The 144,179-nt window shown below is 41.3% G+C and overlaps 2 protein-coding genes across 2 annotated transcripts in view; both read left to right on the forward strand.

The window, feature by feature from the left end:
* The first annotated feature begins 35,613 nt into the window (after positions 1 to 35,613).
* On the forward strand, positions 35,614 to 115,252 carry LOC132400087 (uncharacterized). Its single transcript, XM_059981165.1, has 9 exons — positions 35,614 to 35,656; positions 36,452 to 36,790; positions 36,880 to 37,182; positions 41,646 to 41,762; positions 41,874 to 41,932; positions 107,197 to 107,298; positions 112,241 to 112,382; positions 112,520 to 112,877; positions 114,925 to 115,252. Exons 1-9 carry the CDS (start codon positions 35,614 to 35,616, stop codon positions 115,250 to 115,252), a joined length of 1,791 nt encoding a protein of 596 aa, XP_059837148.1.
* Positions 115,253 to 143,010: 27,758 nt separating this feature from the next.
* Positions 143,011 to 144,179, forward strand: part of LOC132398874 (immunoglobulin lambda-1 light chain-like) — a 2,451-nt gene continuing 1,282 nt past the window's right edge. The window contains exons 1-2 of the mRNA XM_059978708.1: positions 143,011 to 143,147; positions 143,243 to 143,602. Coding sequence (XP_059834691.1) covers positions 143,099 to 143,147; positions 143,243 to 143,602 — 409 coding nt within the window. The 5' untranslated portion in view covers positions 143,011 to 143,098. The remainder of the gene's footprint in view (positions 143,148 to 143,242; positions 143,603 to 144,179) is intronic.

Below are 144,179 nucleotides of genomic sequence, written 5' to 3' on the forward strand. Positions count from 1 at the left end.
CCCTCTGTTTATTTGTCTGCATCTCGATTTATCTTTCTGCCTATCCATCTCTCTCTCTCTCTCTCTCTCTCTCTCTCTCTCTCTCTCTCTCTCTCTCTCTCTCTCTCTCTCTCTCTTTATCTATGTATCTCTCCTTCTCCATCGCTTTATCTCCCTCTCTATTCTCCATGCTCTAATGTAATTGTTAAGATGTAAGCACAACAGTCATACGGATTCCTAATATGTCAGTGATCGGACTCTGCATTTACACAGGACGTTTATACTCAAACGGCATTTACTCAGGACGTTTAGCCCTCAGGACGTTTATACTCAAACGCCGTCGTCTCAGCTTCTTTCCATTGGATGTACTTTTGAGCTGCATTGCCTGTTTACTAAGTGCGAAGGTTAAATGAGATAAACGGCACCAAGAACATTTACATTACGTTTACTCAGTGATGGAGTACACACCTCCCGCTAGAAGATTATCAAGACAAGTTAACGGTGAAAGGACTATTTACTTCGTGATTGTTAATGACATCCAGAGGAATGATTCACGGTGGTATTAATGGGCAGCCATGGCATTTATCAAAAAAAAGGTCGTCTCCAAGATGGTAATTACAGGATAGCAATAGGTCGATTGTAATTAGTTGCTCAACTTTAACCTTGTAACTGTAATTGCTTCGTCATTCCAATCCGCGTCAGGGTCTCCGCGCAATCTTCTCTTAACACCAACGCCGAGCAAAATTCATGAGGTGAAAATAGTCTAGCTGATCTGCTTAGAGAAGAAAGTGGCTGACGATCCCTAGCTAATACTCTGGGATGTTTCGGGACGTGTGTCGAGGGATGAGCAGATTGCGGAGCTATCTACCAGGAGGGGACGCAAAGTTTCAGGAGTCAGATCGAAGTCCAGGTGGAGATTTGCCTCGAATCAACGCGACTGGTAACTTCATCACTAACAGTGTCTTCGCTCGAAGAGGTAAGCCTGAGTGAGCGAGAATGGAGAACTTAACACAATTAACTTAACACAGTTAACTTAACACAAAATCATAAAACACTACAGCACAGAAACAAGTCTTTTGGCCTACTTGGTTCGTGCCGAACTGCTGATATGTCAAGTCTCATGGACCTGCACCCGGAGCATCGCCCTCCATACCCCTTCAATGCTTCCACATACTCAAATTTCTCTTAAATTTTAAAATGAAACAACGGTCCAGCAGTTCCGCTGGCAGCTCATTTCACACTCTCGCGACCGTCTCAGTGAAGATTTCACTCTTAAAAAAATAACCTTTCACCCTTAGCACATGGCCTCTTGTTCTAGTCTCATCCAGGTTCAGTGGAAAATGCTTTAAAGTCAATGTTTTGCTTAGAAATTGATCTTATTGGGGCCTGGTCTCGGGATTTGATTACCAAGTTGGGGGGCGCCAGTGAATCGGGGTAGAATTCCCTTACCTGATCTGGTTGCGTGGAAAACCGGAAAGGGAACCAGCAGAGACGGAGATCGAAAAATTTATAAAGGAACCAACTTCGGAGGCATCAGAGGATGCCAGAAAGTTGGAATTGTTGAGTTTAGCAAGACGGTTAAATCTCTCGGCGGTTCAACCGGCGATACGGACGTCAGCGATACAGAGAGCAATGGCCGCTTATTATGTATCCCAGAATGTGTTCCCGGTAGAGGTGTTGGAGCTGTTCCCTGAGAGTAAACCAGACGGGGGCGAGCTCCAGCTTCAGTTTGAAAAATTAAGGTTGGCTGAGGATGAAAGGAAAAGGGAGCATGTGTGCCGGATAAGGAAGCTGGAGGCAGTGTGGGAAAGGGAGGTGGCTGAAAGGCAGAGGGATGAAGCTGTAAGGCAGAGGGAAGAAGCAGAAAGGCAGAGGGAAGAAAGGGAGAGAGAGCGGCAGTTTGAGCTGGAAAAAGAAAGGTTAAAGGCATCGAGGGGAGAGGACCAGGCAGCAGACCCAAACGAGGGGTTCAAGATTGGTCAGTAGGTTAAGTTGGTACCCCCATTCGAGGAGATGGATGTCGATAGGTACTTCCTCCATTTTGAGAAAGTTGCTTTGAATCAGGACTGGCATAAGAGGAAATGAGCTGTTCTGTAACATAGTGTACGTAGGGGGAAGCATCAGCAAGCCTATTCCGCATTGTCTATGGAGGAGGCTAAAGATTATGATGAAGTAAAAAGGGCTATACTGAGGAGTTACGAGTTGGTTCCAGAGGCATTCCGGCAGAAGCTCCGGAATTTGAGAAAGCCGTAGGACCGCACGTATCCAGGGATTGCCTGTGAGATGCAAATGTATTGTGAGCGTTGGTGCACCTCGAAAGGGGTCACTGGAGATTATGACAAACTGCTACAGCTAATGTTGATTGAGTAGTTCAAGGGTTGTGTCCCTGAAGGTATGCGGGCCTATCTAGATGAGAAGGAGGCAGAGATTCAGTCTGCGACTGCCATGTTAGCAAACGAGTATGCCTTAATCCACAAGACAAAATTTCCCACAAATTAAAGCTACCAGAGTGGTAGGGACAGTAGAGAAAGCACACCGGCTAAGTCAGAGAATAAGCCGGAGCCTACCGGAAAAGGCAAGGAGGAGGAAAAGCAGGCTGGCAAAAAGCTACCCAGCTTTACTTGTTACAATTGTGGGAAAGCTGATCACATAGCACCTAAGTGCTCTGCTCCGAAGAATGAGTCAGGGAAAGGAAAGACGACAACAACGACTGGTTGCATTCAGCCGGTCAGCAGACCGATGAGGAGGGCAAGGTTAGATAGAGCCCAAGAGGGGCGCGAGAAGTTTATTTCGGAAGGGATGGTACCTGTGAAGGAAGAAGAAACCCCAGTTCCAGTACTGATCTGGAGAGATACTCGGGCTGGTCAGTCATTGATCCGAAGGAAGGTGTTAGAATTCGGTGCTGAGACCGAGACTGGGGAGGTAAATTTGATAAAAGGTATCGAAAAAGGGACTAAAGCTGTACCTTTGTACACGATATTTCTGAAATGTGATCTGCTATCTGGATCAGTCGTAATAGGTATGCGGTCTGAACTACCGATGGACGGTGTGGACGTCCTACTCGGTAATGATCTTGAAGGAGAGGATGTGTATTCAGCAGTGAAGCTGACGAGCAAAGCCTGTAAGTGCTGGGAACCCGCCCATAGATTCCAAGAATTATCCCGCCTGCGCAGTAACTCGCAGCATGTCCAGAAAGGCGGCTGAGACAGGAACCAGTTTAAATGAGCCCGGTGTTGATTTAGCTGAGACGTATTTACCAGCCTTGTTTCAGAAGGGGTTACCGGACGAACAGAAAAAGTATAGTGGGGTTAAGGAAAGTAAAGGAGAGGAGATGGATTTACCATTAGAGAGGAAAAGATTTATAAAAGAGCAGAGACGTGATGAAGAGCTTGTGGCCCTGAAAGAGACAGCTCTCTCTGAAGCAGAGATTAACAAGGAACCAATGAGCTACGACCTGAAGGAGAGAGTGTTAATGAGAAAGTGGAGGTCGACTACGGGGCCACTAGATGAGGACTGGACTCAAAGATCTTGAAGATAAAATTAATGACCTGCTTAAAATTAATGAGTGTTGTGGAAGTTCAGCAAATTGGCTTAGTTTGGAACACATTGGTGATACGCTAGCACATGTGAAGAGGGTCTGTGAAGGCCTAATCTGGACTAGTGAGCCAGCTAACCACGTGAGAGTTAAGTGGGAGTTGCCCAGAGAGTAACTGGGAGGATCAGGGGAACCTGGAATTTGAAAGGGGGACTGGTATTGAAAGCCTGGGAGAGGCAGATGTCCCGTTTGCCTTTGTTCAGGTTGTGAAAGTACCTGTGGAGGCACAGGGTGCTGAACCTTGAGTTGAGACTCAGGAAAGGTCTGAGGTGCCTGACTTGGTTAAAGAGAAATGCGATTCTTTTGGGTCAGATGGACTTGGTTCAGTGAGGAAAGGATTAACTCTGGCACCGGTAGAAAGTGAGGATTCTCAGTCACTTGTGTTAACAGTTAGTGATGAGATGAAAGCTGGTGAGATGGATATTATTGAAGATATTGAGGGGAAAAGTGTTACCGGACTTTTGAATAAAGAAAATTTAAAGTCTGTTTTAGTTCCAGGACTGTTGATCAAAGTGAAGGGACCGTTAACTAAACAATGGTTTGTTAACAAGGTGCCTGCTAGTCAATTATAGTTTGTTTTGAAATTTAGTGATAAACGACTTGGTGATATTGTTCAAGTATGTGATTTGGAGAGGCAAAATTTGAAGTGTTGTTTTGACCAAGAAGGATCATCTGCAGGTGTTAAACTGGAAAATAATGGACTCAAAGATCTTGAAGATAAAATTAATGACCTGCTTAAAATTAATGAGCGTTGTGGAAGTTCAGCAAATTGGCTTAGTTTGGAACACATTGGTGATACGCTAGCACATGTGAAGAGGGTCTGTGAAGGCCTAATCTGGACTAGTGAGCCAGCTAACCACGTGAGAGTTAAGTGGAAAAGAGGCAAGGGTTGACCAATTGCCACTTAGAATAACAGGATCTGGTTTTGCGGGAATTTGATTTTTTTTAGACGAAGCTTGTGAAAGATAAAGACACTATCATAGTAGATTGACTGAATGTTAAGTTTAAAAGTAAAATAGAGATTAGTATTTGCACAAACTTCCGTAATGTACTACATTATAATCACACATGTATTGCTTCACACTTTGTAATATACACCTAAGCTAAAAATTACTCCACAGTAGAAAATGAATTACCGGCACTTATCCAGGCGTTGCATCATTTTGTGGTCTACATTTGTTCGGCACAGGAACCATTGATAGATTATACTGATCACAACCCCTTGGTATTTTTGACTAACATGAAGAATAAAAATAGACGGTTATTAAGTTGGAGCCTGTTGTTATAAGAATTCGATATTAAAGTACAACATGTAAAGAGGACTGACAATGTAATTGCAGATTGTTTGACCAGGTGTTAAATTTGAAATCATATCTGTGTTATTCTGTTGATTAATGACCACTTCTGTATTATATTAGTAATGTGCCTTACTATTTAACTTTCACCCGGTTAAAATTCCTTGAAGGGTGGGAGGGTTATGGGTGCTGAACAAATCAGATGGAAATGGGGTCCAGAGCTACCCCCTACCCCACCCCCCCCCGGAACTATGCAACTATGCTGCTAATGAGAGAGAGAAAGATGAAGAACAGAGCTAGAGGCATCTGCCACAGATAAGAGAGAGAGAGAGAGAGAGAGAGAGAAAGAGAGAGAGAGCGAGAGAGAGAGAGAGAGAGAGAGAGAGAGAGAGAGAGAGAGAGAGAGAGAGAGAGAGAGAGAGAGAGAGAGAGAGGGGGAGAGAGAGGGAGAGGGCTGATTTAGTATTATGGCTTCTTCACTGATGGAAAAGGTAAACAATCTTTTGCTACAAGGACACTGCTCCTTAACATTCTTGCTGAGACAGCAGGGAGTGGACTAGTTTGATGGACATGGAGATATTGAGTTGATGGATGGCTGATACCCCGTCAGTGGGGATAAAAGACGGATCTGGGGAGACACCCTCAGACACACCAGTAGACACAGAAAGAGTGTTGTGCTCCCACAGGAAGGTATGGGGCTTAGAGGACCGAATCAGGAGATCGGTCAGAAAGCTCACAGTGTGACAGCAGGGCCGGTGGTGGCTTGTGTGTGTGTCCACTCATGCCAGAGTGACGGGCCCACCACGGAAGAACGGACTAGTCGAGAAAGGAGGGGTCATAACCGAATGACCACATCAGTACAACGGAACAAGAAGACAATGGAAGGTTTGCCTGCTGCAGCTTCTCACATCTCGCTCGTTCTCGCTCTCTCTCTCCAACCTTGCAACACAACGACAGCTACCTCAGCACGAAATGAACTGAGCTCTATATTCTCCTATGACAATTCATTTACCCCTAGACTTTGATTGAGCTTGTTTTTTTACTATTGATTATTATTCCTACATTTTTTTTATAATTGCTAACCTGTTATATATGTATATTTGCATTTTTGATACTGTATTGTCTAGTTTACTAATAAACACCTTTAGTTACAGTACCAACAAACTCCAACGTATCCTTCCATTTCTGCTGGTCTGTTAACCCAGTTACGGGGTACTTAACAGTAGATAATGGTCTGTTCTATTCTAGTCTTTCTTTCTATATTTCTATCGCACATCTCACAATACTTAAGCATCCCGTTTTCTGAGAAGCGTTTCAAAGTATAATTTAGTTACGATGTAAAACAACAGTATTTGCTTGAAATTGCATTCCAAATTTAATTTATCACTTTCAAACCTGACATTTATTCGGGGTGACAGGATTACATTGAGTATCAATATTCCTTCAGAGAGAGCAGTCAATTCAACCTTTTTGTTCACACCAGCGTGTAAGATCCAGCTGACCTTCTTTCTCCACTCTAACCTCAACTGATTTAGTCTCCCTTACGTTTTTACGTCCTCTGTGATCTAGCTTTCTCTTGGATTCACGGCATAGAAGAAGACCGCTTGTCTATCCCCGCCGCTTCTTTTCGTTATTATTCTTAATATTTCCCTGTGAGAGCGAATTCCTCATTCTAGTAGATCAAAAATAAGTAGTTCAATGTCCACTAGTGTACCTATCCCGTAAACTCGCGTTACCAGTCTAGAGTTTACACTGTTTTTCCAGAATGTATTCTTCTGGCGTAAAGTTCCCGTAATGACTATCTGGTCTGGCGTTTTGGTTTCACAGAAATTTTGTAAAGGATTGTGTAATGTCACGTAACTTCAGCACGGACACTAAAGTTGACAGGCCTTCTTTTTATTGCTACCATCGAGGAGGAGATTCAGCAGTCTGAATATCACACAACATTTCAGGAACAGATTGTTCCTTCTGTTTTCAGATTTCTGAATGAACAACAAATCCATCAAATACCTCAATATTTTTGCACGACTTATTTAATGTAATTCTTAGATCTACTTCTTATTGTAATATATAGTTTTTATTATATATATATTCCAATTTACATCTGCAGCAACTCAAAATATGGTAATGATATTAAACCTGCTTCTGATTCTGAGTTTAAAGACTCGGCCTATTCAGACTGTTAGCACGTTGCTTGAAATGACAAAGAAAACTCTAAGGTGCGGAGGTGGAGGGGAGCCCGCAACGAACAGCAGGGAAGGGAGAGAATGGGCGAAGGGACGGAAGATGTATGAAACTACCATTATTAATAGCTTCAAGGTATTGGTATTCAATAGAAATGCGTTGGTGGTCACTTCCTCTGCTTACGAAGGCACAGAGTCAAAAGATTACACATTGAAAGCATATTCAGCTAGAAAGACAAGAAACCCAGTTCGATTACAGTCAGTCGACACAGTGCTTTAGATATTTGCCAGAATTATGTTAAGTTTGGGATAATTTACTTCATGTTCAAGTTCACTTACTGTCATTCAACCTTACAGAAGTATGTAGCCAAAACTGAACTCCATCCTCCGGGTCAAAATGCGTCACGATGCAGTAAATACAACTCACACTATTCATAAATAATATTAACACAAATAAAATAACTTCGAGAAGATTGCTATTTTGTCAATCTACGCTTCATTATCAATTCCCAAAACGTTTCAGGAAGTTGCTCACTTCAGCTGAGGCTCGGTGTCGTGTTACTGATGGGTATCCGGTCTGAAACAGAAAATTGAGGTATCGGGGAAATCGTAGCAGCTGAGCAGGTTTCTCCCAGTAGAATTAAGTTACGTGATGGGCGTAGGGACACCGTTCGGACTGATCCGTTTGTCCCTTGATTCCCTTAATAGCCGCAGTTAATAAGAAAATCGTTCTGCATCAGATTTTAAAGAAACAATAATTAAAACATCCTTTGCTATTTGCTCCAGAGAAATGTACATTTCCTCTTGTTACTGACACAAATAATTCCATAACCTCCCTCTTGAAATCTGGCTCTGTCTCCTCCTGTTCGAGTTCCCCTAACTATAGGTATCAGGGACTTACTATTGCACCACTAATACCTTGTAAATTAATTAAATAATTCGTTACTCTTCGAACTGCTGCGCTATTTTTTAAATGTTCAAGGACACCGGAAGGTGGTACAGAAAGTTCAAATCCAGTTTAAATCCAGACTAAAGGCACATTCTCAGAATTAAGGGACGTCGACTTAGAATAGAGATAGAAGAAATGTCTTTATCCAGAGGTTAGTGAATCTGTGGAATTAATGGACCCGGAAGTCGTGGAGGCTACGTTTTGAGTATATTCAAAGTGGAGTTTGACAGACACCTGTTGGGAAGTAAGTCAAAGGTTATGGGAATGACAAAGGTTACAATGGCGTTGAGAGGGATAGTAAAGCGGCAACTAGTCGAATGGCTTAATCTGATCCACGTCATGTAGTCTATTGGTTTATACTACACAACGACACTGTATTCCATCTAACGCAAAGACGTCTCGGCCAATTGCGGGAGCAGAACTCCTCCAAATGCTCCGGGAGTTGCCTAAATAGTGATCTCTACAGCTTAAGATTCAAGAGTCAACACTGTTTATTGCGAATTTCTGGAACACTACTACTTAAATAGTATAAAATGTTTGTTACTCCGGATTCAACGCAGCATAAAAACACAATAGAGGATAAAGAAGAGAAAACAAGCAAAAAGAACAATAAACACAAAGTCAATCCTATCAACCACAATGTACAATAAATTATTCAGCTGCAGCCTAAATTGGAACCTCCAGGTGGAATCAACCTGAAACTGATCATTAACTAATGCAATACAGTTTTCTTTTAATCATATTGCAATATATTTAATGTTAACAAAGGGAAAAACCAAAATGGTAACAATGAGCAACACACACAAGAAGTACAGACGACGTCTCGGTCGAAACGTCGTCTGTACTTTTTTTTTCCATATGGATTATGCCTGGCCTATTGAGTTCCTCCAGGATTGCATGCATTTTGCTTGGATTTCCATCATCTGCAGATTCTCTTTTGTTTGTGATAACGCTGAGGGAGGCTTTGTGATGAGATTTACACAACCTATGCAAGCAGCCCATTTTCTTCACTTCAAGCTTAGAATATGCCATAATCGCGACATCAATGTTAGTCCAACAAATTATTCACATAATAAATGAGCCCGTGCAAATATTGTCAATCCGTAGCGTCAGGTCATGATTCTTTCAAAGGATTTTACTGTGTTCCAAGGTTCGGTCTGTTTCGATCCAACGAACTAGAAACCAGCCGAATTCTGATCTGCAGGCAGAGAAGGATACAACTGCCTCATGAGAGGCGTGAAGAATCAGCGCTTGGGGCGACAGTATACAGTATAACAAACACTGGCAATTAAAGCTATCACAACATGATCTGCAATTGTTCAACGGCATCTCGACTGCGCTGACCTTTCACTTCGAGACACCCGTTTCATAATTTCCTGTTGACTCCCTTCATACCAATTATACTTGGAACCAATATCAAGTTTGTGCATCTACAGCGTCCATACCTGAGCCGCACTGCCGTGTTCCTGACTCGTTGCCGATTCACGGCTGTATCCCTGTGTGTTGAAAGAACATGAAATGCAACAATTATCTGCGCAATTTATAATTGGCTACAGAAATCTCTTAGACGTCCCAAAATGACTATAATCTGCAGTATACCAGCAGTCGGTCTATGCTGATAGTTGCTAATTACTTCATATTCACCACTGCCCGTCACTGCGTCATGGCTTTCTATATAATTTCCCAATATGACAATACCCCCCAACATGAGAATAGTTCCCAAATTCACAAGCTACCTGATGCTGAAATCATATACACCAATTAAAGCAAAACAGGGTTAGATGGGGCATGAATTCTTCAATGCATCTACGAGGAGATATTGAAAGATTTTGTGGCGAGTCCAACTGGCCCTAGGTTTGGGAACGTAAAAAATGATTTTAAGATAGTCATGACTAAGGATAAAAGTGTTGAGTATAAGAGTATGGATATCATGCTCCATCGATATAAAAGTCTGGTCAGACCGCACGTGGAGTATTGAGTGCATTTTCCGTTGTCCCATTGTAGAAAACCTGTGGAGAGTGCGCAGAAGTGTTACACAAGGATGCTGGCATGGTCAGTGATATGAATTATAAGTAAACGTTAAACATACTTGACTTGTTGTTTAAGACAAATATTATGAAAAATGCATTACGAAAGACCAACAAATTCAAGATGATAAATGCAGAAAATGTCAATACAATCCAGAATAAATTCAACGCATCACAGGATCCTCCAGCAGTTAACTCATTCGGGTTTCTTACAATGAAATGGCAAACAGTATTCACCAAAAGCTTGCTCTAAAAGTACAAATCCATGAAAGATACTACAGTTTACAGGCCTTATCCAGTTTTAGAGCCAATGTCCTGCCCATTGTATTCTGACAGATGCTTTATTACTGATAGGACAATCCATAATACCTGCCTGGATAAAACATCAGGAAAAACAAGCAACAAAAACAACTTACTTAATACATACAATCTTTCGAACAACATAACGTACAAAATTCAGTAAGTGAGAAAAATATATGCTAAATATATGCTAAATTTAAAGAAGAAATTAAAAGTCTGAAAGTCTTGAAAAGCGAATACACTGCTTTGATAGTAATATCTACAACTAGTATTAATTCAACGTCACTACACAATGACATTAAAGATTAACAATAATTTTACGTAGGCTCTCTGAATGCCAAAATACTGAACACCACATTGAGAAATAGACGTGCTTGAACAGTGTACTCCACGCTAGCATATGCAATACTGATAAGTAATACAAACCAATGAAAGCAGAACCCAGAAAGATAAAGAAATTATCATCACAGAAGAAGAGGTTAATTCTTAAATACCGTTTGGGTCTAAATGGATCCTTTTGGAAATTTGACCGCAGAAAAGCACCCTAAATATCATTTTTTTTAGCCGAAATTTGATGACTCTTCCGAGATTGACCCAAAATCCGCCAAGATGAAAATATTTCAAAATGTTATACTTTTGTACAGGTGCTACAAATTTGTGTACATTGAGGCTGTTTCGGGTCAAATTTGACCAGTATCTATTGAAATGGATTTTAGATCTCTGAACGTTAATTAAGGTGTAATCACCCATTTATTAATGTCAGATGGGTTATTTATACATTCTAAATAGATCTGTGGTTCAAAATTTGATATATACACTTGTTATGCAGGGTTCTTGGGCGGGGTCAAAGTTGACCAAGACCATATTGTGAAAGTATAGAATATGAACAAGTTGCCTTGGGTTAACTAACTGAAGAGCAGGAACCTCAATGGAAGCCTTCTCACGAGCGGAGCAGACTAGACGTCGACAAAGAATCGTAGAATGCCCAGTTCGGAGTTGAAAATCGCTTCCCAGAAACAGAGTTCTTTGTGGCATAAATGCAGAATATGCCAAGAGAAACCAGGGACATTCCAACTCTTTCCATGTTTCTGCAGCAGCTTAACTCAGTTTTACTACCTAACCAGGCGCAATCAATTTGCAAACATTATTCACCAACATCCTGCTCTAGAAACAAAACTAATAAAAGAGACTATATCTTACTATAAATGCAAGCCTGATTCAGTTTTAGAGTCTATAATATGACCAAAAATTGAAAATCTGGAGATGCAGGAAATCTGAGTAATACACGCAAAATGCTGATGCAGCATCTCGACTGTTTATTCTTTTCCACAGATGGTCCTCGGCCTGTTAAGTTACTCCATCATTTTATGTGTATTACTGTATTATGTCTTATCCTTTATTACTGATAGGCCAACACATAATAACCGACTGGATGCAACATTACAGGGCAAATAAGCAAGAAAGACGCACTTAATAGATATAGCCATTCTATATGGGATGTATGCTGAAGTAAAGGATGAAAATGGAAGTCTATGGAACACAACATTGATAATTAGGCCTGCTTGACTATGCCTGTGCCTCTAACTTTACTAGTTTGAGCAGAAAAAAATTGGTGATAAGATCTCAATAGTGAAGACTTCCCAATAGTAACATTTAAAACTCATTAATCACACAGTCACTGCACAATAGAATTAAACAATTAAACCTACATATAAATAGTTATATAAATCCCCAGAAAGCGACTTTAGAATGGTAAGAAAGTTCCTAGCAATTGAGAAATGTGTGTGCCTAACGACGTCTGTATCTCAGGTTTTGCCCGTTTGAGCCAGGAAAAACAATAGAGCAACAATAATATTGTAAGCAATATACACAGAGACACCACTAATAGCAGGAAACACGTTTGCCAGGACTTCAGAACCCATCCCTCAGGTACTTCAGTTTAATTCGCCACACTCCCAGCCACAGCTAATTTCTGCGTCCTCTCTTCGAAACCCATTGCCTGCAATGAAGAAACGGAGTCTCGAAAAAGGGACGGCCGAAACTGTTAATTGTTATACGGATATGCCAGGGAAAAGCGAACCCTCACCTGATCTACACTCTTTAGGTTAGAGATCCAAGCAAAAATGAAGATAACCAGGAAGACAAGGAGCCCAAGCAGGATCGCTCTTGGAAGACACCAGCCTAGAGAAAGAGAATTGTTGCTTGGTGAAATCATAGCTTCCAAGAACATTCCATTCTGGCTCTCATTTGGTTTTAGTGTGAATGATTCGAAACACCAATTATAAATAGCAAGAGAGAAAGAAAGAAATAAACCGAAATCCTCAAAGGTGGTGCTGAATTCAAACTGTGCAGACAATTAATATACAGACCAGCGGTGTTATAACGGCTAAGAATACCATCAATAGACGTTGTTTTAATCACTTATATAGAATTGTTGAACGTTTTCATTTCTGTTGCATGGTAAGCCCTGACCAGCACACAATAGTAAATTAGTATTACATGTAAATGTATATGACGATTACATTTATCCCTTGATCCTTCTGCCATAATGGACGACTAGAGCCCCATAACAATGCCAAATAAAGACCAACTCTTCGAATGGAACAGCGCACAAAGCCGTACAGCCCTTCATGCCATTTTCCCGCTTTCCTCGCAATCATCCTTCCCCCTGCCAATGATTTCCTGTTTCACCATCACATCTTGGAAACAAAAAACCTTTCTCTCATCATTGCTTTGTCTATTTCCTGAAAGCCGCTCCAATCAGCACAGTGACAACATCACAGACTTCATAGAGTTAAGAAGGGGGTTCACTTCCAGTTGCTCAAAGGGCTATTAGGGTTTGGCAGGCAATGGCGGTTTTGCTGGAGATAAATCGATCCTTAGAAATGAATAAGCACAAATTAATACTTGTTGTGACGTTCGTGACTAGCCAGTTATTCCAACAGACATACCACCATAAATTATAGCAGCAGAAGCAGGCCATTCGGCCCATTAAGTCCCCTCAGCTAATCCACCACAGATGAGTACCATTGTTTTATGCGCAATACGTCGCCTCACCTTGATATGATTGTCTGATGGCGTGATGGGACACGCTTTTGGTCCTCGTCTTTCCCATGCCCCCGAGTTGTGCGATGCAGGTACAGACTCCTCCGCTCCTCCAGGTTTCCACTGGGACCAGCACCTGACTTCTAACACTGTAGCTCCGGTCAGAATCAAGCATACCGTTATCGCTCAATCCATCCATGATTTGTCCAGATATGTTCCAGTAAATGTTAATCTGAGTGGAAGAAAGGCCGCCGACCAGACACACCAGGGGAACCGACCCGTTCCTTTCAGACGGCGGGACAAATACCAACATGTTAGTCCGGTTGGTGGAGCTGTCTGGACAGAAGTGGGACATCGTTAACCGCAGCTTCACCAGGAATACGTAACTGAGTATAATACCATTGTCAAGTTCTCTTACCTCCAACTAGAAGTGTGGGTCCTTTCGCAAGCAGCGAATAGCTATCCCTTTCAGCACAGTAGTAGGTTACCCGAATCCTCCACACGGACCTCCCGGATTTCCAACACTGATGTGCGATCGCCGGAGCCTTTTTTGTAAGCCATCCTGCAACCGGTCTTTTGGCAGTCCGTGGCTTTGATCGCTACCGGGGGTTCGGCCGCATGCTGTTTGTACCAGAGGATACTGCTCACGACCTCCAATCGGTGCGTGTGTTCACAGGATAGTTCAACCTTCTGACCGACATGTGCAGACACTGCAGCCGGACTCGAAGAAAAAGGCTTGGATTCTGCAACTGGAATTACAATCAGTTAGTTAAAACTATCTGCTACGGAATAGAAGGAAGTACAAATTGAACACATTGCCTGCAGTTTAAACATACGCTGCCATTTTCGGTTGTATTTATTGGCTAAGATGTCTCAAGAACATTAAGGGAAGACCAGAAGGCAAATACACGTTGACCTGGCCAAATTCACAAAACTTACACTTTATTCATTGACAGGGTAGGTAGAAGGCAAAATTAGTCTGTCTCTCTATCCACAGTTGACTTTAATTGAGCGGTTTGATTAACATTTCAGACAAGGCTCACCAAGCTTTCTACTCTGGATCGAGTGTTACGTACTCATAGAGAAGATCAGTGCCCCAGATATCTTTCACCAAAAGAAGATGAACAAGGAGTAACGAGAAAATTATTTAGAATTAAATCAGCATTAATGAAGTTCTAGCTTTATCATCGAGATTTATTTGATTCGCTGAATTTTACTTCCCCACTTGCAAGAGTCTTGTGGGTAACTGCCCGAGGATTGCCTTGTTTTTTCTAACAGAATAATGTTCCCACTGGGATGCAAAGCTTTCTAGGACGCATTTCTCACAAAATGTCGGGCCGATCGTGTCTGGAAATTTCCAACGTTCACTCACTCACCACAAACACGAAATATCTGAACAGTAACGAATAAAGCTTCTATCAACATCTTGACTCGGACGGCCTGCACTGCGCTCAACTCCCAGGGGTTGGTGATCAGCTGCTGTTCCGTGCAAATTCTCAGCTGCCGTGGATTCTGCTCGGTGCCGAGATTCCGGGGCGTGGCCGCTGCCTTAATCTCGCGCCTCGTCCGGGTTACACCTAGTTGCGGAGTCTGTGCGTCACATGGTCAAATAGCTCTGGAACATTGTTCAGAAAGACTTCCAAGCAGAGTATGGAAGCAGCATGGTTTCCAGGACACAAAGAGGTATATCGCTAGCAAAACTTGCTTTAACGTCCTATTGCTTAAATCCAGCAGAAGTTGGCGGTAAGCACAGCGTCTGTTTTCCACAGACTCTCTTGTAAATTTATTCCGTGCTCTACGGAAAGAAAGGATTTAGAACAACAGTCATTGAATAAAGATAGATATACTGCCAGGGTAATTCACGACTTGAGAAGGAGCCTGTAGCAATGTATTTACATCCCTGCGCACTTGAAGTACTTCAATCATTAATACCGAGTTCGCTTTGTCGGTACTGCTCCTATAGTGGCCAGCGAAGTGCATTCCATCGAAATCATGACCTGCACTAAGGTAAAATTAGATGTGCTGTAAACAATGTGTTACCCGCTCCTGGCTTTCCAGCATCTGATCTGCTCTTGCAGTCACTGTATTTATAAAACAAATGACGTTTATAATAAATAGTGATTTCCATAGTGTTGCTCCAATGCTGAATCTTTATAAGACATCGGTCAGACACAACTTGACCTATTGTGCGCAGCTTTGGGCCCCATAACTAAGAAATAATGCGCTGTCATTGGAGATGGTCCAGGGAAGATTCACCAGAACGATCTTGAGAATGAAGGGGTTAATGTACGACGGGGATTTGATCGCTCTGGACGTGCACTCGAAGAAATATCGAAGAATAATGTGTGCGTGCGAGGAGGGGGGTGTAGTCGGTTATATGATTGAAATATATTAAATATTGAAAGGCCGAAATAGAACGGAGGTGGAGATTCTGTTTTCGGTTTTGGGAGGGTATAAGTCCAGAGGGCATAGCCTCAGAACAGAGGGAGTCCCCTTTAGAATATTGACAAAGAGGAATTTATTTAGTCAGTAGGATGGTGAATCAGTACGATTCATTGCCACAGACGGCTGTGGAGCTCAAGGCATTGGGTATACATAAAGTGAACGTCGATAGATTCTTGATTAGTATGAGCTTCAAAGGTTTTGTTGAAAAGGCAGGAAAATAGGATTGAGAAGGAAATAAATCCGACATGATGGATCGGTAGAGCAAACTTAATGAGCTGTGTAGCCTAATTGTGCTACTGTGCCTTGTGGTTTATCGACTATACGGCATTCGTTAGAGTGACTTGAAATTATCAACGCTGGTTCTATTGGAGACAGTCAGAAATACGAGATTATATTCTTCCGGTTCTCATTATCTATCTATCTATCTATCTATCTATCTATCTATCTATCTATCTATCTATCTATCTATCTATCTATCTATCTATCTAGGTTAGAGTGTTGCTTACATTAGGATGCCTGAGTAAATAGGACGCAAAAGAGGGCAATGCCTTTGAGGTTTATTTCCACAGCATGTTCGTTGTGGGTTGCAATGGTCTACCATTCAACATAAAGTCTAAAGAGCTGACCTTTCAGCCACAGCGTCCAAACTATGAAAACAGGAAATCCCCACAGAGCCTTTATTTTGGTCATGTTTTGCATCGCAGGCATTAACTGTTGCAACATTTTCCCCCAGTATTTGAAGCGTAGAAAGTGAAGTAGATGTTTGGGTCAGTCGGTCAGTCGGTCTCCGAGTATCATGGTTGCAGTTTAATGGCAATCTCTGATCACAACAAACCTTGCTCTCTTTGTATTAGGGGCAGATTCGTTTCCTTGTTACTGAACATAAAATCTCTTTCCAGAATCGAATTGGCTTTGGCACCACATGGCCCTTTCGCGCCATTACCAGCAGTTGTACTATGAACTGAAAATTAAATATTTTTCATTCTTCGTCCCATATCTTAAAGCCCTTAGCCCTGATGAAGGGCCTGGGCCCGAAGTGTTCAATATTCATTCCACTCCAAAGAATCTTCCGAGGAATTTTCCCTTAAGTTCCGAGCTCTTTCGGTATTTTCCGCGGTACGCAAGATGTCTCTGATAAGGGCTTCTGTGAAACTTCTACAGTGCGGAAGATTAATTCGGCCCCCTTTCTCCCCCTTACGATTGTTATTGATTTTTCTAAACCCACTAACCCTCCTGCGTCATAGGTCGCTGATAGCTGACTGGCCCTGGCCCAATCTTTCAAATTGTTCAAAGATCTTCGAAGATCTTTGCTCTCCCAGGAATGTGGTCTTCGGAACTTGTGCTGTCATTTCTGTAGCGATGGGGTTTTACAGGATAGGGTTGCTAGCCCCATACCCAAGCCTCCTCCGTTGCAACCGGGCGTGGCACCGTCCATGTAAAATTTCTTCTGGAGCTTCAGCTCTGCAGTAACTCGCTTTCATCTCTCTCCCTCTCACCTGACGTCATCTATTTCTGTTTCTTTCCCACTCGTATGACCACCTATTTTAGTATTAAATCCGCTCCTACTGTATACTATCTGGAAGGAATCCCGCATTCTTCCCAGTGTCAGAGTCTTAATTTATTCGCCGCTTCCGCGTCTGATTTATTGGGGTTTAGCCTAATGAAATATACCACTATTCCAGATTGTTTTTAGTCAGGCAACAGTATTATCCCTATCAAAAATACATGAGATTCAGTAAATGTTGGAAATCCGGAGCAACATACACGATGTTGGAGGAAATCGTCAAGTCAGGCAGCGTCTACGGAGACATCCTGATGCATTGACTGTTCATTCTACTTCCAGCAGTATGTTTGTGTTGCTCACGGGTTCCTCTTTGGCGTTTATTTTATTGTTATTCTGTGTACTCTCTGAGTTCTTGAACGGCCCGAGTAAAACTGTTATTGTCGTACCTTTTCGCAAGTTTGTAATGTTGTGCATATCCGAACAAGAGGGCTTCCTACAAATGCATATAACTCTCCTGATCTTTAGCGAAACGTTTTCTTTTTGTGAATACTTGGAGGACTGGTGTAAGTCAGCTTAATGGGGAAAGCATTCAGATGGAAACATTGTCAGCAGTTCGTTCTTTTGCTCCATAGAATTTGATAATTACATCGCGGACTAACTCTCTCCGACTGCAACTCACCACGTCTACAATTCATTTGACGTTACTCTTGGCACGCTGTCTTTCATACAAGCAGCTGGCACTTTAATATATGTACCTATTAAAGTGGTCATGAATTGTATGTTCGTTGTCTTCGATTGTTGTAGCCCATCCACTTCAACGTTTGACTTCTTGTGCGTTAGAAGTCGCTCCAATGCACGTCCTAGTTGTAACGCATATGTATTGGAGTTATTGTCATCTTCCTGTCAGCTTGAACCATTCTGGCCATTCACCTCCGATTTATTCTGTTAACGAGGCGTTTGTGCCAGGGAATTTCTGCTCACTCGATGATTTTATTCATTTTTCTTCCCTTTCTCTGTAAACTTTAGAGACTGTTGTGCATAAAAATCCCAAATGAACATTAGTATCTGAGATATTCAAAATGCCTATTTCACTAAGGTCACATTTCTTCCCTATTGTGACAGTGGTCTGAACAGCACTGAATCTGTTCTACCTACTTTTTTGCATTGAGTTGCTAGCGCACGAATGACCGATTAGATGTTTGCACCAACGAGAATGTGTACATAAATACCTAATAGAGAGACAATTGAGTGTAAACCATGGTATTGATTCAAAAGTTTGGGAGGCAATTTTACGGTTGAATACAAGGCCAGCAAAATAACATCTGCAGTATTGTGTTCAGTTTTAGCTGCCTTCCTGTATGAAATATACTATTGAACTCAGAAGAGTGCAGAAGAGATTTACAAGGATGCTGCTGGGACACGTAGGAATGAGATACAATGGGCAGGCCATACCATAATGCGTGGGAGACTGAGAAGTGATCTTGCAAGATGATAAGGTATAGGAGCATATATAGGCCATGTGGTCCATCGACTCTACAGTGCCCTTTCATAATCGCTGATCTATTTTCTCTCTCAGCACAAATCTCCTGCTGTCTCGTATCCCTCCATGCCCTGACCTATCAAAAATGTACAAACTGCTTTAAATATATGTAAAGACTTGGCCTCTCCACTCTATGGCTGACGAAATTTCTTTATTTCTCTATTCTACATTGACGCTGCTCTATTCTGAAGTTGTGTCTTCTGTTCCTGGACATTCCCACCATCGGTAACATCCTCTCCACATGCACTCTCTGGGGGCCTTTCAACATTAGGTAGGTTTCAGTCTTCTCAATACCAGTGAATATAGGATTTTGCATGCTATACATGCTTTACATGCTCTTCATATGAGAAGCTGTTTAATCCTGGACTAATTTTTGTGAGCTTCTTTTAAACCCACTCTAGTAACAGCACATGCTTTCTAAGAAAAGGGACCCAAAACTACTCAAAAGACCATGACTGAAGCCTCACCGGTGCATTGTTAAGGCTGAACCTTACATCCTTACTTTCATGTTCTGGTCTTCTTGAAATGAATTCTAACATCGCGTTTTTCTTCTTCACCACCATCTCCATCTGAATGTTAACCTTTAGGGAATCCCACACAAGGGCTCGATGTCCATTTGCTCTTCAGTATTTTTTTCAGTTTTATCTCCATTGAGGAAATCGCCTGCACTTATATTAGTTTTAGACCAAACTGAATAACCATATACTTTCCGACACTGTATTCCATCTGCAACCTCTTTGTCCATCGATTAATCTGTCTAAGTCCTTCTGTAGCCTCTCTATTTTCTCAAAGATACAAATCTCTACATTAACTTTCGTAACTTCCATAAACAATTCAAAAATTCATCAATTCCGTCATCTAAATCATTGCTATGTAACATAATGTGTGGGAAGTGTTCAAAATAAGGAATATTTGGAAAAAAAGAAACGTGTTTTGGAGTCTTTGTACTTAATTTTTTGAAATGTTTTTGAACGCCTTGTAATGCCTCAAATTTGAAAGACAGAACAATTAACTTTTTATGCTAATAGTTATAATTGATCAGTTGAGGGCGTGTTGTGCCCGACTCTACTTTGAGATGATGGATGGGGCACACGGTGCGTCGTGGTTAGCAAGACATTTCTACTGTTTAGGGACGTCATTTGTAAGAAATATGCACGGGCTCCACGTGGAGTGCGTGTGTTTCTTCTTACAGTTCAAAGATGTGACGTTTATTTAGTTAAGTGGTTACTGTAAAATATCCGATGAATAGGTTAGAGTTAAGTTGTTTTCCTTACTTCAGAAGAATCTGGCACATCCATTTGAACTTCTGATCATGGGTCAACCATCCCATGCAGTTTGCATGGAGGGAAACATTTCATATTAACATCAGACTTGATATCAGTGCACAAACTTAGTATCACCAAGGACCAGTGGAGATGTAGCAAGCACGCCACATTTTTCGAATTGAAGGTCCCTGAAAAGGCCAGATTGTCTCCACCCTACTGAACTCACCTAATGAACTAAATAACTCTACAGCACGAAAAAAAAGCCTTTGGGGATACACTTTATTCATTCTTCTTTACACAGGCATTGCAGTCAACTAACGAACACAGTTTCATTTATCATGAACACTTATGCTATTTACCATAGCAGCATAAGCCAAACGCTTCTGTGCAGATCATCGAACATAGCATATAGAACAGAATTATCTCATTTGGCTCTTCTCATCTGCTCCGTGGGACTCGGGGGAATGGAAAACGGAGAACATGCATTTCAGGGGAGCTGCAGTCGAGGATATAAAATGTGCAGTCGGTGTTGAGGAGAACACTTACGACAAATTTCCTGCTCTTCTTTTGCGGCAGCACCTTTGTGTGATCTGTTTGCTCATCGATTCTGTAGTCTGTGTCCTCACTTCCGCAGTGCAAAAATAGGAAATAAAAAACGTAGTGAGGTAGTGTTCATGTGTTCAATGTCCATTCCAAAATCGGATGGCAGAGGGAAAGCAACTATTCCTGAACCATTGAGTGCGTGCTTTAAGGCTTCTGTACCTCCTTCATGATGGTAGTAATGAGAAGAGTCATGTCCTGGGTGGTGGGAGAACTTAATGATAGACGGCACTTTTCTGAGATATTGCTCCTGGAAGATGTTCTGGATGCTACAGACTCAAGTGCCTATTATGGAGCTGGCTAATCTTACAACTCCCTGCAGCTTGCTTTGATCCCGTGCAGTAGCGCCACCTCCACCACTCCTACCGCCACTCCCCCCACCCATCCGATGCCAGGCCAAATAGAAGCTTCTGTTGGTTATGAAGGCCTTCAGCTAGAAGTGTGTGCAGGCGGCGGCACAGATATGGAAAAGATGGTAACTGTCCTGCAGAGGAGGGTGGATGGAGGGAGCGACTAAGACAAAGTCAGATGTATGTGAATAGGATCCTCTTGTGCACACCATGCTTGTCCACGTGGTCATTCGGCCCCCTCCCACGGAACAATTAGACCCTAATCCCCAGGTTACTGGCATGCGTCTCATGGCTTCTAGTGTTGAGAGGACTTGGTGCATTGTCACAGTCGTCCACATACATATGTTCACAACTGTGTCAACAAAGCAACCCACATCAGCTAGCTCACCAAACACCTCAGAAGTCTACATCCCTCCACGTTTCTCTGAATCCTTCCTGCGTCTACTGCCCTCTGCACCCTCTACGAACACGACACCTTCCCTGATTGCCATATCGCTGACCTCTACTGCCATCCCTGTCTCTATAACACTTTCGGCGCTTACTTCAATCTTGCCACTCTGTGAGCTCGTGTAAACGGTTCCGCAAGGCTATCATAGCATGGATCTGGAATGAGCTCCTATTAATTATTAAATGCTCCCAGCAGCATGCGTCTTAACCAGCTTCCAGCAAGCAAGTCTAGCTCAGGGCCCGTTAGGCCTAGCTAGAAAGCCTGGTGAAACAATTTCTGCTGACAGGAGAAGGGGCAATAACAAAGCGGGTTGCTGGCACCTTAAGCCAGTCACTTCGCTCAGATGGTGTTCGTCAACTGTAGTTGGCAGCTTACCGTAGAGAAGGAAATCTCGGATTTCAAATCCACGCTGCCTTGCAGGTATATCCACACTTAGGGAAGGCTTTCGTAGTAAACTCCGTCAAACCTACTGAAGCTGGAGACCTTAAGGGAGTCTTACGTTGATTTCAACTCTGACTGACAACTCTTGCGATACCGCTAGTGTAATACAGTTTTGGTTTCTGTCATTCCTGTGGATTCTTCATTTGCGAGGATTGGGAGATTCTGCTACATTGGCAATGCTTGCACTCCACACCGGAATGCTCCTGCTTGTGCATTGGTTTCCGTGTTGACTTAACAGCTAAGACGCAACATTTATGGTTGACCTCGACGAACGGAGTACCATATGTGTAAGCGGAAGGCACGGGGTAGGTGAGGATGTCTGGAGGTAATGAGGCTTGCTCTATTAAACGCTCACTGAGATCATAGCCTCCTCAGCCTAAACTCCACAAATCACTATAGAGCATGTTGTGACTATTGGTAATCTTCCAGAGATCAGGGAGGCTGGAGACCTCAACAACAGGGCACCACCTAGAAAAAGCTGTATACGATTCGTACTATAACCATAATAGAAAGTAGACAGCCCTTGGGGTAGGTAAAAGGCGAACAGTTGTATTCATCCTGGTATGGCAGCCGTGGCTTACCGTAGATCAGAATAAATCTGTCGCATTCCAAACGCCGAGGGTGATTTCCGAGGCGGCTCTGGGGCTCGAAGCACGATGTTAGGCCATGCGAATCAGCTAATAGGGGTTGTTGGTCGCCAAGAAAATTTGTTACTGAGAAGTTTTCTCTCCAGAGACCGAATTCCGTCTGTATTTCTCTCTCTTTCCCTCTCTCTCTCTTGCTCTTTGCACTTGTTCACGCGCGTGCGTGTGTGTGTGTGTGTGTGTGTGTGTGTGTGCATTTCGTATGTTCTCCCTGTGACCCCGAGATTTTCCTCCCGGTGTTTTGGTACCTCCTACATCGCAGAGACATGCTGAGGTCAGGAGGGGTTAATTGGCATAAGTTGCTGCCGCAAAGTGAATAAAGGATTAGAAACGGTGGGGGAAGGGGGTGGGACGACGAAAATATGGAAGAGAGTGATAAAAGATCGCGTGGACTGCCCGTGCTGAGCTCTTCGAGGCTGTCCGCGCACAATTAAGGCGTGAACTTTGCGAGGGAGTTTAGAGCTAAGGGAAAGGCTTCAATCTGAGGCTAACTCCTCCACCAATTTCTCCCCACACAACCCCTCAATCCCCGTTCTACTTCTCAGCCTTCAGTTGTGTGGTGATCACCGATGCAATCAAAGAAGCCGGGAGCCAGGCTTTCGTGCATTAGGGAGGCATGGAAGGAACAAATGAGGAAAGCGAACAGCATGAGGCAGTAGCGGATGGTTACCGAGGTTTGTTGGCTGCACACCTCAGAGGAAGAGATATAGGAGGGAAGGAGATAGAAGAAAAAGGAGGACAGCGCTTCACTCCAAGACTCTCAGTTCAGCCAACCCAGCAAGATGAAATACATCCGGCGATACTGAACAGGAAACTGTAGCAACATCAACAGTTTCCATAAAAAAAAAGGAGCAATGGGAATTGCGCATGCGTGAAGGAAGGGGCATGCGCAAACACTAGCATCTAAACTATAATTCCCAGCTGTGATCGAAGCTGAAATTGAAAGTGAATATGAGGTGGAATCAGATTATTTGGATAAATCAGACGAAGATGAAGAGACAAACAAAGAAGAGCAACAGGAAGAAGTTGGAGGTGATATTAGAGACATAAAAAACCTTTGGTGCAAATAATGCGTGATTTAAAAGTATTAAAAGTAATAAATATATATATTAAAATATGAAGATTATGAAGATTAATATGATGAAAAGACAGGACAAAATGGTCAAGAAAATTAAACACTTGGAAGAAACAACTGGAGACACCATTGATAGAGTGAATAAAATGGAAGATAATAATTCTGCCTAGACATCAGAAAGAAAACGCTTGTTGGAAAAAGTGGATGTACTTGAAAATTTTAGCAGACGAAATAATATTAAGATTTTTGGACTTAAAGAAGGTACAGAGGGAGAGGATCCAAAATTTTTTTTTCAAAAATGGATTCCGTAAATGTTGGAAATGGAGGAAGGAACACAATTAATTGAAATTGAAAGGGCTCACGGAGCCTTAAGATCAAGACCTCAAGTTGATCAAAACCCACGATCAATCTTGATAAAATGCTCAAGATATCAAGATAAAGAAAAGATCCTGAAGGCGACCGCCCAGCGTGCCAGAAAGAGAAACGGGCCATTTGATGATAGAAGGGAAAATAGTTATTTTCTGTCCTGATATAAGTTATGACCTTTTGAAGAGATAGAAGGAATTTAACGCAGCGAAAAAAGTTTTATGGGAAAAGGGTTATAAATTTATATTGCGCCACCCGGCACCGCTGATAATTTTTTTTGGATGACGGAAAAGGAACATTTTTTACTGATTATCGGGATGCGGAAGAATTTGCATAAGAACTCCCAAATATTCACTAACCTCAGCAAAAGATATAAAAGTGAAACGCATTAAAGATGATGATAGGGACAGTGAATGGAGTTGATGGATGCTTAAGAACAGAAGAATATTTAATATATTCTTAATTATGTGAGACAGGGGAAGAAAGGTAAAAATTTGAGAAATATTAATCGAGTGTAGTAATATTATTTTTCTTCTCTTATATATACGTTTTTATGTTACGTGGGAGCTGGGGGAACTTCGGATAGATTGCAATGGGATTCACGAGTGTAATCATGGCGATTGCCATGACCCGTACAATGGAGGGGGGTAATGTTCTGCTTTTTTTTATTCACAACATTAGTAGGAACGTATTTTGTTATTTTTTTTATTTATAATCTATTTTTCTTTAATCTTTCTTTCTTTGCCTGGACAATCGGGAGGGGGGGGCGCGGTGGGGGAGGCACATTGCAACACGGAGAATTTTAAAAAGATTCCCCAAGGTACTACGAAAGTTGAAAAGTTAGGTATTACTATAGACTGGAGTAAACCTGTTTAAAATAATGACTAATTTACTGAATTTTTAAAGTTTTAATGTTAATGGGCTTAATGGACCGGTGAAAAGAAAAATAATTTTAACATACGTTGAGAAAATGAAAATACATATAGCTTTTAGCTGCATTCCATTTGAAAAAAAACTTATAATTTAAGAAATAAATATGAAATATTTCTGAAAATTTGGCGCCCTTATGTACAAAAGATAGGATTAAATATATAGGTGCTCCGAAGATAAAATCATTGGTAATTTGGGGAAAGAAATAAATATATATACTAAAGCTATTATGAAATCCATGGAGCATGTGGGGATCTTCCGATATCCAGGCATTCTTTTTTTCTTTCTTTCTTTTGTTTTCTCTTTTTTTTTCTCTTTCTACAGGGATATGTTAGGGGGAGGGGTTAAGGGGAGGGGGGAAGGGTTGATAATTTTTTTCTTTCTGTAGCTATTTGAAAATTCAATAAAAAAATTAGATTAAAATAAGATCAAATACCTGTGTGGGGTGGGGTGAGGAGTGGGTCCAGGTAGAATCCTTCGGCCCATCGACTCTCGGCTGACCGTCAACTACTCATTCATACGTTTCAGACTAAGGCGACTCCAGGTGATGGAGCCCAAGTTCTCGGATGCCCACTGCAGGGGTTTCACCCATGTGTTTCCGAATGGGCACAGAGACATCACACTCGAATACTCACTGGACATCACTCACTATGAGAACATCAACGATACATCAGCCCTCTGAAGTTCACCCACCCACCCAAAAACTCATCACTCCCATCGCCCCACTCAAACTTGTCCCTTCCCCATGCCCAGGATATCGTCACTATCCCTCACCCCTCCAAATCAGTCCACATCCCATCTCCTCTCAAGCCTCAACACACCCCAATCCCCAAACCTATCATCTACCAACTTATACCACTCCCCTTGTCCTACCTCCTTATTTTATCAGGATGATCCTTCTTTCCCAGTCCTGGTGAAGAGTTTCCGCCCGAGAGGTCGACTGTTTATTCCACTCCATAGATGTTGTCTGACTTGATGTGTTCCTCCACTATTTTGTGTGTTAAGTTGGTGTGCCTGTGTTCATTTTCCTACCGCCCAACCTGAGACACAATTCACACAAACACACACTGAGAGAACATAGAGCATTAGATACTACAGGAAGTGCCTCGGCAGTCCGTAATGTTGTGCCGAACGAACTAACTTAGTAAACAGATGGTCAATAGCCTCCTCCTTTCTGGCAACAAAATGATATTTTACCCGAAACTCCCGCACATACGCATACTTTTGCAAACGTCTCATTAGTCCTGAATAAATATGACTCGACTAGCACCCCAGGCAGTGCACTCCAGGCACGACCACTCTCTGTGTGAAAAATAAAGTTACTGCCTACGCTATCCATGCCACTCGTAATCTTACACATAACTATCCAATCTCCCCTTAGCGTCCACTGCTCCACAATAAACAACCAAAGTTTATATGGCTGTCGTAATTAGCATGCCTTCTAATTCAGGCAACGTTCTGGTAAACCTCTTCTAACCCCTCACCAACGTTTCCCCAGGCTTCCTATAATGGTGCAACTAGAAGTGTATGCAATATTACAGAAGCAGCCTAACTAGAATTTAAAAAGCTGCAACATAACCTCTTGAATTTTGAACAGTGCCTTGATTAATAAAGGCGAAAATGCCATATGCCCTCTTAATTACCTTATTACTCGGTATCACCACTTTTAGGGAGCTCAGGCCTGCCACGTTTTAAATAAGGGAATGAGGGAAATCAGTGCAGTGTTGATGTAGGATTGTTCCGATTACCATAATGGGAACTAAATGGATGGCATGCAAAACATAATAAAATGCTCGGTATGTGGCAATAATAAACTAATTTTCCAATTCAGCAGCATAGCCACGCTTACTAGGCCTACCTGGCGAAGTGAAGAGTGTTGTGCAAACCGGGGAATTGAAAACAGCGACAGGCAGGAAGAAGGAGTGGAGAGCATTGTGAACCTATTGGTCTGCCATTAGGGAGATACGGTAGGTCTTAGCACAGCCAATGAAACAGAAGGACGAAATTGGGTTTGGCAGCGAGCAGGAACAATTATGGTTATACAGTAGCTGAAGAGCAGTAAAAACCAAACACAAGAGAGCTAGAGAAACAGACAGAGATAGAGAGTGACAGACAGAGTCAGAGGGAGCGAGAACAGTGAGAGACACGCAAAGCGACAGAAAGGGAAAGATAGAGACAGAGAGAGTGAGAAAGGGACAGTGAGAGTTATGAAGGGAAACGGAGAGTGAGAACAGAAAGTGGAGGGAGAGAGATAAGCAACGACAGATTTGAGGGTGTGGGGAAGGAGGGGTTCAGCGAAAGAGGAACAGAGACGTGGGGCTGGGGAAATAGACCATTAGACCACAACACGTAACATCAGAACTAGGCCATCCGGCACATCGAGTCAGAGATGGCACCTGCGTATAACGCTCCCTCGGTTGTCATCATTCAGATTGTCCAGGAAACTGCTTATTTTATTTGCTGTACGTCTGGATTTCAACTGGAATTTGTTTTTGGAACTATTAGAAGCTGCGACTTACAGTTTCGAAATCGACTGAATGATTCACCGCTTTGCTGTCCCTGAGAAGTTTCCGAGAAGCAAATTCGAACGCCGAAAAGAAATTTCGACGCTTGCAGCAGGATGATGTTATACTACATTTCGCTGTTTAAAGCCTTCAGGACAGCCAATCAAAAAGCTAAGGAAGATTGAAACATCGGAACGAATGCGGAAGACTAGCGAGTCTTCAGCGCCGACTGTCTCCCTTTGGATCACTGATGGAATCCTTCTGCTGCATCAGAAGGAGACTGAGTGGTCTACCGTTGTGTGGCGGCTCATTTTACCCAGAGTGATGGCTCTCTCTTTCCATGATGTCTGATTAACAAATCCGTGGTATTCTGGTTCTAAATCTGGATTAAGTTTGTATTTGTAGTAAGTTATGATTTCTTTTATGTTTGTATTTCAAAGGAAGATTTTAATAAATGATATATATGCCACGATTGTGGCTGTGTAGGTAATCAGATTGAATTAAGACGACAACACCATAAGACCATCAGACACATGCGGAAACATTATGCCATTTGGCCCAACGAGACCTCTTGGCCTAGGCCTCCCCCCACCCCCCATCATGGAAACATCCTTTCCACGTTTACACCGTATAGGCTATTGAACATCATAAAGGTTTCAATTAGATCCTCCTTCATCCTTCTAAATGCCATCGAGCACAGGCCCAAAGTTACCAAACGTTTGTCGTATCAAACCCTTACGTTCCTCTAATCATCCCTGTGAACTGCCTCTGGACCCTCTCCAATGCCAGCATATCTTTTCTTAGATCATGAGCCCAAAACTGTTTGCAATACAAGGTGAGGCCTCACCAATGCATTATAAAGCCTCAACATCACATCACTGCTCATATATTTATGTCCTCATTAAATGAATGTTAACATTGCCTTTGCCTTCCTTACTGCAGACTCAATCTGCATGTTAACTCTTAAGGTGTTCTGCTCAGTAACTCGCAAGTCCTTTTTCATCTCAGAATTTCGGATTTTATCCCCTTTCGAAAATAGCCTGCAAACTTATCTCCACAGCTAAAGTGTACGACCATACATTTTCCATTCGCCATTCTCTTGTTCATTCTTTTAATCTGTCCAAGCCCTTCAGTTGCCTATGTGTTTTCACAATACTACCTGCCCCTCCAACAATCTTCCAATTTTCTGCAAACTCGGCAAAAAAGCGATCTTTTCCATCAGCTAAATATACAGAATGAAAAGGAGTGGTCCCAACAGTAAACTCTGTGGAACACCACTAGTCATTTGCAGCCATCTAGACCAGGTTCCCTTTATTCCCACTCGCTTGCTCTTACCAATCAGCCAATGTTCTAAGCATGTTAGTAATTTTCCTGTAATACCATGGGTTCTGAACTTGATAATCAGCCTCATATGTGGCATCTTATCAAAGGACTTTTGAAAGCTCAAATATACAAACATCCACTTCATCCCCTTTAGCTATCCCACTTGTAATCTCCTCAAATAATTCAAATAGATTCGCCAGGTAAGATTTTCTCGGAATGAAACCTTGCTGACTTTGTCTTATCTTGTCCCGTGTCACCATCTACTCCTTAACCTCTTCCTTACCAATTAACTCCAACATTTTTCCAATAACTGAGGCAAACTGGTCTATAATTGCCATTGTAATGCCTTTCTCCTTTCTTAGGGTGGGGTGACATTTGCAATTTTCCAGTCCTCTGGCACCATGCCAAAGACCAATGATTTTTTTTCAAAGATTATTGCTAAAGCTACCTTTTCAAAATGCTAGATTGCAGTTCATCTGGTCTGGATCACCTACGCACCCTTAGGTCTTTCAGTTTTATGAACACTTTCTCCCTTGTAATTGTAACTGTACTCACTTCGTTTATTTCACAAATTACAACAACTGGCACACTGCTGGGGACTTCCACAATGAAGACTGACGTAAACAGCTTATGTAGTTTATTTACCATCTTCTTGTCCCCGTTATTATTTCTCCGGCCTTACTTTCTAGCGCTCCTCTATCCATTGACATCACTCTTTTTTAGATTTTACAGACTTGAAAAAAGTTTTACTATCCACTGGTATTGTTTGCTAGTTTGATTCCATAGTTCCCCTTCCTCTTCTATTGGTTCTTTTAGGGACTCGCAAGAAAATATCCCTGAGTGGGAAATGGTGAAACATAGGTACATTGACAATAAGATTACTTTGAACTTTGAATCCGCCGGTTAATATGAAAGGATGGACTTCCCATGTACCTAGGGCTTGAAATCCAGCATTGTGGGGGGTGTCGTGCCCAGCGATGCAGGAAAGGAAAACTTTAACGCTGTTAGTAATACGGTCTCATTTAACAACAGCAGCTCAACGCAAGGACAATTCCATGAAAGTATATGTGTAATTCAGTCCACAACAAATTGTTGTAGCGAACAGTGTTGTCAGTATTGGTTATCACTGTCCGAAATTCTATAGATTGTCGGATAGGTTCTGAAATATAGAGTTTAGCAGATCTGGTAAGCTAATTAAAATAGCCTTAATGGAGAATGAGAGAGAAAGATAAAGAGAAAAGCGAGAGAGTCCATAAATTATCCATACTATCCTTTATGCTTAGCAATCAGGTACTTACAGATACTGATAGAAAGTAGAGAAAACCGTCGATGCACGATGGAGGTGTGTAACGTAACAACAGTTTTCAATAGGTATATATAATATCAGAGAAATATATGCAATATACATGCTGGAATTCTTTTTCGCAAACATCTTAGAAAAGAGAGGAGTTCCCCAAACAATGAATGGCAGTTAAGTGTCAGAATCCCAAAGTCCTCCCCCACTCCAGCACCACCCAGCCACACATAAACATCAGCAAATCAATGACTCCCCCCTCACACCAGCTTAAAAGCATCGGCAACCCCACCAAGTACGCAAGCGTGCAGCAAAGCATCCATGTGAAAGACTATTCGTTCACCGGGTAATTTGACATACCGTAGGATCTCTCCCTCACTAATGAGGGAAATAGAGCTATCCCCATTTCACAGCGAGAGGGGATGCATAACAAAATAATTCGCTGATTTATGATGTTAAACGTCCTTTGCATCGCTTTTACCGAGCTCTGTGCCCAAACATCTCTGGCCTCTGGGCACACAGCCTGAGATGTTCCGACTCCAACGACACACCGATCTCCTGCACGGGCACCGACCTCCGATTGTCCCATCTCTGGAGCCAGGAAATATCAGAGCTCCAAAGGCGAGAGAGGCTCCTATGCCGCGCCCTTGGCGTGCCGAAGAACGGCCAGTCGTGAAACTGCGAGAGTGAGTGCCATTCCCGCAAAGAACCGTAGTTAGCTCATTACCCCAGCTCAGGGTCCTCAAAAGAGTCCTGAAATGGAAAAATAGAGAGTCTAATGATAGAACAGAGCTGTTTCCGAAGATGCAAGCAATGAAGTCGCCGTCAGGCACCGTCGTCCTCCTAAGTTACGCCTAGAGAAGTGAAAGTATTGGATATCTTTCTTGTTATCACAAGACCAGAAGGGCGTTAGTGGTATGCTAATAAGACAATAAGCTAGAAGAGGAGAGTAGGTCCATTTAGTCTATCGATTCTGCTCCGCCATTCCAACATAGCTTTCTTCTTAATGCGCCCTTAACGATGAATTACATAGATTCTCAAACGTCTGGATAAAGATATTGCTCCTTAACTTTGTTGTCAATGGACCCTTTATTCAGTGATCGTGGCCTCTGGTCCAGACTGAGTAACGGAAGGAGGTATCCACTCCGTACGCACTCTATCTAGGTCTTTCAATATTCGATAGGTTTCATTGAGATATCCCCTCTGCATTCTTCTAAACTGCAGCGACAACGGCTCAAGAATCATCAAAGGCTCCTTATACCTTTTATTCCCAGGATTATGTTCGTGAAACTTCTCTGAACCATCTTCACTGCTTAGGTCTGGGACCCAAAACTGCTCACAATGCTCTAAGTGCGGCATTACCAGTACTTTATAAAGCCTCAGCATTACAGCCTTGCTTCTATATTTTAGTCTCAAAATGCTTGACAACAAAGCATTTACCGTCCTTACCACCGACGCAACGTGCAAATAACATTTAGGGATTCCTACTAACGACTCCCAATTTTCATTGCAACTTAGATTGTTGAATATTCTTCACATTCAGAAAATATTCTATGCCTTTGTTCTTTCTACCAAAGTATGTGCTCATATACTGCCCACGCTATATTCCAGCTGCAACTTATTTGTCCATTCTCCAATTCTGTCTAAGTCTTTCTACAGACTCTGTGTTTCCTGCACTACCTTACATGCTCATCCACTTGTCTTCATATCGCCACAAAGCCATCAATCCGTCTACAAAATCGTTGACGTCAAGTTTCAAAAGAAACAATACCAACACCGACAGTGCGAAACATTACTTGTCTGTGGTAACTATTCTTCAATCCATGCTAGTATCTTTCCAGGGATACCATTGGCTCTTTTGTAAATCAGCTTCATGTGTGGCACCTTGTCAAAACTTTCTAAAATGCAAGAACACAGCATCCACAAACTCTCCGTTGTCTATATTTCACGCAGTTATTTTCTCAGTAAAATCCAACAGGTTTGTCAGCAAAGATCTGCCCTTCAGGAGACCTTGCCCTGATGTTGGCCTACTGTATCATGTGGCTCCATGTACACCGAAGCTTCATCCTTAATCATGGACTCCAGCAACATCCCAACTACTATCGTCCAGCTAAGTGGCCTATAAATTCCTTCACCCTCCCTTTCTTTAAAAAGCTCCGGAGACATTTACAGTGTTGCCGTCCTCCTGATTCATGAAAGAACATTACTAACGTTTCATAGAATTTCCTGCCTCTGTTAGAACCCAGGAGTGCACTTACAGAACTTTCAGTTTCCCAAGAACCTTCTGCTTAGTATTATCAATACACTCCCTTCTGATACTCTCGAGTTTCTGGCATATTGTAGATATCTTCCACAGTGAAGGCAGGTGTAAAATACATTAATTTCGATTGACATTTCTTTATTCCCCCATTACTGCCTGCCTACCATTATTTCCCAGAGTTCTAATGTCCGCACTTACCTTCGATGTACTCTTTTATGTCATCGGCTAGCCTACTTTCATATTTGCTATCTTACCTTCAAATATTTAATATTCCATATGTAGGAATAAGGAGCCAGATTTAATAAGCATTTGGGGCCTACAAGAGCGTATCTGCCGAAGTGAGTGAGTTGCCATTTATTTTGTCTGAACTGTTTTTCTTTTCCTGGGCGTTGAGTGAAGAGGCTTCAAGTTGGCTGGACAAGTGCTCTGCAATTGTAACGTTCCATGCGTGTCGCAAGAGGACGGTGCGCAGCAAGTTTGAGATTTCCGGTTGCAGCTTTCGGAACGAGCAGTAGCGGATACTAACGGTAAACAAAGAACTTTATAAATTTAAATCTGAAGAAGCTGTTAAACATTAACGGAAACATCAAAAATGTTTGCAAAACCAACACCTAGCTTCACATGTTTTCCCTGCAGGACATTTGGACCACAAATTTTCACGTTGTCTGGCAACTTGGAACAGAGCGAGAACTTTGCTCCTGAGACTCCTGCAACAATCATTTAGATCATGGCTGACTTTGGGGACGGAAATAATATGAAAAATAGTGTAGGGCAGAAAGAACTTACAGATCCAGGTAGAGCCGAGCCGGAGCCGATTTACGTGAAAGGAAATTCGTTGCAGACTTTAGTACCAAGGTCTGGAACGCGGCTTGTGAGATTTACACTGGGTGAGTTTAGGAACTAGCCGAAACAATGAGCAGCTCAAAGGGAAGTTTCAGAACAATGATGAAATCTGACAATGGAGAGAATCTATTGTCATCCAAGAAGGACAGAACTAGAGAGAGGCAAACGACGTGTAATTTAGAGCGCTCGCTTCAGAGTTTACACCACTTCTTCTTCTTCTTCGCGAATGGTATTAAAATAAAGCATGCGTGGAATGAGCCGGCACTAGTACGGCGGAGAAGGCAAGTGGAAGGCCTGATCAGTGATCTTCGTTTATATGATATTATTATCTGACGTAAACTCCTTCACCTAAAACAATACCATTTTATTTCAAAAAAATACATTTAAAAATTCATCATGGGATTGTGAGGAGTCATTAGTGAAAAGGTATCGTTCAATGCACGGCTCCAATTTGTTAGTTTCAAATTTTAGAGTAAGAATATTTACTTTGAATGCAGTTGAAATCTAAAACGGCTAAGAGCCGATAAGGACCCATCTCAAATATTGTGTAATATGGAGTTATATAAAACATACATGGAGACAAACGTCAGCATTACGTTTCACCAAATTATGGGACTTGATTTTCTAAAATCCCTTTGATTTTATAATGTGTCACGGCATAATATAACAAAATTGGATTGTCGTTGGAATAGTTGACTGCTTGGTTGAGAAAATGAGGATTATAGTAAAACGTCCATTTTAAATCTCGCCTCTATAGACGGTAAGTCTGTCGGCATTATTTCAGGTTGAAGAAAGGAAGCAGGACAATTTATATTGATTTTTAAATTGATAATTTCTATGAAAATATATTTTTTTTTCATCTTTGTCTTTAGAGCATGGGAAACTAAAATGATTTTGAAATCGACAAAGAGTTATCAATCCATGTAGGAGAAATTCTGGGAGAGTAAGATTAATACAAATAAATACTGTTGGTGAAATTGACAATAAATTTAAAAGAAGTGTAAAGTTCTTGAGGGGAAAAAATCCAGGGTAATTATGGATGATGTAGATCTACTCGTCGTCATCTTGGAAAATGCGATAGGTATTCCCACAGACGAAAATACGATAAATGTAAGGAAACAAAAGAAAAGCAATATACTAGTAGTGGTCGACCCGACATTTATGTCAAGTAAACTGCTAAAATGTGCTCATAAGTACGTGGCAATTGGGAAAATAGAATGACTGGATTTGATGGAGTTATTCTTGATTCATCAGTGTGAAACATGATTGACAACACTACATTTAGAGGTTTTAAGTCACTGAAGAGTTAAAAGCGAAGTATTGAACGTGTTTACTTTATGAAAACAGATGATATGGCGTCACAGGAAATTATTAAACATGATATGATATATGATCATGGATTGATGTTTTGTTAACGGAAATATAACATTTTAACAAAAGGTGAAACGTGTATGAGCGAAGGCTCAAGGTACAAAGAAACTGAAATGCGATGTGGAGAAATGTAAATTCAAGTGCACCGGTCAACAATTAGTGAAGAAGTTATTTCTGATCAACGTCTGAAAGATGTTGATTTCAAATGGTACTCGTCGGTAGTTTTAAACAAAACATTAAGAATTACTGTAGAAGAACAAGAGGCAAATGGGAAAGAAATAACCCGCTGCTTTTGTTGCAAGGAAATGATCACAGAGTTGAAGATAGGACTAAGGCAATGTCGGTGGTCTTTAGGATAATTGGATGTTAACTCGCAAGAACACCAAAATGTATTCTGGCTCTCACTGAGTTGATGTTGAGTTAATGATTCGATTGGATTTAGGTAACGAGATTCACCGCCATGCTTTAAAATTAGGGTCGACCATTCAGAACTAAGTTGAGAAGAAAATTCTTCATCCAAATCGTAATAAATCTCCAGATCTCTCTGCGCGTGTGGCACTGTAGCTTCAGTATTTGATCATATTTACGACCGAGCTGGGACTTTTTAGATTATAAATTAAGATTCCGGTCTGAATTTCGTATGGGAGCATAGAACTGAATTGCCAAATTGTAGTTACTGAAGAAGTGCTCTGCAGCGTGACAAATAAAGTGCAAGGGCCACACGGCTGAGAGAAATAAAACAAGGTGACTTGACAACGCCTGTTTCTTGCCTACGGTGTAAGCAGCTTGAGGCACACAACGCTTTCCACACGTGTTCGTTATGTATCACATAATGCCCTTTGAAGAAAGATGCACTTACGAACTTTTAACGTGTAAACAGGAAACCTGTAGCACGAATTAGTACAGTGCGGGACTTTCCACAGACGCATTTTTAAACGCAAGACCTAATTTCGGCACCTGACAAGTATTTCGCTTTCTTTCCGAGTCCACCAATATCTGTGAAATCTCATGGTGTACAATTGGCAGGGAACGGGAAAATGGACTCCTTATGGGTCTACGTCCTGATCCATCTCCTTCCAGGTTAGTCATCATCTTTTCGAATTTGCGGCGCAATTCCGCCCTCAGATTATTGAAGTGATCCCTTTAGGATAGGTTTATCCAAGCCATGGCACTCTACCATTGACCGATGAATCAATGGACCCCAGTGGGAAGCCCCTGTCGTTGGGGGAAATCGTTCATCTGAATTTTTTCTCAGCTATGCAAAGTTCACCTTGTTCCAGCATTACCAGAGCTTCCCGACAGACCTTAAAATGATTCGGTTGATGTTGATGAAACATCCCACGTTGCCTTATGGAGCAAGAATAGAGAAATCCCTCGGCCTCTTTGTTCAAGAGTTAGGCAACAATGAAGATCACTGAAATATTTCTGGATTACTATTAGGTTCCCGTAACACCAAATCCCTCTCCAGTCCCGCCTCTCCAGGACTTTACTATGATGCGGGATCCCACGTTTTCTACCACAGTGACTTTGAAATATCCTCTGGCAGTTACAAATGTCCCCCCTATTATTTGTCAGTCTCTGTGTCTCGCTCTATTTGTCTATCTGTCTGCCACTCTGTTTATCTCTATCACTCCCTCTGCCTGTCTATCTATGTACCCCTATCTCTATCTCTATTTCTTCATCGCTTTATCATTTTCCCCATTCTGTTTGCTCCGCTTCAATCATTACGATGTAAGTCTCAATTGACATTATGCATCCTAAGAAAAAATAAAGATCGCACTGGGCATTTTACGCAGAGTCTGGTATTTTGTTTTTACAATAGATTTGATGGATTTGTACCCTGATAACACTCTGGTGAATTTCTTTCTTTCGCAGTTGTTAGCCCTCTGGACGTTTACCACCAGACGCCGTCATCTCAGGTTCTTTCAGTTGGAAGTACCTTTAAGGTGGATTGCCACACGGGCTGGTTACCAGGTGGGAAAGTTAATTGGTACAAACGGCAGCACCAAGAACATTTACAGTACGTTTACTCTGTGATGGAGTACACACCCCCCGCTGGAAGGTTATCGGGACAAGTCAACGCTGAAAGTACTATTTACTCCCTGATTGTTAATGATGTGCAGAGAAGTGATTCGGGGTGGTATTACTGTTCAGCCAAATCATATACCGAAGAGCCGTTCGTGTTCGGTAACGGTACCAAACTAGTGATTACAGGTTAGCAAAAGGTTATTTGTAAATCATTTGGTCGGAAGTTCCTGGTGTTACGCCTAAGTAATTGCACCCTTATTCCGATATCCCATTAGGGTCTCCGCGCATTGTTCTCTTAACACCGCCGATGACTGAAATTCGTGGAGTGAAAACGGTCCAGTTGATGTGCTTGGCGCAAAACGTGGACGTCGATGCCCATATCATACTCTGGAGTGTTTCGGGGCGTAATATCGAGGGACGAGTGGATTCCGGAACAATAGACCGCGACGGGACACAAAGTTTCAGGAGTCAGATCGGAATCCCGGTGGAGACATGGCGCAGCGGCGCCGTGTGCACTTGCGCCCTTCGAGTCAACGCGACCGAAAACTTCATTGCTGACAGTGTTTTCCCTCGAAAAGGTAATTATCGTGAAGAAGTGGCAATTCGAAACATTGGTACTTTAAAGGTACAGTGCAGAAACCGGCGCTTTGGCTCACTTTGACCGCGTTGAACTTTTCATCTGCCAATTCCCATGCACCCGCACCCGGAGGTTAGCCCTCTATACTTCAATCCATATAGCTGTCCAAATTTCTCTTGAGTATTTATATCGAACCTGCATCCACCATTTTCGCTGGAGCTTATTCCATACTCTCTTCACCATTTCAGTGAAAAAGTTCCTTCTGAAACATTTAAACTTTTACACTTATCCCATTACCTCTCGTTCAATTCTCACCCAGCCTCAGCGGAAAACGCTTATGATTAATGATTTACTTCACAAAGGAACTAAGTATATGACGATATGATCTGTTCTAGTATTATTATATTTCTGCCGTATGTCTCACAATACTTCAATATCCCGGTTTTCAGAGTTGTAGCTCAATGTATAGGTCAGTCATAATGACAAATATTAGAATTTTCTTGACATTCTATTCTAATTTCAATTTATCACTTTCCGCCCTAACATTTATCCGGGGTAACAAGTTTACATGCTCTCTCAATATTCCTGCAGACGGGCAGTCCATTTAAACTTACTGCTCATACAATCTTTTATAATTCAGCTGACCCTCTTTCTCCAACCCTACTTCAACAACCCTATTTTTCCTGTTTTTTTTTAACTTCTCTGTGATCCAACTTTCCTTTGGGTTCACCGAGTAGAAAAAGGCCGTTCTGTCCATCTCTGCCAAATCTTTTAGTTATAATAATATTTCCCTTTCAGGCCCAATTCTACGTTCTTGTAGCTCAAAATAATATATTGTTTTTATTTTCTGATATCAAATATTTTCTCAACTGTTTTATGTTTTCTGCACACACGTGTCTAGCAAAGAAAACACATTTCATAACCTGAAGAACATAACCCGGTTTCATGCTTTAAGGTGACATGGAACTTTCTTCGCTCATTCTTCATGTTCCACTGGCCATAAACTCTTACTTATCGACCCCTTTGTGGTGGCTTGTTCACCACCTTATTCCAAACCGTTGGACTCATTTTCTACTAGGTTAAGATTGTCAAACATTCCATACCTACTGATATCAACAGGCTCTGGATTTGAGCTCCAGAATGAAACTTTTTCTTCTGTTTCCTGGATGCTTCCCTTCGACACAGGCAATCCCTACACTTGGCTTTGTTGTCACCATACTTCTTCAGGACACTTACTTCGCAAAGCGTACGAGGCTTCCTTATCCTCCGCATCAAAACACAATGCTTTTTAATTTTCCGCCAGAAAAAGGAGGAGAAAAAAAAACGATATTCCAATGGTCTGAAGGGCGCTGACAAGATGGACAGAACGTTGAATAGTAGTCAAGGGAAATGAACCATAAACACTGTTCGGTATAGAACGCAGGATACTGCACAGTGGAGGCCTTTTTTACACACGAAATTGACTATTTAACCGATTCTAACCCTTCTATCTTATACAGCAATTTTTTCATCATCTATGTGCCCATCTAACAGTGTTTTAACTGAGCTTGATTTTTCTGCCTCTGACCGCGTTCCATGCACAGCTCACTCTATGTGAAAAAGGTTACCTCTGACCTTTCCCAAATAATCTTAAGATTATACCACCTCGATAGGTTGCAACTGCTTCGCTCCTGCGTAAGCCGGAGTTTTTGCGATTAATATGTGATTGGTATCTGACTGTGGACATATCGGTGGGCGATGATGACTTGTGTAATCATTGCATACACCACAACTTCCATCGTACCTTACACTGGGGTGATTTTATTCCGAAGGAATGTATCTTGCAGAGCGAAGTAGTCTCTAGCACTTCATAGCATCTTTCTGCCTATGTATAGTATCCACTTGGTTATCACTGCCTCACGATCTTGCTCTCTTTTTGCGTCATAATTTAAGTTAATGTATCTTTACATCTCTTTTTATCGTAAGGGCATGGGAACTGGTATGGCAGAGATGAAGATGATCCTGCAGGTTTACATAGATGATAGATGTAACATGAGTGTAAGGTAGGACAAGTCAATGATTGGGTGCACATGCAGACAGAGCAAATAGTTAAATTGTATCACAGATGCATAATTCAAAAAAACGAAGAATACACGGCTGAAGGTGCTGTATTAGAATACGCGTCGCATTCAAGATTATGTGGACGAAGTCATGGCGCAATTTTGGATTCGTCTTAATGGTTTTGTGGGCATCACGGAGCGATGGCTGAAAGAAGGCCATAGTTAAGAACTTAACATCAAAGAATATACTCTGCATCAGGCAGGAAAGTAAAGGCGGTGGTATGGCTCTCATGGGAAGAGATGGAATTTCATCTTTAGAAAGAGGTGACATAGGGTTGGAGAATGTTGACGCTTTGTGGGTGGAGTTCAGAAACTGCATGCGTGGAAAAAAATGATATTATGGGAATCATATATTGGTCTCGAAATTGAGCTCAGGATGGGCGTTGAGATTTTCAACGGATCTGCAAAAGACATGCAATAATATATAATGTCACAATCGTGATGAAGGTCTAAAATATGCAGAGGGATCGGGAAAATCAGTCGATGCCGGACCGCAAGAGAGAGAATTTATTCAATGCCTGCGAGAGAGCTTTTTAGAACAGCTTGTGCTTTGAACCTACGCGGGGAAAGACTACTTTCGATTCGATGTTGTGTAATGACTCAGATGTTATTATGGAGCTTAAGGTAAAGGAAACCTTTGGAGGCAATGACCATAATATTATTGAAATCTTACTGCAATCTGAGACGGAGAAGTATAAGCATGTCATATTTATCACCATTGTAATGGAATACAGGGGATTAAAGAGCAAAAAGAACAGAAATTATAGGCCATTTAGCCTCATCCCATTTGTTGGGCAAGCATTGGAGTCTATTACTAAGGAAGACTTGTCGGGATGCTGAAAGACTAATGGGAAAATAAGTGAATGTCACCATGGCGCCTGTCAAGGGAAATCTTTCGTCACAAATCTGTTAGAGTTCTGCGAGGAATTAATAAGCTGGGCAGACAAAGGAGAGGGAACAAGATGGAATCTTATGGCTATACAGGAAAGATGCGGCATGGATAGAGGATTGGCTGACAGGCAGGAGACAGCGAGTGGGAATAAAGGAGGTATTTTTGGTTGGCTGCCTATGAATATTGTTGTTCCTGGGGGAACAGTATTGGGACCGCTTCCTTTCTTTTTGTTTGACAATAATTTGGATAATACGATTTATGGCTTTGTGGCAAAGTTTCGGATGATACGAAGCTAGGTGGAGGGTAGATAGTGCTGAGGAGGAAATGCCAAAACAACAGAACTTAGACAAAATGGGAAAGCAGGCAAAAAAGTGGCAGATGGAATACAGTTTTGGGAAATATATGATAATGCACTTTGGTAAATTGAATGATACGGTGGACTTATCTAAATGGGGAGATATTTCAAATATCACAGGTGCAGAGGGGCCAAGACTCCTAGAAGGTTGATTTACAGATTTACATGGTAAAGGTCTAAGGTAAAGAAGGCAAACACAATGTTGCACATGTTTCAAGGAAAATAGAATATAAAAGCAAACAGATAATGTTCAGGCTCTATGAGAGACTATTCAGGCCTCACTTAAAGTATAGTTCACAGTTTAAGGCCGCATCTCCCAGAAATGATAGGTTGTCTTTGGAGAGATTCCACAGAAGGTTCATGATGATGAATCCAGGAAAGAAGCGGTTAAGTTATGAGGAGGGTTTGGTAATGTTTGACCTGTACTTACTGGAAATTAGAAGAATGCGGCGGGATCTAATTAAAACCTACCGTATGTTGAAAGGGCTCAATAGGGTCGATGTGGAGAGGATATATCCTATGGTGGGACTATCCAGAACTAAGGGACACAGCCTCAAAATTCAGAGCAGATCTTTTAGAACAGAGGGAAAAAGGTTTAATTTTATCCAGAGAGTAGTGATTCGGTAGAATGGCTCTGCCACATTCTGCATTGGAGGCTGAGTCTATAGATATACTTCGTGCGCAAATTGATAGTTTCCTGATCGGTCAGGTCATCAAAGGTTATAGCGAGGAGACAGGTGTATTGAGTTAAGTGAGATCCGGGATCAGCCATAATGGAATGGCCGAGCAGACTCGATGGGCTGAAAGACCTAATTCTGCTCCTACGTCTTATGGTCTTACAGTACTTTATAGGTTTTAGTGTTGCACGACCAGTTAGTGATTTTGAAGCTGATTCTGATTCTAATTATCCACCCGACTTTTTCTCCTTCGCCTTCCCTCTTTTGATTCGTAGACGGATATCCAGAACTTTCAGAAATATATATAAATCATATGTATAGTATTTATAATTCATATGATACCTCCTACCGTGCGTACTATCATTATGAATATATCATTAAAATCGGAAATTATGGTATAGATATGTTAGAACAAAAATGAACGTTTCCTTTCTCTTACAGATCCCCCTTCCCTCAATGTTTGCCTTTTGCTGAATTCTGTCGGCTTCCCTGTGGCGTTTATAGTTCTGTTCGCGGTTATATTCGCCGTGGGACGCAGCTGCAGGATCCGACAGTCAGGTACCTAATTCGTTCTAACTCCCCACAACATTTTTGTTCTTGTTTTCTATTTCTGCGTTCGTTCAGTGCCATATTTTAAGACAACGTTTATCTTAAATCTTTGTATTTCAGGCAAGAAGAGCGGTCAGATGAACTTCGCAGAAGTGAGAACTCGGGCGGCAGGAAATGATGTACGAATCCTTTATCTTTGCTTTGGTTTACTTCGAAAATTAAATAGTATAGTGCAGCACAACAGCTGGCACTTATTCGCATAACGTTTCTCCGAGGTAATGGAGATGATGTTTATATACCTATTAAACCAATTGGTTCCCCGTACATTCCACCATTCTCTGAACGTCCGCGTACCTGTCTAAGCTTATTTCAAGGGGCTTCAAAAGGTTACAAATGGAACATTGCAAAACTTTTCTTAGCACATCGACATGCTGGGATAACAATTACAAGGACTGTGTAGCATGAAACATGTTTTTCAGCGCAGCTCGTTAACTCTGGCTATGATGCATCATTAGAATAATCCCCGTTGCCTGCATTTGGTCAATGACATTCTAAGCTCTTTCTATCCATGTACCTGTCCAAATGACTTCTGAATGTTGTAATTGTGCTTGTCCCCATAATGTCATCTGGCAATTCATGCTATGCAGGGTACCTCTCAGCTTCCACCGGTTCAGGGAAAGCATTATTCAGTCAATCAGTGTTAACATAAGCCCTTCAGTCACTGTTACATTCCTATGAATTTATTACGCACTCTTACTACTGAATCAAATAATTCCTATGGTGCGGCAGCCAAAAATGCAATAATATTGTCATTGTATGATCACCGTCTTGTATTCAACTCTTTCCACCATATTTCTCTCTAATTCGGCATGTCATCCAAGAATTTGACAAACCTTTATAGATGCCAACGGGAGAATATTCTCACAGGTTGCTTCAGGAGTCGTCTGGAAACATCAATTCCCTTCAACAGAGAAGTCGAGAGAAAAACTGTATCCATTACAGTCAGGGCCCTCGCCACCATTAAACATATCACATGGAGCGCTTTCGCAGGAAAGCAGCATCCATTATTAAGGACCTCGATCAATCAGGCCGTACATTCTTCTTGCTGCTGTCATTAGAAGGAGGCACAGGAGTTTCAGGTCCCACACCCCAAGGTTCTTTAACAGTTATTACGCTTCAACATTAGGCTCCTGAATCACAACACTGAACAGATCCAGAACTTATGGACTTACTTTCCAGATCACGACAAGTCAATATATCAACAACATTTATTTATCTATCTATCTATCTATCTATCTATCTATCTATCTATCTATCTATCTATCTGTTTATTTATTTATTTTTCTTTAGTTATGGTAGAATTTGTTATATTTCGTTCATTTTGTGTGCCGTTTTAGATTGATTCCATCATACTTCTTATATTTACTGTGAACTCCTGGATGAAAATGAATCTCAGGGTCGTGTAATTAGACATACTAAATAACTTTACCGTGAAAATTTTATTTGGAACACTCTTGACAACATTGATACTTTGATAATTTTGGTTTGTGATCCCATGTCTCTTTATTTTGCAACATATTCCGGGCCGTGTCATTTATTCTGTAAATCCTGCCGTGCTTTAATTTTTCCAGAAATGGAAATGGAAGCGTTCAAGGTACAATCATTGCGGACACTACCCAGCGAGAAAGCCTCCTTTATATTAAAAAATACTCCCTTCTTGAAAGTGGTATGTGGCTGCTGAAACAAAAACATCACACTATTATAAATGCTCGCTCCCAGGTATTTGATCCAGTCAGACATTCTAATTTGACCCCGCCTCCTGTGTTTATTTCCCACAACACTGCAGTACTTCAGCCAACTTTTAATAAAGCTCTTACATTGTAAATTCATGCTGGTATGAATATATTTTGCACCTTTTATTCAATATCTGCATAATCGTTGGATGTTGTCAGCTTTCGTTGCTGTCGCACAACGTATTATAGCAAATTCCTAATGTATATAATTGTAGATGGCGAATGGAATTGAGCCTTGATCATTTCAAAATGCATCACTTCACATTTTTTATTTAAATTTCAACTGCTATTTCTCTGCCCACTTTCCCATTTGTTATCGATCTTATCGCAGCCCTAGGTAAACTTTTTCAGTCGCTGCGACAGTACCAATTTTAACGTCATTCGTATATTTACTATATTTTTCGGATTTTTGTGCCGCCTACGTTCTCATTAAAATCACTTATACGAGAAACAGAAATAGATCCAGCACTGCACCCCGCTGCACACCACTGGTCACAGTCTCCGACGTAACTAACAATCCTTCCTAAATCCTTCCATGCAAGCGTATTTCCTAATCAGTCTCCAGTGTAATTAACAGTCCTTCCTAAATCCTTCCACCAAGCGTATTTCCTACACCTTTGTATTCTGGACTCTTTATGATTTCACCTTCCAAAATGGTATGAATGTATTTTGCACCTGTTATTCAATGTCTGCATAATCATTGAATGTTGTCAGCATTCGTTGCTGTCGCACAACACAATACAGCAAATTCCTAATGCATATAATTGTAGGTGGCGAAGGGAATTGAGCCTTGATCATTTCAAAATGCATCACTTCACACTTTTCTTATTTAAATTTCACCTGCCATTCCTCTGCCCACTTTTCCAGTTGTTCCTGATCTTATCGCAGCCCTAGGTAAACTTTTTCACCAGCTGCAACACTACCAATTTTAACGTCATTCATCTATTTACTATATTTTTCGGATTTTTGTGCCGCCTACGTTCTCATACAAATCACATATGAGAAACAGAAATAGATGCAGCACTGAACCCCACTGCACACCACTTGTCACAGTCTCCAGTGTTACTAACAGTCCTTCCTAAATCCTTCTACCAAGCGTATTTCCTAATCAGTTGGACTTTGCATTTTGGACTCTTTATGATTCGGCCCACCTTGCAATAATTACAGAACATTTTTTCACGAATCGAATGCCGAAGGTAGTTGCCGAAATCATTTGTCGAGTATTTAAGGATCAATTGTGCTGCCATTTGCTCCGATATACAATTATTGCAACTGCTGCGTTTTCTGCACGACCTAGATTGCAATTCTAGCTAATAAGAATCACAAGCAGGTTTAATACTACAGCAGGCATATGTCTTGAAACTAGTTGTTTTGCGTCAGCAGTAAAATTCAATGCTTTAAAAAAGTATATTACAATAATGATACATTTGGGAGTTGTTCAAAAAAGAACGCAGAAATGATGAAGTAGCTATGATTGTCTATTCAGAATTGTGATCCCAGTGCAGATTAACCTGGTCCTAAAAGATTGAGTGTGTGCCATTGGGCTGCTGCACCTCCTTCTTGATTACTCCAGGTCATGTTCCAGGTGATGGGGTCATTAATGGTGATAACTTGAAGGCATCCCTTTAATGTTCTGGCCTCATATTTCCAGTTATTTCTGTATTTAATATGACTGTGTCTACTCTTTGCCCCGTTACCCTCATGCGACCGACAAAATCCATTCTACAATCCATTCATCAGTTATTTGCTTACTTACATTTTACACTGATTCACAGGGAGATGCAAATCGTTGTGTTCCTCGCAGATCCCCAGTATCTGATCCTCTTCCCCAGTTAGTTCGTTTTTATATTCTTTACCAGAATGGCCAATATTGTACTTACGCGCACCACAATGCATTTGTCAGTTATTTATCCACTTTCTTGAACTACCTTTAAAAGCATTGACCTCGTTATGGTCCCCACAGAGCATATTTTTTGTAGCGGTCACCGTGTCCTGAGGAAGTTATGTAGTTGTATCCAGGTCATTTATATTAACTGAAACAAGTTGAAGTTTCAACACCAGTCCCCGGGGCACTATGTCTGTGTTCTCTTTTTTAACAACATCCAGAGTGTGTCTACTTCCTAGTGTCCATAACTTAATTCACTCTTATCTAAAACACCATGACCATCATCCCCTATGAATACCAGTTGTTCCCTTTAGATCACATAAGGAAATGAATTTCTTTAGTCAGATAGTGGAGGTTATTGATTAGTAAGGGTGAAACGTAAAGGGGAGAAGGCAGAACAGTATGGTATGTCGGACAACAAATTAGCCAATATGGACTGGCGTAGAATACTTAAACGGGCAGAATGGCTTAATTCGGCTCCTATGTTCTCAGTCGATTCTGGGAATTCCTTGAGAAATCGTTTCATCACTTAAGTGAATCAGAATTTAGTAGGATCGTAGAAAAAAATTTGATGGTACGCACAGTCTCTTTCTGACCCTTGTCGTTCTAATGCCCTCCGTTTTCCTCGCAGACTACCTACGCTATTGTGGCTTTTAATGATGACACGAGAGCGAGGGGGCAAAGGGAAGAGAGGATATCGCTACACCGATATTCTGTGCAGTAGAAGGTCTGCATTCGAGAATGGTTGTCAGTGACAGTTCCAAACAAGTGATGCTAATTTCCTGCGGTCTTGCGGGAGCCATGCCCAAGTAGCTGGCCATTCTCTACAGATGAAATGTATTTTTTCCCGTTATCTGCGTAATTAAGTTAGTTAAACAATGGTAAGCGATTTCTAAAGTGCCAAATTGAGAAACTATCAGCCCTTCTGAATATGCCAGCAACCTAGAGCATCAACTTGTGACACCTTTGAAACAATTTCTCCAACAGTTTTGCAAACCACGTTCCAAGAGGAATATTCAATCCCCTTTTGCAGACATGTGTTGTTATGGCTTGATGTTTTATATCCTCATTTTTACACTTTGGTTTACGGAATTTTGGTTTTCTTAAAAGTATACATTCAATTTCACTTTGTATCTATGTATGGAAATTCTGCTTTATCAAATTAAAGATTGTTAAGACTACACCAGTTACAAAGTAAGTTAAATCAGATTGGGCAACTGGAGCGTTGTATATTTTCAATTAGTGGCAGGAAATGAAACTGATGCCTTACCCACAAGCACATGCACAGCAACGGTGACGATTCAACGGTGAGTGATGACCCTGGCAAGAGACCACAAAATAATAAGCCAAAGGGGGACTAAAAAACAGATAAATTAGAAACAAAGCACAGCAGGCAACAAAGTATACTTTAACCAGGCAGAGTAAAAACTAGGAGCTAGTTTGATGAGTGAACAAGGGCATTGAATAGGAACTAGGGTTAAATAGGCAGTGGATGAGGAGTCTGGAAAGACCTGCAGGTGAATGCAATTAGCTGGATGGCGATTGGAAGGTGCCTGAATGTTCAGACTGAAAGGCGATTTGCTAATTGCATGCTATATCCAGCTGCAAGCCTCTCAGGTCAAAGATGTCCGGGTAAGAATCTAACAAATGATTCAAGTGTCAGGTCTGAACCTGATTTTGTCCAACATTCACCGGTACTTAGTGTCCTGTAAACGTGCTTTCCCAGTCCTAAGTTTGCACTGTTTATCGAATATGCATTCTTTTAGCGTAAAGTTCCCGTAATGAAGATATGGACAGACGAGTGTTTTCAGTGAAATTTTGTAAATGATTGTATAAAGCCGCATAACTTTAATCAACAAGTACAATTAAAGCTGACATGCTGCCATCAAGAGTTGCACAAGAGCCTGAGGACACACACAATTCTCAATTGAAAGCTTCTTCTCCTCTGCCATTTGATTCCTATATGGACAAGAATCCCATAACACGACCTCAATATTTTCCTTCTGTTTGCACTGCCGACTTAATTCAATTTTACATACTGTACGATTTTATTGTAATTTATAGATTTCATTATTATGCATTCAAATTTAATGCAACAAGTTACAAGACGTATGTCAGTTATATTATGAGTTTAAGTCAAGACCACCTCAAATCCTCCCACATTGCTTGAATTAACGAAGAGAACTCTGAGGTGGGGTTTGGTGGGGAGCCCAAAACGGAGAACAGGGAAGAGGTGCGTGAGTGGTAAGGCGGAGAATGGTCGAAGGGTCAGAGAGTGTTTGAAACGTTCACAATTAATGGATTGACGGCATTGGTCTTCAAATAACAGATTTTGGTGGCGACTTACTTTGCTTAAGAAAGCACAACATACCTCTTACCCAATGAAAACACATAAGGCAAGAAGCAGAAGAAATACAGTTTGATTGTCGTCAGTAGGCACTGTTACAGATCTAAAAATAGCTTCCAGACTTATGGTAAGTGTGGAATGATTTAGCTCAAGCTCAAATTGAATTTAATCATATTGTAAACTGTACGCATGTATACAGTCAAACGAATAGGCGTTCGTCTCCAGTCAAGGAGCAAGACACAGTACATAAAATTCATAAAAACGGTTGGGCAAAGTCAGTGGGCCAAGTAAGATTTTGTCTGTATTGCAATAATTTCCAACTTCTACAGATCTTCTCCCGTCTGTGACAATACGTATAACTTACACAAAACATAAAATTATATCATTACAAATATAATACCTAAAAGTAAAATAAATTCCATTAGATCAACAGTTAATGAATCTTCACTTCATCAACGATTCCCAAAATAACTGTGCGATATTATTTCCCTTTAGCAAAAGCTCGTTGTGGTGCTGCTGGGACGTGGGTATCGTTCATGCACCAGAAGATGGAGGTATGGGAATATCCATAGGGGTTGAGCAATTCCCTCCAGGCAGAAGGAAGTTACATAATGGGCATGAGAAGGGCATGCGGATCTATTCTGTCCCCTGCATCCCTCAATATCCACGCTGTATTCCCTCAAAGGCCAAAAATATCCTGGTCAGATGCGGCGGCAGCAATTCTCTAACTGCTTCAGGTCTTATCCAGTTGCTTCGGCTCTCCAGATTCAAGATTCAAGACTGCTTATTGTCATTCTTCCATATAAGAATATAGGAATGGGAAAAATATATATTTACTTGGGGTCTGACACAGCATGAGCAACAGAATGAGAACATAATGAAAAAACAAACAAAACGAAATGCTATAAAGTTAAATGCAATCCTATAAAACACAATATAAAGCAAATCGTTGTGCGGCACACTAAGTTCTAATCCTTCGTGGAATGACATCGAAATTGAACATTGATTAAAGCAACACCCGTTTATTATCATATTGCAATATATTTAATTTGGACGAAAAAAAATAACACTGAGGGAATCTTTAAGGTGAAGATTTACGCAAACTATGCAAGAAGCCTCTGGTCTTCACTAAAATATTTCAATCGCAGCATAAATATTAATCCAACGTTTTAATCACAGAATAAATGAGCCCGTAGAAATCTCGTCAATTGTAGATTGTTATAAAATGATTTGCTCAGAAGGTTTTAGTGTGAGTACGGGTTCGGTCCAAATCTTTGGAATCCACCAAGATAGAAGCCAACCAGATTCTCATCTGTAGGCAGCAGAGAATGCAGTGAACTTGAGTGAGGCGTAAACGATCGGCACTCGGAACTGGAATGTAGACTAAACGCTGGTAAATTAAGATATCACACATATACTACCATTCTGCCGTTGTCATGATCTATCATTGTTTAAAAGGCTCACGACTGTGCCGACGTTCCTCTGCGAGTCACTACTTAAATATCTTCAGAGCAAATTAGTAAAATATGACTACCGTTTCATAAGTACATGCTGATTCTGTTCCTACCCATCATTCTTTTGTACCCAATCCTAAACATTAAGTTTATGAAACTTTTATTAGGGTTCAATCAGCGGGTGCTAAGCCCCACTGCCGTGTCCTTGACGATGGGTCCCTTTGTTGTGAAACAGCATGCATTCGAAGCATTATTTGATCTGGCCAATTTATAATTAGCTTCAGAAATATCGTAACTGTTAGCAATCCCAGATATGACAGTAGTTCCCAACATACCAGCAGTCTCTATACGCTAATAGTTTCTCATTATTTCACGTTCACCAAAGGCTATCAGAAGAGTCGTGACTTTCCAATACTGAAAGCCACAATATAAAACACAATCAGAACAGTCCGAAAGTTCCTAGAATTTTAGAAATTACTACACTCCACCAGGCCAAATACCTCAGATGTTACCAGTCTGAGCTGCGAAAAAGTAAATGCCATAGTAATGCAGGCTCAATAGTCAAAATATTATTATAATTATCAGTATGATAATTATCAGTATGTGTCGTATGATGTGTGCGATCATGATGCGTGACCATGATAGTTTTTGACAAATTCTACAAAATTGGATTGTTATTAACTTCCCCTGGGCAATGTCTTTAGAAGATAGTTAACAGTGCTCATAAGATTTCCTACTTGGCGCTGGCGGTCGCATAGCCAGGGTTTCTACTATGCACCAACGGCTCCTATGTCCATCCAATAACTCCTTTCATGACTGCACGGAGAGATAAGGAGTTGCCACACCTAGCCCAAAGGTGAATCGCTGCCTAGTGACTCTTTGGCAGACGGGCATCTCCACCCCTCCATCCAAAGTAAAAATATAGCACTGTCAACAGGCACTTTTTGTATACCCATATGAAAGTATTTATTACGCGTAATACCTAGGCCTCAAACTGATCTGAAAAATATAAACTGAAATGCCATATTTTGTAAATATCCATATTTTATAAAACACCGTGTACACTTGAGCAACACATACATAATGCTGGTGGTGCGACTGTGCTTCTTCCTATAGATGCTACCTGGCCTGCTGCGTTCCACCAGCATTTTATGTGTGTTGCTTGCATTTCCAGCATCTGCAGATTTCCTTGTGTGCACTTGAACGTACTTAGATGAACACTACTTAGGACAGAAAGATAAAGACGAATTACAGACATTTAAAAAATACCCAGCAGTCTGATAAAACGTTTAAGGATATATTTTCATCAAACCGGATTTAGCACTGGATTCCAGCAAATGCAATTGCTATAAGAAAACTTCGCTTAGAGCTGAAGACTTCTTCAGGGAGGGATTCCTTGTGGCAATTCAAACCTGCTGGGTAACAGTAAAATACTAAAAAAATACAAAATAAAAGGCTAACAAATTCTGCCGATCAATGCCGAAAATGCCAGGAGAAAATAGAAAAATTCGGAGACAACATAGAATCCTGCAGCAATTAATCTCAATCTGCTTACTTACAGAGGCATAATCAAATGGGGGGAAAAAACATTACTCAGCATCATGTCAAGTTTTAGCAGCTTGAAAAAAATATTACAAGAACAATATTATTAGGAAAATGCACAGAGACACCTCTGAAGGAAACACGTTTTCTGGGACTTGATATATCTCTTCCCTCAGATCCCCATTATCGAGAATTTCAGCCCAATTCGTCCACTCCCCGCCAGTACGCTTACCTGGGACCTCCATTCAAAACTCATTAGCTGCAATGATCGAACAGAGTCTCCATGTAGGGACTGCCGCAACCGTTAATAGTTATTGTTTGTGAATATGTTTGGGATAGGTGTAGCCTCAGCTTATCTACGTTCTTTAGAGATTCAAATAAAAATGGAGGATAACCAGAAAGACAAAGATTCTAAAGAAGATCGTTGTGGGAAGACTCCAGCCTAGAAAAAGAGAATTCTTGTTTGGTGAAATCATTGCTTCTAAAAATATTTTGCTCTGCCTTTGATTTGGTTGTAACTTAATGATCTAATAAGATCAACTTTAAATCTAAACAGAAAGTAAAATAACATTAAACTGAACTCATCAAGCGTTATGATAGATTCGTACAGCATAGGGTGCTACCATGCACACCTGCGATATTTTAACATCAAAGGATACCATCAGTGGATGTTAATTTTAATCATTTGTAGATAATTCTTTATCTGTATAATTGTTAATTATTCTTGACCTCTGTTGTACGCCATGCCCTGACCAGCACACCACAGAAAATTACTTCTACATGTATATGTATATGTCGAATAAATTTGACCGTTCATCCTTAAGCCACATTGTATGATTAGAAACCCCTGGAAAAGTCAAGTGAAGATTGATTCAAAGAATGAAATAGCACGAGGCCATAAGCATGAGGCCGTTTCTCCGCTCTACGTCGCAGTCCACTTGTCCTTTCCTATCATTTCCCTGGTTCACCTTCCCAACTTGGAAGCCCAACTCCTTTTTTTCCCTTGCGGTTGTGCCAACTTCTTGGAAGCCTCTCCCAACAGCACTGTGAGAACATCACGGACACTAGAGAGTTGTGAAGGAGGACGAACCTCAGCTCCTCAAAGGGCTATTAGTGTTGGGAAGTCAGTGACGATCTTGCTGGAGATAAGCAGACCCTTAAAAATGAATAAATACAAGTTGATCAACAACACACACACAAAATGCTTATGGAACACAGCAGGCCAGACAGCATCTATAGTGAGAAGCGGGCCGAGACCCTTCGTCAGGACTAACCGAATGGAAAGATAGCAAGAGATTTGAAAGTAATGGGGGGAGGAGGAAATGCAAAATGATAAAATGATAGGAGAAGACCAGAGGGGGTGGGATGAAACTAAGAGCTGGAAAGCTGATTGGCGAAAGTGATACAGATCTGGAGAAGGGAAAGGATCATGGGACGGGAGGCCTTAGGAGAAAGAAAGGTGGGGGGGGGGGAGCACCAGAGGAAGGTGGAGAACTGGCAAACAAATAAATATGTCAGAGATGGGGAAAGAAGGGGAGGAGGGGCTTTAACGGAAGTTAGAGAAGTCAATGTTCATGCCATCAGGTTGGAGGCTACACAGCTGGTATATAAGGTGTTGTTCCTCCAACCTGAGTTTGGATTCATTTTGACAATAGAGGAGGCCTTGGATAGATATATCAGAATAGGAATGGGACGTGGAATTAAAATATGTGGCCACTTGGAGATCCTGCTTTTCTGCAGAACCGAGCGTAGGTGTTCAGAGAAAAGGGCTTGCAGCCTGCGTCGTGTCTCACCAATATATAAAAGGCCACACCGGTAGCACAGGACGCAGCATACCACACAAGTCAACTCACAGATGAAGTGTCGCCTCACCAGTAAGGGCTGTCTGGGGCCCTGAATGGTGGTGAAGGAGGAAGTGTAAGGACAGGTGTAGCCCTTGTTCCGTTTACAAAGATAAGTGCCAGGAGGGGGATCGGTGGGAAGGGATGGGGGGAAGAGTGTACAAGGGAGTCGCGTAGGGAGCGATCCCTGCGAAAAGCAGAAAGGGGGGAGGGAAACATGTAGTGGGATCCCGTTGGAGGTGGCGGAAGTTACGGAGAATTTTATATTGGACCTGGGGGCTCGTGGGGTGGTAGGTAAGGACAAGGAGAACCCTATCCCGAGTGGGGTTGGTGGTGGATTGGGTGAGGACAGATGTGCGGGAAATGGGAGAGATGCCTTTGAGAGCAGAGTTGATGGTGGACGAAGTAAAGCTACTTGGTTTGAAAAAGGAAGATATCTCCTTTGTCCTGGAATGAAAAGCCTCATCCTGAGAGCAGATGCGGCGGAGACGGAGGAATTGTGAGAAGTGGATAGCATTTTTGCAAGAGAGAGGGTAGGAATAGGAATAGTCGAGGTCGCTGTGAGAGTCTGCAGGTTTATAGCAGATATCAGTAGATAGGACGTCTCCAGAGATGGAGATATCTGCCCTCACCCCATCCACCCGCCACCCCACTCGGGATAGGGTTCCCCTGGTCCTTAACTACCACCCCACCAGCCTCCAGGTTCAAAGTATAATTCTCCCTAACTTGCGCCACCTTCAAAGGGATCCCACTACCAAACACATTTTTCCCTACCCACCCTTTCTGCTTTTCGCAGGAATCGCTCGCTACGCGACTCCCTTGTTCACTCATCACCCCCATCCCTTCCTACCGATCTCCCTCCTGGCACGTATACTTGTAAACACCTGCCTTTACACTTCCTCCCTCATCACCATTCAGGGCCCCAGACAGTCCTTCCAGGTGAGGCGACATTTCACCTGTGAGTTGGCTGGTGTGGTAAACTGTGTCCGGTGCACCCAGTGTGGCCTTTTTTTATATTGCTGAGACCCGACGCAGACTGCGAGACTGTTTCGCTGAACACCTACGCTCGGTCCGCCAGAAAAAGCAGGATCTCCCAGTGGCCACACATTTTAATTCCACTTCCCATTCCCATTCTGATATGTCTATCCATGGCCTCCTCTATTGTCAAAATGAATTCAAACTCAGGTTGGAGGAACAACACCTTAGATACCGGCTGGGGAGCCTCCAACCTGATGACATAAACATTGATTTCTCTAACTTCCGTTATTGCCCCTCCTCCCCTTCTTACCCCATCCCTGACATATTTAGTTGTTTGCCTGTTCTCCATCTCCCTCTGGTGCTTCCCCCCCCCCCACCAACTTTCTTTCTCCTGAGTCCTCCCGTCCCATGATCCTTTCCCTTCTCCAGCTCTGTATCACTTTCGACAATCACATTTCCAGCTCTTAGTTTCATCCCACCCCCTCTGGTATTCTCCTATCATTTTGCAATTCCCCCTCCCCCCATTACTTCAAATCTCTTACTATCTTTGCTTTCGATTAGTCCTGACGAAAGGTCTCGGCCCGAAACGTCGACAGCGTTTCTCCCTATAGATGCTGCCTGGCCTGCTGTGTTCCACCAGCATTTTCGTGTGTGTTGTTGTTTGAATTCCCAGCATCTGCAGATTTCCTCGTGTTTGCTCTTTAAATACAAGTTGATAGTGACTGAGACATTAGTGAACCAATTAATATTCTAGCAAACCCAAAACGATAAGGTACAGGAGGAGAAATAGGTCTTACGGACTTCGCGTCTGCTCCACCTTCCACCACAGATGAGTATAAATTTTCTTAGTGTAAAACGTTGCGTCACGCTGATCTGGTTCAATGGTGTGATGAATCCTCGTCTTTTCCGCACCCCTTAGTTTTGCGATGCACTACAAGCTCTACTGGTTCCTTTGAATTCGTGTTGGACCAGCACTTTTTCAGATTATAGCACTGTTGCTCTAGTCTGGGCCAAACGTCTCTGGATAGCTCTGTCCTTCAGTGATCTGTAGATGACAATCTAGTTGAAGGTACAGCCGCGGACCAGACACAAACTGACCCTTTCTTCTCAGACGGCAGGACAAATATCAAGATGTAGGACACGTTGGTGTAGCTATCTGGGTAGAGATTGGGATACGGTTAATCCCATCTTCACCTGAAGTACGTGCTTGAGTATAATCCAACTGTCAAGTTCACTTACCTCCAACAAGGAGTGTGGGTCCTTTCACAAACGTGGAACAGCAATCGGTTCCAATACAGTGGTCGGGACCCGAATTCTCCACCGTGACCTTCCGTCTCTCTGGAGTTATTCTTTAAATAGTCCTACAGCCGGTCTTTTGGTAGTTCGAAGATTGGATAGCTACCAGGAGCTAGTCACACACGTTTTGCACCACAGAAATTGGCTCACGACTTCCAATTTCTGCGTGAGTTTACAGTTCAGTTCTGACCGACATCTGCAGTTAATGCATCCGGACTCGCAGGAATAAAAGGCTCGTGTTCAGCAACTGGTAACAGTTCATGAAAGTTATTTACTGCGGTTCGAACTAGCTAGAAATTAATCACATTGCTTGCAAATTAAAATGCGCTGACATTTTCTGCTTTATGTATTGGCTAATGGAGGTCTACAACATCTAATGCTGGGGCAGCAGGCTGAGGGTAGCAGAAACCAACAGAATCAACAAACTCATTCGTAAGGCCAGTGATGTTGTGGGGGTGGAAGTGGACTCTCTGACGGTGGTGTCTGAAAAGAGGATGCTGTCCAAGTTGGACAATGTTGGACAATGTCTCCCATCCACTCCATAATGTACTGGTTAGGCACAGGAGTACATTCAGCCAGAGACTCATCTCACCGAGATGCAACACTGAGCGTCATGGGAAGTCATTCCTGCCTCTGGCCATCAAACGTTACAACTCCTCCCTTGGACTGCAGACAACCTGAGCCAATAGGCTGGTCCTGGACATTTCCACTTGGCATGATTAACTTAATATTATTTAATTATTTATGGTTTTATATTGCTATATTTCTACACTATTCTTGGTTGGTGCGACTGTAACGAAACCAAATTTCCCTCGGGATCAATAAAGTATGTCTCTCTGTCCGTCTGTATTACGGTGCCTTTTCCGAAGTCTATAACATTTTGCAGATCAGAACAAGAGAGCTTCATAAAATACATATAACTTGCCCAATCTTTAGTAATCGGTATTTTTATGCTATTTCAGAGGGTGATGTGGGTCGGCTAAGTGGGAGAGGTCGTGGGGTGGGAACATTATTATCAATTTATTATTTTGCTCCGTACAAACTGAAAACCTGTACACATATGTACAAATGACGCCTATGTCAGGATGCTGTTCATCGTTAATAGCTCAGTATTTATCACAATTCAGATTGATAAGTTACAGAACTTGGGCCTCTATACCTCCCTCTGAATTTGGATCCTCGACTTCCTAACCAGAAGATTATAATCTGTGTGGATTAGTGATAATATCTCCTCTACTCTGACGATTAACACCGGTGCACGTTAGGGGTGTGTTCTCATCTCACTGCACTATTCTCTCCATACCCATGACAGTCTGTCTACGCATAGCTCAAATACCATCCATAAATTCGCTGCTGATGCAGCCATTGTTGGTAGAATGTCATATGGAAACGAGAGGCGTACAGGAGTGAGATATACCAGCTAGTGGAGTGATGAAGTAACAACCTTGCACTCGACGTCAGTAAGACTAAAGGGCTGATTGTGGGTTTCAGAAAGGGTAAACAAAGGAACCCATTCCAAACCTCATAAAGGGATCAAAAGTGAAATATTAAGCAGTTTTAAGTCCTGGGTGTCAAGATCTCTGAGGAACTAATCTGGTCCCAAAATATCGATGCAGTTATAAAGAAGGGGACTGTACTTCATTCGAAATTCAAAGAGAGTTGGTATGTCAACAAAAACACTCAAACACTTCTATGGATATACTGTAGAGAACATTCTAATAGGCTGCATTGATGTCTGGGGTGCGTGGGGGTGGGGGGGTGGGAGGAGATGCTACTGCACAGGCCCGAAAGAAGCTGCAGAGGGTTGTAAGCTTAGTTGACTCCATCTTGAGCACGTCCTACAAACTACGACGGACATAATCAAGGAGCGGTGTCTCAGAAAGGCAGCGTCCATTATTAAGGACCCTCAGCACACAAGCCATACCAATAGGTAAGAAATACAGAAGCCTGAAGACACACACTCAGTGATTCACGAACACCGTCTTCCCCTCCGCCATCGATTCCGAAATGGACATTAAACCCATGAACACTACCTATGTTAAATAAATATTATTATAGTGTGGATCAGTACTTAAAGCTATGATGCTGTGGCCATTACAGAGTCTTGGATGGCTCGGGGGCAGGACTGCTGGGTTTCAGATGTTTCAGAAAGGAGAGGAAGGGAGGCAAAAGAGGTGGGGGCGTGACACAGTTGACCAGAGATAGCGTCACGACTACGGAAAAGGAGAAAGTCATGGAGGGATTGTCTACGTAGTGTCTGTGGGTGGAAGATAGGAACAGAATGGCCTCAACCCTACTGGGTATTTTTCCATAGGCCACTCAATAGTAACAGGGGCATTGAGGAGCAGATAGGCAGACAGATTCTTGAAATGTTTGGTAATAACCGGGTTGTTGTGGTGGGAGACTTTAATTTCCCAAATGTCGATTGGCATCTCCCAAGAGCGAGGGGTTTAGAAGGGGTGGAGCTTGTTAGGAGTGTTCAGGAAGGATTTTTGTTTTGAGACAGTATATAGATAAGCCTGTATTTCATCTGGTATTGGGAAATGAACCAAGTCAAGCGGTAGATCTGTCACTGGGAGGCAGTTTTGGAGATAGTGATCACAATTCTATCTCCTTTACCATAGCATTGGAGAGGGACATGAACAGACAAGTTTGGAGAGCTTTTAATTGAAGTAAGGGAAAATATGAAGCTATCAGGTAGGAACTTGGAAGCATAAACTGGAAACAGATGTTCTCAGAGAAATGTGGGAAATGTTCAGGGGATATTGGCGTGGTGTTCTGCATAGGTACGTTCCAGAATAACAGGAAGAATGGTAAGGTACAGGAAACGTGGTGCACGAAGACAGTTTTAAACCTAGTCAAGAAATTACCAAAGATTCAAAAAACCAGGTAATGCTATAGATCTAGAAGTTTATAAAGCTATCAGGACGGGCTTGAGTATAAAATTAGGACAGAAAAAAGGGGTCATGAGAAGGCCTAGGTGGGCAGAATTAAGGAAAACTACAAGGCATTCTACAAGTATGCAAAGAGCACGAGGGTAAGACTTGAGAGAATAGGACCAATCAGGTGTGACATTAGAAAAGTATGTATGGAACCGGCGGAGACAGTAGAGGTACTTAATGTATACTTTGCTTCAGTTTTCACTACGGAAAAGGATCTTGGCAATTATAGGGATGACTCACAGCGGACTGAAAAGCTTGAGCATATCAATATTAAAGAAGATATTGTGCTGGAGCTCTTTGAAAGCATCAAGTTGGATAAGTCACCGGGAGGGGACGAGATGTACCCTAGTCTACTATCGGAGGCAAAGGAGGAGACTGCTAATTCTCTGGCAATGATCTTTGCATCATCAATGGGGACGAAAGACGCTCCAGAGGATTGGACAATGGTGGATGTTGTTCCCTTATTCAAGAAGGGGAGTAGAGATAGCCCAGAAAATTATAGGTCAGTGAGTCCTAAATTATTGGTTGGTAAATTGATGGAGAAGAAACTGAGAGGCAGGATTTATAAACATTTGGGGAGGCATGACATGATTAGAAATAGTCAGCATAGATTTGTCAAAGACAGAACGTGCGATAGGAGCCTGATTGGTTTTTTTTTTTAAATGTGACTAAACACATTGATGAAGGGAGAGCAAAAGATGCGGTGTTTATGGATTTCAGCGAGGCATTTGATTGTTTCAATGAGCGACTGAAGCGAACCCAAGTGCAGGACACAAGCATGGAGATTAATTTAGGATTCTTACGCGGACTCGAACGTTGAACAGGAAACAGGAGGGATCTTGACACGGAGCCTTGAGATGCCACTTCTTAGCTGAACCTAGAAAATGCAGAAAAACTTAGAACAAATGGTTCGAAACGGCCGGGAATCGTAGTTATCATACAGGAAAGGAACAACTATGGTTGTGACGCAGTGTTCTTATACTGAGTCTTTGATGGAAAGGCCTGACAGATACTGGCTTCAATTGGGAAACTTGGAATGTAGGATAGATGTGCATAGATTTGGGTAGTTTGAGTCGGACCGCCGAGGGGCTGATAATACTCTACAATCTCGAATGGTCGCAGGAAAAGGGGGCGAGTTTCTTGGACTCTGTATTGAGGGGGATGTATTTAAAAGAGAGCCAAACCTTCTGCCCAGGCCGATAATCAGGTGCAGGAATCGGATGGCGATCGGCAGTCCTCCGGTTGCAGTCGGCTGAACGGAGCAGGGCTGCGAGTGTGTCTTTGCAGATCTTGTGGCAGCAGCGGAGATGGTCCTGGACAGAAGGCAAAACAATATCATTTTCAATAGTGGAACAGAGGGGGTTGGTAGCGAGGAAGCATTCAAAGGGAGACTTTCCAGTGGCGGTACTGACCAATGGGGTTGTGGGCGTACTCTACCCCAACGAGATGGGTGCTCTAGGCAGAGGGGTTATTGGCGATTGCGCAGCGCAGAGCTGCTTCCAGATCCTGTTTAGCTCGCTCTGTTTGCCCGTTGGTCTGCGCATAAAAGCCAGACGCAATATTTCCTGAGGCTCCAAGGCCCAAACTTGAGAGAGGAATTGGGGGCACCGGTCAGAAATAATGTTCGACGGAATCCCTTGAAGACGGAAGACGTGATGGACGAGAAGATCGGCCGTTTCACTAGCTGTAGGGAGTTTGGGAAGGGCTACGAAATGCACAGCTTTGGAGAAACGGCCCACCACGGTGAGTATGATAGTGGTCCCATGTGAAGGGGGTAGTCCCGTAGCGAAGTCCAGCGCAATGTGAGAAGAAGGGCGACTAGGAATAGGTAGGGTCCGAAGCAAACCAGCAGTTGGTCGGTGTGAAGCTGTTCCACGGGCACAAACAGAACAGGCAGAGACAAAGGAATAGGTGTCAGCGTCCATGGAGGGCCACCAGAAATGTTTCTTGAGGAAGGACACTGTCCGAACGATCCCAGGAGACGTGTGCCCCCACTGGAGAAGCAGAGATCGAGCGGAGTCGGGCACAAAGAAGCGATTGGTGGGCCCGTTACATGGGTGAGTCCGTTGAGCCTCTTTGACTATGTCCTCGATCTCCCAGCTGATGGTAGCCACTATATACTGAATATGATGCCAGAAGAATGGTCTCAGGATTGGGAAGGCTCTCCTCGGAAATGTATTGACAGGAGAGGGCATCGGGCTTCCCGTTCCTGGACCCCGGACGATAGCAGAGTGTAAATATGGACCGACCGAATAATAATGCCGAACGTACCTGAAGGGAATTCAGGCGTTTGGCGGTTTGGATATATGCAAGGTTCTTGTGATCGGTACAGACGACAAACAGACGTTTCGTTCCCTCCAGCCAGTGCTTCCACTCCTTCAAAGCAATTCTGACCGCCAGTAACACCTGGTTCCCTACGTCGTAATACCGTTCGGAGAGAAAAGAAGGCACTGGAATTGAGTTTCTGGTCAGGACTTGAACATTGGGAGAGGACCGCTCCACCCCAGAGTCGAGCGTCGACCTCCACAATGAATTGACAAGAGGGGTCTGGTTGGATCAGGGTGGGAGCGGATTTGAAACGCCTCTTCAGCTCCGAGAAGGCAGCGTCCGCTTCGGGTTCCCAGTGAAAAGGGGTCTTGGGAGTCGTGTCGAGTAAGGGGCGCTCCCACCCGATTGTAATCTCTGATGAAACTACGATTAAAGTTTACGAACCGCAGAAATCGCTTGAGTTCCTTAAGTGTCGTGAGTGTTGGCCACTCCGCTACTGCCCGGATCTTTTAGGGATCTGCTCTCACTTGCCCGCTCTCGATTATCTATCCTAAGAAACTGAAGTAACGTGAAATTCGCACTTCTCGGCTTTAACGAATGGTTTGTTCTTCCAGAGCCTCTGCTGAACATTACGAACATGGTGAAAGTGTTCTTGAAGACTGTTGAGAAGATTAAAATGTCATCCAAATAAACAAACAGGAAGCGATTAATAGAATCTCTAAGGACATCGTTTATCATGGCTTGGAAAACGCCCGGGGCATTGGTGAGGCCGAATGACATGACCAGGTACTGGAACTGACCAAGAGGGTTTTTTTTTTTTGCCTGGCTCACCAGGATCCCCCTTTCTGCTGGTGTGCATTCCTTCTTTGGCCGAAGGGGACAGGTAGCTCGGAAGTGGCCGGACTAGTTGCAATATAGACACTAACCCGCTCACTATCTCCGGAGTCAACAACAGGAGAGAGGCGGCTCGGTCCCACCTCCATGAGTTCCTGTCCTGGAGTAGGAGGAGGACAGGGACTTGTTCATGCGGGAGGTGGAAACGAGTGTGGAGTTACACATGAATGTAGAAGTAAAATGTGGAATTTCTTAAAGTGGTTACATTCATGGACACGTTAATAGTCAACAAATCAGCAATGGGCTGAGACTCGTTACAACACCTTCAGGAGGTGTTGGCCATGAAATTTCCAATGTTGAAACACCCGTCGATCCCGGTCTACAATTTGATTAGTGAATAAACATCAGCAGACGTCTGGGAGAGAATCTTTGAGACAGAGTTCTCTGTTCACACCGCGTCTTCTCTGTTCCTTCATCCAGTATCGGGACTTTCAAGGTATTTGTCTCTGGTTTTCCTTAACTGCAAAGAGTTTGGCGCAACTCTTCAACTTCTGATCAGGGCCAACCATTTGTTTTATGGAATATAGACTCTACGGCGAGTGTGAAATTTCATGTATAGATCAGACCTGCGAACAGTACACAGACTTGGTCTCACCAACGGCCAGTATAGATGCAGCAAACGATTAACACTTTTCAAATCGCACGTCACAAAAAAAGCCCAATTTTTCCACCTCAGCGTTGGCTTCACTTTTCTATGTCTGATGAACCATGCTCCAAACAACAGCTAGCAGTTCACTATGAAACTTTGAGGCTCAGGTAACAAATTGCAATATAGTAGGCCGTCTTCTGAGACAGTCGTGCTTTTCAAAAATATTAATGACCGAGAAGGTAATCCGAGTGTATATTTTATGCAGTTATTAATTAACAAGTCCACCGCGTTGGTAACTGTTGAGGAGACGACCTACCGGGGCTGGCACAGCGACCGAGTCTCTGACACTGATTCTGCGGCTGTGGCTCAGAAAGGAAAGGACAGAGGAGGAATGTAAAGGTGATACGGTATCCCATAGTTGTGTGTATAAGAGAGTCTGTGGATGCGATAGAGAGACACTGATGGTATGTTGTCTCCAAGGTCGCAGGGTCAGGGATATCTCGCATCGTGCCCACGACATCCTAAATTTGAAAGATGAGTAGCCATGCATCTTGGTACATATTGATAACCCTGATACAGGCAGGAAAAAAAGAGGAGCTCCAAAAGAAACAACTTGGAGAGGACCTCCGGTCTAACATTCTCTGGATTCTGACAGTACCAGGCGCAGGTGAGTACAAGAATAGGGCGATTTGAGAGATGTACATGTGTCTGCGGAACAGGTGTAAAAGAACGGATTTCAGATTTCTACATCTTTGGGAACTTCTAGGGGGAAAGAATGACCTGCGATAGTAAAGGATACACTTGACGAGAGTGGTGAGGCAATATCCTTGCGGCAGGTTTTCTCAACTTGTTTGGAACGTCTTGAAATAATTTTGGCGGGGGATGAAAAGGGTGGTGATAGGGCTAGGGATGTTGGTTTACAAGCATAGGCAGTGTATAGTGAGAGTGCCAAGGAGGAGCAGATGATGGGGCAAAACTGCAGTAAGTGGCATGTTGCAGTGTAAAAGGGGCCAAATTTGTAAAAGGTGAAAAAAAATCATGTAGATGATCTTGTAGCACCGTTAGAGATTGGTAGGTATGAGTTTGTACGTATGATGGAGGCATGGCTGAAAGAGGATTGTAATTAGAAGCTGAATATCCAAGAACACACAGTCTATCAAAAGGTCAGGCATGAAGGCAGAGGAGGAGAGGAGGCTCTAAAAATGAAATCAAGTGTTATCAAGAGGTGACTGAGAATCGGAAGGTATAGAATCCTTGTGGGTAGAGTTCCATGACTGCAAGGATATAAAGACTCTGTTGGGAGTTATTTACAAGCCTCGGAACAGTAGACAGCATGTGGTTACAAATTACAGCGGGGTATCCGAAAAGCATGTCAATAGTGAAATGATACATTAGTCATGGGAGATTTCGATATGCAGATAGATTGAGAAAATTATGTTGATGCTGAATCCGATAATAGACAAGTTGTGGAATGCCCGTGAAATATCCTTTTAGAGCAGCTAGTGGTTGAGCTCCGCAGGGATCTGCAATTCCAGACTCGGTGTTATGTAATGGAACTTATATGATATTGGAATTTAAGGAAAAACGCAGTGATTATAATATGATAGAATTAGCATTGAATTTGATAGAAAGAGAAGGTAAAGTCAGAGGTATCGGCACTACAGTGGAGTAAAATAAATTACAGAGTCATGATAGAAAAGCTGGCCGATGTTGACTGGAGGGGGGCACTAGCAAGGATGACGGTAGGGCAGTTTTCACTGGATTTTCTGCGACAAAATCGGAATGCACAGGAACGATACTTCTTTAAGAAGAAGTATTCAAAAGACAGATTGATGCAACCTTAGTTGAAAAGAGACGTCAAAACCAACTAAAAAGCCAAACAGAAGACATATCATAGAGCATAAAATAATAGGAAGTTAGATGATTGGGAATTTTTATAAACCAACAGAAGGCAATTGAAGAAAAAACACGAGGGAAAATGTGAAATATGAAGGTTAGCTAGCTGATAATAATAATTGCATACTCCCTCCAATTCAGGTTAACTTATGGAACTGAACGCAGATCTCCCTACCCCTGCTGACCGCATAGTCTGTACTGGTCACGTGATTTAACTTTAAATAAATCGTTGGACTATTTATTTTATTTGTTTTGCGATGGAGAGAAGAGTAGGCCTTTCTGGCCCCTCCAACTGAGCCGCCCTACTATCCTCCAATTTAATCCTAGCCTAATCGGGAGACGATTTGCAAATAACCAATTAACTCACCAATCTTCTCTTCTTTCCCCTCATTTTGAAACTCCTTCCCTAGTCTTTACATGCAAGTATCTTACTTAAGCCTCACGAGCACGACCAGACCTATCCGCAGGGCTAATGAAGCACCTCTGTCCGAAATATATTCTTCTCCAAAAATGCTGTCTGGTCTGCTGAGTTACTCCGACATTTTGTGTGCCCCCATGGACATCGAGCATCCGAAGAATCTATTGTGCTTAGGTATTTCAAAATTCGATAGGTTTCAATGAGATTCTTCTTCATTCTTCCGACCTCTAGCAATTGCAGACCCAGAGCCATCAAACCGTCCTCATACGTTTACCCTTAAACTCATGGAATTATTCTCGTGGATCTCCAATTGACAGTCTCCAACGCCAGCTCATCATTTCGAAGAAAAAGGTTCAGCCTCAGATATGTCACATTATATTCTAATCTACTCGAAATGCATATTCACACTGCATTTACTTTTCTTACCAGCTTTTCAATCTGCACGTTAATATTTAGCGAATCGTAGACGAGGATTCCCAAGGCCCTTTGCACCATTGATTTCTGAATTTGCTCCCCTTTTAAAAATAGTCTATTCCTTTATTCTTTCTACAAATGTTCATGAACATGCACTTACCGACACTATATTCCACCTTCCACTTTGCTGCCAATTCGCTGCAGACTCCCTTTTTCATCGACATTACCTGCTCTTCAACCTATATCTCTACCGTTCGCACACTGTCACAAAGTTTTCTATCCCGTCATCGAAAATCATGGACCTAATCAGTATAACCTTGAAAATAAACGGTCCCAATATTGCTCATGTGGAAAAGCATTCGTCATCGGCAGCTAATTACAAAAGGGCCATTTATTCCGACTTTTTGCCCCTGTCAGTCAGCCAATCTTCTATCATTGGCTACTGCCTTCTGGAAATCCGAATAAACAGTATTTCTAACAATTGAATCCCCTATCGCTGCTGCATTCCTGTTTTACTTCTTCCCTTCCGAGGAACAGAGACACTGTACTACAAAGCTCGTCGCTGCGAATTTCGTCCGGCAGGACGTTCCTAACAGTATCCAAAACAGTATAGTCGTTAACAAGGAAAACTTCCACAGGGCTGTTCTGTACTGCCTGCTTATTCCTGTACCCTCTCCTGACAGTCACCCAACTACTTACGTTCCTGTAGCTGCTGCTTATCACCTCTTTATTTTCCTGTATGATGGTCATCCAGCTGCACCTCCATATCCCTGAGTTCCCTAAGAAGGAACTACTGACCCGGGACACATTCTCATTGCACTATGAACTAATGGACAAAGAGAAGTAGGGAGAGAGTGAGAGAGAGAGAGAGAGAGAGAGAGAGAGAGAGAGAAGGAGAGAGAGAGGAGGGAAGAGAGAGGGAGAAGGGAGGTTGGAAGTAACATGAAAATAATGACAAATAGGGAGCAAGAAGGAAGTGAAGACAGAAACTTGATTTTGCCTTCGCCTCTTCTCGCACAAACCTCCCAAGTCTAATTTGAAACTAACCACTTACATACTCCAGCAAACCGATAGATCATGATATCTGAAGCCCCGCCGAAAAGTGGTCTCAACATTCTGCGGTCGCTGATCTCATTTAACCAATTTTACGAGCTTTCCCCTCATGAACAAGGACGAGGCCTACTTCTAACGTAACGCCACCATCGAAATGCTGGACTGAATGTTCATTAACTGTTTTCTGGTCAGTAAAGTCAATCAGCTAAAAAGAAAGCCCTGTAAAACATGGAAGGAACGGTGGGTAAATACATGACTGTGAAAAGATAGATAGCGGCTGCACGAGCCTTTGCTGTGTTGGTCGTAACTATAAATCAGAATACACATCCTGCCCACATTATTCGTTTCCTATGCCCGTAACATATTATAGACGATACATTAAAGACATGCCACTGAAGACGTGCCACTCCTTTTTTCATTTTTATTCAGACCTGTGACACATAAGATGCAATCAAAGCACACTGAGTATCTGCATAGTCATTCCATATTCAATATGCGGTAGCACTTATGCACAGGACTACTCGGACAATTCTAAAGCGAATTACGCATGAAAACGGCAGACGATCATCGCAAAGTGTTGTTACATTTTTATACTTTTCGTTCATTCTAATATATGACAATCTCACACAATTACATAGCACAAAACGGTTGTATTGCCCGGTGCAAGTTTCACTACATTAGACAGGAGCAAATAATTCGCGCGAGCTGCCAACCAGGGAGACGGACAGACGCACAGACGGCGCACAGACGGACGACGAGATGGTGTTGAGCAGAGGCGAGCTCAGCGAGCTGTATCTCACGCTGCACGAATATTTGGAACCCTTGCTCCAGGCAGCGGTCGGTATCCGGAGGTAGGACTGGTCCCTCTTTGGAGACACTGCGCCTGACATCCGTCTCGACTCCTGCCTCAGTCCAGCGAAGCACTATCAAACCCGGCTTAAAGCTACTCACCAAGCCAGACAGAGTGGCCGTACCCGAGCCGGTTTCCTCCTGCGAGGGAGGAAGCAGGAGAATCGAGGGGTCCCGAGGCTCGCTACCTGCATGTGAGAGAAGAAAATGATCGTTTGCTTGTGGAATCTGTCAACAGCGACACTGCCCCGAACTCCTGAAAAAAGATAGCCCGCCACAGACATTACCATGAACCACCAATGTTACAGACATCAGCGAACCGTGGGTCACAGAATGTCGCTGACCAATTAAGAGTTTCTTAGATTAATCCTACCTCCCGTATCTCTGTCGATAGCCTCTTCAGGTTACACGACAAATTATTTTTTACAGGTTTTCTTTTTATTTTACACATGTTCTTTCAGACACGTAATTCCACACCTCAGCCGAGTTTTGAATTCTAACTGCTAAAACTCTGTCTACGTATACCTCTTCTTGGAGCCATTGTGCTATTTTCTCTTCACTGAGGGAAGGCCTTTGTGGGGACACCAATATATCCCCAGATGTAAAATGCCATCACTGCGTTCGTGTTGCAGTTAGTATGTCGCTATTATAGCTCGGGGCGTCAGAGTTGGGAGTTCAATTCTGGCATTCTCTGGAAGCATGACTGCATATTTCTTCTCCTGTGCTGGTGTATTTCCTCCGTTTTCATCCCACAGTCCAACAACTTATCGTTTAGTAGATCAATAAAAGTATACATAACTGTTCCGTGATTAGTCTCGGGTCAAATCGGTGGGTTGTTAAGTGACATGGCTCGAAAGGCTGGAAGGGTCCGTTTCGTGTTGAATCTCAAAATAAATGGATATAGATACATAAATAAAATAAATATAGTAATGAAGTCTGTAATATTGCATATTACGGCTGTGATGGACGGTGTAGCGCTTTGCGACGCTCTGTGATAGGAAAGACTACGCAGATTTGCAAATCTCCCGAAACAACAACTTAACACAGAATGTTGGAGAATGAATTAGAGTGGCCTGACAGGCTTAGTGAGATTTTCACTGAATGTCACTGTCAACGTCTACTCATATTTTTACTAGTATATGGCACCAATGTTGCATTTCTTTGTGTCAAACTGTACCTGTGTTAAATTATCCTCTAGAGCTGTAGATAGCGCTTACAGGAGGGGGCGGGTGGGTAAAAATCTGTTTTTTTATCACAGTTGGGATTCAATGTGGGAGATGAGGGAGTGGATATGTGGGAAATAAGACGTTTATCTCTTGTTAAATGTTGAGAACTGTCGGCTTGCCAGCACCGGAGTTGCCTCAAGAGTTGAACATCAAAGACTGATCTAAAGTATGTTGAAGTAGTTCATAGAATCGAATGACAGTGTATCAAAGAGACAAATGGCCTCCTCTGTGCCGAACTGAGCGCGAAGATTAGAACGAAGGAGCGGGCCATACTCCAGATAGTGCTGACCCACCCAACCGCACATTTCGTCTGGAGATTTCTCCAACAGCGGAGATTGTTAGTGGAGTAAGACGAAATTGAACAAAGCAGTACGTACTCCAAAGTATATAGGATCGTCCCCTTGCCGAAAATGTATCCACTATCTCAGACCCCACAGTCATACACGGCGGAGTTCCGGGGCTTTCACAATTGACGGATGCGATGGAGTACTGTGTCGCTCCTGAATAAATGCTTCGGTATTTAGGATAGACGTTATTCATTTTTATTTGGGATTCCAAACGGCTCTGGCGCATTTTTGGACAACAGAAGGATTCTAGAGAGTTGTGAATGCGTACAATGGGAGTTGTAGTCGCGGCTCTGACATGTCCTGATTTGTGGGTTATGCGGTTGCCAGGGCCGAATGACGTCTTCCTGTCCTCCCTTATCTTCCTCAGATCGAAGCAAGGTCGAGGACGGCCGTTGCTGTTGGTTTGAAGGAGACGGAGTTTGGGATCATTGAGACAACTAGTTGATGAATTGGAGCATTTTCCTCTTGTCTCAAACCCACTCCGACCATCACACTCTGCTCAGCCCAATAAGGCCCACACTGTCCATGGCTCACAGTGTCAAGCATCCAGGTGCTAGCTTTTGTCTGTGAGCGGGACTGATGCAGCTGCAAACCCTGTCATCTGCCCGTGCAGCTGGAGTTGTCGCTAATTCCTGAGAGGGGGTTGGGAGAGTCGGACGAAACTTTTAAAACTAGTGAAGTTTTTTCCGTGAAGACAATTTCCGTGATGTCTTATTAAATATTTTTCAGGAGTGTGTGTGTGTGTGTGACAGAGAGAGAGAGAGAGAGAGAGAGAGAGAGAGAGAGAGAGAAAGCAGAATGCATCAGCCCTTGACTATCCATCGGAGAGATGAACAGAGAATTCCTGAGACGGACAGTCCTGTGGGGTGAGGTGTAATTTCACATCGCATTTCCTTCCACGTAGAATCAGAGGGTCATAGAACACTACAGAACAGAAACGGGCCATTTGGCCCATCGTCTACACCGAACCATTACTCTGCCTCGTCCTTTTGACCTGTAGCCACACAAGAGAGTTCAATACCACACCCATCGAAACTGCTCTTAATGTTGAAATCGACCCCACATCCACCACTTTTCTGTATCTCCGGCAATTAAGGATGCAACAAACCTACTCAAGGACCATCAAGTTTCTTTTGGTTCCACGCGTAGATTACCACTCTAAACTTCTACATGAATACTTGTTTTCGCCTGCTCTGCTTTTCCTCCTAATGCACAGTATCTATACAAACCCTGAGAATTTTGCTGGAGACACATTATGTCTTTTTTTTAGTCCTGCTGATTTCCTTAAGTGTTCTCTTGCAGTTCTTATACTTGTCGATCTCTTTTGTGCATGGCTGCTTATAGCTGCTATACATCTTCTTTTCCATAATCAGAGCCTGAAAAGCTTTCGAAAACCCATGTTTCCCAAACCTCTTATCATTGTATTTATTTCTGTCAGGACTTTAAACACTCTGTACTTTCGAAAATTCTGTTTTAAAGAACTCCCACATACAAACACCACCTCGAGAGAAAACAACATTTCCCAATTCATTCTTCCCAAATCTATTCTGCTGCCATCCAACTTGGCATTTCTCCAATTTAGAATCTCAACCCAAGCACCACAGCTGTATGTTTCCGCAACTACGTTGAAACTAATGGCACTGTGATCACCAATTACAAAGTGATCCCAACATAATTTATTTCACCTGCTCCGTCTCCTTCTCTAATAGGAGATCTGGTATCACACGCTCTCTAATTGACGCATATATATACAGAAGAGTACTTTCCAGATAACAATTGGCAAACTCATTCCCTTCCAGGCCTTTTACAGTATGGAAGTCCCAGTTAATTTTGGGGAAAGTTAAAATCAACTGCTATCAAATCTTTTGTTTTATGCAACAGTTTGCGGACCTTCTGCAAGTTTGCTCCTCGAAATACCGCCAATTGTTGGGCGATCTATAATATAATCCCAGTTAAGTAGTCATACATTTCTCATTCGTCAGTCGAACAAGAAAGCCTCTCTACACGAGGTCCCCCGCCTGTCCTGACTGAGCATTGCCATGTCATTTTCCCTGGCTAGTAATGTAATCTCTCCCCTCGTTGCCAAAAGTCAATATCTGTCCTTCTACTTATTTGCTATACCTGATGTTAAATATCTGGCCCCCATAACCAGCATTAAACTGCTCTGTGTACGCGTCAATGAAATAGTGCTCAATTTTTTATAAAGTATTAAGTCCTTTCACCAGAGTTATTGAACAAGTTTGTGAATATTCCAGAGATACTAGCAACCACATATCTCACAGGCTATGCTCTCTGCTTTCTTCTTTAAGCCCGGATGCTGAAAATGAACCACACCACCCAGTATTACAAAATCTAGAAAATTCTGTACTGGTATCGTGAGCATGTTTTCTTTGTTCCTTGTTCTACTGTGATTGGCTACAAGAGAATTAACCTCTGTATAGTATATGTTGACATATACACACTCCGTTATATATTGCTTTGAGCTTTGAATTTATCATTGTATTGCTACCCTGATCCTTCGGCAAGTATTGTTTTGAAAGAGCTTCGCGGTTACACATGGGCCTCGCACCCGTAAAGCTTAGAATCAGATTCAGAATCAGCATCAACATCACTGGCATAGGTCGTGATATTTGTTTTTTTTTGTAATTTATCTGTTTATTGAAGTTCATCATCAAACAAACATTTCCATAAGATGTGTTTCAGACATTGTACATATATATCATATAATCACATATATCACAAATCTCCACGAAGTATTAATCTGAGGTATACATTGATAGAAAAGAGTAGAAAGAAAAAAAAGAAAAAGGAAAGAACTAGATACAAGTAGGGAGTGATCTTTATTTTTTACAACAGATTCATTGACTTGTGAGAATAAAATCAGGCCTATGAAGCATTATGCAGTTAAACCATTTTTCCCAGTATGAATCAAATTGTTCCAGTTTACGATTAACGGATGCTGTTATCTTGTCCATTTTGAAAATGACAATTGTAATTTCCAATCATGCTTTTAAAGTTGGGCTATCCTGTGATAACCATTTCCTAATAAGAGTCTTTTTACCAGCCACCAACAGTATATTCATTATTACGTACCCGTGACACGTGACGGTGGTGTACTTGTCACATGACAGGTGTTGAAGCTCTACTGGACTTGAGATAATGGTCTTGTGATGGTGCAGTAACGTCATTTTCCCGCCAGTAGAGGTCATGTGACAGGTTTTATTTACAAGGTATAAAAGGAAGACCCCTCCCTGTGAGGAGGGGCAGTTCGTGGCTGGATTTTCCATGTTGACTTCATGCCACTGCGTGATTTAATGTTATGACACAGTTTATTTGAAAGGTGAAGTTTTATTTAATGCCTAAAGTTTAAAAGGTCATTGCCAGCCGTTTCTTTATAGTACTGCTAGTTGAGAATCAGTAGAGAGTGAAGATTGGAGTTCGGGAGTTAAAAGATCGAGGAGAATCGATTTCGACGGTGAAACAGGTTTGACCTTGTTTGATCCTCATTCGGAAGGATTTCGTTGACTGTGCCCATGTTAATCCCTGTGAATAGCAGAGAAAGGATTGGGAACAGTTTTGTAAAGGAAAGGTGTGCCTTTAAGCCGTTTCATTCTTCCTAAATTTTTCGTGGAAAAAGTTCGATTTGGAACTGAAGCAAGACGACGTGAAAGAGAATTTAAATCGTTTAAAAAGTCTCTCCCCTAAATGGACTGTAAGCATTTTGAACTTTTGCAATACTACTTTGAAGAACTGTTTTTGCAACATTGCTTTAGGAACTGTTTAAGCTACCGCACAGCAGCTGATTTCCGGTTACGTGAGTGGTTTGTTTACTTTTGGGGGTTTGTTTTTCAGTGTTTAGTAAACGTGTTATTTGTTATAAAAACCCCTACCTCTCTCATATATTTATTGTTGCTTGAATCCGTAACATCATTAAATATTTATCTCTTTGCAAGCATTCTTGAGGTATATATCCAAAATATTTTGTCTTACTCTCTAAGGGTATTTCACATTTAAAGATGTCTTGTAGGGCATTGTGTATCCGCCTCCAATAGTTTTTGATAACAGGGCAGTCCCAAAAAATATGATAATGATTTGCATTTTGATTTCCACAATTTCTCCAGCAAACAGGGAGGTTACTATCATAATGGGATTTCTGAGAGGGTATAATAAAATATCTTATCAAGGTTTTCAATTCAAACTCCCTCCATGTCTGTGAACTGGTTTACTTCCATTGGTACCTCCATATTGTTGTCCATTCTTCCTCAGATATAATTATCCTTCCTTCCTTCTCCCATTTTGTTTTAATGTGTGAAGTCGAAAGTGTTTAAAGATTTGACAACCCCTTATACATGCTTGAAGTGATCCTACTATCATTACCTGAATTATATGCTTTTCTAAAGAGCTCTATCAAGCATGTATTTGCCTTGGTTACATTTTTAAACATATTGTCGCATCTGTAAATACCGATAAAAATCTTGTTTTCCTAATAAGTGTTTCTCTTTAAGCATTTCAAAACTGAACAGTGTTCCTTCTTTCATTATGTTGCAAAGAACTGTTATTCCTTTAGCTGTCCAGTCCTTAAATCTAGCATCCAATTTATTTGGTGTAAAATCCGAGTCATATGCACACCTTTTAAGAATTGCAATATCTCCCTCTAGATTATATTCTTTTATAGTCGTTTTCCATATTTTAAGAGTCAATTTCACCCATGGGTTATGAATAGTATTTTTGTACCTTTGCAGGTTGTTATCAGCCAAAATTGCTGAAGGGAATGGGAAGAACCCGCTCCTCAATGTTTATCCATTAAGTGTCATATGATGTGTTGAACCAACATATCATAGCTCTCAACTGTGCTGCAAAATAATAATCTCTAAGAGAAGGTAGACCCCATCCCCCCTTTTCCTTTACTAATTGCTAAGTTTTGAGACGAACTCTCGGCCTTTTACCCTGCCAGATATACCTTGATAGCATCTTGTTCCATTCATTGAATTGATTTTGATTAATCTCTATTGGTAGGGTCTGAAAGTGTTATAATTGTCCGGGCAGTCCATTAATTTTAATAGACTCAATCCTTGAAATGAGACTGAGAAAAGGAATCAGGTTCCATCTTGCCACATCTTCCTTATTTTTATATAAAGGCTGATAATTACATTCTGATAATTTTGCTAAATCTTTTGGTGTAATGATGCCCAAATATTTTTTTATATTTTTTATTGAGTTTTCAACTGATTACAGAAGGAAAGAAAAAAAAGTTATCAACCCTTCCACCTCCCCTTAACCCCTTCCCCCTAACATATCCCTATAGACAGAAAGAAAGAAAAAGAGAAGAAAAAAAGAAAGAAAGAAAGAAAGAAAGAAAGAAAGAAAGAAAGAAAGAAAGAAAGAAAGAAAGAAAGAAAGAAAGAAAGAAAGAAAGAAAGAAAGAAAGAAAGAAAGAAAGAAAGAAAGAAAGAAAGAAAGAAAGAAAGAAAGAAAGAAAGAAAGAAAGAAAGAAAGAAAGAAAGAAAGAAAGAAAGAAAGAAAGAAAGAAAGAAAGAATGCCTCGATATCGGAAGATTCCCCACATGCTCCGTGGAGTTCATAATAGCTTTCGTAAATATATTTATTTCTTTCAACAAATAACCAGTAATTTTATCTTCGGAGCACCTAGGTATTTAGTTTTATCTTTTGTAAATAAAGGCTCCAAATTTTCAGAAATGTTTCATATTTATCTCTTAAATTATAAGTAATTTTTCAAGTAGAATACAACTAAAGATTTCGTTCTTCCAGCGATCTATACTTAAGTATGAATCCGTTTCCAAGTAACTGCAATTGCCTTTTTGCCTACTGCCAATGCAATTTTTATGAATTCTTTCTGATGTTTATTCAATTTGGGTTTCGGTTTTGTCCTTTCAATATCGCCGAGTAAAAATAATATTGGGTTATGTGAAAGTTGTTTTCCAATAATTTGTTCCAGTAAAACTCTTAAATTTGTCCAAAAAGGTTGAATTTTAAAACAAGACCAAGTAGAATGTAAAAAAGTACCAATTTCTTGATTACATCGGAAGCATTGATCAGATAAATTTGGGTTTCATTTATTTATTTTTTGTGGTGTAACATATAATTGATGTAAAAAGTCATATTGCACTAATCTTAACCGGACATTTGTTGCATTCGTCATACTGTCAAGACATAGTCTTGACCAACTTGTTTCTTCAATTTTAATATTCAAGTCAGTTTCCCATGTTTGTCTTGACTTATGAATTCCTTGTTTAATTGCCTGTTTTTGAATCAAACTATACATACATGAAATATATATATTTTTTTCCTTTTTGAATTAAAGTTTCTATTACATTAGGTTTCGGCAATAACATTGTTTGATCCAGCTTATCTCTTAAATACTCCCTTAATTGGTAATTGGAAATAACAGTAAATAGTGTTATTTGATATTTTGAATTTATTCTTTAATTGAACAAATGACATTAATATACCTCGTTCAAAACAATCTCCTACATATCTAACCCCTTTTTGAAACCAGTCGTATAAATGTTGATTATCCATTGTAAAAGGAATAAGGTTATTTTGATTTAAAGCTCTCTGTGCTAATAAAGATTTCCTTATCTCATCGTCAACATTTATCTTATTCCATAAATCAATCAAATGTTTTAATATAGGAGATTCTTTCTTTTCCCGTATCGGTTTAGATACCCACTTATATATATATAATATATTCTGATATATTTTCTCCTATTTTATCTAGTTCTATTCTAATCCATGCAGGCTTATCTTCATCAAAAAAAGATGCAATAAATCTAAGTTGATTTGCTTTATCATAATTCATAAAGTTTGGAGGTTGTAACCCTCCTAGATCAAATTTACATGTCAATTTTTCCAACGATATTCTTGACATCTCACCTTTCGAAATGAACTTCCTCACACACTTATTCAACTCTTGAAAAAACTTCTGGGGTACTTATATTTTTAGTATTTGGAATAAGTATTGTAATCTAGGGAATATATTCATTTTTACAGCATTTACTCTGCCTACTGATGTTATTGGTAACATCATCCATTTATCAAGATCTTCTTGATTTTTTTTTCAATAATGGTAAATAATTTAATTTATATCTTTATATCATTACCAACTCTTATACCTAAATATTTTGTACCATTTATCGGCCATCTAAATTGAGTTATTAATCGACATTGACTATAATCTCCTTCAGTAAGAGGTAGAATTTCACTTCTATCCCAATTTATTTTGTCGCCTGATATTTTCCAATATTCTTCCAATCTGGAAAATAATTTACGTAGCGAATACAATGCGTTTGTTAAATAAAGCAGAACATTGTCAGCAAATGTTAATCTTGTATTCCTCCTGGTTAACACTGAAACTCTTAATATCTGGGTCCGTTCTAATTAATTCAGCTAATGGTTCTATTGCCAACACAAATAAAGCAGGTGATAATGGACAACCTTGTCTGGTTGACCTTGTTAACTGAAATGATGTTGAAATTTGGCCATTTGTCACCACCTTAGCTTTGAGGTTAGTATTTAAGGTTTTAATTCATTTTATAAAGAATACTCCTAATCGATATTTTTCCAATCTCTTAAATAAAAAATCCCATTCCAATCTATCAAATGCTTTTTCTGCATTTAAAGCAACTGCCACACTCATTTCCTCCCTCTTTTGTGCCAAATGAATTATGCTAAGTAATCGGGTTACATTATCTGCCGATTGTCTATTTTTGATAAATCCTGTTTGATCCATATGTATTAATTATGGTAAGTATTTAGATAATCTACGAGATAAAATTTTGCTATTATTTTATAATCGGTGTTTAACAAAGAAATAGGTCTATATAATGTTGGCGATGCCCAAATATTTGAAAGACTCTGTGTGCCATGCCCAGGGAATTCGACTTTCAATTTCTCTTTGTGGGCTATAGTAATATGAAAGTAATTGGGTTTTATTTATGTTGATCTAGTATCCTGATAATCGACCGTATTGTTCAAAGGATTACATCAATTTAGGCAAAGAGTACTTTGGTTGCTCTGGATAGATCAAGATGTCATCCGCATAACAAGCCAATTTATGCTCTGTCCCTTTAATAGTAATTCCCCTGATATCTTCATTTTGTCTGATGTATTCAGCTAATGGTTCCAGATATAACGCGAAGAATAGTGGTAACTTTTTTTTTCCTTTTTTTTCCTCCAGTAATGCATTTTATGTGTGTCGCTGAGTTAGTTTTCATGGGTTCAATGTGCATTTAGAAATCGGGTGGCAAAGTGGAATAATGTGCCCTGAATCGCTGAATGTGTGCTATCTACCTCCTCCCTAATTGTAACAATAACAAATGGGTTTCCTTTTTGAGACACCGCTGCTTGAAAATGTTTTGGATTCTACGGACAGTCGTACCCATGATGGTGCAGATTGATTTTACGAAACTCTGAAGCTTACTTCGGTTGTGTGCAGTAGGAGCTGCCGTCCACCCATACCAGACGGTGATGCAGCTGGTCAGAATTCTTTCCATGGTAGTCTGCAGATATTTTACGAGTGTAACATACCAAATAAACTCCAATTCCGAATGAAATAGAGCTGCTGTCTTACATTCTTTATAGTTGCATCAATATGCTGGAACCATGTTAGAAATACACTTCAGCACTTGAAATTGCCCAAATTGTCCACGCCTGATTTTTCTATGAGGATTGATTTGTGCTCCCTCATGTTACCCTTTCTGATGTCTGCAAATGTATAGTTGGCTTGGAGAGAACAATGATTACTGGGCAGCTGATGACAGCATGCTCCACCATTTTTGTGTCGAGTGCTACTTATTTTCCCAATTACTGAAGGTCTCATCTCTCTCCAAAGCACATTCGGCAATGGAACAACTTGTCTATTTTGGTCCAAAACCAGAAGATATACAGTGAATTCAAAATTAAATCTATGTTATTCTTCGCCCCCTATTCTGAAAGACAACAGATCCTGATGAATGTTCTCAGCCAGAAACGGGAACTCGCCATTCGTTTCCAAAGATGCTACCTGACCTTCCGAGATTCTTCAGAATTTTATACGTGTCCATTCAACTAAACTTCGCTACCAAGGGCTCCTGCAAAACATATATGGCAAGGAAGACATTCACCAACCCCCCCCCCCCCCCACCTTTCTATCTGCGAGTACTTCCTCTTCTTGTTCTTCTTAATCCTATCATACATTATTGGGCATTGTTCACCAATAGGAGCATGAGGGAGTCCTCTTTTCAGGGCCAATAGAAGGTGGTACAGCCCAGGGGCTTCTGCTCTGACCATTTGGTGTCATAGGCCTTCCTGGCGAAGAACCCTAGGGATAGGGGGTTTGGAGCCTCTGATGACGTTTCTTTAGCTCTGGGGATTTGCGGGATGAATTTGCGAGCCGCACATCCAACCCACCTGTTTTCGCAGCCAGGTTGGCGACCGTCCATGACAGAGCTGACAATTATATAATTGGATAATGTTACGTACCCGTGACACGTGACAGTGGTAACCTTGTCACGTGACTGGGGTTGAAGCTATACTGGACTTGAGGTAATGGTCTTGTGATGGTGGGGTGACGTCATTTTCCCGCCAGTAGAGGTCATGTGACAGGTTTTTTTTACAGGGTATAAAAAGTGGACCATTCCCTGTGAGGAGGGGCAGTTCGTGGCTGGATTTGCCATGTTGGTTTCATGCCACTGCGTGATTTAATATTATGACGCAGTTTTGTTGAAAGATGAAGTTTTATCTAATGCTTAAAGTTTAAAAGGTCATTGCCAGCAGTTTCTTTACAATACAGCTAGTTAAGAATAAGTGGAGAGTGAAGATCGGAGTTCGGGAGATAGAAGATCGAGGAGAAACGATTTCGACGGTGAAACGGGTTCGGCCTTGTTTGATCCTTATTCGGAAGGAATTCGTTGATTGTTCTCGTGTTAATCTCCGCGAAATAGCAGAAAAGATCGAGGACAGTGTTTTAAAGGAGAGGTCAGTGCTTTTAAACCGTTTCGTTTCGTAAATTCTTCGTGGGAGAAGTTCGATTTGGGAACCGAAACAACACGACGTGAAAGAGAATTTAAATCGTCTTAAAAAGCCTCTCCCTTAAATGGACTGTGAGCATTTTGAACTTTTGGCAATACTACTTTAAAGAACTGTTCATGCAGCATCGCTTTAAGAACTGTTTTAGCTTCATTGCTTTAAGAACTGTGTAAGCTGCCGCACAGCAGCTGATTTCCGGTTACGTTAGTGATTTGTTTACTTTTGGTGGGTTTGTTTTCAGTGTTTAATAAACATGTTATTTATTATAAAAACCCTTGCTTAACTCATATATTTATTGTTGCCTGAATCCGTGACATAAATATGGGGGGCTGCGTCCGGATTGGATCGTTTGAGTTTAAATGCTTGCTAACTTTTGAATCGGTGTCTTGGAAAAGGGGAATACTCGATTCGTTTGTTTGATTGGCTTGTGAGTGGTATTCGGCAACAATGAATATTGATGAGTTTCTGGTTTCGACAGGCGCGGAGTTGTTAGCGAAGGTGAAAAAAACTGAGGTGTCTGAGATAGCTGGTAAATTGCAACTTAAAGGTATTTTGCAGACTACATCAAAGGCTGTAATACTGAGAAAAATTGCGTCACACTATGTGGATTCGGGTGTTTTTGATGAATCGGTTTTAGAGTCGTTTCCAATAAGTAATCTGGAGATGGAGTTGCAAATCGAACAAATTAATTTGGAGCGTTGTAAGTTAGAAGCTGAAAGTAAACAGTGGGAATTTGAATATGCGATGGCGGAATAAAGATCTGGGAATCAGTCTTCTGGTTCTAAAAAACCGTTTGTTGCTTGTCAAGAAATTAAATTGGTCCCACCATTTAGTGAAACAGAAGTAGAAAGATATTTCCAACATTTTGAAACTATTGCTCGGATGTCAGAGTGGCCGAAAGATAAATGGTCAGTGTTGTTACAGAGTGTAATTAAAGTCAAAGCACAACAAGTTTACACAGCTTTAACTGCTGCCCAAGCATTAGATTATGAATATTGTAAAAATACATATTTTAAAGTCATACGAGTTAGTCCCAGAAGCGTATAGAGAAAGATTCAGAAGTTTGAAGAAGTCTGTGGAAAAATCTTATGTGGAATTTGCCTAAGATAAAGCTATGTGTTTTGAGAGATGGGTTTCTTCTGAAAATGTAAATGAGGACTATGATACATTGAAAGAGCTGATTTTAATGGAGGAATTTAAAAGAAGCATTCCTGTTGAAGTAAGGACCCACTTAAATGAGAGGGATACTGATAATTTGCAGGACTGTGCTAGATTAGCTGATGAGTATGTTTTAATCCGTACGAATAAATTTCCTCACGGCAGAATTTTTAATAGGAAAAATAACATGGAGACTCAAGGTAAATCAGAAATTAAATCAGAAGTTAATGAGAAAGGTAAGGAGGAAGGAAAACTTGTGATGGAAAGACAGTTTAGTCTTATTTGTAACTATTGTAGGAAGCCTGGCCATGTAATAGCTAACTGTTTCAGATTGAAAAAGAAAGAGAAGGAAGCAGTTCCAGATGCTTGTGTGCAACATACTTAAGCACCTATAAAATTACCTGGTTCGATAAACACAAATGAGGTTTTGTTAGAGTCGGACCAAGTTAGAAAGGGATATGATCATTTTATAACTGAAGGGTTTCTATCCTTGAAAGAAGGATCTACTTTGGTGCCAATAAAAATCCTTAGGGATACTGGAGCTTCTCAATCACTGTTGTTAGACAGTGTGTTGAAGTTTAATGAAGAGTCTGATACTGGTGAGGAAAATTATATAAGAGGTGTTGGGAGTGATTTTATGCCTGTACATTTACATAAAGTAAATTTAAAGTCAGGGTTAGTTACAGGATTGTTAAAGTAGGACTACAGCACAGCTTACCTGTGAAGGGTATTTCTTTATTGTTAGGTAATGATTTGGCAGGTGGACAAGTTTTTCCTGAAGTGCATTTGACAATTGAGTCAGAGGAACCAGAGATGAATTCTAACACAGATTCTTCCTGTGTTGTGACTAGAGCTATGGCTAAAAAGATTGATGTGCAGAATGAGTTTGTTACTCATGACTGTTAACTCAGGATTCGAGTTTTGAGGATGTGTCAGAGACTTTCTCACCTTCATTGTTTGAACAAGATTCTTGGAGTAAGTCTGACTATGAAGATTTTTCTCTGTCTCGGAAGGAGATGATAGCAGAGCAGAATAAAGACCCTGAGATTATAAAATTAAGAGCACAAGCTTTACTAGATACTGAAATTGAGAAGGTGCCAGTAGGATATTACTTGGAAAAAGCAGTGTTGATGAGGAAGTGGAGATCGCCTACAATTCCTGCAAGTGAGGAATGGAATGTTGTTTACCAGGTAGTTGTCCCTAAAGTTTATCGAAATGAGATTTTGACTTTAGCTCATAGTATGCACTTAGGTAGACATCAAGGGTTAAGGAAAACTGTGGACAAGATTTTAAAACATTTTTACTGGCCTGGTCTAAGAAAGGATGTGGCGATGTTTTGTAAAATGTGCCATACTTGTCAACTTGTGGGTAAACCGAATCAAGTTACACCAGTAGCTCCATTACAACCTATTCCAGCATTTGGTGAACCGTTTTCTAAAGTTATTGTAGATTCTGTTGGTCCATTACCAAAGACAAAAACTGGTTATCAGTACTTGTTGACTGTCATGTGTACTTCGTCTGGGTCTCCAGAGGCAGTACCACTTAGGAATATAAAAGCTAAAACTGTGACGAAGGCCCTTATAAAATTCTTTACTTATTTTGGATTACCTAAGGAGATACAAACTGATCAAGGCAGTAATTTTATGTCTGGATTGTTTCAACAGATAGTTTATAAATTGGGAGCTAAGCAAATCACATCGTCTACATACCATCCAGAGTCGCAAGGTGCCTTGGAGAGGTTTCATTCTACCCTCACGAATATGATTAGGACATATTGTGTGGAAAATGAAAGTGATTGGGATGAGCGTATAAACTTACTTTTATTTGCTGTAAGGGAATCGGTCCAGGAATCTTTAGGTTTCAGTCCATTTGAACGTGTTTGGGCATAGAGTTAGAGGACCTTTAGCTTTATTAAAAGAACAGTGGACTAGTGAGGAAATACACACTAATTTGTTGGACTATGTTTTGAAATTTAAGGACAGGCTACATAAAGCTTGTAGCTTAGCCAAGGACAATTTAAAATTGGCTCAGGAGAAAATGAAAACTTGGTATGATAAAGAAGCTAGGATGAGGATGTTTAAGCCTGGAGATAAGGTGTTGGTTCTTTTTCCAGTGCAAACGAATCCTTTACAAGCTAGATTTCATGGTCCTTATGAAATTGTGTCTAAAATCAATGATGTGGATTACGTGATAAAAACTCCAGATCGTAGAAGGTCAACACAACTTTGCCATATAAATATGGTAAAACCATATTATGAAAAACAAACTGATACTGTGACTGTTGTGGTTAGTGAGAATGGGTTAGATTTAACTAGGAACATGATAGATGATTCATCTGAATTTCATTCTAAATCCAACATTGTTTCTGTTAGGTTAACAAATTCAACCATTCTGGAAAATATTGATGAGAAATTAACACATTTACAGTTAGAGCAGAGACAACATATGAAGGAGTTGATTTTTAAATATAGGGAGTTGTTTCCAGATGTTCCGAGAAGGACTACTATAGCTTCACATGATATAGATGTTGGAGATGCCAAACCTATTAAACAACACCCATATAGGATGAACATAGAAAAATGTGAACTTGCTGAGAAAGAAATTGAATATATGTTAGAGAATAATATTATTAGACATTCTAACTCGAATTGGAGTTCACCATGTGATATGGTGCCAAAACCAGATGGTAGTATTAGGTTTTGTATGGACTATAGGAAGATGAATGTTGTAACGAAAACAGATGCGTATCCAATTCCTAGAATAAATGATTGTGCAGATCAAGTTGGAAAGGCAAAGTTCCTTACAAAGATTGATTTATTGAAAGGGTATTGATGTGTTCCATTAATGGACAGAGGTAGAGAGATTTCTGCATTTGTAACTCCATCTGGGTTATATGAATATAATGTTCTTCCATTTGGGATGACGAATGCCCCGGGTACTTTCCAGAGGATGATTAACTCTGTGATTCAGGGATTGAAAGATGCTGATGCTTATATTGATGATTTAGTGACAGGAAATGATACTTGGGAAGCACACATTATTGCGGTGGAGAAATTGTTTGAAAGGCTTTCAAAATCTAACTTAACTATTAATTTAGCTAAGAGTGAATTTGGACACGCCACTGGGACTTACCTTGGTTATGTTGTGGGTCATGGTAAGGTAGCTCCTGTTCAGGCAAAAGTTCAGGCAATTTTAGAGATTCCCACTCCAACGGGGAAAAAAACTCTCAGAAGATTTTTGGCAATGGTAGGATATTATCGAAAATTTTGTAAGAATTTTGCTAATTTTGCCCTTCCAGTAACTAACCTTTTGCAGAAGAATGTGAAGTTTATGTGGACAGTGCCTTGTCAAGAAGCATTTGAAAAACTGAAAAAAATAATATGTCAACAACCTGTGCTTAAGGCATCTGACTTTGAAAAACCTTTTTCATTAGCTGTAGATGCTAGTGATGAGGCTGCAGGAGCAGTATTGATGGAAAAGGAATGAGGGTGATGAGGTTGATCATCCAGTAGCTTACTTTTCTAAGAAATTTAATAATCATCAAAGAAACTATTCGACAATAGAGAAGGAATTGTTATCTCTTGTTTTAGCTTTGGAATATTTTGAGGTATATGTTGGTACTACTCAAAAAACAGTTATTGTTTACACTGATCATAATCCGTTAGTTTTTCTGAGTAAGATGAAAAACAAAAATAGATTATTAAATTGGAGTTTGATGTTACAAGAGTACAATATTGTGATAACTCATATTAAAGGTAAAGATAATGTGGTTGCTGACTGTCTATCTCGATGTTGAATGTACAATGTAATTTTTTTATGGAGTGTTTTTTTTCAATTGTAACACTCCTACTGTACTGTGAGTTGTAAAATGTTATATGATGGTATTGTATATTGTATACGTTATAAAATTTATATATTTGTTTTTCTTGTAAATAATTTTTGAAATTTTTGGTCTTGTCAGACCAAAAATGTTTTTTTGGAGGGAGGTGTTACGTACCCGTGACACGTGACAGTGGCACCCTTGTCACGTGACTGAGGTTGAAGCTGTACTGGACTTGAGGTAATGGTCTTGTGATGATGGAGTGACATCATTTTCCCGCCAGTAGAGGTCATGTGACAGGTTTTTTTTTACAGGGTATAAAAGGAGAACCCCTCCCTGTGAGGAGGGGCAGTTCGTGGCTGGATTTGCCATGGTGACTTCATGCCACTGCGTGATTTAATGTTTTGACGCAGTTTAGTTGAAAGATGAAATTTTATCTAATGCCTAAAGTTTAAAAGGTCATTGCCAGCAGTTTCTTTACAATACTGCTAGTTAAGAATAAGTGGAGAGTGAAGTTCGGAGTTCGGGAGATAGAAGATCGAGGAGAAACGATTTCGACGGTGAAACGGGTTCGGCCTTGTTTGATCCTTATTCGGAAGGAATTCGTTGACTGTTCTCGTGTTAATCTCTGCGAAATAGCAGAAAAGATCGAGGACAGTGTTTTAAAGGAAAGGTCAGTGCCTTTAAACCGTTTCGTTTCATAAATTCTTCGTGGGAAAAGTTCGATTTGGGAACCGAAACAACACGACGTGAAAGAGAATTTAAATCGTCTTATAAAGCCTCTCCCTTAAATGGACTGTGAGCATTTTGAACTTTTGGCAATACTACTTTAAAGAACTGTTCTTGCAACATCGCTTTAAGAACTGTTTTAGCTTCATTGCTTTAAGAACTGTTTAAGCTGCCGCACAGCAGCTGATTTCCGGTTACGTTAGTGATTTGTTTACTTTTGGGGGGTTTGTTTTCAGTGTTTAATAAACATGTTATTTATTATAAAAACCCTTGCCTAATTCATATATTTATTGTTGCCTGAATCCGTAACAATAATAAATTTTATTTGAACTTTGATCTATGGACTGCATTCCTCCCCCTACGCTTTAATGAATGTTCATATTTTGCCTGGTAGTTTCCAAATTTTCAAATGAATTGAATGATCCACTCACGTTTAAGAGGCATTTAGCTCTTTGGCTATGTTCCCTCTCCTGCCACCGGGTAGGATGCTCCTAGGGACAAGCGATGAAAGTTTCTCTCTCCTTTCTTCTTCAAATATCTTGTGAGATGAAGTTACACACCGACCGTGGCTGCACACTACTGCCAGCTAATTTTCACGTAGAATTTTGAGCTGCTCTTCACTCCAGCTCTCTACGCCTACAGATTACATTGGCTGTACAGATCACCTGACCGAACATTTAAAAAAGATCACTCTATTCAACTTCAATCATTCCAATCAGTCCATTTTAATCAGCATGCAGGGCCTGTTTCTGGAGTGTAGTGCTCAATGGCTACTATTGTATGGTCTGTTCCGGTTTATGGTCTATGGATGTAAATGCTGCTTTGGCTCACAGCAAAAAGCGCTATGAAACACTGTGCTACTATCAAATACACGGTCAGCAGTCTGAGCACAATTGTTTTCTGGAGCGATTCCCTGCACGATATTCTATACTGCACCACAACCGGAAGTTCTTTGGATAGTTCAGATTATCAATACAGAATAAAGGCACATTAAAAGAACCGGCGCTCATTTCGTGGCCTTATTCTTCGAAAGTTAAAGTCACAGGCTCCGACAAACAGCAAATGTGTACTACTGCACTTACATCCACTTGGAAAAACGAATTAGCCAATGTAGGCATCACACGTTCTTTATCAGAATCAAAATCAGCGTCAGCTTTAATGTCAATGGCATACGCTGTGAAATTTGTTGTTTTGCAGCAGCTATACATTGAGGTATATAAGGAAACGAAAATCTTTAAATTATCATACCATATATATAAGTTGTTCAGACAGAGGGGAACCTCGTGGAGTTATCGTATAGCCTTTGCGATGCAGTGAGTTATGAGGATTTACGGGAGACAAGCATCTTTCCGGACGCAGGGATAAAAAGACGAATTTTGATAGAAGAGTATGAAATAAATGCATATTTCCATATGTATGTAAAACATCCACTTCATATTCAGAAACCAGGAGAAAGAGATTGAATGCGCTGGGAGAAAGTGAACAGGCAGGATAAGAGGAAAGAGTGTTTACATTCATCAGGGAGCGTGGTGATTCCATTGCACCGACTGCTTCAGGGTAATGTGGATCCAGGCTTAACTGCTTTTTTTAAGAGTAAGTTAAATAGATCCGTTGAGCTCGCATTATGTTACGGGTATACGGGAAGTATTTCATACATTAAACCTACACCTCTTCAGTTTCGGGGATTACTTTTCTTAATTAAACACGAAATGATGTGGCGGAAAAACGGAAAAGGCTCAGCTTGCGTTTTTTCGGGGACAATTTGTAACATTTTGTAAAGTTAAATAGCAGTTGTTTTCACGGAGGGAAGTGTGTGTGTGTGTGTGTGTGTGTGTGTGTGTGTGTGTGTGTGTGTGTGTGTGTGTGTGTGTGTGTGTGTGTGTGTGTGTGTCTGTCTGTGTGTGTGTGTGTGGTGTGGTGGGGAGGTGATTGTCTTCTGGCGGTGGACGTGAGATTATCGGGTAATCTGGTGATTGCAACTGTCTATCTTGTTCCACAACTGTCTGGCACAGATTCAGTGTATTACTTGTCCCCCTCTTTTCTTGATTTGGTATATCCATTCTATTTTCATGACGCATAAGTCCATTATCTTTTAAATCCTAATCGTAATTAGGCAAACGGTAAAATGCAGATGAATTAATGTGCTTTCTGTGAGGGCTGTGGATTGGTAGACCATACATTGAACCAAGATCATGTGGTCAAAAGAATCGGTGCGCATTGAGTCGACTGCATTGGGGTAAATGTTGTTATGTTTCTCGCGAGCTAAGCTGATAATGTCTTCTCAGCCAATTTCACTAAAATACCAGTGCAGTATACTTGTTATGTAAAGATATAATTTCAGCTGTATCTCATCATGTCGTTCATTAGTACAAAGCTCCATCGCAGCAAAGAATGTAGGTCTTCTCTCTTCAGCGCTGCTGAATCTGTACTGGCTTGCAAGGACTTTCTCAGGCGCTGGAGCCTGACGATCAATACTGGTATATCATAGACTGACAGAACTTAAAGAACTCACAATGCTTCACAAAGCCTCCAGAAAATGGTCGACACAACCCAGTGCATCACTGGCAAAATCATCCCCACCAATGGAGCTCTGCGACAAGGAAGCAACATCAATCATTAAAGTCCCCCAACCATCCAGTTCATGCTCCCTTCTCGCTACAACCATCAGACAGGAGGCACAGACGTGTTAAATCTATTTTCACCCAGTTGAGAAACAGTTATTACTATTCAACCATCGGACAACTGAAGCAGCGTGGATAACTTTAATTGCCCCGATTCTGACTTGATTCTACAACCAAAAGAATCATTTTTAGAGTCTTTACAACTCCTGGCTTCAGTGTAGATTTCATAAATCGATTGGACTTCCATATTTTCTTGTAAATTCTTGTAAGAAAATGAATCCCAATGTAATTGATGATAACAAATGCACTTTGACCTTGACTAATGCAGATCTCCCACAAGACTAACTGGTTCCCGTCACGTGACCAGATTCTGGTCAACTATAATTGGTAAATAATGTCACTATTATTTCAGTTATGACCAAAACAAACCAAAAATCATTTGAAAATTAAAGTGAATCTCAGCAACCTGACCAGCAGGAAATTAACATGGAATTATAGCGAAACTGTAACGGGGATTCACTGCATGTAGCTTCACTGATACATCTCGTGTTTAACGAAAATGATTTAAAACTCGTCTCTTGCTCTTTTCTGATTCAGCAGCAGGAGCTACCCACAAGCAAATAATGCACTATGCACGTGTTTAAAGTTGCAAGAATTTACTTTACTGGTCTTAGAAGAATAAAATACAGACCGTAACTAATTAATAAAGTCGTTGAAGAGACAAAATATTATTCATTAAAGAATCACTAAGCCGCTCACAAAATATACTGCCGAATGAACTGCAAGTGCCCGACAGCTTCTTTTTCTCTCTTTCCCTCTCTCAGGCATATGATTCTATCTCCAACTCTTAGCACTCGTCGTGAGTGAGCCGAACAGAAGTTTACCACTTGCACAAAGAAATTGCCAATTACACCCTTATAGATTCCATCAAAGATCTATCATAACATTTATCCCAGTACTTTTCCAGACAAGTTGAGTTCTCACAATAATCTACTCTCAGGGGCACAAACTGGTACTCACAGTAACTTCTAAGAATTTCAAGTCCAAGTTTAAATGTCATCTGGGTATAGACGAGTCCAGCCAAATGAAACTGTTTACATCTGGAGCAAGGTGCAAAACACGGTACCAACAGTCACACACAGCACACAGCACACCGGGCACATTCAATTTTGATTCTATCAAAGGTATAACGGTTCAAAAATAATTTAAAATCTAATATAGCCCTGGTTCTTTTTCAGAGAATTAATTACGACAGCCTACGCAAAACTTTCTCCATTACCGTTAAGATCCTCCTTACTCGGAAACTTTAGACCAATGCAGTATTTTTTTCTCATGTACGCACTCACCAGGGCCCTGTATTATAGCTCTTTGCTCGAATACTCAACTAACATAGTGTTCTGCAACCTTCTGCTTTACTACTTGTATTACATCTGATTAACGTTCAGAGATCTGTATACAAGCGCACAAAGGTCGTTTCGAATCCACTTGTGTCACTACACAAAAACACTGAAGTTGTGTTCTCTCTCTGAAAAGGTAAACGTCCTCTCGTTTTCGTGAATTTAATCTCACGAAATTTATATATCCCTTCAATATATCCCTACCGAACTTCAGCCTTCTCTGAACCGACCCAGAATGCGGATTGATTTTGTCCCTATAAACAGTTCTGGACTCATTGCACTTCACTCGATCACCCTAATATTTGAAATAGATTGTGCACAACTGAGAGCTATTTCTGTGGCATTCTCTTCAGTACGATTGAAAATGGATGACAGAAAGTTGCCATGCACTGTATCATTTACTCTTCATATTTTTTATACTCTTACAGATTTATAGAAAATGTTTTATTTATATAAATCGCGAACATGAGCTCTTTGATTGCTGTTCTCCTTACGTCCTATTATTGCACCCTTAAGATATTCCAACATTCCGCATAAAATTTCTGTCAAAATAAATATACTCCTTTCAACCTGACGCTCTCTGGATCTGTCTCTTTCCGTGTCTCTGTCTCTCTATGTCTGTCTATCCCTCACTCTCTCTCTCTCTCTCCATTGTTCTGTTTCTCCCTTTTCCAATTTATTGATTCCACTTTTGAGAATTATGTTCATAATTTATTTGGCCGACACTATCACCATTTCCCCACATCTGTGACCATTTAAAATGGTCTATTTACGTTGATCAATGGCTTTGCACATATTTTTTTCTTACCATTTTACTTTTGAAAGCCTAGATTCTTACTGAACATTGTGACCTTTATAACTTCGGTTGTGAAGGTAGTGAAATCTGTGTAAATTAGGGTTGATTAACTCAAATGTCTCTCTCCTAAACCTGGAGATTATGGATGCAATCATTTCAATGTATCCTTATGTGGGGAACACTGCGACGGAAATCAATCATGTTTACGTTTCTTTCACTCGTTCCAACATATGCGTGCCTTTCAGGAAGTGGAGAATTCAATTTACGATCATTCATAACTGTGTTCTGTCCAGGACTCGAAATGGACAGGTATATATGGAAGTGGTCATTTGGTGAAATTCGTTCCCACAGATAGACCAAGTCATTTGGTGCATTATGAAAGACATTGGAAACTGGCTTAAGAAGAAGGCAGGATATTGGGTTTTAAAAATACTATCAAATATAACAGAATGCCGAAGCAGACTCAATGAGTCGAATTTCCTAGTTATGCCTCTATATCCGATTTTCTGCTACAGTTGTCGGTAGACGTCAATGATTTTTTTCAGAAAACAGTATTCTCGATCAAATGGCCTCAGCTCACTCCTGCATCTTGTGACCTGATATAATTCCAGGAAGGCAGTATTCTTTGTTCAAATACCCTTGCACTAACTGTTGAGCAAAACCTGCTGCTTCTATATCACATACTCTGGTTCCATTATCCTTAGTGTATGTGGTGTGTGCTATCAACTCATGACAATTCATGAGACTTTATTTTATTTTCACGAATCTATATTGGCTCCGGCCCATTTCTACTGCTGTTTCCGTAGTCTCTCTCTCTCACTCTTTCTCTCTCCCCCCCCCCATCTCTCTTCACACCTGTCACTGCCTCTCACTGTTCCTCTTTCTCACTCTCTGCATCTCTCTCGATCTATCTTTCTCTATCTCTTTCACGCCTTCTCTTATCTCTCTCCTCTCTCCCACTCTCACATTCTGTTATCTCGCTTTCTCTCTCCCTCTCTTTGTACCCACATGAGCGCACATATGTGATTGTGTTCCTATCTTTATTTATTAAAGATACACAAAGAGAATAATCTGTGAAAATTGGCGTAACACATGGATGGACATTGTATAACCAACTCTCAGAGAACATTCTATCGCAAGTCTTCTGTACACAGCAATACCATTTGATATTGGAGCAGAATTAGGCCATTTGGCCCATCGATTCGGTTGTGCCATTCAATCACGGCTCATCCCTTTATCGCCTCCACAGTCCCACTCCCCGGCGTCCCTCCCATAATTCAGTGCCGTGTCCAATCAAGAACCTATCAATCTCTGCCTTAAATATACCCAACGACCTGGCCTACATAGTTGCTTCTGATAGCAAATTTAATAAATTCACCACCCTCTGGTTAAATAAATTTCTCCTCATGACTGTTTTATATGGACGACGCTCTATCATGAAGCTCTGCCCTCTGGTCTCCCTCACCATGGGAAACATCCTTTCCACAGCTGTTCGGTCCAGACCTTTCCACATTCGAAAGGTTTCAATGAGATCCTTCATTATCCTTCTAAATGTCAACGTTTAGACACAGATCCATCAATGTCCTTGGTTCAATTCATTCACGGAATCATCTTTCTGAACCCTCTCCAATGCTAGTACATCGATTCAGAGATGGGAGCCCAAAACTGTTCACAGTACTCAATGTCAGACCTCATCAGTGTCTTTTAAAGCCTCAGCATTACATCCCAGGTCTTGTATTCTAGACCTCTTGAAATGATTGGGAACATTGCATTTGCCTTTCACTCGACTGGCTCAAGCTGCATAACCGTTAGGGTGTTTTGCACAAGGACTCTCAAGTCATTTTGCATCTCAGAGATTTAGAGTTTCTTCCCTTATAGATAATATTTATTTTTACTACCAAAGTGCATGACCACGTATTTTACAACATTGGATTTCATTTCACAATTTCATTCCCATTTGCACAATATGTCTAAGTTTTTCTGCAGCCTGTTTGTTTCCTCAACAGTATCTGCCACTTCACCAGTCTCCGTATCATCTGCAAACTTGGCAACCAAAGTAATTTATTCTATCATCTAATCTATTGATATACAGCAGAGCAATAAGCAGTACCAACACCGACCCCCGCGGATCATCACTAGTCACAGGCAGCCAAGCAGAAAAGGATAATTTTATTCCCACCGGCTGCCTCCTACCGGAATCAGAATCAGGTTTATTATCATCGGCGTCTGACGTGCATTTTGATATCGTAGCAGAAGCAGTTCAATGCAATACATATTCCAGCAGAGAAATAATAATAAAATAAAAATATAATAAATAAACAAGTAAATCAATTACGTATATTGAATAGATTAAAAATCGTGCAAAGAACAGAAATAATGTATTTTGAAAAATGTCAGGTAGTGTCTAAAGCTTTAATGTCCCTTTAGGAATCTGATGATAGAGGGGAGGAAACTGTTCCTGAATCGCTCAGTGTGTGCTTTTAGGCTTCTCTATCTCCTCTCTGATGGTAACAGTGAGCAAAAAGCATTCCCTGTGTGCTGGAGGTCCTTGATAATGGACGCCGCCTTTCTAAGACATCGCTCCCGGTAGATGTCCTGGGAACGTTGTAAGCTTGTATCCAAGATGGAGCTGACTAGATTTACAACATTATGCACCTTCTATGCTCCTGTGCTGTTGCCACTCCATAACAGACAGCGTTGCAGCCTTTCGGAAAGCCCTCCACGGTACAACTAGAGAATTATTTGATTGCTGTTATTGACATCCCACACTCTCTTCAAACTCCGAATAAAGTATAGCGGCTGTATTGCCTTCTTTATAAATACATCGATATGTTGGGAGCAGGTAAGATCTTCAGAGTTCTTGACACCCAGGAACATGAAGCTGTTCACTCTCTCTACTTCTGATCCCTCAATGAAGATTAGTATGTGTTCCTTCGTCCTACCCTTCCTGAAGTCCAACTCTTTTGGCTTACTGCAGTTGAGGTCAGGTTGTTGCTGAGGCACCACTCCACTAGTTGCCATATCTCACTCCTGTACGACCCCTCGTCACCACCTGGGATACTACTAAAAATGGTGGTATCGTCAGTAAAGTTATTGATGGTATTGCAACTATAACTAGCCACACAGTCATGTGCATATAGAGATTAGAGTAGTGGGCTAAGCACAAACCCCTGAGGTGCGCCAGTATTGATCGTCAAAGAGGAGGATATGTTGCCGCAGAGATTAGGAAGTCGAGTATCCAATTGCAGAGGTACAGAGGCCCAGGTTCTGCAACCTCTCAAACAGGATTGTGGGAATGATGGTATTAAATGCTGAGCTATAGTCAATGAACAGCATCCTGACGTAGGAGTTTGTGTTGGTCAGGTATTCTCAAGCCATGAGGAAAGCCATTGAGATTGCGTCTGCTGTTGACCGATTGTGGTGATAGGCAAATTTCAAAAGGTTCAGGGCCTTACTGAGGCATGAGTTCAGTCTAGTCATGATCAACCTCACAAAGTTATTGATCACTTTACCGGCCGATAGTCATTAATGAAGTTCACGTTATTATTCTTAGGCACTGGTATCATTGTTCCCTTTTTGAAGCGTGGGAACTACCGCCCATGGCAGTCAGAGGCTGAGATTGTCCTTGAATACTCCCGGTAGTTGGTTGGCACAGGTTTTCAGAGCCTTACCAGTGCTCCATCGGGACCTTCCGCCTTGCAAGGATTCACTCTCTTTAAAGACAGCCTAAAGTCGGCCTCTGAGACGGAGGTCATAGGGTCATCAGATGCAGCAGGGATCTTTACCTTTGAAGCGTGCATGGAAGGCGTTGAGTTTATCTGGTCGTCAAGCCATTCATGACGTTGTGTTTCGCTTCAATTAGCCAATACTCCCACTATGCCAATAACTTTCCTCTAACACTGTGGCTCTTGACTTGATAGGTAGTTTAATGCGTGGAACTTTGTCAAAGGCCTTCTGAAAAACCAAATATGAAGATCCACTGCGTCCCTTTTATCTATCATACTTGTAATCACTTCAATGAATTCCAACAGGTTCGACAGTCAAGACTTTCCCTGAAGGAGGCCACATCTTCTCAACCACTGACGTCAGGCGAACTGAATCTAAAATTTCTTTTCTGCTGTCTTCCACCTTCTGTAAAGAGTGGAATGACATTTGCAATGTTCCAGTCCCCTGGCACCATCACCGAGACCAATGATTTCTCGAAGATCATTATTAATGGCGCCGAACAATCTTCCACTACCTCTTTCAGATTCCTAGACTGCAGTTCATCTGCACCTGGAGACATGTACCTTGAGATCTTTAGATTTCTGAACACCTTCCCACTTGTAATGTGCACTTGTCACTTCTTTTGCCTCACACCATTTAAGATGTGACACAAAGCTAGTATCAGACACAGCGAACACATGTGCAAAATCGTTATTTAGCTAATCTGCCATCTCTTTCTTCTCGATGATTCATTCTCCCGCCTTGTTTTCTAGCGGTCCGATATCCACTCTTATCTTTTTTGTTTAAATATTTGAAAAAAAACTTTTACTATCCTCCTCGATATTGTTTTCTAGCTTGCTTTTATTTTTAGTCTTCTCCCTCCTATCGATTTGGCTGCTCTATTTATACTTTAGTAGCTTCCCATCCTCTACCATCCCGGAACTACTCGCTTTGTTTTATGCCCTCTCTTTTGCTTTTACATTAGTTTTGACCTCCCTTGACAGGCACGGTTGTACCATTGTGCCATTTGAATACTTTCTTGTCTTTGGAAGGCATCTATCCTGTACCGTTCTCACTTATCCAGTAAGTCACTCCATTGCTGCTCTGCTGTCATCCCTGTCAGCATCTCCTTCTAACTTACTCTGGCCAACTCTCAGACTACTGTAATTTAATTTACTCCACCGAAATAGAGTTGCATAGGGTTTAGTTCCTCCCAGTCAAATTTGAAGCTGAACTCAGCCATGTTTTGATCACTGTCTTCTAACGGTTCTTTTAGCTTGAGCTCCGTAGTCGCCTGCGCTCTATTACATAACACCCAATCCAGTGTAGCAGTTCAACGACAAACTGCTCTAAAGAGCCATCTAGTAGGCATTGAACAAACCTATTCCCTTTAGATCCATTACCAACCTGATTTTCCCAGTCGATCTGCATGTTGAAAACCCCATGGCTATCATAACATTGCCCATTTGACGTGCCTTTCTTCCTTCCAGTTGTAATCCGTGCTCCACATCCCAGTTACTGTTGGGAGGCCAATGCAGCTGCCATCAGGGTCAATTCACCCTCACCCAATTTCTCAATTCAATCTGCAAGGGCTCAAGAACTCCCGATCCTATGTGTCATTGTCCTACTGATTTGAATGTATTATTTATTAGCAGAGCCACGCCACTCCCTTTGCCTATCTCTGTATCAACGTGTAACCTTGGATATTCAGATCCTAACTACAACTATTCTTCACCCATGTTTCAGTGATGATCACGACCTTTTCTGACAATTTGTAATAGTGTCACAAGATCATAAATTCAAATTCTTATCCTTCGTGCATTGATATATAACAGTTTGACTACTGCATTTGCTACCCTTTTTGATTCTGCATTCCTAATGCAATGATACTTAGCCAGTTGGCCACTATTTTTTCTATCTGCTGTCTGCCCTTCGTGATAGTCAGACTGCACGCTATCGTTGCATTTTGACTCTCCATGTTATGCCCCTTCCATTTACAGCAGTTCACACCTGTTGTCGAATTAATTTAATCCTTACTAAACAGCACTACCAAACCTGCCTGCAAGAATATTGGTCCCCTTCGGGGTACCCCAAATAAAAAAAATACATTACATTTCACCCGCTATATATTGTCCTTCAAACAAAGTTTATACTAAAGCCAATTTTATCAAGCACTTTGTGGCCCTGTTGTTCAACATGTCTGTGAGGTTTACGAGTCCTTGCTTTTATCAAGGCCAATACAGTACATTTGTTTGTTCTGTCTGTCATTAATGCAGAAGTGAGGATCAAATGTTAAAAATGAAGTTTGTTGAGAGAACATTTGGAGTATTATTTGTCGCCATTCTTCAAGAAAAAAATGTCAATAAGCTTCAAGGACTACAGACAAAATTTACAAGGACGTTTCCAGACTTGAGGATCTGAGTCATTGTAAAGGATTATATTCTCTCGAGCGTAGGTGAATAAAGTGGTATTTGATATGGTACTGAAAGGTATGAGCAGTTATACATATGGTAAATGCAAGCGGACTTTTTCCACTGAGTTTGGGTGGGACTTGAACCAGAGGTCCTGGATTATGAGTCATAATGTTGCACAAGGAGACAATGAGTCCAAGGTCTTCAAGCAGGTGTGTTTTACTTATATTATAAATTTTGCTTACTGAATTCATGCAATCTTTATGCCGGCCATCGTTTTCTCAGTATTACAAAATCATTAATGTTTGCATAATTTAAGCCTTCCATCTTCTAAATTGATGCAAATAAACTATGCAGTTGTCACTGCGTATAGAAATAATATTGTATTAATCCGTGGGAACTCGATAACAACATCGTTCCACAAATATATATCTGTATTAGTTCGTTGTATTACAAGAGTCTCCTTCGCCACCTTCTTCTCTGTTCTTTGAGGCAAAGTTCGTCCTACAATAGTGAAATCTAAAGCCACATTCACAATTACAAAATTATGACTTTCTAAAGGACACTCTTTCAATCCCTTGGCAAAACTCGTGGGTGTTGTTGCTACGTTCATCCCACCAATGCATAATCCAGAATGAATTCATTATCCACAGGCAAAGTAGACACGAACAATTCTCATAAATACTGAAACCACAATCCAGACGTTCCTGTCTCGTCACGTCCTCTGGACAAGCCCAGGGGTTTCCCCCTTGATGACGTCTGGATAAATCTCACCCTTTCCCGGTACCAGTCATAGCAGTAGCATAAGGATATCTAAGTATTCTCATAATATCAACCCACTTTGGGAACCCTTTCCAAAGAGTAACTTAAATAATTTCCATGTTGGGAATGTGAAATATTACACCAATATATGAATTTCCTTTACTATCATCACATGTACCTAGGGTAACGCAAAACATCTTGCATGATTCAAGGGCAGTTCTTTCTCATCCATTCTACTAATTGCTCATCTGATACCCAATTAGGTGATGTGCATCACATTGCAATAAATCAATCATAGCGAGCAATTGGTATATGTAGCACAGATTTCAGGTTTATATGTTCCCTTATGTAAGAGGTCTCTGCGGTCAATTTTCAAATTTGCTGAATCTTGAAGGGGCTTCAGAAATTTAATTAATTCCAGCAATACCTGTGATGCACACCCACCAATTTGATTAGTCTGTATCTAATACCGATGATTTTTCTTCAGTAATATCTCGCATTTTCTGCGAAAGAAATTATATCTGGATTTCTAAGTCTGCTATATCTGAGGTATTGGCATTGACTGCCCCGATACGTAACCTGCTCCCGCAAATTCCAATAGTCCTCTTTAGCTTTTATTTGTGACTGTCTTAAACACACTTCTGCTTTGTTGTCTCCCAAGTATGTTATCTATCTGTAGATAAGCGTTCAGGTCTTATTATTTCAGTTAAATTAAAAATTATTTGCGAATGCTAATACCCTGGTACAGAAGTGACAGATTCGTCTGTATCTACTAATACAAATCCTTCCTCGTTTGCGATACTCTTTGCTACAGACATACTTATTTCGGACTGACTTCTGTGTCTAAGTAGACTTTAAATTTGTTTTTTCTTTAGTATTGATAGGCTGCAGTATGATTGGTCTCAGTGATGCCACTGCATTCGTTATTATCATCAAAATATATGGCAAATCTACATGGCACGTTGTTCTTTGTTGTTTCACCATTTAACCATCATAATATTTAATGTGACTTTCATCCTTCCCATGATTCTACTAGACTATGGTCTACAGGGTAAATGAAATATTGGCTTGATCCCTCAGTGTGCATCATCTGGATTGTAAAATGTGTTCCGATTCTATACTCCATGGAAATTCACAGCGAGTACAAACCCTTAGGATATTTGCAGTGTATTTGGCCGTATTAGACTTGGTCGGGAAAGCTTCCACGCATTTGGTGGAAGTGTCTACCGCTACACTGATATATTTGTACCCTCCTGAGGTTGTTTGAAAGGGCCCAACATAATCCAGTTGTAAATTAGTCCGAGGCCCTCCCACTGGTTAAGTATTTCGGAGGGCTCCTTTCTTTATATTTCCATCCAGATTGTATTCTGCACAACTCTTGTCTTCGCAATTGTTTACTTAGCGTTCACGTCGCCCGTCATCCAAAACTACCAACACACCTCTTTGTTTTTTTTCTTTCTTTCTTTTCTTTTCTTTCTTTCTAATTCTTTTTATTATTAGTAGTAATATGGACAGAATACAAATGAAATATTAATAAAGAAATTACAAACATACAAATTCCATTACAGATGAAAAAAAAACATAAACAACAGTTACAATACAAATGAGTTTACCAAGACATAAACCATACAATATATGTATGAACATGATAAGTCTAAATATTTCATAATATAAGATATAAAAAAACAGAAAAAAGAAAGAAAAAAAATAGAATGCAAAATTAGCTAATCTACTAATCTAATAACTAATAACTAATAAAGAAGAAAAAAGAAGCAAAAAAAGAAAAAAAAGAGAAAAAAAAGGGGGGCTGTTTATAATATCTCACAAGAATAAATATTCATTAATGCCGTCACTTCCGGTCCTCTCAACATACATAAGCTAAAACCTGGGAAATCAAATGAACTTGGAACGGGGTCATATTACATCATATGAAAATGTTGAATAAATGGTCTCCATAACTTTTCAAATTTAATAGAAGTCTCAAAAACACCACTTCTAATTTTTTCTAAATTTAAACATTACATAGTTTGAGAGAACCAATTAAATACAGTGGGAGGATTAATTTCCTTCCAATTCAACAATATACATCTTCTAGCCATTAGAGTTAGAAATGCAATCATTCGACGGGCAGAAGGAGATAAATGCAGTGAGTCTAACATTGGTAAACCAAAAATTGCGGTAATAGGATGAGGTTGTAAATCGATATTCAAAACCGCAGAAATAATATCAAAAATATCTTTCCAATATTTTTCCAAAAATGTACAAGACCAAAACATATGAGTTAAAGACGCAATTTCAGATTGGCATCTATCACAGATAGGACTAATATAAGAGTAAAAATGAGCTAATTTATCATTGGACATATGGGCCCTATGTACGACCTTAAATTGTATTAATGAATGTTTGGCACATATCGATGATGTATTAACTAATTGAAGAATTCTATCCCAATTCTCACTAGAAATAATAAGGTTATGCTCTATTTTCCAAACCTTTTTGGTCTTATAAAGGGGCTCTGAACGTATATTCATAATTATATTATAAAGTTTTGAAATAAGCCCTTTTTGAAAAGGGTCTAATTCAAATCAACACTCCAAAATATCTGAAGGCACAAAATTTGGAAACGTAGGGAGTACAGAACTTAAAAAAATGTCTAATCTGTAAATATCTAAAAAAATGAAATCTAGGCAAGTTATATTTGTTGGATAATTGCTCAAAAGACTTAAAACAATTGTCCAAAAATAAATCAGAAAATCTTAGTAATCCCTTAGTTTTCCAAGCCGAATAAGCTTGATCTATAATGGAAGGGTGGAAAAAACAATTAGATACAATAGGACTATTTAAAACGAATTGAGTCAACCCAAAAAATCTCCGAAATTGAAACCATATACGTAAAGTATGTTTAACTATCGGGTTGTCAATTCGTTTCGGCAATTTAGAAAGAGCAAAAGGGAGATAAGTCCCTAAAATAGAACCCAGAGCATAAGCTGATACAGATTTAATTTCTAAACTCACCCTGCGAGGGCCGAAAGGTCCACCCCAATCTTTCAACCAGCATAACAAGTATCTAATATTAACTGCCCAATAATAAAATCTGAAATTAGGTAATGCTAACCAGCCTTCCTTTTTTGTCTTCTATAAATATATTTTACCTAACCTGGGATTTTTATTCTGCCATATATATGAGGAAATTTTTGAATCAACATTAGTAAAAAAAGATTTTGGAATAAAAATTGGTATCGTTTGAAAAATATATAAAAACTTAGGTAAAATAACCATCTTAATAGCATTAATCCTACCTATTAGGGAAAAAGATAATGGTGACCACTTAGTAAACAAACCTTTAATCTGATCAATTAAGGGTAAAAAAATAAATCTAAATAAATCTTTATGGTTTTTTGTGATTTTGATCCCTAAATAAATAAAAGAATCATTAACTAATTTAAAAGGTAAATTTCCATAAATTGGGACCTGTCTATTCAAAGGAAACAATTCACTTTTATTAAGATTTAACTTATACCCAGAAAACTCACTAAATTGAGCCAATAATGATAAAAGTGCTGGGATAGATTTCTCCGGGTTAGAAATGAATAGTAATAAATCATCTGCATACAAAGATAACTTATGAATGTCTGTCCCACGATTAATACCCAAAATATCCTGTGATTGTCTGATGGCAATTGCCAAAGGTTCTAAGGCAATGTTAAATAGTAATGGACTAAGAGGACATCCTTGTCTAGTGCCCCGAAATAGACGAAAAAAGGGAGATCTTTGATTATTGGTAAACACTAAGGCTACTGGAGCATGATAAATCAATGTAATCCACGATATGAATATCGGACTAAAATTAAACTTCTCCAACACATTAAATAAGTAAGGCCATTCAACTCTATCAAATGCTTTCTCCGCATCTAATGAAATCACGCATTCTGAAGTGTCATATGAGGGAGTATAAACAATATTCAATAATCTCCTAATGTTAAAAAAAGAATAGCGATTTTTAATAAAACCGGTTTGATCTTTTGAAATAATTTTGGGTAATACCTTCTCCAGTCTAGATGCCAGTAACCTGGAAAAAATCTTGGAGTCTACATTCAATAAAGATATTGGTCTACAGGATGCACAGTTAGTAGGGTCTTTATCTTTCTTCAATATTAGAGAAATGGAAGCTCTATAAAAAGATTTTGGCAAATTCCCCAATCTAATGGCTTCCTCAAAAACCTTACATAACCAAGGGGAAAGAGTAGCGGAAAAAAATTTTAAAAATTCAACTGTATAACCATCTGGACCCGGTGCTTTCCCAGAATTCATTGAGGAAATAGCCCCTTTAATTTCTACATCCGTAATAGGAGTATCCAATATTGAAAGATCATCAGATGATAATCTTGGAAAATTTAATTTCCCAAGAAAATCACACATGGTATTACGATCCTGAGGAAATTCAGATTGATACAGGGAGGTATAGAAGTCTTGAAATGCCTTATTTATCTCATCATGATTAACTGTCAAATTCCCATTCTGCTGACAAATCTTAGTGATTTGACGTTTAAACAAAGCATTCTTCAATTGACTAGCTAACAGTTTACCAGATTTATCACTATGTATATAAAAATCAGATCTAGTTTTCATTAATTGATTTTCAATCGAGGATGTAAGTAATAAATTATGTTCCATTTGAAGTTCAACCCTTTGTTTGTAAAGCTCCTTACTAGGAGCAATCGAATATTTCTTATCAATCTCTTTAATTTTATCAACCAATAAAAGAGTTTCCGTCTTAGTACGTTTTCTCAAACCAACAGAATAGAAATAATCTGTCCACGTATATATGCTTTAAAAGTGTCCCAAAGTGTTCCGCAGGAGATATCATCTGTAGAATTAGTTGAAAAGAAGAAGTCGATCTGCTCCTTCATAAATTTTATAAAGTTCCGAGTCTTGCAATAAGGTAGAGTCAAATCGCCATTGTCTGGCATTAGAAGCTGTATCCGTAAATTTCATAGAAAGTAATAATGGAGCATGATCTCAGATAGCTATAATATCATAGTTACAACCGATTACCAATGGAATAAAACAAGAGTCTACATAAAATAATCAATTCTCGAATAAGAGTGATAAACATGTGAGAAAAAAGAAAACTCTTTGTCATTATGATGCCGAAATCTCCAAACATCAAAATCTCAATTATCAGTCAAAAAAGAGTTAATACAAGTGGCCGACCTATTAGGTAAAGTCTGAATAGATAAAGATTTATCCATCAAAGGATTTAAGCAACAATTAAAATCACCACCCATTATTAACTTATATTCATTTAGATTGGGTAAAGAAGTAAATAAGGACTTAAGAAAGTCAGGACAATCCACATTTGGAGCATAAACATTAACCAAAGCAAACTTTTTATTACAAAGTAAACCCATAATTAACAAAAATCTACCATTCGGATCCGAAAAAATATCATGTTGAACAAATGGAATAGAGGAGTCAATAAAAATTGAAACTCCTTTTACTTTAGCGTTCGAATTTGCGTGATACTGTTGACCCCACCAAAATCTAAAATAACGAAATTTGTCCTCCTTCCTCACATGAGTTTCTTGTACAAAAATGATATGAGCATTAAGTCTTTGGAATACTTTGAAAATCTTCTTTCGTTTAATTGGATGATTTAAACCATTAGTATTCCAAGACACAAAATTAATGGTCTGAGCCATAATTCTAAAATCAACCCTCTGGTATAGAAGGGGTTAACTAACTTGTAAACTCATGCACCCGGAAGAGGAACCAAAGTAAAGAGAGGACCCGGAAGTGACGACAACACAGATATATTTGAAGTTCAAAAACAGCCCAAATGAAAAAACTAACACAAACTGATGCAAAAAAAAATAGAATTAGGAAACAGACCATCTCCCCACCCCCCAAGTAAAAGAGAAAAAGCCAAAATATGACTTAAAAAAGGAAAGAATGAGACTAATTCTACTCCTATGTCAGCGAAAGAACAGTCCATATATAAAGGATATATATAAAAAAATCACCCCAACTTTAAAAATTAAAATCGCTTTAATAAAAACCATATTTCTAAGCATAGTTAGTTGTAAAAAAATAAGAATATAGTCACTAAAAAAACTTATAAATCGGGCTCTAGCCCAGACAAAACAAAAAATATTTAAGCTATGATAAGCGATGCATTGTAGGAAGAAGACGAAAGAAAGAAAAAAATAACGCCATCTTAAGCAAAACCAAAAATCTTTTTCAAAAAACCACCATCTTAATCAAAAAAAATTCACCTTCAAAGAGTTAAAAATATACCTTCGAAGGAACAAAGTTAATAGACAAGAAAGTAGTATAATGGTTAAAGTGTATAAGGCAAAACAATTGATATAACGAAAACACACTTTAACTTAAGTATAAAGTATAGGATAAACCTGCACCAATAACCAGAGGTTAATTCTGGTTTAAGAAATCGAGAACCATCTTACACGATCAGAATCGTTCATTTATTAGAGAGTGGTGTCTATAGCAGTAGGGAAGTTCTTCTCCAAATAATTTCTCGCTTCTGAAGTTGAAAAAAAACCTGGCGTGCAGCATTCGACGGAGAGATTCGAAGCTTCGCAGGGTATAGGAGCGCAGGTTTCAGATTTTTCTCATAACATTCAGCCATTAACGGTTTAAAAAGAAGCCTTTTTTTTTAAAGGTCAGGACTAAACTCTTCAACCAGACGGAAGCAGTAATCTTGGAATTTAACCATTCCTGCCCGACGAGCTGCACGTATAAGTTGTTCTTTGTCGTGTACATAATGGAACCGCACAATTACAACCGAAGATTTGTCTGTAGCACTCGGTGATCGACGCCGAATTCTATGTGCCCGATCCAATAAAGGAGGGTTATTCGGGAAAATCGTCGGAAACGCTTCTTTTAAAAGTTGAGCAAAATATTTCGAAGGGTCATCTTTTTCTATGCCGTCTGGAAGACCAAGTATACGTAAGTTCTGTCTTCTGGACCGATTCTCAAAATCGTCACTCTTGGCTTTAAGGGCTTCCATCAGCTTTATGGTCGAAATTAAATCCTGTTGCAGTTTTTCAATAGTCAAATCTCGCTTCCGAGCATCTTCTTGCAGAGACGCGATAAGAGCTTGTTGCTGGTTAATTACTGAATCCGTCTTAACCATGTACTCTTGAAAAGCCTTTATATCTTCTTTAAAAAATTGTTGTAGTTGATCAAATTTTTTGTCCAAAACCTCCACAAACAACTCATAAGTTAATTCAGTTTGTTGTGGCGGAGCCTGCTTCTTTCCGTTACCGTTCGGATTGCGTCCGGGATCTCATCCCTTAGACCTGAAAGACATTTCTGTTTGCATATCTTCAAAAGTTCACAACAAACTCTTGGCAGTAAGTTCAAAAAAAAATTAACAAAGAAACTTTCGGTATAGGTAAAAATAAGCTGAATAAGGGTGATCAAAGGTTAAAAAAAAAGTAAAGGTTATGGAGCGAATCCAACACAGTACTCACTCCATGAGCGTCTCCCGCTGACTTTTTGTTTTTTTTTTCAAGATACTATCGGTTCCCTGGTGTCCCCATAGCTCATGACACCATTGGGTCATCTGATTTCCTTCTCCTCTGAGACAACAAATTTCCCTTTATAGAAACACAGAAAACCTGGAGCACAATACAGACACTTCGGCCGTCAATGCTTGCCGAACATGTACTTAATTTAGAAATTACCTAGGGTTACCTATGCCCATCTATTTTTCTATGCTCCATGTATCTGTCCTGGGGTATCTTAATACACCCTATCGTGTATTTATACAGGACTACTCCAAAATTAACTTGTGCATCCTTGTTCTCTTTGTACGTTGCTGTTCGAGCTCATTCTATTAATATTTTTTAATTCTTTGTTTTTCTTCTGCTCCTCAGTTGAATCCATAACTTGACTCTGTTGTTCCTTCTGTCTTAGCATCTACACTATCTGCGGCTGCCATTCCTGCCTGTTTGAAGTTGCTTGTTTCCGTAAATATTAGCCTTCCTTCTCCCCGCAGGGGGTAATTTTTTACGGGCTTTCACCTTTATGACTCTGTATTCTTTCCCTTTGCTTCTTCAAATATATACTCAAAATAACTGCAGATGGAAGAGGCTTTCCGTTTGCTGAAACAAACCCTCTTTCTTCCCACAGAGGCAAATATTCTGTATGACTATACTTTCATACATGCATGCATAAGTATTTTCAGTGTGTATGACGAACCTGGATGGGAAACGTATACCACTGCTGTCAGTTATGCTGTCTGCGCACTCATGCTAACTCTAATGCTCTACAATATATTTTCTGGCCATGTTCATCCTCCACATATATGCCGGGTCCAGTTCCCCTCTCACCTATATGCAATGGCAAGGAGCCATCTACAGAGAGAAAGAAAAAATTAAATAATAGAGTTTTTCCTTCTCCTTTGAGTCTTCGTTAGAACCATAGAACTATAGCAAATTACAGCACAGAAACAGGCCCTTTGGCGCTTCTTGGCTGTGCCGATCCATTTTTCTGCCTAGTCTCACTGACCTTCACCTGGACCATATCCCTCCATACCTCGCTCATCCATGTACCTGTCCAAGTTTTTCTTAAATGTTAAAAGTGAGTCCGCATTTACCACTTCATCTGGCAGCTCATTTCACATTCCCACTACTCTCTGTGTGAAGAAAAACCCCCTAATGTTCCCTTTAAACTTTTCCCTTTCACCTTTAACCCGTGACCTCTGTTTTGTTCTCTCCTAGTTGTTAGACATTATTTTATCTGATCTGCTTTTACACAATTTTGATTTGAAACTAATGGTCACTGGGTATCATTTGCTGCGAATGCTTGACGATCACCTTCACCACCTTGGTACACCAGATTGTCAGCTAACAGAGTGGTGGTATTAACTCACTTTACACTAATGCTTACCCCTTGCACGGCAATGTTAATTTAGCAATTATGTTTTGTCTTACTGAAACATCATTAAGCCTTACAACGAGTGTACTAAGTGTGTGGAGATATGGTCTGCCAGTATTATATGTAGATCAAGTCCCACTATGTATGCAGAATGTAGCAACCCCAGAAAACAGCTAACGAGTGTTCTTTTTCTCACATACGATTTACCCATTTTCTACTGTTGGTAGCCTGCGTGCAGTATGTGCGACTGGTCTTACCTCTCCATGTGTTTCTGCTGAGAGGGTCGCATCAGTTCCGGCCATCTCCAATGAAAATGGCTCATTTGCTTTTGGGTTCAGAGCAATCGCAATTGCTAACGCTTGCTTCAGGGCTGTACTGGACTGGGTATGCTGTGCTTTCCATTCTCACAACATATTCTTTTCAGTAAATCCATTAAAGGATCTGCCTTGGTGGGAAGTACCTAAATCCCTAAAGTATGATCCCTAAAGTACCCTACTCAGCAGTAGGAACTTAGTTCTTTCACAGCTCGGGGTACAAACAGTTCCATAGCCACCTCTACTTTTCGCTTATCATTTTTTTCCCGGTTTCAAGACAACTAGCTACCTGTTTCCTCACTTGTGTTGTTAAGGGTTTACCTTTAGTCTGGGTGCATGTAATTATTGCAGCACTGCTGTTAATCGCTGATAATGTTCCAGCTTGATTTCTGCCTGCAGAAGTGGATACTCTACGTTTTATACTAAGAATTTAGGCTTTGCAAACCATTTTAACTTTTCCCTTAAATACTTGCAAAATATAGATGGGGAATTATGGAACCACTGCCGGGCAGTGCCCGTATACTGCTATCCTTGAATTTAATATTACATTAACACTCTCTTTCGAGCGAAATAGGCCAGGAGCCATCAGTTCTATCTCAAACAGTGAACCATTCAGCTCTTTCGTACTGTTTAACCGCAGCTTCTGAGTTAGTTGTTACAGTTCAGGCTGTTAGCAGATTTACTTTATTCAGTTCTTGATAGTCTATCGTCAATCTTCAACTACCATTTGGTTTCCTTACTAGCCATTTAGGTGAGTTGTTAATAGCGGTTACCGGCCTCAGTACCCTTTGTTGTGCCAAACTTTATATTACCTTACATACATTTTCATCTATTTCTTGGGAAACCCACATTGCTTCTGTGGTTTGGGCTCCAAACGTGGTATGTACACACTGCGAGCGAACGTCCTGCAGTCATGCTTGTAAGGAGAAAATGCCCCAATGTTCTTATCAATGATTTGAAGAAACCGTGATCACTGTTCATCTCTGGTTTTATCCAGATTCCGTATAGTGTCCAGATATTCGCCTACTGCAATCTTTCTGTGATATATGTTATTCATATTATTTAGCATCTGCAAAACCATACCATTAACTGGATCAAAACAAATCCCTCCTTTGACCATTTAATCACATCCCAGTGTGTGCTCTTGTTCCCGTGGTAAATCAACTACCAGTATTGAATGCTCTAATGCTATATATCCTTGCTAACTTCAAAGGGTGAACTCACGTGTCCCACTTGCGAATGTCCTGTGAACCCACGTCGGCTGATATTACCTTGTATTTCCCAAACTGCTTTATTTACATTAGTGGTCTTGACGGAGTTTCGGGATTCTCCAGTGTCCCAAAAACTGGTCCTAAGAGGTCTCGATCTAATGCTGTTCCATATACTTCTTGGAACACCAGCCATAAACGGGATGAAGATGCAGTGGGATGTTTATCTCTCCTCCAGTAACATTTGTCTAGCACGTCCACCGGGTCCCCTCTGTTAAAACACTGAACAGCCAATATTGCATTATTTAATTCCTCATTTGTTCCCCCAAATTGTTGTTGCATATCTGGCAAAGGTGAGTGCGTATTTGGATGCAAAAACATTATAATTAATTTTCTTTCCTCAGCGTCATCTAGGCCGTGTATTATTCTCTGATGACTTGAAACAGTTCCCGAGGGTTTCTTCCGAACCCATGTGTCCTGATGGCTTTAGCAATCTATCTCAGTCGCTGTACTCCAAACGGAGTGCAGTATGAATGTATTCTGTTTGATTCTCTGTCCAGATTCTAACCCCCGTGACAGTAACCAGGGCAGCCGGTCTGCCGTTGGAACCGACGATTAGTTAGTATTGTATACCAGCGGAGGATCCTCAAAAGAAAGCGCTTCATCGTTATCATAACACCCCTGATGGTATCATCTGCCAAATGTGTCCAATACATATCTGCATAAACATTTTTCACTCTTCTTTCAGATCCAAAAGTACATTCTATTCCTCTCTGTGTAGCAAGTTGATCCTGTAGCTTTTGTATATGAGTGAAGCACTTCGTATAATCACTAGTCTTCGTTTACTTTTCAGAAACTGATTTCTGTATCACAATTCAGCTGTTTTGAAATGATTACAATGATTGCTCAGTGTTGGAGTGAATGAAGTTGAGTGAAGTTGTTCTCTCCGATTCAAGAGTCTGATATTTGAAGAATGATAACGGTTCCTGAATCCAGTGTTCCGGGACTCATTACTTCCTTCTTATCGCAGCAACGAGAAGACAGCATGGTCTGGATGGTCATTGATAAAGGATGCTGCTTTCATGTGATAGATTCCCCTTACAGATGCTTATCAGTGGGGAGGGTTTTATTCGTGATGTAGTGGGCTGTAACCACAGCTTTTTGCGGGTTCCTACGTTCGAAGGCATTGGTGCTCCCATACCAGGCCGGGATACAAACAGTGAATGTGCTCTCTATCGTGTATACTTTGACGTCCCTGAAAGCTTTAGATGGCATGCCGAATCTTCGCAAACTTCTGAGAAATCCGAGGCGCTACCGTGACTGCTTGGCAATGTCTGTGAACAGCTGGACCCAGCAAAGAGCTGAAAACGCCGAGGAATTTAAATCTGCTGGCCTTCTTCACCTCTGAGCTTATGGGGTCTGGTTCAGGTACCTCCGGCTTCCTCTTCTCGTAGTCAATAAGCAGCACTTCGTCTTCACTGACTTCAGTGTGAGATTGTCGTTGTCGCTGCATTAAACCAGTTAAGCTCCCTGTCTTTCGCAGTCTCTCCACTTCTCCAGGGAAGCGAAAGCCACACGACTAACAGGAGTTCGATCCGAAGACCGGTGGTAGATCTATTTAGTGAGCTGCGCAGCTGGGGCAATGATCCGCGATTGGCTTGGGTAACAATGGAGCAGTTGCTTGAGTCCTATTAATGATCGCAGTTATTTCCTTCCGTGTTCAGTAATGGAAATATTTATCGCGTTCCTCAGACTGCCATCATTATCATGTGAAAGTTTGGATGTGCTGCGGGATGGTTTAGAGATGGAAATACACCGATACCATAATATCCCTCCTGGCTGTTCTCAAACCCTTTTGTCCATTAAGCGATTTTTAAGTTCCCTGCTCTTACTGTTACATATTTATCGGACACAGAGCTGTGAAAGTCAACATTCCCTCCCTCTGTTGCTTCCGCTGTCTCTCTACTCTTCCCCTTAACTCATTTCACCTGTCTTTCCATTGCTCCCCTCTCCCCCTCTCTCCTTTACATTTTCTCTCTCCGTTTTCCTTCAGAATTGTAATTTTACAATCTCTACCATCAATCAATTTCATCGCTTATAGCAGCAGTTTGTGAAAACGTTTACATTCAAACATCAAATTTCAGACTTTTTGTATTCCTGTTATGGCAGTTTCTGATTTAGAAAGTTGTTTAGAATTTCAACTGCATATTTCCACCAACCTTCATACCCAGCCCCTCCCCGTAATCCAGTGACCGTGCCACCTGCACCGCTTCACAGACAAAGGCAGGAAAACGGTAATTTGTATAACTACTGTTAAATAAAGGCTGTACCAACTCTGCGTGATCCCCATGGGCTGACGACGCGGTTAGCAGCTGCATTGCATCAGTGCCGCTCACAACACAAGCAATTCGACACTTTGTATCATCTTGAGGGAGGGGTTGACTGGACTGACCTGTGTCTGGAAGGCAGGATGGGTTTGAGAGCAAATAAGCACATCCCAACTTATTATCAACTCGTTTTCTAGATTCCAGTCACAATATACAGTAATCCAATGTGAGATAAGCGTCAGAAGAACATGCCTTATACAACTCAAACTGCAGAATATTAATCGATAAAATTTCGCAAATCAGCATAAGCCAATGTTTCACAGTGGCTCTATGAGATAACCGTGAATTTAAGCCGAACATTTATTTGGGGGAAAAAAAGCTTCTTTTAACCAATTACACAAAATTCAACTATCAGTGTATAGCTGCAGGAGTGAAGGGTGGATGAGGCTGAACTAAAACATGGACAACTGAATCCGCAGTAAGGTCTCACACAGGATCCGTTTTCGGTCACATCCTTCAACAGAGTGAGGATTTGAATTAGATTCAGGTTTGACGTTACGGGTTTATGTCGTGAACTTGAGGGCCATATTTAATGTATCCATCTATATATCTCCCCATCTATCCTTCTATTTACCCTTATACACCGCACGGGAAAGGTTAGAGGGCTAGGAAACTATTTTTAGGAGTAACTGAGGAAAGATTTAACCAAGATTATAGAGTGCTAAAGACCTCATTAAAATGAGCAGAGTCTGAAGGTCATCAAGCCTGTACCGAACTATTAGTATGGTTAGTCCAATCATTCAGCACTCCCCATACCCTCCATTCCATGAACTTATCGAAAATTTTCTTAAATGCTGAAATCGACCTGCATCCACCACATGCTCTGGTTACTCTTCATACACTCTCAACATCCTTTGCGTAAAGAAGTTTCCCCTCGTGTTTCCCTTCAATATATCATTCACTCTGATGTTATGACATCTAGTTGTAGATGCACCTAACATCATTTAGAAAAAAAAGGCAATCTATATTTAACCTACCTATATCCCACCAGGGTGGCGTGGTAGGAACCATGAAGGCAGACTAGAAAAGCTGCTATAAATTTGAAAACATACGTTTAAAACTCGAAAGGTTGACGTGGATGAACTTCAAGCTGAGAAAGGAAGCACTAGAATGTAAATAAATAAGGCGCCCGTGAAATTATAGAAGTGTATGAAAAAGCAAAGGAAGCTTTCTGGAAATATTCTGGAACTATAGGCCGTGGTAACCCTCTTGGCAGGCGGCATCTCTGAAATGCCGCCTGCCTTTGGAAAATAAAAAGGCACCGAAACCAAATACTTCTTCACCGTGCACGGATTTGATCGCGGATACATTTGTTCTCATATTCCACGGTGGAACACGTTGTAGAGTCAGTGACAGAGACTGGAGAGAGAGAGAGAGAGAGAGAGAGAGAGAGAGAGAGAGAGAGAGAGAGAGAGATGAAATTTATAATTCGGAGTTTAGTAATTTAGTACAGGAAAGTAGGGAATAAGCCCCATTCCCTTTGGACAAGGAAGAAGGTGTTACGATTCTAATAACCGAATAGCAAACATTATCTTATTTGTCACGGCGCATACTTCATGGCTATTACTACGGCGGATAAGGGTGTACTTTCTTAGGGTGGTGATGCGGGACCTGTCCATTAGGTTATGGTTATATTGACATTTACTAGAGCAGCGGGAGCTAGTACTGACAAGTGGAGTCTCTGAAAGTAATCGAAGTATCAGATATGAGTCAGTGGTCTTAGCAGATACGTACGTCGGGTCCTGAATCAGCGTGGAGACCCTCACCCATCTCTTCCACTGAACTAATTCCACAGCCAATGGACTCTCACGTTCGCAATGACACTTATTTATCTATCTATCTAGCTATCCATTTATTTATATATTAAACTATCAATTTAAAGATCGATTTATCTATCCACTTAATATTTACATTTCTGCATTTATCTATTTATGCATCTATTTATGTATGCATTTATATGTTTGTCCGTTAGCTTGTATTTTCACAGTTTGTTTCACGAGTGTGCTCCCATCTGGCTGATTTATTTCACCTCTCAGTCCTGCTTTCTCCCTGTATCTCGATGCTCACACCAAGAAAGAACCTATTAATCTCTGCCTTAAGTATACCTGAAAACGGCGTCCACAGCCGTCTGTGACAACGAATCCCACAGATGAACCTCTCTCTGGCGAACTAAATTCCCTCTCATTTCCCTTTGTTCTGAGGCTATGACCTCTGGATTTAGATTCTCCTTCCATTGGAAACATCCTCTCCTTGTCCATCCTATCGATGCCTTTCAACATTCAGTTCGTTTCACTTACGTCATCACTGATTATTCTGACTTCCACAGCCATCAAAGGTTTTATCTAACAAGCCGTTTAATCCTGGAAACTACTCCCACTGCTCGAACTGAGACCACGCCAGTGTTTTCTAAAGCCGCGCTAATGCATCGCTGATTTGGTATTATGCTCCTCGTGAAATCAGTGCTAGAATTGCACTTGCATTCATCACCACCGCCTCAAGCTAAATATAAACCTTTATGGATTCCTGCACAAGGAATCTCAAATCCCTTGGTATCTCAGATTTTTGAATTTTCTCTCCATATAGAAAATATTCCTTCTATCAATCTGCATGGCCACACATTTCTGGACACTGTCCAAGTCCTTTTGTAGCCTCTCTACTTCCTGAACAATATCTGCCCCTCCACCAATCTTCGTATTGTCCGCAAACTCTGCAACAACGTTACCAATTCCATCATCCTGGTCATGGGCCTATAACGTTAAAAAAAAGCCGGCCACAGAACAAATCTCTGTGGAACATCACAGATCACCGGCAATCAAACAGACAAGGTTCCCTTTATTTTCATTATTTCCATCTTGTCTAATCCTTTATCTGTTTTGGTATCCTTCCTGTAGTATCATAGGCTCGTGGCTTGTTAAACAGCGTCATGTGCATTACCTTGTAAAAGGCCCTCTGAAAATATAAGTATGCACTATTTGCCAATTTTTCTCACTTACCCTGCTTGTTATGTCTTCGAAGACTTCCAACATACTTGTCAGACAAGAATCTCCCTTGAGGAAGCCATGATGACAACGGCCAATGTTGTTATGTGCCTCCAAGTACTCCAAGTACTCAGAAACCACATCCTTAACAATCTACTCCTACATCGTCTCTCCCACTAAAATCAGACTAAATGCTCTATAATGTCCTTTCTTTTACCTCTCCCTTTTTCAAGATATAGAGCGTGAGGCCATTAACTGTCAGAGGCTGGAAATCATATCCCTTCCTGTTAAAAGTGGCCATTGCCAGCAGTCAGATAAAGAGGCTGATCGTTACTCCTACTAGGCTTGCCTGACTATTTTCGTAGCTTGTTCCATGCCTCAGAATCTCATTGATAAAGATATTGCGAATATGGTACAACTTTTCATATGAACGGTCTCGGGCCCCGACCGGGCCCTGCATCGATGCTGCCCGTTGAGTTTCTCCAGCTCTTTCTGCATTACTCGGGATTCCAGAGTCTGCAGTCCACTGCGCCAGAAATGCAATGATTGCTTAATATCCGTAATTCTCATCTAATGATACGCAGATGTTTCTCTGCCTGGAGGAGCACCTGTTATGCATTATACTGCGTTTACTAACCTCCAGCCTGTAACGATATTGCGCACTGACCCCAACGTCTGACATGACATAAAATTCTACCCAGGCCTTTCTGAGGCTTTAGGGGGAAAGAAACAGCAGTCGACTGTGAGTTGCGCAGTTCAGCGGCAAAATTATTTTCTAGCAAGCAAAGCAGATCATTTTTCTGCAGGAATTTCGAAACCTCAAATATGAAACAGTGCATTGACAAGGTAATTTTCGGATGGCATAGCGACTATATGGGAATTTGATGTGACGTTGAGCAGTGTTGTTCTCAGGAAGTACTCTGAGCAGAGAAGATGGGCAAAATGTCACCATATGACCCACCCTGTTGTTCAATACATAAGCTGTCGATACAATGTCTATAATCAGGTCATCCTGAGTATTGTCTAAAGTTCTACAGGATGGGATCATGTGACACAACTGAAGATGACACCATTTTGAAATTAGGAGTTAAAATTTTATCTGCAACGTGGCCATTCAAAGATTCCAAAGAACGGCAATCGTCACACTCTCCCCACAACTGCTCCACCATGCTTTCCTTGGCGCCTCCCACTCATTAACATCCCACATATATAAACGGACCCGAAGACTCCTATTTGCAGACGCTGGAACGAGAGCAGCTCCTGCATTCTGCAGATCAGCGCAAGAGTCGGTCGGAATACTTGGGCGCTCACTTTCCACACCTATCAGCAGGAATTTCTCCAGTGCTGCATCTCCTGTGTGCTCTGCTGGTCCATTTGCCAGGTGAGAGTGGGGTTGGTTCACGCACGAACTATCCATTACAATTATAATTGTTGATGATTGTTTTTCTCGAGTTGAGCGATTGACTGGCTTCCCGTTTACTAAAAGTCACCCAGTGGTTTTATTGCGCTCTGTTACAGGTATCCAGGCAGTCCCTGTCCTCAGTCAAACCCCAATGGCCGCACCTGCGTCCGCGGGACAAACCGTCCGCATAGAATGCCGAATGCAGAACGGTGATGTTAGAGGTCACTGCATAAGATGGTATCGACAGCGTTTCGGAGAGAGACCGGAGTTGGTGTTAGTACACGCTACAAGCGATGATATTTACCGAGGAACAGGGATCACAAACCGTTTTCAACCATCCAGAGGTACCTCCAGCAACAGTCTCATCCTGACCATCAGCGGTTTGGGGTCCCAGGACTCCGCTGTTTATTACTGTGCAGTGTGGGATAATGGATTTATCTTCGGTCCAGGCACTATCCTCGGTTTAAAGAGCAAGTGACTCTCTCATTCTGTTACAAACAATTCATATTATATTCCCCAGCTTGATAAATCACCGTCCAGGAAAGTTTAACCATATCTCTGTGTAACACTTACCCAAAAGGCTGGTATATGTCTGGGGAAACGGAGTTCCAGCAACTCACCAACCCACCTCCCGTATGTGCAGGTGCTGTGAAATCGAGTTTATGCCTCGCGCCCGCCAACAGTATCAAACCCACAACAAATACCGTTATGAAATACACTTTAAAGAGTTTACTAAAATTAAAAGAGTATTAGGCAATACTATATATATATATGGAAAAAAACAAAAGGAGCCAACTTATCAAAGTTAAGTCTGTTTAGTGCACTCGTTGGAGCTCAATCAACGAACCAGTCGACCCATTCGACCGCCACGCCGTCGCACCTTGGACCACCCCGGTGGTCTTACGAGCAGTCCAGCACACGTCCACCTTCCTCGGCGTCTTCCTCGGCGTCTCCCTCACACCAAAAACCCGCGAAAACCCCTCCCCCAAGTTCCCAGCATCACAAGACACAATAACATTCCCCATTGATTAATAAATGAATACAATTACCATATCAGCCATTCTAAAGCGAAACAACGGCGAGAGAAACACTTATCCGACAAAGAAGCATTCCTGCTCGTAACAAACCAAAGAAGCCATTTTGAGTCACATACACAGGACATTGTACATCTGCAATGTGCGAGGCTTGATCAGTCTCAATTTTAGCAAACAATTGCGCACAGCTCATCGAGTGAGCCTCTGCAATCAAATTAATGATCGCTTTACTTGGGAATATATACTTGTTGGAAACTTCTGATTTACCTCAGTCGTTGAATCTGAACTCAATATCTTCCAACGTCCCTACTCTTTAACACTTCGAGACCCGTGCTAATTATAATTAGGCTTGGTTAATAATAATTATAATTATTATTAGTACTGCCACTTGTCACAGGCTTATCACGCATACTGTCCATACATACCAAGTTATGACAGTGCGTCATCAGAATGCATAATAGACGTCCCGATCGTTGCTGCCGCTCCACCTCAGGCCCTCGGGCAGCCGTTTCATGCTCCTGCCACTCTGTATAAAAATGGAAGTGTACTAATCACCTCCTTTACATTCTTTCTTTCTCGGCTTAGAAAAAAAGAAAACAATCTTGACTGTCTATCCTATCGCTGCCTCACATAATGCGTTGCAAAGTATTCATACACAATCTGTGGGTATTTTCGCCACCTTAAACAAGACAACCACCCTCCCCTTTCATTCATCACCTCTGAGAATGTGCTTGGCTTGAAAGTTCCAGAGTAGTTCTGGTGCGGGAAATCCTACATCACAGGGCAGGGTATTCACTGTTTCAAGTTAATATAATTCGCAGTTCGTGATTATTAGCCTCGTTGCTACGATCACAGCAAACAAGGGGTAAAAGCAGCAGCTTTAAAAAATAATTCAGATATGGGGAAGGTGCTGAGCAGAAGACCGGCTGGTCAGAGATTCGAGAGGGAACAAACGGGAAGGGAGTCTTGGATATCCACCGAGCTTTCCCGAACTCGGGACATCCCAAGTAGCCTTTGCTCAATCAGCAACCGAAGATGTAATGTTTTCAATGCTACTGTCGAAAGATTTTCAAGATATTGGGATTTATGAGAGAACAGCAAGGGACTGGTCTCAACAAAGCGACCAATACATGTGGGCAGTGTGGGAGAATTAGACAATAGATTGAGCTGAGCTGTATTTATCTTTACACAATGCTGGTAGAGTCCACAATTCAGTGCTGGGGAGGGGGAGGGGAATGGACTCTAAAGCTTTGTTAAAATAAATTATGTCCCACTGTGGCTTTTGAAGTTTACGGGCACAGAATTGGGCGGTTGTAATAATCCTGGTAACCTTTAATTTAAAGGTTCTTCCCCAAGGAATTGTGCCCCGCAATTGATCCAGTGTTTCGATTAAATTGTATTAATTCCTTTAGTATTGATTCTTTCTGCAGTCAGTGCATATATTAATATCTCTATTCCGCTCTGTCTCATCTTTCAAGCACAGGTAGCGAATCCCGGATACCGTCGGTTGTCCTGCTCCCTCCATCTCCAGAGGAGACCAGCTCGGGTACGGCCACTCTGTCGTGCCTGGTGAGTGGCTTTAGGCCGGGCTTGGTAGCGCAGCGCTGGAGCGAAGATGGAGTCGAGACGGAGAGCGGGGTGACGACTAGCGCCATGTCCACGGACACCGACCAGACCTACAGACTGAGCAGTTACCTGCGGGTTCCCGTCGCCTGGAACAAGGGCTCGAGCTATTCCTGCAGCGTGAGTCACAGCTCGCTGAGCTCGCCGCTGCGCAACACCATCTCTTCGTCCGCCTGTGCGCAGCGAGACTAATTCATTTGGCAGCACACGCGTGTTGTTTGTGCATGTTTAATGCATTGAAGCAATCATTGGGATTGCGTAGACGCCCTTTCCAATGTAGTTGTGCAGTGATGTCAGCCTATGAGAATGTTTAATAATTTCGGAAATGAGCGCGATAATCATCTGTCTTTCGTGAAGAGTAAATCTGTATACAATTTTCCCAACTGCGCTGTTTGAACTTCTATTTTGTGTAGAATCGAAAGGGATCTCCCTGTTGAAAGTGACTGTGTTGTGATTGCATCTTCTGTAACACTCCTTTTAATAAGAGAAAAAAAAACTGCATGTTTACCGTGGTCTGTCGTTACTCGGCTGCTCGCAGCAGGTTTGGGGGTTTGATCGCGGATAACGTGCCGTCTAGGAGCCTCAATCGCAACTGCAGTCAAATGCACTCAAATAGCTTATTTCGCTTTTCCAATCTGTGGATTCTACCTGGACCTACATTGTCGTTGTTCTGCTGCCACCAAACTGTGAACTTCGTTCTTCGTCGTCATACACCTCTGCTCTTAATTCTTAACTGTCCTGTAAGTGGAAGATTGTCATTCCCACTGCCCTTCGGCCAAATTCCTACCACCATTGAGAGTGTCACACTGAAAGCATTTTTGTCAATGACTTGGCCATTCTCTCAATCTGAGGTTATCGATTCCCTCAATTCGTCCATAAAGATCAACGGTTGTCTTTCCTGCACCAGTATTACCCCATGAATAACAGCACCTGCCCCACACCCCAACATACACCTACATACAGAAACATAAACCTTTCGCTGAAAAACATCTGTAGCATGGGTATATTCAATGTTTGCTATCAAAGTACATAAACACTATCATATCAGAGTAGGTGAAAAGCTACACCCAGAAACTGGCACATGCAAAAAGACGAAAAACGGCAAAAAAAAAGTAAATAGATAGAGAGAAAGAGAAACAGATAAATAAATACATAAATAAACAATCAGATAAAACAATTAAATCCTATCAATCAAAATAAACAAATAAATAATCGGATAAAGGGTGCAATGGATTAAGGCCGAAGTTTTACTGAGGTCATGATTTGTAGTTTCTTCGAAAAATTATCTATATATCGTGGAATGAGGTCAGAGATGTGATGAATAAAGTCATCCACATTTATTTAGGAGGCTGATGGCTGAAGGGCAATAACTCTTCAACAATATTGTTCTGTGGGATCTAAAACTCCTGTATTTGTTCGGGAGACAGTTTCTGAACCGTGTAACAAGTGTGAGTTGAATACAGAGCCCCGTAAATATATGTTAAAGTCAAATATTACCTTATCAATAGGGTGGCCTTTATAGAGGCTGTATCTAACAAGATGAACTGCGGGTTTTAGCTCCATGCACTCACAAAGAACTCAGTAACATTGCACAAAAATATTTATGGATTCGTTTGAAACGTGGGAACTCATTCGAGTTATTTGCCGAAGACCAGGAAAGAAGAAACAGTAGGATGGGTAAAGTGGTATTCCTCAAAGATCTTCAAATTTCCCAAAGCACGTCGAAGAAAGAGCTACTCCCTCGGAGAGAGAAACATGGCAATCTAGAAAGCCTAGAGCACAATACAGGATCTTCGGCTAACAAAGATGTGCCGAACATGTCCTTATATTAGAAATGATCAAGGATTACTCATAGCCTTCAATTTTTCTAAGCTCCACATACCTGTCCAGGAGTCTCTTAAAAGGCCCTACCGTATTCGCATCCACCATAGTTGGCAGCCCATTCAAAGAACTCGCCAATCTCTTCGTAAAAAAACAACTTACTCTTGACATCTCTTCAGTGCCTTCCTCCAAGCATCTTAAAACTGTGCCCTTTCGTGCTAGCCATTTCAGCCCTGGAGAGAAGCCTCTGACTATCCACACGGTAAATGCCTCTCATCAACTTAGACACCTCTATCAGGTCACTTTTCATCCTCCTTCGCTCCAGGGAAAAAAGGCAGAGTTCATTCAACCTATTCTCATAAGGCATGCTTCCCAAGTTCAGCAACATCCTCGTAAATACCCACTGTACCCTTACTATGGTTTCCATATCCTTTCTACAGTGAGTGGACCAGAACTCAGCACAGTGCTGCGTCGGGTCTCAGCAGGGCCCTATATAGCTCCAAAATTACTTCTCGCCTCTTAAACTCAGTTTCACGATTGATAAAGACCAAAGCGCCACATGCTTTCTTAACCACATAGACAACATGCGCAGTAGCTTCGGGTGTCCTGTCGACTCGGACCCCAAGATCCCTCTGATCCACCACATTGCCAAGAGTCTTATCATTAATACTATATTCTGCTGTCATATTTGACCTACCAAAATTAACCACCTCACACTTACCTGAGTTGAACTCCATCTGCCACTACTCAGCCCAGTTTTGCATCCTATCAATGTCCCGCTGTAACCTCTGACAGTCCTCCACGCTATCCACAACACCCCTAACCTCTGTGTTTTCAGCAGATTTACTAACCCAAACCTGCATTTCTTCATTCGGGTCATTTATAAAAATCACGAAGAGCAGGGGTCCCAGAACAGATCCCTGAGGCAGGCCACTGGTGACCGATCCCTATGCAGAATATGTCCCATCTGAAATCACTCTTTGTCTCCTGTTGACAAGCTTCTTCTACATTCACAAAAAAATGTTCCATTGGATCCCATGCCTCCTTACTTTCTGAATAAGCCTTCATCAATGAAGACTGTGCCTTCATCAATGTGTTCAGTCACATCCTCAAAAAATTTAATCAGTCCCGTAAGGCATGACCTGTCGTTAACAAAGCCATGCTGACCATTCCTAATTATGTTATGCTTCTCCAAATGTTCATTAATCATTGAATAAGGAAGCAACAACCGCAATCCTCCTCTGGAACCTGTCCCGTCCTCATTGATGATGCAAGGATCATCGCCAGAGGCTCAGCAATCTCCTCGCTCGCTTCCTACAGTAGCCTTGGGAACATCCCATCCGGTCCCAGTGAACTATCCAACTTGATGCTTTCCAAAAGATCCAGCATATCCTGTTCCTTAATATCTACATGCTCAAGTTTTTCCGTCCACTACAAGCCATCCTTATCATCACCAAATTCCTTTTCCGTAGTGAATACTGAAGCAAAGTACTCTTTAAATACCTCTACCATCTCCTCCTGTTCCATATGCAGTTTTCCATTGTCACACTTGATTGGTCCTATTCCCTCACAGCTTATCCTTTTGCTCTTCATATACTTAAAGAATACCTTAGGGTTTTGCAGATGCTGGAAATCCAGAGCAACAAATATGCAATGCTGGGGGAACTCAGCAACAAGGCAGCATCTATAGAAAAGAATTAAGAGTTGACACATCTGGCCGATTCTGTCCATCAAGATTGGTGAAGGCTCTTTGCCAGAAACGTCGATTCTTTATTTTGTGCCATCGATACTGTCTGGTTGCTGGTTTCTTGCAATATTACGGAATCTCACTTTGTCATTGATGAGATTTCTATGTTGCATTGATGGAGTTAACTCGTCTCTGGAATTTCATGAGCAATTTGTGAGAATACTAAGCACTCAATTTCTGGACTATATTGTACAACTTTCGTGGTATTAGATGAAAGAAATCCTGTCCATAAGATGGAAATCACATGGACAACCTAACATAAGACGCCTCACTTGCTTTATTGAAACGAGTAACATTTTTAACGGTTTAAAACATCTTAGGAAATACTGGGACTGTCCTGCAGTTTTTAAAACCTAAATAAACACAATTATCCATGTACATAAATAAAATACATTGAACATTAATAGGTTAGCTTTATTTGTTATACATACAACGAAACATACATTGAAGTGCGTTGTTTGTGTTAAATCAAATAAGCGAGATTGTGCTAGCGAGGAGTACTGTGGGAAAGGCTGACCAGCTGAGGGCGTGGATTGACACGTGGAATTATGACATTCTTGCCATTAGTGTAACTTGGTTATAGGAGGGGCAGGACTGGCGGCTTAATGTTCCAGGGTTCTGATGTTTCAGACGTCACAGGGGCAGAGGGATGAAGGGTGGGGGGTGGCATTGCTAGTCAGGGAAAATGTTACAGCAGTGCTCAGGCTGGACAGAATAGAGGCCTTGTCTACCGAGGCCAAACGGGTGGAGCTGAGAAATAGGGAAGGCATGGCCACATTAATGAGGTTGTATTCTAGACCACCCGATAGTCAGTGAGAATTGGAGGAACAAATCTGCAGAGAGACAACAGACAACTGCAGGAAACATAAAATTGTGATAGTAGGGGATTTTAATTTTCCACGTATTGATTGGGACTCCAGTACTGTTAAAGGTCTAGACGGGTTAGAGTTTCTAAAATGTGTTCAGAAAAGTTTGCTCAATCAATATACAGATGTACCGACTAGAGAGGATGCAATACTAGATCTCCTATTAGGAAACGAGTTAGGACAGGTGACGGAAGTGAATGTAGGGGAAAACGTTAGTTCCAGTGATAATAACGTCATTAGTTTCCACTTGATCATGGACAAAGATAGATCTGCTCCTCGGGTTTAGGTTCTAAACTGGGAAAAACGTCAAATTTGACAAAGTGAGAAAGGATCTAAAAAGCGTGGATTGGGATAGGTTGTCCATTGTTAAGTGGGAGGCCTTCAGATGAGAAATTTTGAGAGTGCAGAGTTAGTATGATCCTGTCAGGGTTAAAGGCAAAGTGAATAAGAATAAGAAACCTTGTTCTATAGGGATATAGGAACTCTGATAAAGGAAAAGAGAGGTGAGAAATGTATAGGAATTTGAAGGAGGAAAAGTGCAAAAATAACTTAAGAAAGAAATCAGGAGGGCTAAAAGGAGACATGAGGTAGTTTTGGCCGTCAAGGTGAAGCATAATCAAAAGAGCTTCTACAGGTGTATGAAGTGTAAAAGGATAATAAGGGATAAAATTGGTCCTCTTGAAGATCAGAGTTGTCGGCTATGTATAGAACCAAAAGAAATGGGGGAGATCTTAAATGTTTTTTTGCGTCTGTAGTTAGTAAGGAAACTGGCATGGAGTCAATGGAAATAAAGCAAACAAGTAGTGAGGTCATGCTACCTATACGGATTGAAAAGGAGGAGGTGCTTGCTCTCTTGAGGCAAATCAGAGTAGATAAATCTTCAGGACCTGACAGGGTATTCCCTCGGACCTTGAAGGAAACTAGTGTTGAAATTGCAGGGGCCCTGGCATATATATTTAAAATGGCGGTGTCTACGGGTCAGGTGACGGAGCTTTGGAGGATAGCTCATGTTGTTCCGTTGTTTAAAAAAGGCTCTAAAAGTAATCTGGGAAAATATAGGCCGGTAAGTTTAACGTCAATAGTAGGTAAATCATTGGAAGGAAAACTAAGAGATAGGATCTGCAAGTGTTTAGATAGGCAGGCACTTATTAGGGAGAGTCAACACGGCTTTGTGTGTGGTTGGTCATGTTTAACAAATCTATTAGAGTTTTTCGAGAAGGTTACAAGGAAAGTGGATGAAGGAAAGGCAGTAGATGTTGTCTACATGGACTTCAGTAAGGCCTTTGACAAGGTCCCGCATGGGAGATTATTTAGGAAGATTCAGTCCCTCGGTATACATGGTGAGGTAGTAAATTGGATTATACATTGGCTCAATGGGAGAAGTCAGTGGTAGTGGAGGATTGCTTCTCTGACTGGAGGCCTGTGACTGGTGGTGTGCCACAGTGATCAGTGCTGGGTCAATTGTTGTTTGTCATCTATATCAATGATCTGGATGATAATGTGGTAAATTGGATCAGCAAATTTGCTGATGATACAAAGACTGGAGGTGTAGTGGACAGTGAGGAAGGTTTTCAAAGCTTGCAGAGCGATCTGGACCAGCTGGAAAAATGGGCTGAAAAACGGAAGATGGAGTTTAATGCAGACAGGTTTGAGGTATTGCACTTTGGAAGGAAAAACCAAGGTACAACATACAAGGTAAATAGTAGAGAACTGAGGGGTGCAGTGGAACACAGGCATCTAAGAATACAGATACAAAATTCCCTAATAGTTGCGTAACAAGTAGAATGGGTAGTAAAGATAACTTTTTGTACATTGACCTTTATAAATCAAATGTATTGAGTATAAGAGTGTGAATGCTATGGTGAGGTTATATTGGTGAGGCCGAATTTGGAGTATTGTGTGCGGTTTTGGTCACCGAATTACGGGAAGGATATTAATAATGATGATAGAGTGCAAACAAGTTTTACAATGAAGTTGCCAGGACTTGAGAAACTGAGTTACAGAGACAGGTTGAATAGGTTAAGACTTTATTCCCTGGAGCGTAGAAGAATGAGGGGAGACTTAATAGAGGTACATAAAATTATGATGGGTATAAATAGAGTGAATGCAAGCAGGCTCTTACCACTGAGGCTAGGGGAGAAAAGAAAGCAGAGGATATGGGTTAAGGGTGAAGGGGGAAAAGTTTAAAGGGAATATTGTGGGTGGCTTCTTCACAAAGAGAGTGGTGGGAGTGTGGAATGTGCTACCAGATGAAGTGGTAAATGCGGGCTCAATTTTAACATTTAAGTAAAACTTGGACAGGTACATTGATGAAAGGTGTATGGAGGGATATGGGCCAGGTGCAGGTCAGTGAGACCAGGCAGAAAAATGGTTCAGCACAGCCAAGAAGGGACAAAAGGCTTGTTTCTGTGTTGTAATGTGCTATGGTTCTATGGTTCTACTTAATAAATCCAGAATGGTCAATGGTCATCATTGAATGTTGATCAGAGAGAATTCAGCAGTTCTGCGGAAGCAGAGGTAGGGTGGAGTGGGGAGATTATTGATTTCACAGGCCAGTGACCAGATCCTTCTCGTTGAAAGAGGCCATTCAGTGTCTTCTGAATGGCGTGAATGATATTGTCTTCTAATAGCCTTCCATGAGTATCAGAACATGGTACATATAACATAGTAGTGCATTTAATATAGTACAGTATGCAGCATCGAACACAGATCATAACATACAACATAGAACTCTACAGAACTGTGCCTTGGATCATTGCCTTACAGATAGGAAATATGTTAAACACAATGCAGATATTCTGATGCAGTATTTTGACTTTATACGTGAACTGTTCATTTTCCCCCATAGATGCTGCCTGACTCATTGTGCTCCTCCAGCACTAATTGAGTTCTTCCAGATAACAGTATTTTCAATGAAATTTTTAATTAGCATCTGTAATTCTGAGCCTGTGATGGGAACGGTGATTGGTAACTCAGCCAGAAAATGGCTGGCCCCATTTCGTTGTCCCGAGGAAAGCCCTGAGGCTGTATTGACTGATCGCCAACAATAATCGTCCTTTGTTCAAGGAATGACCACATCGTCTGAGCTGAATAGAGGGTCTGCTGCTTTAGAGAAACATCCAGCTGTTGAATGGGAATTATGTACTTCAAAGATAATCGTATTGTAAAATTTAAGTAAAATGGCGGGGGCACGTTTCTGAAGATTTTCCAAATCCCCGTTCTTAACTGAGGCAACTTTGGTCTGATAAAGTGAGATAGTGGGGACCTGATGAACTTGATGCAGAGCATTTTTCATCTCAATGACCGGTGAGACACGGTTAAGGGGCTGAATGGTCTCGAGCTGCTCCTGAAAGCACCTATAAATCCGGATTTCTAAACTCAGTTTATAAATTCTAAACAAGCTTGGACCTATGAAACCATTGAAGAAGAAACAATTTGAAATTGGGCTTTAGGATTTTAACGAACATTTCATTCGCCATCAATAGATTCCAAGTGACAATGTTTCCTCTTAGAAGATTCCGTATATTTCCGGCCTCGGTAAATTCTGTTCCATTCTGTAAAAGAGCACCACGTCCTTTTGGCTGTACATACTACAGGGGAACGGATAACTTTAAAAAAACTATACACTGGGCTTATGTGCTGGGCAGCAGATCGGCCGGTCAGGGAGTGGAACGAGAACAGACTTGTGAAAGCTGTTTCGGATGTAATCTGAGTGGGTCTGAACTGCTTGGCTGGCGACCTCACGCCTCTCAGTACCTCACAGGCCCGCTCTGCATTTCCGCCATTTCCTCTCCCATTACTGGGTAAGGAATCCTGGGTACCAACGAGCTTTTTCCGAGCTCGGGGCATCATAACCTACTCTCACCCAATCAACAATGAAAGTATACTATTCGTAAAGGCACACAGGCGAATTCCAGATTTGGGAAGTAATTGGAGAACGTCTATAAGTTGATCGCAATGGGGCCAATAAATATGGGCACGGTGCGCGGAGTTAGCGCGGAGATTGGGTAATGTTGAGGTAATCTTTATATAATTTTAGGACAAAGCTGGTAAAGTCTAGAATTCAGTTCCGAGGGTAGAGGGGATTAAAAAACCTTTTTAAATACCATTCGCCCTCGCCGCACAAGGTTGGAAGATGGGAATAATCTGGGCAGCTCTTCGTTCAAAGTTTCATGCCGCTTATCCGAATAACCATGTTTTCTACCTCACCTTTCACTCAATTCCGAAATCGTCTTAACTATTTCAGGTAATCGAGTCCCTGTCTGGCGTCCCTGATGAATACCATAACCTAATGAAATTTCTCTCTGCCGCATCCACACCCTCTTACATGCAGGTAGCGAGCGCTTTTGTGTTAATTTTCGGGCCCCGTATCCAAGAAACGTTTCTCGAAGGCTTATGAAATGATCTCAAAAATTATGTGGATGGTATGCTGTTTAAAGGTGCGTCGCCTCCAGTCCACAGCATTCTAAAGGAGGAGGATGGCCAGTTCGAATGGCTGCAGGAGATGGGAGGGTGAAAAGATGAAAAAGTAACAGCGCCTTTGTCACGGGGAACTTCAGCTCCCTAATATTGATCGGTGTCTCCTTAATGCAAAAGGTTTGGATGGGGTACAATTTGTTAGGCGTGTCCATGGTATGTAGACAGACCGACTCCAGGCAATGATCGAGGTCAGGTGTCAGATCTCTCGATGGGTGAGCATTTTGGGAAAAATTAGCTGACTTTCAGCATAGCTTTGGACAAGGATAGGTGCAGACAGTATGATAAAGTATCTCATTGAGTGAGGGGGAATTATGTCGCTGTCAGGTAGGAATTGGGGACCATAAATTGGAAACGTACGTACTCAGGGGAATTCACAACAGAAATGTGGCTGTTGTTTAGGGAGCACTGGCTGATGGATCTGGACAGGTTTGTCTCACTGAAGAGGGGAAAGGATGGTAGACAAGAAATGTGGGACATCTAATCAAGAGGAAGTAAAAAGCTTATTTTTAGAAAGCAAAGATCAGACAGAACCCGGGAAAGTTGCAAGGTAGCCAGGAAGTAGCTGAAGAAAAGACTTCGTATAGCTAGAAGAAGCAGGAGAAGGCCTTGGCGAATGGAGTTAAGGAAAACCCCAAGGCGTTCTACCCGTAGGTGAATACAAGGAGAATAACAGGAGTGAGGGTAGGATCGATCAGAAATAGTAAAGGAAAGATGGGCCTGTAGTCGGAGAAGCAAGAGACATCCTTTATGAATACTTTGCTTCAGAAAGCTGTGGTTGCCAGCCTGGAGTCCACAGACCCCAAGGCTCCATGCCATAAAAATATTGGGAACCCCTAAATAGGAGGGGCGTTGTCGTTTGTGAATACACCATAAAACGAGCAGATATGGTAAAGCATGTTCATTTTAAGAAAGAGGATGTGTAACAAATTTTGGAAAATATTAGCATAAGTAAGATCCTGGGTCAGACGGGATATAAACCAGGTTACCACGCCAAGAGATAGTTTCACCCTTGTCGACGATTTTTGCGTCCTCAGTGGCCACAGGAGTAGTACAAGATGACTGGAGGGTGTTGTTTGAAAAAAAGGACAATAGATAACCCTGGGTATTATACACCCGCGAGTCATAATTCAGTGGTGTGCGAATTCCTGGAAAGAATACTTCGAGATAGGGTTTGCGATCATTTGAAGATGCACTGTATGATCACAAATAACCAGCATGGCTTTGTGAAGATCGAAATGAGTTTTCAAATGACTTGGGTGACAAACTGTAAGGGGAGGTTAGTAACCTTGGCGATAACACGAAGATTGATGGAGTTGTGAATAGTGTGGAGGATTATTGTAGGTTGCAACGAGGCTTTGACATGATGTAGAGCTGATCTGGGAGTTCAACCCAGAAAACTACGTTGTCATTCATTTTTGGGTTTCAATTTGCGGGATACAAGGTTAATGGCAGAATTCTTGACTCTGTGAAGTAAAAGAAGAAACTTGGGTTCCACATCCATAAATATCTCAATGTCCCACACATTGTCGAGTTCCTAAGAAGTATGGCGCATTGGTCTTCATTAATTAAGGAGTTAATTTCAAGAACCGTGTAGTGAATTTACAGCTCTTTAAGACCCTGGTTAGACTACATTTAGAATATTGTGTTCCGTTCTGGTCACTTTCTTATAGAAAGGATGTAGAAACTGTGGAGACGGTACGGAGAAGATTTGCCGTGTCTTATAATGAGAGCTTGAGTGAACTGAAGATTTCTTGTCTTTGGAACGAAGAAGAATGATAGGTAACTTGACTGAGGTGTACACTTTACAAAAGGTGTAAGGGGCCTAGTTATAATAGATAGCCAGAAACTTTTTCCCTCAAGGCAAAAATTGTTAAAGTAATTAGAGGAAAATATGGGGCTGATACAGGCAGATACATTCGGGGCAGTTAATAAACTCTTAGATATATATATGTCTTATATGAATTGCAAGTATACAGTACTGTCATATTACGTTTTCTATGAAACGTTTAATTTATGAGGGGTGTATTTAATGGCCCTCGGCATGTACTCACTGGAGTTTAGAAAAATGAGGGAGGAATTTCATTGAAAACTACCGAATATTGAAAGGCCTAGAAAGAGTGGATGTGGTGAGGATATTTCCAATAGAAAGAAAGTCTAATGCAAGAGGCTCAGTCTCAGAATGCAAAAAAAAAAAATCCCTTTAGAACAGAGATGAGAAGGAATATCTATAACCAGAAGCAGGCGAACATGTGGGATTCATTGCCAGAGATGGCTATGGAGCTCATGTCACTGGGTATTCTTAAAACAGAGCTTAATAGTGTCTTGATTAGGCAGGGTATCGAAGATTACGGGAGAAGGTACGGGAATAGGGTTAAAAAGGAAAATAAAGCAGCCATCAACAAATGCTGCAGCAGACTCGATGTACGAAATTGCCTAATTCTGCTCCTATATCTTATGATCTTTTCCGTCCTCCTGCCATTACTCGGTTCTACAATACAGATTGCATTCCGTTTATCCTGCTGCCATTTTGGAACATAATATATAGCAGCATATTCAGCCCGTCGTATGTACTCCACCATTCCGTCATGGCTGGTTTACTATAACTCTTAACCTCCTTTTCCTGCCTTCTTCCTGTACCCTTTGACGCGCTGATGAATCAGGACCCTATTGACCTCCACAGCTGCCTGTGGCAAGGAATTCCACAGCCTTCCCACTCTGTCTAAAACAATTTCTCCTCATCTTTGCTCAAATGGACCAAACACAGCTGAACATATAAACATTTTGGTTTTTGTGGATGTTGAGCTTGGAAACTATTTGCTGTGAGGTAAAGAGAGACTGTGGAGAATTATGCCCTAGTGTATAAGTCAGAAACTACACCCAGAACTTAAACACAGTTGGCCGTACAGAGTGATCTTAATGGTAAGGAAGGCTAATGTGATGTCAGCATTCATTTCAAGAAGACTGGAATATAAAACCAAAGATGTAATGTTGAGGCATTAAGGCATGGGTCAGATCATACTTCGGAGTAATTCGGAACCCCTTATCTAAGAAAGGATGAGTTGGTATTGGGGAGGGTCCAGTGTGCTCATTGGACTTTAAAAGAAAGATATTATTGAAATCTATAAGTCACTGAAAGGGCTAGAGCAGACTTCGACAGCACATCTCCTATAGTGGGAAGCCTAGGACCAGAGTGCACCACCTTAGAAGAAAGGGACATCCCTTTACAATGGAGAGGAGGGGGAATTTGTACCGCTAGTGAGTTGTTATTCTGTGTAATGCATTTCCATGGACGGATCTGGACGCCGTCATTGGGTATATTTAAAGTGGAGGTTGACAGGCTCTTCATTTGTTAGAGTGTCAAAGATGATAGGGTCAAAGTGGGTTAATGGGGTTGAGAGGGATATTAAATGGGCCATGATTGAATGGGGCGAATGGCTTAATTCTGCTCCTGTAACGTATGGTCTTTTCAATATAAATGACAAACCTCAAGTATAAATGAATGTCTACAGTAACGCAGGGAGGGGTTCAGAAATTCCAACAAAAATTTTATTACTGTCCATCTCTCTGGTTGCAATCAGCAATTTCAGAAAACTAAACCATGAAGGAAATAAAACCAACAATTCAACTGGGTTCTGATCCATACGTAGTCTTCTTCAGAAATTACCCACATTTCTAGATTACATAGAAATTACCTAGTAAAGATTTTTACTCCTCGTCCATGTGAAAGATGTAAGCCATCAAGTCAATTCAATTATGGTGCAAAAATTTCTACAATGTACAAAAGGAAGTTTAGACGTTTCCGGCATTGAATTATACTGTCACTCAGATCCAATACTTGCAATAAAGGTAATTACTTCCAGAGTACTACGGGCATATTTCAAAATGGCATTTTGTTGCACGGCTCTCGGACAAAACGTGAGGCGGCACTCTGAACTTGGTGCTCCGGGTGTATGAGGTTCCATTCTCAACCTGTGGTAGCGGTAGAGTGTCGTCTTAGATTGAACAGGAACCCAGCTTGCCAAAGGAGTTTCACCGACAGCGCATTTTGATCAAGATTGCAGGCAACCCACTAAACGCAAATCACCAACGAACACATTGATAGGATGTGGAGGCTCCTATAATATACTCAATAGGGCATTTTATGGCAGACCGGATCATTTGCTTTACTAAAGGTTTGTTTTTCTGTCATCGCTCTCATCCCTGGTCACAAGGGAGAATGTTACATTTTGCTTTAGAGATTGAGATCTCTAAAGTGATCTGTCAATTATATAGATCAACTTTACTGAAATAGATGAGCATTATACCATATAACCATATAACAATTACAGCACGGAAACAGGCATCCTCGGCCCTTCTAGCTCATTCCACACAGCTACCACTCTCTGAGTAAAGAAATTCCCTCTCATGTTATCCTTAAACTTTTCCCCCCTAAGTCTCAACTCATGTCCTCTTGTTTGAATTTTCCCTACTCTCAATGGGAAAAGCCTATCCACGTCAACTCTATCTATCCCCCTCGTAATTTTAAATACCTCTATCAAGTCCCCCCTCAACCTTCTACGCTCCAAAGAATAAAGACCTAACTTGTTCAACCTTTCTCTGTAACTTAGGTGCTGAAACCCAGGTAACATTCTAGTAAATCTTCTCTGTACTCTCTCTATTTTGCTGACATCTTTCCTATAATTCGGTGACCAGAACTGTACACAATACTGTAAATTCGGCCTTACCAGTGCCTTGTACAATTTTAACATTACATCCCAACTCCTATACTCAATGCTCTGATTTATAATGGCCAACATACCAAAAGCTATCTTCACCACCCTATCCACATGAGATTCCACCTTCATGGAACTATGCACCATTATTCCTAGATCGCACTGTTCAACTGCATTCTTCAATGCCCTACCATTTACCATGTATGTCCTATCTGGATTAGTCCTACCAAAATGTAGCACCTCACACTTATCAGCATTAAACTCCATCTGCCATCGCTCAGCCCACTCTTCTAACTGGCCAAAATCTCTCTGCAAGCTTTGAAAGCCTAATTCATTATCCACAACGCCACTTACCTTAGTATCACACTGCATACTTACTAATCCAATTTACCACCCCATCATCCAGATCATTAATGTATATGACAAACAACATTGGACCCAGTACAGATCCCTGAGGCACACCACTAGACACCGGCCTCCAACCTGACAAACAGTTATCCACCACATCTCTCTGGCATCTCCCATCCAGCCACTGTTGAATCCATTTTACTACTTCAATATTAATGCCTAACGATTGAACCTTCCTAACTAATCTTCCGTGTGGAACCTCCATGACTTTTCCCTGACATCACCTTTTACTGCAACTATCCAATACCTCGCTGATTTGGTTAAACCCTGATACGCTGGCGCAGCTGATTCATGCCAGAATAGTTTTCCTGAAACACGTGAGAGATGGTATCCAGAGCAGATAGACAGAAGCAACAAAGCACTATGGGACCAGGTAGAAGCGATTCGGAAGCCCACGAGCTGAAAAAAAAAGTGAACCACAGAGGGAATGGAACTTCTCAATGAAAATACAAACGTACATATTCAGGCTTATTTTTAAACGTGTGGACATTTTACATGTGGAATAACCAAGAGATTCGCCGACTACAGTCTGCAACGCAGGAACAGAATGACCGGATCGGTTCGTCAAGCTTGGCGTACGGGAAGTATTGGAGCCCTTTCCATCACCAACTTATTGCTGGGGAATAGGAAGACGGAAGGTACGTTAACCCACTAGATCGGAAAGAAATAAACAGTCACTGAAATAATTCATCAAGGTGTAGTAGGGTACCCAGTCCAGCGTATAGATTTTCTTGGAAACCTTGAATTGAACCGTCTGTTGACTACGTGGACCGTCGCAGTGTATTCTGCAAGATTTCACAAGCTAGGCTAGCCGGAAGCTTGGTAAAAGAGTCCAGAGTGAGAGAATCAGGTGGTGGGTAATATTAGCGATCTTGATGAGAAATGGTTGGCATGCTGCACCTGGCGAAGATACAATAAACAGATCAGTACGTAGCAAGTGGAGGGAACTTGCAGAGTGTTGCAGAACATTGAGGTCTAAGGACATCATTCGCACAAGGAGTGATGCTGAATCACGTTGTGCCCAAAGTTCTATCACAACGACATAGAGTCATAGAAAAGTACAGCACAGGACAGGCTCTTTAGCTATCTAGACCGTGCAGAACCATTTAAACTAGCTACTTCACGGCCCTACACCGGGATCATAGTCCCCTATATCTCTACTGCCCTTCTACATTATGAAAGTTCTCTTAAACTTTACAATCGAGCTTGCATGCACCATTCGCACTGGAAACTCGTTCCACACTCTCAGGACCCTCTGAGTAAAGAGACCTTCCCTCATTTTCTCTTAAACTCTTCACCTTTAATCCTTAATTCATGACCTCTATTTACAGTCCCACTTAACTTCAGTGAAAAAAGCATGTTTTCAGTTAGACTGTCTCTACCCCTCATCAATTTGTATATCTTTTATCAATCTTCTAAGTTCCAAAGAATTAAGTGTTAACCTATTCAATCCTTTCTTAAACCTCAGATCATTCAGATAGGGAAGCATCCATAATTAGGCCTCTTCGATCTCCTTTACAACTCCGATATAGCGTCCCATCTCCAGAAGTCATTACTTGGATTCATGAAAGCCAATATGCCACAGACATCTTTACGACCCTATCTGCCTTTGACGCCGTTTTCAACGAATTATGGATCTGTATTCCCAGAACCCACTGTTTTACCACATTCCTCAGTGCCCTGCCGTTCAATGTGTAAGAACAAACCTGGTTGGTCCTACCGAAGTGCGACATCTCACACTAGACTGCATTAAATTCCTTCTGCCATTATTCCGCTGATTTTTCCAGCTGGTCAAGAAACCGGTGCAAGCCATGATGTCCTTCCTCGCTATCCACTACGACCCCAATCCTCGGTGCCATCTGCACATTTTCTGATGCAGCTAACCACATTATCAGTCTGGTTCCTGATTGATATGACAAATAATAACGAACCCAGCACTGATCCCTGCCACACTACGGTCGTCACAGGCCTTCTGTCAGAGATGTAACCGTCTACTAACACACTCGGACTTCTCCCTCAAAACCAATGTCTAATCCGATTTTCTATGTCCTCTTGAATACCAATTGACTTAACTCTCTTGACCGAACTCCCCTGCGGGACCATGTTAAATTTCATGTAGGCAACATGCGCTGCCTTCATCAACTTCCTGCTAATTTCATCTCTCGGAATACCTTTCTCAGTTCTGATGTCAGGCTCACCGGCCAATAGTTCCCCGGTTAATTTGGCAGGCACCTCCTCCTCCTCCATAATCTGCATGTGATCCACGAATTTGATGCAGCTTTGCCTCACTTCTACGGACTCTATACCCGTCTACTGAGTAAATCTCCCCTATCACTTTTGGCTCCACAATTGGATTGCCATTCTGATCTTCGAGACTTCTGTTCCTTGCAATCCTTTTACTCTTAACGTATCTATAGAAATCCTTAGGTTTCTCCTGCACCTTGTCTCAGCCTGAAATCTTTCAGCAACTAAGGATACACAGAACTATCAGAGAGAGAACTTCACAAATGCACATAAATTGGCTGAATTAGATCACATCTGAATTGCTCATCATCTTCCCCAATCGCTCAACACTTCAACCCCCCTCCAGCTCGCCCCCACGAACAGAAGAGACAGATATTGTGTCCACATTGTTTTCAAATCCGTATCTAGTCTTTCAAAGTGATTGCGTCTCCTTTCTCTAACTCCGTAGAGTTTGGGGACTTTCCGTGTCTCAAAGCCAAAGTCAAAATAAGTGCTTTATCAAGATACACATTTTCTCAATCTAATTTGATATTTTTACGGGCATTCATAGTAAGTACTAAGACGAAAAATGCTGCACTCAACACAATGGACAAACAATGTGCAAAAGACAAAAAAAACAACAATTTGGGGGCATGATCAGTACTTGGAGATATGATGTGGTGGCCATTATAGAGACTTGGATGGCTCAGGGACAGGAATGGTTACTCCAAGTGCCTGGTTTAGGATGTTTCAGAAAGGACAGCGAGGGAGGCAAAAGAGGTGGGGGCGTGGCACTGTTCAACAGAGATAGAGTCACGGCTGCACAAAAGCTGGACGCCATGGAGTGCTTGTCTACGAAGTCTCTGTGGGTGGAGATTAGGAACAGGAAGGTGTCAATTACTTTTGTTTTTATAGGCCACCCAATAGTAACAGGGATATCGAGGAGCAGATAGGAAAACGGATCCTGGAAAGGTGTAATAATAACAGAGTTGTCGGGATGGAAGATTTTAATTCCCAAATATCAATTGGCAAGAGGTTTAGATGGAGTAAAGTTTGTTAGCTGTGTTCAGGAAAGTTTCTTGACACAATGTGTAGATAAGCATACAAGTGGAGAGGCTTTACTTGATTTGGTATTGGGAAATGAACCTAGTCAAGTGTCATATCTCTCAGTGGGAGAGCATTTTGGATATATTGATTATAATTCTATCTCCTTTACAATAGCATTGAAAGATAGGAACAGACAAGTTAGAAAAAGCGTTTTATTGATGTAAGGGGAATTATGAGGCTATCAGGCAGGAAATTGGAAGATTAAAATGGAAACAGATGTTTTCAGTGAAAAGTACGGAATAAATATGGCAAATGTTCAGAGGATACTTGTGTATAGTTCTGCATAGTTACGTTCCAGTGCGACAGGGAAGTTATGGTAGGGTACAGGAACCGTGGTGTAAAAAGGGTGTAATAAATCTATTCAAGAAGAAAAGTGTAGCTTACAAAAGGTTCAGTGAGCTAGGTAATGATAGAGACCTAAAAGATTATAAGGCTAAAAGGAAGGAGCTTAAGAAGGAAATTAGAAGAGCCAGAACGCGCTGTGAGAAGGCCTTGGCGGGCAGGATTAAGGAAAACCCCAAGGCATTGTACAAGCATGTAAAACCCAAGCGGCTACGACGTGAAAGAATAGGAACTGTCAAGTGTGACAGTGAAAAAGGGTGTATGGAAACGGAGGGGATAGCAGAAGTACTTAATGAATACTTTGCTTCAGTATTCACTATGGAAAAGGATGGAAAAGTTATGATTTGCAATAGACTAAAAAGCTTGAGAATGTCGATGTTAAGAAAAAGAATTGCTGCAGATTTGGAAAGCATCAAGTTGTATAAGTCGCGGCGACAGGATGAGATGCACCTCAGGCTACTGAGGGAGGCGAGAGAGGAGATTTTTGATCCACTGGAGACAGGTGAAGTTCCGGACGTTTGGAGGGTTGCGAATGTTGTTCTTTTAGTCACGAAAGGGAGTCGAGCTAGCCCAGTAAATTATAGACCAGTGAGTCTTACCTCAGTGGTTGGTATATGGATGGAGAAGGTGGACTGCATCAGGAATCTGTTCTGGGATGCTTCTTCTTCATGATTTTTATTAATGACTTGGATGAGGAAATAGAGGGATGGGTTAGTAAGTTTGCTGATGACACAAAGGTTGGAGGTGTTGTAGATAGTGTGGAGGGCCGTCAGAGGTAACAGCGGGACATTGATAGGATGCAAAACTGAGCTGAGAAGTGGCAGATGGAATTCAACCCAGATAAGTGAGAAGTGGGTCATTTAAGTAGGTCAAATATGATGGCAGTATTAATGGTAAGACTCTTGGCAGTGTGAAGGATCAGAGGGATCATGGGGTCCGGGTCCATAGGACGCTCAAAACGCGGGTTGACTCTGTGGTTAATAAGGCGTATGGTGTATTGGCCTTCATCAATCGTGCAATTGAATTTAGGAGCCGAGAGTTAATGTGCCAGCTATATCGGATCCCGGTCAGACCCCACCTGGAGTAGTGTGCTCAGTTCTGATAGTCTCACTACAGGAAGGATGTGGAAGCCATAGAAAGGGTGCCAAGGATATTTGCAAAGATGTTGCCTGGAATGGGGAGCATGGCTTAAGATAATACGTTAAGTGTAATCGGCCTTTTCTCCTTGGAGCGACGGAGGATGAGAGGTGACCTGATGGACGTGCATAAGATGCTGAGAGGCATTGAACTTGTGGATAGTCAGAGGTTTTTTCCCAGGACTGAAATGGTGGCCACAGGAGGACACAGGTTTAAGGTGCTCGGGAATAGGTACTGAGGAGAAGTCAGGGGTAAGTATTTTACTCAGAGAGTGGTGAGTGCCTGGAATCGGCTGCCGGCAACGATGGTGGAGGCGGATACGAAATAGACTTTTAAGAGACTTTTGGATAGGTACATGGAGCTTTAAAAAATAGAGGACAATGGGTAAGCCTAGTAATTTCTAAGGTAGGGACATGATCGGCGCAACTTAGTGAGCCGAAGGGCATGTATTCCGCTGTAGATTGTCTATGTTCTGACTTCAAATACAACAAAGAAAAAGGAAACAGTGATTCATAATAATGAAGATATACGTATTAAATATCAAGAAAATGCGTCCACAGTTTGTGGAGTCACTTCATTTTTGGGGTAAGGAAAACTGATTCAAGTCATCCCCTCTTCTTCAAGAGCTTGAGGTTTAAGGGTAATAATTAATAATTCTGCCTCTACCTCCACTACAAGCACTACATTCTAGGCATCAACAACTCTGTGTAAAGAAACATGCTCCTCATCTCTCCTTTTAAACTACCCCTCTCAGATTAAAGACATGCCGTCTGTTGTTAGATATTTCAACTCTGGGAAAAGTTACTATGCTTCTACTCTATTAATGCCGCTCATAATCTTACGCGCCATTATTAAATCTCCCATTAGCCTTAGGCGTTCCAGAGAAAATAAAGCAATCTGTATTTGCTCTCGTTATAATGCATGCCCTCTAATCAAGGTAACATCCTGATAAACTCCGTGTGCACCTTGTCCAAAACATTGATTCCCTTCCTGTGACTAGAACTATATACAGTACTCCAAAAGAGGTTTAACTATATTTTTGCAAAGCTGCAACATAACTTCCTGACTTCTGAACTCATGGATTTATCGGCTGATAAAAGCGAACATTTCATATGCTTTCTGAACCAAACTTTCAGGGAGCAATTTTTAGGGAGCTATGAACTCAGATCCCAAGATCGCTCTAATCATCAACTGATAAAGATCTTGTCATCAAAACTTCCTCTTTGCTTTCGACCTACAATCGTACGACACTTTGCATTACATTCCACCTGTCATTTCTCCGCCCATATCTGCAAGTGTTCTATATTCCGCTGAATTTTTTGCCAATCTTCTTTACTATTCACAACAGGATCAATCTTCTTATCGTGTAGAAACCCCTACACGTTTTTATTAACATCATATAAAGCCATCGCAAACACCAGAGAACCAAGGGTAAATCTTGTGGACCGCCGCTAATCGCAGGCTTCCAGCTAGAATGTGGCCCTCCGACTCCTATACTCCATCTGTTAAAGGCAAGCTGGTTTTGAATCCAGCTGGCCAATTCACTGTGGATCCCATCATCCTTCCTCTTCCGGATGAGCATCCCATGAAGGACCCTTGTCAAATGCCTCACTAAAATTCATTCACATAACTTCTACAGTTCTCCTTCATCAAACACCCTCGTCGTTTCGGCAAAAAAAAACACCTAAATAAACTTACTAAGAAATTACATGCCCCATCCAAACCTCTGTCGGTTCTCCCTAATTAATCCATGATTTTCCAAATGTTCAGATATTCATAAATGAGACTCACCAGGCTATAGTTTGCAGGATTATCCCTTGTTCGATTCTTGGACAACGGAAAAACATTGCATAATCGCCAATCTTCCATGACCTCTGCTGTTGCTAGAGAACACAAATATATTGGTTAAGGCAACAGCAATCTCTTCTCATGCATCTCTCCATCACATGGACTGTATACGACAACCCCTAGAAACATCTTCACCTTAATGCGTTTTGAGAAACCCAACACAAACTCAAAATGTCCTAACATTGAGTACAACTGATCTCCCTATCCTCCACGTGTTTGTTCACAAACTTCTATCGTGTCTTTTTTTTTTTTTTTTTGCAATGTCAGTTACGTGCTGAACCCAGGACAGATCCTCTGGAATGATAACGTCGAGCGATTTAAAGTTGCTTGGACTCTAGACCTCTGTAACTCGATGAGGCTATCTCTGGTTTCCACCTCCAGATGTCAATAAGCAGCTTCGTGTTATTGCTGCCATTGATCGATAGCATGTTGTTGTGGCACCATTCAGCCAGATAGGGATCCTGTCCATATGTGTCAGTCTTGTCCTCCAAGGAAGCAAAGACCACACGATCAGTATGGGGAATTGGATATGACGAGCAGAGGGCATGGTGTATGTTTACTAATCTGTCAGTGGTAGCGTTAAACGCAGGAGTAAAACTGCACAGTTTCGAAGAAAAATGGACATGTGCTTGGCAAATGGGTTTAGGAGAGGTAGGTAACCTGGTTGGCATTGATGATTCGGAACAAAGGATCCGTTTCCAATCTGTATAACTATGTAGATCAACCGCGTTTGGTATTAAACAGGGACATGGTATTATTGTGTTAGCTCCTTATCCGAGGTGCAACAAGGCCCAATTAAAAATCTTATTTATTATAGACACTGATAGGTAAGGACGTTGAAAGACGATCGGTTACAAAGAGGACGCAAAGTCTCTATCCTCTAAATAAGCGAAGGAGAACAGGATGAACAACTGTGGTGTGGCCCAAATCACTCAGAGGCTGTACATCTATGGAACATTCTCCACAGAACTCCGTAAATGTTCTGTTGCTCCACAGATTCCAGCGTCGGAAGGAAAGATATTTGTGAACAACGTGATTCGGTGTTGCAGGAATCAAGCAAGTTGAAACTCTGCGATTGATCAGCTATGAGCTTCAGTTACAGAGGAACAGGTACGCGAGGCCCAAAACGTGATCGCATTTATTCTCTTGTGTGTCCAGGATTGAAATGATTTTTACACATTACCGGACACGGAGCTGACGAAATCGGCGCCACATTACACCTCTCCCTCTCTCATATCCCTCTACTCTCTCCTCTCTTCCTCGTTCCTTCTATATCTCTATATCTCACACACAAACCCTCTGCCCCTTCTCAGTCTCAGCTCAGTCATTCTGATTCTCTTCACACTTTTACACTTTAACATTCACCTACCACCTTCTCATCCTCCGCCTCTCCCCTCTTCCCTGACTTACTCTTCTTCTCTTTCCAATGTATCACTTTAAGAATTGCAATTTTACAGTCACTTCATCATTTTCATCGTTTGTAATAATAAATGTCAATTTCAGCAAAGTTTTTTTTCAAAGATTTAACTTCACTATTTGTATCTTCCTGCTAGTACCGTTTCTCAGATTTAGAGTTCTTTTAAATGTTCATAAGACCTCATCCACACTAACACCCTCCACCCCCAGGACCTGTGACCAAGCCACCTGCACAGGATCACAAACAAGGCATAAACAGCACTAATTTGAGTAAATGTCGCTAAATAAAGGCTGTGCCAACACCGCCCTGTTCCCCATGGGGATATGACGAAGTTCACAGCTGCATCAGTGTTATTTACAGATACTTACTGTTCGACCCTGTGAACCACTATGTGGCAGGGGTTAACTGGACTGACCAGTGTCTGACAATCAGGACAGGACTGAATTAAAAGGACCATGCCCAGATCATTAATGACACGTTTTAGAGATCCCAATCCAGTCTCCCAAAATCCAATGAGAGGGGATCTTTAGAAAAAAAGTCTTGCACAACACAAAAATGCAGGATATTATAAGATAACATTTCACAAATAAAAATAAGACAAGATGCTTCCTAGTGTCGTCATTACACAAAAGTTGATTCAGAATCACACGACCCGAGCATTTATTTGGAAGAATTTTTTTACCATTCATTGCATAATACGCAACCGTCTGTGGACAAGTGGTGTCGGAATGCACGGTGGGTGGTGGTACACTAAACGCAAGATAAGAGAAGAGAGGGGGTGATGTCCCACACAGGGCCCACTGTCAGTGAGATCGATCATTAGAGTGAGGATAAAAATCAGAATAAGGTTTAATATCAATGTCTTATGTCGTAGAATTTGATGTTTTGCGGCAAGGTTCAGTACAGTGAACGGCAAAGCATGGAAACAATTATAAATATTTAATACATACAATTCCAAATATATTAAAATTACAATAAAATAAAAATAATATAGAAACATAGAAAACATACAACACAATACAGGCCCTTCGGCCTGCAAAGTTCTGCCGAACATGTCCCTACCTCAGAAATTACTAGCCTTACCTGTAGCACATTATCTTATATAGGTATCTCCGTATACCTATCTAAAAGCCTCTTAAAAGACGCTATCGTATCTGCCTCCACCGCCGTTGACAGCAGCCCATTTCTCGCACACCACTCTCTGAGTAATAAAAACTTACTTCTGACATCTCCTCTGTACCAACTCCCCAGCCCTATAAACCTGTGCCCTCTTGTGGCAATCATTTCAGCCCTGAGTAAAAGCCTCTGACTATCCAAACGATCAATGCCTCTCATCATCTTGTATACCTCTATCAGGCCATCTCTCATCCTCCTTCAATCCAAGGAGAAAAGGCCGGGTTCCCTCAACCTATTCTCATAAGGCATGCTCCCCAATCCAGTCAACATCCTTGTTCATCTCTTCTGCACCCTTTCTACGACTTCCACCTCCTTCCTGTAGTGAGGCGACTAGAATTGAGCACAGTACTCCAAGTGGGGTCTGACCAGGACCCTATATAGCTGCCACATTAGCTCTCAGCTCCTAAATTCATTTGCACGATTGAGGAATTCCAATACAACATACGCCTTCTTAACCACAGAGTCAAAATGCGTATCTGCTTTGAGTGCCCTATGGACTCGGATCCCAAGATCCCTCTTATCCTCCACACTGCCAAGTCTTACCATTAATACAATATTCTGCCATCATATTCGCCCTACCAAAATGAACCACTTCACACTTATTTGGGTTGAACTCCATCTGCCACTTGTCAGCTCAGTTTTGCATCTTATCAAAGTCCCGCCATGATCTTTGACAGCCCTCCGCAGGAAGAGTAAGGGTCCCAGAACAAATCCCTGAGGCACTCCACTGGTTACCGACCTCCATGCAGAATATGACCCGTCTACGACCATTCTATGCCTTTCTGGATCCACAAAGCAATTTCCCCTTGGATCCCATGCCTCCTTACATTCCCAATCAGCCTTGCATGGGGCTCCTTATCAAAAGTCTTGCTGAAATCCATATATTCTACATCTACTGTTCATCAATGTGTTTAGTCACATCCTTAAAAAATTCAGTCAGGCTCGTAAGGTACGACCTGTCCTTGACAAAGCCATGCTGACTACTCATAATCATATTATACTCCCTAAATGTTCATAAATCCTGCCTCTCAGGATCTACACCATCAACAAACCAACCACTGAGGTAAGACTCACTAGTCTATATTTTCATGGGGTACCTCTACTCCCTTTCTTGAATAAAGGAACAACATCCGCAACCATCCAATCCTCCGGAACCTCTCCCATCCCCATTGATGATACAAAGATCAATCTCCTCCCTTGCCTCCCACAATAGCTTGGGGTACATTTCGTCCGGTTCCGGCGACTTATCCAACTTCATGCTTTCCAAAAGTTCCAGCACATCCTCTCTCTTGTGTAGTATTTGATAATTTGGTAATAAAATTAATGTATTTTATATATAAGATATATTAACTTATTATATAAATAAATTCATAAAACATGCAAATTACCTATTTTATTTATAATTCCATAAATAAGTGGTACAAAAGACGAAGATTTTTAAAAATTAGATAGTGTTCAGTGTTCGTTTTGAAATCTAATGGCAAGGTGGGGAAAACTGTTCACTAAATGCTAAGGGTTTATCTTCAGGCTCCTGGACATCCTCTCCTACAGTAGTAATGAGAAGAGAATATATCTTGGGTGATGGGGGTCCTTTATCATTGATGCCACCTTTTTGAAGCAGCTTACACCTACTGCCTCGCCAGCCGGGTAAAGCACAGGCCCGGGGAGAGAGTGTGAGAGAAGTGGTTCATTTCCACTTCTGCTGCGATTCTGCAGAACAGCGGGTAATGCAGGCTCCGTGGACTCGTCAAAACCACTCTGAATCCAGAGTGGTCTGACCCAGCAAAACATTAGTCCCAGTAAGCCCAAGCTCAACACTACAAGTGGTGTTTCTCTTGGATAGGACAACTGTATCTCACAATAACATGCACTAAATGCGGGAGAAGATCAGCAGGTTAGACATCATATTTTGAAAAGTGTAATGAATCGACGTGTCAGTCTGAGACCCTTCCTCAGAACTCCTGATGGAAGATCTCTGCCAGAAACGTCAACATTTTATTCGCTTGGCTCGAAACGTCGGTTGTTCACTCATTTACATGAATGCAGCCTGACTTGCTGAGAAACACCAGCATTTTTCTTGTGTTACTCTCGATTTCCAGCATATTCAACCTCTCTTACGTGTACTTCACAGTGTTGGTTCCGCGAGCCATTGTCAGCGGACTCTTTACATGATACAAAGAGGCACAAAGATGTGTGCACTGTTCACGGCGTCATAGCTTCCAAATTGAAAGTGCTTACAGTAGGGATTACACCACTAAGTACGTTCAACAGAGCCAAATGCCACTTTAGACCAGAAGTGCGATAAAAAGGTATCTTCAATATTAAATCATTCTTGGTGTGCAGGACTACCAATGCGGAGAGGATGCTGGCTGGATTCTGGAATGCTTAATGCGACAGCATTTGGAAGAAGTTGGCTTTGAAGAAGCCTGAAAGCCAACATTCATTAAGCTTTTGATCGAGGATGCGATTGCTCATATGTTCCAGAGTTCAATGTATTGTAGCATTCACAGACTGAATGATACTAAATACAAATGCACCTCTCAAGTGAGAAAGGAGAATGATACAGAACAAGAATGAGAGTAAAGAATAAAAAGAGAAAGACTGAAAGATAGATCGAGGGAGGAGAGGTGGGACCCTTCCAACAGGCTGCAATCTGCACAGTTAGGCAGTCAAATTTAAAGGTAATAATTGTAAGAACAGCAACTACAGCGTGTCAGAGAGAGGAACAAAGAAAGAAACAGAGCGAGAAAGAAGTAGAGGCGATTGCGAGTGATAATTGTGTGTCACAGTGGTGAGGCTATTACTCACTTTCCACTAGATGTGCTTGAGTATGGCGCAAAGTATTTCGCTTTATTTGGGCAGATTGAACGTGATTTAGAGGCAGTGTGACTATCAGTTTCAATCCCTAATCCCGATTTCCGAATTAGGGAATGTGATTTGTGATTCCGCAAAATAAAGTTGGCGAGTCCTGAGTCATTCCTGCACTGATTCACCTCGAACAATAACCACACCTTGCACAAGAAATGATTTCAATCTCTAAAACGTCAAAGGTAATAAATGTCACAAGACCATGTAGAAAAATGCTGCGCCGAACATGTACTTACTTTAGAAATTACCTAGGGTTATATATCCCTCTATTTTACTAAGCTCCATGTACCTATCCAAAAGCCTCTTAAAAGACTCTATTGTATCCGCCTTCACCACTGTCGCCAGCAACCCATTCCAAGCACTCGCCGCTCCTAGTGTAAAAAAATTTACCCCTGACATCTCCTTTGTACCTGCTTCCAAGCTCCTTAAATCTGTGCCCTCTCGTATTAGCCATTTCAGCCCTGGGAAAAAGCCACTGACTATCCACACGATCAATGCCTCTCATCATCTTATACACCTCTATCAGGTCACCTCTCAGCCTCCGTCGCTCCAAGGAGAAAAGGTCAGTTCATTCAACCTATTCGCATGCTCCATAATCCAGGCAATATCCTTGTAACTCTCCTCTGCACCTTTTCCACATCCTTCCAATAGCGGGGTGACCAGAACTGAGCACAGTACTCCAAGTGGGGTCTGAACAGGTTTCTACATAGCTATAACATTATAAATATGTAAGTCGGCAGGGAAAGGAAAGTGAGAGTGAGATAGCGAGAGAGACAGACAGACTGACAGACAGGGAGGGAAAGAGAGCCAGAACTACAAAACTTGGATAAGGGATAGAGCGTGAGAGTCCAATAATGAAAAGCACACCCTTGCCTTCTTTCTGAATGACCCACATAGCATACTCGTTAATCCTGTGGAAAAGGGAGTGTATCTTAGGGTGCTAGTACAAGACCAGACGATTTGATTGAGATTTCCACATTTCAGGTTAGGTCCAGAGAACTGGAGAGTTTTTCTTTTAAAACTTCCAGCTGCCTTTTGTATCATCAGATACGTTTTCAGGTTCCTGTGCCAGGTTAAATAATTTCACACAATCCAACACTTCCAATGAATTTACAACTAATATTGATTATTAATATAATCATTCTTCCATCTGTCAATTTATTTATGTATTTGTTGTTTCTGCACAATTTGTCTTCTTCGGCACAATGGTTGCATGTCCGTCTTCGTTTTTGCGTGTTTTACTTGACTCCATTTTGTTTCTAAGTGTCTACTGCGAATGCCTGCAGGAAATTGAATCTCAGCCTTTTACAATTAACTTAATTTGAATTTTCAACTTTATGATCCCAAACTTAGGGTCGCATCTTATTTAAATAACGTAATTTAATCAATCCAATGGTAACTGTATAATAGTCATCACTGCGAGTTGATGGCGAAGGTATCGTCAAGATGGGGGAATGTTAGGTATTGTGCGGATTTGATAAATGTGACCTTGAACGGTTTAGACCTCAATAATTATTGGGGCAGAATCGATGGTGCCGAATGCTTTATGTTTTTGCAGACAACATCTGCCGATATAGACATCTAAAATCAGTTTTAACTGAGTCTTTACTAACTTCGACAGGACTGGATACGTGACACAAATGAAGCTGAAACATTTCAGAAGTAAGAAGTTAAGGCTTTGAATATAAGTGAGATCGCCATTCTCAGATTCCAACTGTCGGGCGGTCTGTCTCCGCCCCATCCTTTCCCTGGCGCCTCCCACTCATTAACATACCCGTTAAAAAAAACAGACCAGGGGCCACCGGTTTGCAGAGGCTGCAACCGGAGCCGTTCCTTGTGTTTGTAGAACAGTGCGCGATTCGGTGGAACATTGCTCTGTCCGGAGGAATGTCCCGAGTGCTGCCTCTCCTCTGGGCTCTCCTGGTCCACTTATCAGGTGAGTGTCTCATTGCTGAAAAATTGCGACTGCCGCTGATTTTCTATCGCGTATTAAAAGATTGGTGAGACTTCACTTACTCTGCTTCATCGCAGGTGTCCTAGCTGTCCCAGTCCTCAATCAGACACTAATGTCCGGTCCTGTCTCCGCGGGGCAGACGGCCAGCTTAGAGTGTCGGATGCAGAACGGAGAGATTGGAAGTTACTACATGCGCTGGTATCGACAGCGTCCCGGGGAGAGACCGGAGTGGGTGCTTACGCACGATAACGAGAGGGATAATGAAATACACCGAGGGAGTGGGATCACAACACGTTTCCAAGCATCCAGAGACACTTCCAGCAACATTCACATCCTGACCATCGGCAGCTTGGAGCCACAGGACTCCGCTGTTTATTACTGTTCAGCATGGGATGATGGATTTATCTTCGGTCCAGGCACTATCCTGGATATAAAGAGTAAGTGACTCGCTCATTCCAAGGAATTCACATCATAGTCCCTCCTATTTCCCACAGCTGTGGAAAAAGCCATGCAGGGAATAATGATGCCATCTCTATGCCGTGGGGATGATTGCCCTGTCTCGAATAGGAATAGGAGCCCATTCGGTACCTCTAACGAGCCATTATTAAATTTCATGGTATTTATGCACAGGCTACATATCGGAATTCGAATGCAACAGTCTGGGGTGGTGGGTGACCAGATCGATCAAGTAATGTCCCCCATTTAACACTGAACCCGGGTCTATTACTGTCGGAATCGGAACCAGTCCCACTCAATCCCCAAAACTTTCCCCAATATTCAGAACTGCTATAAATGGTAGTCAAGGGCTTCAGAATTGACTGCCTCAAGTTCAAAATTTCAACAACGGCACGACCAAGTAAGGAAAACTGCAGATATTTTAAGGTATAGTGCAGAAAAAATGCTGGAAAACTAGCGCTCTAGTCAGAGGGAGGAGCGAGACAGGTTGGGTTTGCAGATGCCCGGCAGGTAATCACAGTCTAACCTGAACTGTTCTTGTTTCCTCACTTCTGTTCA

This window comes from Hypanus sabinus, chromosome 9, assembly GCF_030144855.1.
Source record: "Hypanus sabinus isolate sHypSab1 chromosome 9, sHypSab1.hap1, whole genome shotgun sequence".
NCBI classification, from domain to species: domain Eukaryota; kingdom Metazoa; phylum Chordata; class Chondrichthyes; order Myliobatiformes; family Dasyatidae; genus Hypanus; species Hypanus sabinus.

What these genes read in the sequence shown, in the direction of transcription:
- LOC132400087 (XM_059981165.1), top strand. Translation starts at nt 35,614, where the DNA reads ATGGACTCCTTATGGGTCTACGTCCTGATCCATCTCCTTCCAG. An exon ending in CAGTGTTTTCCCTCGAAAAG is followed by an intron (nt 37,183 to 41,645) that starts GTAATTATCGTG and finishes TTTCTCTTACAG; the next exon opens with ATCCCCCTTCCCTCAATGTT. An exon ending in CTGCAGGATCCGACAGTCAG is followed by an intron (nt 41,763 to 41,873) that starts GTACCTAATTCG and finishes TTTGTATTTCAG; the next exon opens with GCAAGAAGAGCGGTCAGATG.